The sequence below is a fragment of the Barbus barbus genome (genome assembly GCF_936440315.1).
Source record: "Barbus barbus genome assembly, chromosome: 27".
Taxonomy (NCBI): domain Eukaryota; kingdom Metazoa; phylum Chordata; class Actinopteri; order Cypriniformes; family Cyprinidae; genus Barbus; species Barbus barbus.
In genome coordinates, this window is record NC_136755.1 from 10,125,908 (window position 1) to 10,267,019 (window position 141,112).

Here is a 141,112-nt window from a genome sequence, read left to right on the forward strand (position 1 = left end):
ACTTTTTAAAGTAATTTTTAAAATCTGTAATTTTACTTTTACTCAAGTAAATTTAGTTTTAAGTATTGTACTTCGCTACATTTGAAAACACAATAATTACTGAGTAAAAAAAATCGCTCCCTGGAAACTACTGCAGTATATAATGGGCAGGAGAACAAACTGGTGCTAAAATCACAAGAAAGATGCAAACGGACAACAAGACAGGCGTTAATGGTGCAGACCCAGCTGAAAACCAAACCCCTCGTATTCTGCTGAAGTTGAACTAGAAGGAAATGAAGTGAACCCCTGGCCATGTTTATGCTCTATTATGCAGTGTAAGCTGTGTTTGCCTAGGCAGACCAAACTAGCAGCTTATAAAATCTCGACATAGCCCCTTCGCATGTAGAAGTAACGTAAGGTAAATGCTTGCATCGTTGCATTGGTGGTTAAAATGAAGCTTTGCCAGTTTAGCAAAAGGTTTTGCACAAATTAGCCAAAAAGATAGTGGTCTGCGATAATATCGTAATTGTTGTTTTAACGAAGTGCGATTTGACATTATCAGTATTTAGCCAAAAACCAAACAAAACACTCCTACTGTGTGTGAAGAGATTAAACTAGTGCGCGCGCACTCTTTCACTGCGAACTGAGTTTGACACCCTTGGTCTATCCAATTTTTGCCCCCTACCGCTGTTAAAATGTAACAAAGTAATTTTGACTCTGAGTACATTTTAAATGAGCTACTTTTTACTTTTACTTGCGTAGATTTTTAGACTGGTACTTTTACTTTTTTTTATGTAATGGTACTTTTACTTGAGTAAAATAGAACACCTCTGGCTATAATTAAAGTGTCATAAAGACCTTCACATATTATCATTTTGAATCCCACAATTTCACTCTTCCATTTCAGCTAAAACAAGCACTTCAGAAGGCAATTTCTCATCCCTTCTCTGCCTGTGTAAGTGCCCAGGGGCCCTTGAGATTTGAACACAGCCCGCCTCTGTTCTCTCACTGGCGGGTCAGCTTAACTCTGATCTTATTATCTCTGCGCCGCAGGAAAACTTGTATATCTTGACTGCAGCAGACGACTGCCCTCCAGTGACTGCATCAGCATATCTATTAAAGAGGAATTTATACTCACGCAACATGTTTCAGATCATATAAAGGTTTGGTACAAAAAAATTAAAAATACAAACCTGTATGATTTTCTTTTGATGGTAGCCATTGACTTCCATAGTATTTTTTTTCTTCATACTACATTAGTCCGTGGCTACCATCAACAATTTGGTTACTATTCTTCAAAATACCTTCTTTTATGTTCATCAGAAACAACAACAACAAAAAACTTTTTTGTGAACTGTCCCTTTAATTACAGTGAAAAGGTTTATATGATGAATCTAAAACTTAATCATAATCCCAATTTAGAGTTACATTTTCATGCATTTGCTCCTGGGATGTGATTTATGCATTAGCCTATATTACTTCAAGTCATCTATAATGCATGTTACATTATTTAGCTCTAAAGCAGATACCAGGGCTAGTAGTAACATGAGGATGTTATCTCAGTAACTATAAGCTTTTCAGTCAAAAATTCAATTGCAATACACACACACACACACAGACACACACGCATGTGAGTATTTATATATAATGGTAGTTCAAAACCTTTTAATTCCTTAAAATATAATTACATTTTAGATGTGTGATAAACAAGTGAACACAATAAAGTCACACTACAAGAATCTTACCTTTTTATATTTTGTGTTTCATAAATATTTGACGGTTTAAATTCTTAAAACCGTATGATGGGCTGTTTAATAGTAGTCTAGTTTCCATTATGACTAATTATTTCATGCACTGACATGAGGCATTGTGTCACAAAGGTCAACTTGTATCTAATTAAATATAAAAATTCTGACAAAAAGTCCTGGCCCACCTATAATACATTTCACATTAAGGTGGAAAAAAGGATGGAAGAAAGTTAAACCTAATTATTTCAGCACAAACTGTGTGAATACAGGCACAGAGCACAATATGTAGCCTGCAATATCATAGATTATTTGCTAACCCCTGTAATTATAGACATAATATAATCAACATTTTTCATCTTTGACTTTGTGGCCGTTATTGTTGTCTCGGATAAATGCGTGTCCTAGCAACTGTTACTAAGGGGAGGCGGGAATACGTGCAAACCACGTCCTGTCTGTGAGTCTGTGCGATCATTATTCAAGGAAACTGACCAATCAATTTTACCGCGCGCGGCCAGTCCCGCCTCCGTACAAGGTTGCCAAGTCTGAGTAAATCCTCCTTGGAATGTTCAACTTGCGCGTATAAAATGTGTATAAATATTTTATCAGAATAAAAATATAACTTGGTATTTTGTTATGGTATCTGACTCATTGGAAAATTACTGTTTTTAGCGTGTCAAAAAAACAGATATAAATGAGTAATGAGTTATTATTAGGTCTATTATTATTGTTGTTGTTATTTCATTTTTATTTTATTATTATTATTATTATTAATTTGCTCCTGTAGTTATTGGAAAGGAGCCTGTCAGAGGAACCTATTAGTGAGAGGGCACCAGTACCAGTATTTTTTTAAATAATCTATGCGTATTCATAATGCAATACAGAAATTATAATATATTTTATTATATTAATTAAAATATATATAATGCATTATATATTATTTTATACATAATTATAGTTATACAAATTATATAAGTTAAATCATATAAGTACAATTTGTTAGTTCAACAGTAAACGTGTTTTCATTTACAGTCCAAGGGGGAGAAAGCTAAGAATTACTATAGTATAACTATTGTGCATCCATTTTTGTGCAATCGTGTAATTTTATATACAGGAACAAACAACTATTATAGCCTATTATTACATTTGCAGTCAAAATCCACTAGGCTTGAAAACACTAAAAAAAAAAAAGATGGATATTATTTGGGGATCTGGCAACCTCTCGCGCATCAGCGTTCACTGTGAATTGGTCTGAACCACACGCGTCTTATTTTCTCGTTGCTCAACTAAAATTTCGTCTCTTAAATTGTTCGATTTGCATGCCATGTAACTGATATTTCCAGAGACAGACATTTACACGGGTGAAAGCTTTTGTCCGGAAAAAAACAACATTCAAGATGGGTTGCGCTGGATTCACCTGCTCCAAGAATTCCCTGTGCGCGCTCAACATCCTCTATGTAGTGAGTAACCATCGCGAGACTGGAACATCTTTATCAGCCTTTGTCATGACATTAGCACATCTGCTTTACAAATACTCATACAAGAGGTGTTTCTGTGTGGCTGTACTGCAGTGCTCTGTGTCTCAGGATTCATGTGAATTATTTAGAGACATTCTTTGTGTGGAATGAGGCCGATGAGCGGTTCTGGTTTCAGAATATCATCCCGGTTTCCTCGCAGCTCGTCTGTTTTGGCGAAGTCGCATCCTGCTTTTGTTCTACTTATGCAGATATCCTGCTTCATTAGTCTGGAGCTGATACTGAGTGCTGATTAAGCACTTGTCTGCGCTCGCCATTTGCATTAGATTAGAAAGAAAACATTATTAGCACCATTCTCTTGTTACTTTAATAGGTGGAAGCAGAAGCTCAGGGGTCATTTCTCTTTATTGGTCAATGAGAGCAATATGGACATTTTTACATTTTAATATTTGTGTTATAATGTGTGCTTGTGTTTTATTGCTCAAGTGGCACCACAGCTGTTGGTGGGCCATTCGCAGAAAACGGTGCCATTTGTGTTCCCATGAATCACCACTGACAGAATTAACAGGAACCTGAACCTAGTCACATTATTTGATGGATTTAACTTTAACTGTGTGTGTGTGTGTGTGTGTGTGTGTGTGTGTGTGTGTGTGTGTGTGTGTGTGTTCATTTAATTAGTCTATCAATTAGTAACTTTTTAGTTTTTCCTAGGCTATAACTAGGTATTTAAGAATCTGTCATCATTATTAAAAAAACATTTTGCATAAAAAAGTTGACTACTTAACTGAATATTATAGGGCATGTCTCCTTTTGAATCGGGAAAATGTAATGCATATTATATAAAATATTGAAAATCAAAGCACTTATGTATAATAAAATAAAGTGGAATCTCCTGAGAATGACTATAATAGTTTGATTAATATTTTGATTTGGCTTTCATTATATTTTCAGTTTTAGTGCTTTTGAAATTTTATTAGGTTTTTTTAGCTTTAATTTATATTTCAGTTTTACTTTTAGTAACTTGTTTATTTCACTTAGTTTCCAATGAAACATTTCTAATTTTCATTTAAATTCCATCTAACTGTGTTTTATATCTATAACGTTATCTCCATTAATGAAAGTGTTTTTTTAATAGTTTTAATTAACTCTAACAGTACTGTTCCTCCCTGTCCTCAGATGGTGAGTTTGCTGATGATTGGCATCGCCGCCTGGGGCAAGTGTTTTGGGTTGGTGTCGAGCTTCCAGGTGGTGGGTGGCATCATTGGAGTAGGGGTCTTCCTCTTCTTTGTTGCCCTAGCTGGACTTATTGGTGCCATGAAGCACCACCAGGTTCTGCTGTTCTTTGTATCCTTTACTGTGATCATCCGGTGCTCTACATCTTATTTGTTCAGGGTTTGAATAAATGCAGAAAGAATAAATAATTTTAACTGTACTTTTGCAGTAATTATGTTAGGGTCTGAAAGTTAACGATGTGATGCATGTTTGTATGAATCCTCATTTTCTTCTTGTATCCATGCTTGTAGTGTCCAGTTTCTTTCTCTTAAACTGGACACCGCTGGAGACAAACTGTGTAATCAGTCCAAAAATTATTAATTGGAACAAAATAGTTAGGTAATTATATTGGTTTTCTTTCTAATGTATCAAAAAGTTTCTAAATGTTCATGTAAGTATTTTAAATGGCCTCATGCAAACAAAGCAGTGGGTGTGTTGAATATGTCAGGTCTTTGCATTGTATTCCATGATATGCTCTGTGTTTTTCTTCATTGCTTTTGGAGATGACAGGATTATGATCTGCTCATGTAATGCATTTCACTCTGTGACCATCGAGTGGTGCAGTTAACATGACAAATGAGTGTGCACAACAGTGTACCACTTGCAATATAAAAAAAACGGCTCTCAAATGAAATAAAATGAACTAATCCCAAGATGAATTTGGGCCATTACTAAAATGTCCTGGAAGAAGCTTATATATGATTACACACTGTTACTCAGGGAGGAATAATTGCATTGTTCCGGTAGTTTGTTAAGGGATAGGAAACTATTTCAGTATATTACATTCCATACTCAATAAAACATAAAATAAGTTATGTTTGTATTTTAAGCATAGTTTACAGCGTAATACAGTTCTGCATGTCATTGCCATTTATTATTGGATTTCAAGAGAAAAACCACAAACAATTACCAAATGTGCCTTAATTTACTTTATGCCTTGTTGAATCTAATTTGGTTTTATTGAAAGTTCTGATTTTCAATTCTACTGAAGATAGTGGTAGACATGGTGTTAATAGTTGCATTACTCTGAATGTTTCTGATTTGTATTACATTCTTAATTCATTGACAATAGTACATGATCATCCTGTCCCTGGTGTTTGTAGTTCAGTTTTCAGTGTCCAGTGCGTGTCTGGCTATCAATGAAGAGCAACAGGTAAGACTGATTACTGTACTTCACTATAATATTCACATATTAATCCACTCTGGTGCTCTTCAGTCTTAGAAATGTGTTAATATAAAGTACCATTCAAAATTTTGGGGTCAATCCAATTTTTTGAAAGTAATGAATGCTTTAATTCAACATGAATGCATTAAATTTAAAATTAAATCAATAAGTATTTATAGCATTTATGTGACAAAAGATTTCTATAAAATAAAAATAATGCTGTTCTTATTTATCAAAGAATCCTGAAATAAAGTATCACGGTTTCCACATAAATATTAAGCAGCAGCATTGATAATAATACAAAATTAGAATGATTTCTGAAAGACATGTGAAGACTGGAGTAATGACGTTCAAAATTCAGCTTTTCATCACAGGAATAAATTATGTTTTAAAATGTATTCAAATAGAACAGTTATTTTAAATGGTAATAATATTTCACAATATTACTGTTTTACTGTATTTTTGATTAAATAAATGCAGCCTTGGTGAGCATAAGAGACTCAAAAACTCATTGTCCCTAAACATTGGAATGGTGTGTATGTAAAAGTAGACATATATTTGGTTCTCCCAATAAATGGTCTAAAATTAACTTTTTTGCTAAACCTGTCAATAGATTGACTGTATAAACAGAGTCTTTTGCTTTTTATTGATTGTTCCATATTGTGTTTTCTCATGAGTTTCATCCCTGTGTTTAGAATCACCTGTTGGAGGTGGGCTGGAATAACTCTCTGACCACTCAGAGGGACGTGGAGAAGAGTCTGAACTGCTGCGGTTTCTCTCACATGGATATCAGTGGAAGCTGCGCCGCTGTAATTTCCTCTGATACACAAGTTTCATTGTTCTTTTGTAGTGTTCCTGTAGCATTGCATGTGCTGAATGATATAAATGACACTTGTGTGGGTGATAATGATTGTGCTACTAATTTGCATGCTGATGATAGCATAACAAACTGCAAGTTTGTGACATGTTATCACGTAATTTGTTCTATTATAATAACTCTGTACTCTTGTCAATGCCTTTTTTTTGCCCTTGTGCAGCCCTGCTTTCATTACAGCACTTGCACCACATGTGCAGCAAAGATCCAGGAGCATGCCGGCGAGGTGCTGCGCTTTGTCGGAGGCATCGGCCTCTTCTTCAGCTTCACTGAGGTCAGCCTGCTAAACTAACTCCTGCTTTCACTTATTTCTGATTCTTCACTGCATTTTACTGAATTTCTGGGTTTTCCTGATCTTTCCTCATTGCCAGGCATCTTAAAAATATTTGTAATTATTACAGAAAAAGATTTCAAAAAGTATGCAGGCATTGTAAATTTGCTGAAAATGTACTCCCCCTCAGGCAATTAAAGGTGTATATAAGTTTGTTTCTTCATCAGGACAGATTTGGAAAAATTTTGCATTACATCACTTGCTCACCAATGGATCCCTCTGCAGTGAATGGGTGCCGTCAGAATGAGAGACTAAACTGTTGATAAAAACATCACAGTAATCCACACGACTGCAGTCCATCAATGAATAACTTGTGAAGTTAAAAGCTGCATTATTGTAATAAACAAATCCATCAAGACACTGAACTTAAAACCATTGCTTCCAGCTATATCACGAGTCCTCTATCAATAACATTGCTTTGTCCATTGAAAAACTCATCTGAATCAGGAGAGAATTATGCACAGGTGCACAATTATGCATGGTTTACAAATGATAGTAGATAGTAGTAAATATGTTGGTGCTTATTGTTTTGGGACGACAACAGGGAATGCACTTTTTCACAGGAGAAATCTATGGATTATTGAAGTTAAAATGCCTTGGTGGATTTATTAATTGCAAACACACCGCTATTTGCTTCACAAGACATTAATCGATAGACTGGAGTCATGTGAATTACTTGTGGATTATTGTGATGTTTTTAATCAGCTGTTTGGACTCTGACGGCACCCATTCACTGCAGAGGATCCTTAAATTTCTCCAGATGTGTTCAGATAAAGAAACAACCTCATCTACATGTTTCATTTTTGGGTGAACTATAGTTTTAAATGGTTAACTTTGAGTTTCCTGCTTGTTTCAGATCCTGGGAGTTTGGCTGACATACAGGTACAGAAACCAAAAGGACCCACGGGCGAATCCCAGCGCCTTCCTCTAGGTTTGATTCTTACGATGATTGTCTGGATTTGTCGTCTGACCACTGGATTTCTCATTGGAGCTGTTAAAGAGTGCGCGTTTGCTTTTACTGAAGATGAGATCAGCCTGTGTGTTCTTGCTGCTATTTATTAATATGTGCTTGATTTTTCAAGAGTACAATGTGACAGCACTGTACTGTACGTTATGAGGTTTTTTACTTATGCTTGAAGAATTCCTCTCAATGAAAGAATAGAACACCAAATACCAGTATGCAGTACACTAATGGGCTAAACAACAAAGACCACTTGATTTTATGTTGAGAGTTTTATGTGGTAAAAACATAAACAGAAAATGAGCTGCTGTGATCAAAACATGCAGTGTGTGAGCATGACACTATTTATGTTGACAGTTTATATATGCTGAAAATATCAAAATGTATCCATATCAATTCCACATCAATTTCTTATATTAAATGCACATGTTATCAATTAGCACGAATGATAGCGTTAAACTGAAGTTGCTCGGAATCACTATAATGCAATAAAGTTGCAAAAAAATTGTTAGTATGCTAGATACACTACTGGACTTCATAATTAGTATGAAAATGCAAATTGAAAAATTGATAGAAGAATGTTTTCTTGAGCACTGTTTAATGATCTCAGATTTCATTTTATTTTCCATTATGTGTGTGTTAGTTTACCAACTTGATTTTGTGTATCGTTTTAGCTTCTTGCATGAATTCCTCATTGAAATGTACATCTATATCCAATGGTTCTGTGAACTACGCTCTCAAGCATTTGAAATCAGAAAAAAAAAAATAAAGACCCTGTGAACACAATTGTGCTTTGGCCAGTTTTGCCTTTGTATAACTTAATTGTTGGGTTTCTGCATTACTTATGGCTAATGCTTTTATTGTCTGAAATCCTTTTAATGGAGTATTTCAGAAGAGCAACTTCCTCCAACCTCTAACCAATCAGAGACTGACACCCAGACCAAGAGCTCGTTGTATAACAAAGGCAGCTAGTAACCAGGCAACAATATGACTGAGGAAAACATGCTGCTTGTTACTCTCACTCCTCCCACCAGGATACTAGCCGGAGGAGGCTCCGTTAAAGTGACAGTGTGCACAAACTAGCGGTAGCCATTGACTTCCGTAGTATTTTTTTTCTCTCTCCATAATATGGAAGTCAATGGCTACCAGCAACTATTTGGTCACCAATATTCTTGTAATTATCTTATTTTGTGTTCAGCAGAAGAAAGATACTCACACAGGTTTGGAACAACTAGTAAATGATGACAGATTTTTAATTTTTGGGTGAACTGTCCCTTTAACTGGAAAACCCACATGGCCTCTGCTTTGAATAAACAAATTACCAGGAGAAACGAATTTTCAAACAACTACATTTATTGAAAAAAACGTGAAAAGAAAACCTTAAGTCGTAACAATCTACTCAAAGAACTATTGTATTTTTGTACAGGGCTTTACAGTGCGTTTCATGCCGTCAGTAAACAAATGACAGAATAATAGTGACTCTCAGGGAAGTCATATCCTTACGGTGGGCAAAAAGACTGGGCTTTTGTGTTCACAGCTCTACCTTCAGAAACTTCAAGGCTCTTTGCATGTTGCTCAACACTGGAAACAAAACCAAACGAATGGAGCTGTTAGTTTGTTGACGTGAAATAACTCATTTTGGCATTAAAACAGCTTTCAGACTTACAGAGTTTCATATCGGCGGGTTCATAGGCGTACAGGCGGTTAGCATAGCGGCCAGTGATGTCTGCACGAACAGTCATGGAGGGATCTGGGGCACACGAAGGATATGAATCATGTATGCATACTTCATAATGTGTAGCATTAGTTATGTATCAGTCATGATTAAATCAACTCACCAACAAAGAGGATTCTGGGAACGTACTGGCCATCAGGAGACAAGTGCTTATCTGTGGTCTCATACTGTAAAAAAACAAGGCAGTTCAATTTATAGACATAACAGACAGACTAGAACCTACAGATCAATACACAGACTGCATTATACATTAATTATGAGCATTACTTCTGTTGCAGTATTTATAAAGCTTTGTTAATGTTAGTTATTTATAAAAATGTTAGCCATTGAGTAATAGGCCTGTTAACTTACAGTGTTTAATTTCGTATTAGAGGATAATGGAATTATCATGAACTAAGATTAATGAATGCTTTAGAAATATTTGAACTAGTGTAGGCTAATTGTTAACAAATGGTAAAGTGTTACTCACCACCAAGTTCAAGATCACAAAATCATCATCAGCCAGCTTCTGGATGTCTTTATCCTCGGCGAAGGCCTTCTTCAGAGCTAATAAAATTATATAAAACATGTACAAATAAAATAATAATACAAACATGAAGCAAAACAGAGAATTTTAAACTAACCAACAGTGAAAATGTCAAAATAAAAGTCAATCCTTACACTGGCTGTGTGGACAGTCCTCCAGATGAAAGATGACCATGAGGGGCTTGTTCCTATTAAACAGATTATAACAAGTTGTAATATACACACAGAAGTATGTATTATTAAACACCATATTCTATAATTCTGTATAATACAAGCATTTCTCACTTGGATCGTGACCAAAACAGAGCTTCCTCGTACGTCTGTGCCCAAATCAGCTGATCACCCCATCCTGAAAGGAAAAGAATACCAAATATGAATCCTAAAGACCAACATCTACTCAGCCAATATGGATGATGACTGCTACTATATCAGTATTGCACAAAGTGAGGTATGAGAGAGCATTTTGCACGGTAAAGAACTAGAATAATTTCTAACAATTCTCTTATAAGCTACAACTCATATGTAGCTTCAGTTGTGCTATTCTGACAGCTCACTAAAGCAACATCATTTTACAAAAGCTGCTAAAAAATAATATTCTGGGATGTTTTCATGAAGCTGACCTCTGGAGAGAGTCTGAGGAATCCTCCTCTCTTTCTTGGGAGTGGTCTTCTCAGGCTTCCCGATGGCAGAAGACAAGGTCACCAGGACCAAGAGCACTGAGAGTATTCCTTTAAGCATCTTCACAAGCTGAAAGAACAAAATATTTCGATAAATATTTGTTAGAAAATGACAAAGCATGATTTTAACATCAGTCCCAGCGGTTAATGGTGTTGCACACACTTGAAAGCAACCTGCAGCAAAGCCTCCAGAGAAATATAGCAGCACAAAGTCCCTGTAATGTGGAATCCTCACCTGTTCTCGGCTTCTCTGTTGAGTGTGTTCAGACTCCTGGTCTCTCTCTTTCTCTCACCTGTACGGCTCTTATACCTGTTCACCTGAGGCTCCGCCCACCCCTCTTCTGCTCTGGAATGCGATTCTGCACTTTAATGCTATTCAGCCTTATTTTGCAGGTCAGCTGATAGTCTTGAGCTATTGAAGACTAGCATGATTGGGCTTTTTGTGATTGGCTGAGCTCTGATCCGTGATCTCAGAGGGGTACATTAATGAGCTTTTGTAATTTGAGGAATGACGCGGTGTTAAAATAAGAAACCTGTTTATTATGCATGAATATCTTGATGCATATTTTTATCATATTATCATCAAACCCATTGAATCGATAGATTTGAATCTAACTGTACAGTATGTTTTTGAATAGTTTATAATTGCATCTGAATTAAATATACTATTTGCATATAGGAATATTTGGATATCATACCTTACTAGTACATTATAATCTGTTTTCTGTAATAGAATAGGGTGTGTATTGTATACAGGATTCTTAATAGTCTATATACAATCTGTAGTTTGCTGGTGAAATCCTGCCTTGCAAACATTTGCTTAATGAAGCGCTCAAAAGGAGGTTTCTTGAACTCCGTTCCTTTAAAAGGACTGACGTGTACTTAAGACGGCTGATTATGTATGAAGATGACTTTTGGTGTAACTTTCTTCAGTGTAACCTTTTATTATTATTATTATTATTATTTAAAAAAATAAATCACTTTATTTTCATAATTCTTTTTTTTTTCAATTATTTTATTTTATTTTATTACATTACTTCTACCACTTTTCCGTACTAATTCTAATAAAGGAAAAGGATCACCAGTGACCTTTTATTTTAATAATATTTCAATTGTTTTTTCGTTTTTTTTCTATTCTTACTTCTACCACATTTCCATACCAATTCTAGTATAGGAAAAGCATACACTTTTATGTTAATGGTATTTAAATTATTGTATTTTATTTTTATGTTTATTTTATTACTTCTACAACTTTTCTGTACTTATTCTAATGAAGAAAAGGCATCACCTTTTATTTTAATATTTTTATTTATTTATTTTATTGCTTCTACCAGTTTTCTGATCTAATCCTAATAAAGGAAAAGCATCACCTTTTATTTTAATAATATTTAAGTTATTTTATTTTATTTTCCATACTAATCCTAATAAAGGAAAAACATCACCTTTTATTTTAATAATATTTTATTTTATTACTTTAACCACTTTTCCGTCCTAATTTGAATAAAGGAAAGGCATCACCTTTTGTTTTAATACTATTTCAATTATTTTGTTTTGTTTTATTTTATTTTGTTTTGGTTTGTTTTGGTTTATTACTTCTACCTCTTTTCCGTACTACTTCTAATAAAGGAAAAGCATCACCAGTGACCTCTTGTGTAATAATTTGCTGATGACAGTTGTAAACGTTATTGTGTAACATCCTCTGTCGAGTTGCTCAAACGTACAGACTATGTTAACATTTCCTGAGCAGGTAAACTGGAGAGGTGCATGTTTATAGCTGATTTCATCTCTGAAAATGACTTTCTCTGAAACGAAGGCCTGACGAATCCTCTTTCCACTAGCGGCTGTGGGATAATGTGACGGCGGAGGATCAATGGTGTCTTTGTGCCGAGTGGAATGGAGTCAGGGCCTCCACGGCAACCAACACCACTCAGACTCAATGAATCCAGTCTTTTATGACTTCACTCTCTGTCCTTCAGCTGGGCATTCACTGCCCCTATATTGTGCTGAACATGATGTGCTGCTAGTAAGTCAACTATTTCTTTGACCCTTATGTCAAAGGTGCTTAACCTTCAGGAAATGTATATAATAATAATAATGAACATATAATGATAGCACAAAATATATAATAAAATAACATTAGTTTAAACAACACAATCATATGTATTTTAATCATTTAATCTTACTTTCTTCTGAAAGAAGTCTCTTATTCCCATCAAGCCTGCATTAATTTGACCAAAAATAAAACTGTAATATTGTGAAATATTATTCAATTTAAAGTAAATATTTTTCTATTTGAATTAATAATTAAATGTGATTTTATTTATTAACCCTAAATAAACTATTATAAATGAACCCTAACCCCCTATGGTTTCCTAAGATGAATTTTCAGCATCATTACTTCAGTCTTCAGTGTCATATGAAACCAATATAATTTATTCATATGCTGATTTGCTGCTCAAGAAACATTTTATTATTAGTTATATTATTATTATCAATGTTGAAAGCAGTTGTGATTCATATTTCTGTGGAAACCATGCATTATTGATTATTGATGCATTATTTCTCAGGATTCTTTGTTTAATAGAAAGACCAAAGGTCAGAATTAATTTGAAATAAAAATATTTTGTATAAATTAATATAACATACACACACAGTATATATACTGTATATAACATTTATATTAATAAAATGTAAATATACAGGTACATCTCAAAAAATTTGAATATTGTGAAAAACAAATCTTGTAACATTTCAAAAAGTGAAACTTTCATATATTTTAGATTCATTACATGTAAAGTAAAACATTTCAAAAGTTATTTTGTTTTTAATTTTGATGATTAGAGCTTACAGCTCATGAAAGTCAAAAATCAGTATCTCAATATATTAGAATATTTACATTTGAGTTTCAATTAATGACCATCACTACAGTATAAATTCAGGGTATCTCTTGCTCTTTGAAACCACAATAATGGAGAAGACTGCTGACTTGGCAATGATCCAGAAGATGAACATTGACGCCCTCTACAAAGAGGGTAAGTCACAGAGGGTCATTACTGAAAAGTGTAGCTGTTTACAGAGTGCTGTATCAAAGCATATTAAATGCAAAGTTGACCGGAAGGAAGAATTTGGGCAGGAAAAGGTCCACAAGCAACAGGGATGACTGCAAGCTTGAGAATACTGTCACGCAAAGCTGATTTAAACACTTGTGAGAGCTTCACAAGGAGTGGACTGAAGCTGGAGTCAGTGCATCAAGAGTCACCACGCTCAGACGTCTTCAGGAAAGGGTTTACCAAGCCACTTCTGAACCAGAGACAACATCAGAAGCATCTTACCTGGGCTGTGGAGAAAAAGAACTGAACTGTTGCTCAGTGGTCCAAAGTCCTCTTTTCAGATGAAAGTAAAAAACATTTTTTCATTTTGAAATCAAGGTCCCAGAGTCTGGAGGAAGAGTGGAGAGGCACAGAATCCATGTTGCTTGAAGTCCAGTGTGAAGTTTCCACAGTCAGTGATGATTTGGGCTGCCATGTCATCTGCTGGTGTTGGTCCACTGTTTTTTCTGAAGTCCACAGTCAACTTCATGCTTCCTTCTGCTGACAAGCTTTATGGAGATGCTGATTTCATTTTCCAGCAGGACTTGGCACCTGCCCACACTGCCAAAGGTACCAAAAGCTGGTTCAATGACCATGGTGTTACTGTGCTAGATTGGCCAGCAAACTCACCTGACCTGAAGCCCATGGAGAATCTATGGGGTATTGTCAAGAGGAAGATGAGAGACACCAGACCCAACAATGCAGATCACCTGAAGGCCGCTATCAAAGCAACCTGGGCTTGCATTACACCTGAGCAGTGCCACGGGCTGATTGCCTCCATGCCACGCTGCATTGAGGCAGTAATTAATGCAAAAGGAGACCCAACCAAGTATTGAGTGCATAGAAATGAACAAACTTTTCAGAAGCCTGACATTTCTGTTTAAAATATCCTTTTTTTATTAATCTTATGTAATATTCAAATTTTCTGAGACACTGAATTTTGGGTTTTCATTATCCGTAAGCCATAATCATCAAAATTTCAAGAAATAAAGGCTTGAAATATTTCACTCTATGTATAATGATATAATGATTTATATATGGGTTTCCCTTTCTCAAATGAGTGACAAAAAATATTGACCTTTTTCATGATATTCTAATTGTTTTAGATGTACCTGTAAATATATATTGTATTCATTTTGTAATGTATTATGTAATATTGTCATATAAATATTTTGTATAATTTAAATATGATTTAGAACTATTATATATTATTACTAATAGAACATAATTTTGCTTTTAATACATAAATATATTTAGTAAATATTTACTGTCACTTTTGATCAATTTAGTCCTTGCTGAAATAAAATAAATCTCACTGACCCCAAAACTTTTGCACAATAGTATCTTTACATTTACTTACATTTATTTGCACCCATTACCAAAATTAGTTACTTGTCTGAATACATCTTAAAAACCTTGTTTGATTTAGTTCTTTTATTGAAATAAACATTAAACAAACAGATTAAGTCCTTGGAAATAAAAGATGAACATTTGTCAACAGCAATCTAGTATAGCATCACCATCACAAAACTGCTTGGATGTTTTATACACAGAAAAGATCTAGATTTTTTTTTTTTTGGTAACATTTTTCCTGTACAGTGGCTGGGGACACACTGAAAGCTTGTAAAAATGAAATGAACGTTACATAGGATGAATGAATTGCTGAGGTGTCCTTAACTCTAAATGATCCTTCCTGCACCTTGCACGCAGGCAGAAATTCTATGAAGCCGAAGTCAATATTTGTCCTTAAGGGCTGGGTGCACAGACCACTCCTGATCGCACACACTCCAGCAGCCATCTGCACCGACTTCGCCCTGAGAACACGGATCTGACAGACAGGAAGGCAAACGCACCGCAAAGAACTGTTAGCGATTTAACCGGACTGCCATGGGAGAGGGAGGAAAATTCAGTGGGATTGCGTAGAATCCTAACGTAACGCTGTTTGACATATTCAAACAACGAGGCATTTAGAGGCTAAAAAAGCAAACAGGCACTGAGAGAGAGTGGTCATTATACATTAACACTTGCTCCGAAAATAAAAGTTAATTTGAGAGAAAACAGCACGTTCCGGTGAATTTCGTAATGTTTATTAATTTACAAGTAGAAAAACACCTTACATTTCTGAATGTGCCTTTTATTGTGTTTATGCGGCGCTCTGGCACATAGACATCTCTCCGACAACAATAGAAAAAAAAAAAAAAAATCTGACTTGTATCAAAATAAAATCATGGGAAAATAGTAAATCCAACAAAAAAAGAAAAAGAAAATCGAGTCCCACAAGAGACAATGGCCACTGTTTTCACAGAAAACACATGAATACATTTGGCCTTGATGATAGTGGTTTGTAGCCCAGGTTAGGCTCAGTTGAACACTGATAGAGCAGGACAGACCCACACGAGTCCGAACATGAATGCACAGCAAATCAAGCCATAGCAACAACATCAAGTAGGAAATCATCACTAATTCTCCTGATTGTCACACTACACAGAACAGTTGATATTTCTTTAGCAGGCTAGGATCACTTTCCATCACAAAGTATCGATTCAAGTATTCAATGGGACTTCAAAAATGCAAAAGGTAGCAGTTCTGAATAGTATTAACCCCTCGCGTACATAGCATTTCCAATTCGGGGCAAAAAGAGAACATAATGCCAATTCAAGAATACATTTCAGTGCAGCGGATTTATGTGTATTTTTGAAACTAAAAATCGTGGACTGAAAAAAAACAAGGACCACATGTGAGGCACTTTTCATGCCAACTGAGGGAAAATCTGGAAATTCGAAAGTATCTACACATTTCATAGAAGTACGGTTTCTCCCTCTTCAATAGAAACCTGAAAATAAAACATCAAACAGAACGGCAACCTCAGAGGGTCTGAATTCAACCAGAAAATCTTAAAATAAAAGTTCTGTGCTGTAATAACTTTTCGAAGTGTCAATTTCATTCACTGATGTGTGAATTATAATTTAGAAAACTGCACATCTAGTATCTTGGGTTTTGGCCACCAGGAGAATCTTAAGGAACTGTATGCCACTGGCTGAAGACAATTATTTACATCGTGTCCTAGTGGTTACAGAGTTATGTAGTACAATCTTTAGCAGTCAGGTCAGTGGTACACAGAATCACAATAAAAATATGCATATCCAGGAAACACTATTTACATGTAGGCCGCAAAGTCAAGTAATCTGTCTCTTCATAGAGGATCTCAGATCTTCTCACAGCTTTCCAGATGAGGGAAAGTAGTGTAAAATGGAGAAGAAATATCAATGTTCAGATCCAATGAAGCAACCGTACAGTTGGAGGAAGCAGGTGGGATTGTGCTGTCACAGACGCAAACGTCCCGTTTCAGTTTCTGTCCACGAGGCTCATTTTGAGTCCTGTTGCCTACTAGTGGTGAGTTCAAGGAACAGCAATTTTTGGTGTGTTAGTGTCCGTGCTGGGGAGGAAGCGGTGGTCCGTTTACACCGGGGTGGTAAAACGCACAGTTATTTTCATACCGACAATTTCCCTTCATCATGAAGTGGCGACACACTGGCCTCTTTGACATGTCTGAAATTAAACAATAAGATTGTTATTTACATGCTCATTTTAAATGTTGGAAAATTAAAAGGCATTTGGTGGTCAAACTTACCACCCATGTTGTTGTGTCCCCCGCGTGGTCCACCGCGTCCCCCTCGTCCTCTGAAGCCCGGATCTCCTCCTCTCCCTCTCCCCCGGTGGAAGTGTCCTCCCCGGTGTGGTCCTCCTCTCATGGAGTCGTCGCCCCAGTAGTTGCCGTTGTCCGCCCCGCGGCCCTGTGGACCAGGCGGAGGACCCATCATGCGTGGGCCGCCAGCGTTGAAGGGTGGGCCGTGGCCGTGGGGAGGAGGAGGAGGAGGATGGTTAAAATGTGGTCCAGGGGGCTTGTTTGGAGGGAAGCCACCATTCATGGGCATCGGCATGTTGTTCATGTTCATGCCAGGGCCAGGGCCATGGCCAAGCAGACCCGTGTTCACTATAAAATGAGGGAAACAGAACATTAAATATGCTGCTTAACCATCATGCAGTTATTCCTCAACAAAGCATGTTGTTATGGTTAACTAAAACTAATAATAAAAGGCTTTAGTTTATCGCAATAAATCAGAGATAAAATGAAAGATATTAAATGAAAAAAACTCAAAAAAACTAATGAAAATTAAGTCAAATAAAATTGTGAAAAATTACTTTAAAACTGAAATAAAAATAAATTAATTAATTAATTATCAAAGCATGTTACAAAATTACAAAAACGTGTTAATTGAAATAAATCAGAAAAAAAAAAAATTGTAATATAATAATGATATATTATAATAATAATAATAATAAAAATGAAAAACAAAAACTTCATTAGAAATACTGATTGGCAACTAACTGATATAAATACGAAGTAGTACCGAAATTACTGAAACTAAAACTGAAATTAAAGCTGAAAAAACTAATAAAATCAATAAAATTAAAACCTTAACGTTTTGGTTAATTGCGATATTAAATAAAATATAAAGATTGTTTATTATTGTAATAAACAATTAAGAGTAAAAATATTAAAATAAGTTTAAAATTAAAATTATTCAACTAAACCTGAAATAAACTAAAATAAAAAGTATTTAAAAAACATAGCAAAAAAAAAAAAAAAAAGCTAAAACTTAAATGTAACAAAAGAAAAGTTTTTAAATATGAATAAATATTGCAATAGTATATAAACAACACTAAATAGCGATGAAAACAGTTGAAAGAGAGCAAACACGTACTTGGCGGAGCATTGGGAGGTTGGTTCTGATTCTGGTTCTGGTTCTGTTGCAGGGAGCCCAAAAGCTGCTTGATCTTATCCGAGAAATCAGGCTGTTTGATCAGGTCCTCTGGAGATTGGTTAGATCCCTGAGCACCCTGAAAACCAGAGGAGATGCTTAAAATAATGGTAACGTTCTCATGGTAAATAACATGTACATATCCATTAAATCTTACCATGATAGATGAGAGCAGTTCCTGCACGTTAACAGCGGGGTTGTTACTGGCTGGTGGGGTGTTGCCTTGTGCCTGAGGGCTGCGGCCGCTGTTGCCCAGACTTCCCATGAGGTTAGCTAGAACAGGAGGCAGCTTGGAGCCTTCATTAGAGCCTGAAGAACCGCCGGAGGCAGCAGCGTCAGCGGGCTCCATGTAATTCTCCTCCATACTGCAGTCCTACAACACCACAGAGGAAAGAGGTCATCAACATGCCGCATTTGATACTTCAAAATGAAAAAAAAAAAAAAAAAAAAATGGAAGTGGAAAGCATATGACAAGGTAATTAGCTGTCTTACCTCATCCAGTGGGATGAGACGAGGAGGCATGGGCTCATACGGCTCAGGGTCTGGCTCATGAGGACAGTCTGGAACACTGCAGAGAGGGAAACAAACCATGTATGTCCATTTAAAGCTCCTAAAGACAGTTCTAGCCCTATTTACTTTATTCACCAATGTGGAGGATTCATTTGTGCAAGGGTTTTAAACATCTATTAAAAACTTTTTTGTTAAAGCTAAAATAAAATTAGATGAAAATCCTATTTTTAATAGATAAAAAAAATACAAGAAAATCCTAACAGGAGAAAAATAAATAAATAAACCTACAGAGAAAAAAAACAAAAAACAAAACAATTGTTAAAAATTAAACTAAAATTACAATGAAAACTGAGAATACTTTTTTTATAAAAAACCATAATAGCACATAAGTAATACTAATACAACTATTTGTGCATATTATTCTAAGTAGTAAATAATATGGCCCACTTTTCATGATCCAGTCAAATCCAAATGGATTCCTAGCCTACATGTGAGTTTTTATACACGATATTGTGGGCATTAAATGTAGTTTCATGCTGTGAACAATCACTAAACATGACACACTACAAGAAAAAAGGCAAAAAAGTTTGTCTTACCTCTCTTTGCTGAGGAAGATCTCCTGCAGAATGCCCATCTCTCGGTCTCTCTGGATCATCTTCTCTCTGCTGCTGGAACCAGGAATGACCAGGCTGCCTATGAGGGTCAAGGGTCGCGGAGGAGTCCAGGGCACCCTCTCCTCCATGGTGTCGTGAGAAAGACGACGAGCCATTTCAAACGTGTGCCTGTCCATCATCAGCTCCCGCTTAGCCGCCTCGCCGAAGTCCTTAATTTTATTAACGTTCACTGAGATAGAGGAAAAAAGAGTGATGATTATTATTGAACAAATCCCACAAGTATTTTCAGATATTAATAGTTTTATATTGTAATGATATTATTTATTTTACTGTATTTTTTATTGAAGAGAAAAACCTTACAGACCTCAAACTTTTAAACTGCAGTGTAAGTGAAGAAAGTGTTGCTTTACCTCTCTCAGTCTCATCCAGGTCAAAGTAGAAGTACTCTTTGAGATGATCCTCTTCCGCCCACCGAACGCTTTTCTTCTTCTTTCCTTTCTTAGTCAGACCCTCCTCCTCACCGCGAGGCTCAGACAGAGCATTGGGTTTGTCACCTTAAAACATGAAATAAGGCATTTTAAATTCTTTTGTTCTTTCATACGGCTCTCAGTGAGGCTGTGGCCAATTTCTATGCAGCTGGACTCACCGGTTTCCACTGCATCAGCATCCTCTGTGGGCACGGGTGTGCCGGGCTGCTCCAGGTCTTGGTTCTCATGAGGAGGTGTCTGAGATGAGGGCGTCTCAGGGGAAGACGGTTTGGCCTTTGTACCCGGATACGACTCTGGCCTGCCATCAAACGGACAGGGCTGTGGAGCACAAGAGAGATGAGTGGGTTTGTGATTTTGGAGGTCTGGAGAAAATTAAAATCCATGAAGCATAAACACAAATGAGGGTTGTCTGATGTGGCACACCTTGTTAGTGGTAGGGGAAACTGCTTTTGTTTTCTTTTTCTTGATCTTGATGCCAGGCACTGGAGCGGAGTTGAGGGCATCCAAAAATCCAGTTGCTTCCATCGCTAAAAGGAAAATGGTGGATATTAAGCACCAGTCGGAGAGGAAACTCTAGTCTCCTTTTTTGCAGATTATCATAATCATACTGCTCATATTGCTGAATGGGCATACTCACGCTGTGCAGGTATCAGTTTGACTTTGATCTCTTTGGCAGAGTTGGGGGTGGTGTTAAGGGGCTTGTATTTCTTCTCCACTGGTGGTGCATCAGTTGGCGATGTGCTGAATGAACAAAGTCAGAGTTAAATGATTAATTTTCAAACCCTCCGAAGTAAAACTGCATTCAAATTCATTCAAATTATGAATCAAATGAGAAGGGGCCGATCCTGGATTCCATGTGCCTGTTCAAGAGAACATGGTGTGTCCACTTACCTTGGTCTTTTGAGAACAGCTGGCTTGATGTTGTATTTGTCTCCAAGCAGGGGTGCAGAGGGGGTTTTCTTTACAGGAACTGGAGCTGGACTCTCCACCTCCAAACCTAAAGACACGATATTTAAAGCAAATGTAAACAGATCATTTTTAAAAGTGTGTTATATACACACACACATACATACATATACGTATATATATATATATATATATATATATATATACACACACATACACACAGGGCTGGACTGGGACAAAAAAAAAAATCGGCCCTGGCATTTTGGCCTAGACCGGCCTACTACATACGATCAAAATAATAAGTATTATTATTATTGTAACAAAGTATTATTACTTCGTTACAATACACCACTGTGTGTGTGTGTGTGTGTGTGTGTGTGTGTGAGCGAGAGAGAGAGAGCCCAAAAGGGGAGTTGTTTAAAGATGTGATTGGGTCAGCCCAATTTCAACTAAGAAAATAAAAGTATAGGCTGCTAAGAGTTTTATGGGCCGATCAGACAAATATGGTATGACAAGATGTATAGGCCCGGGCCAAAAAAGTACGTCGGCCCAGTGGGAAAATGCCCGGTCTGCCAGATGGCCAGTCCACCCCTGTATATATATATATATATATATATATATATATATATATATATATATATATATATATATATATATACATACATACATACATACATACACACACAAATCATTTATAGTGTTTTAAAATAGCTGAAATATAATAATAATAAATAATAAATGTTAAAAAATATTCATAAATATAAACCTGAACAAAACTGTTTTTGATAAAGTTAATAAAATTAAATATTAACAGTTTCAGCTAACAAAATAAAACATGCATATAGCAATTTATATAAAAAAACCTCTAAACTTAAACAAAAAAGTAAATAAATGTTGCATTCTTGGCAACTAACTGAAATAAATTTAAAGTACTAGAAAAAAAAAAAGTTTAATAGGAATATTTAAAAAAAAATAAAAAAGTCACAAACAAAATTTAAATTAAAAATGTAAATGTAATATAACCTAATTAAAATCATGAATAAATACTGAAAACATAAAATTACTAAAACTATAATAAAAATATAATAACAACACCTAATTAAAATAACTAAATACTATAATGTTATATAAATTATAATAAAATAACATTGGTGACTAACCTGTAGAGCGGATCTTTGCGTGACTTGGAGCATAAGCTTTTGGTTTGTCTTTCTTCTTCTCCTCATCTGCTCCTTTTTCTCGGGGCTTCACCTCTGGACGTACTTTTCCATCCTCCCTTTTCCGTTTCTTGTCTGATGGAAAACAGACTTGGGTTATTTGCCAATAATGAGAACCCCACTTTCTAATAATTCCTGTTAAAAGTGCATTAAGTCTACTTTAACAAAAAACAGAGTGACAGAAGACAATGTAAACTGGAAACCCTACCATTGGGTGACGCTCCACTGGAGACGCTCTGAGAGCGGATAATAGCCATCCAGCCCTCCACCAGCACTGACGCCAGCTTCCTCAGCTCTGAGAGAAAGAGAGGAAGAGTTCAAACCTGAGCTCTGGAAGACAGTAAGCAGACTGTCTGGCATTGATTCATAGAACATGTGCTCTTACCTTCTGTCTCGCCGCTCTTGCTCAGATGTTTCACCAGCTTGGCTGTGTTGTTCTAGCAGGAGAGAAGACGACAGACAGAGAACAGGTGTTAGAAGACTGCAGGGGCGTGCGTGTGAGTTTTATGGGCCGTGGTGTGGGGAAGTACCTGTTTGAGGTGGTCCACAGTCAGGGGGAGTTTCTGCAAGGTGAGCAGTATGAGCTGCAGCAGGGGGGTGTTAGTGGTGGTCTTTGAGTAGGTTAGCCAAGAGTTCAACAACTTGTAGCCTCCAACTCGAATAAACCTAAGCAGAAGAGATAGAGTTAAGCATTACCTTGAGAACAGAAATGTTTCAAATGTTTCTTTTGATGGATATCATTCTTACCGATTAAGTATATCATGTGATTTTGTCTGCAGTAAGATGTTCAGATACATGCATCTGCTGACCATTTTATGCGAGGCCTTCATGAGACTGTTTGAAAAGAGGAAAATATATTAGAAATAATATAGGTTAATGGAATGAATGGCTTTTTAGAAGGTATCCAGAAAATAAAACTGGTACAGCGTCTCACCTGAAGACTTTAGCAACTCCCTCAAGGCTTCGTAGCTCTCCATCCTTCCCCAGCAGAGCTTCAACTCCTTTTAGCACCTCTCTGGGGTCCACAGGGCCCACGGCCATAGCTGCTGACTGACAGAGGGAGAGAAAACAGGGGTTATTCATGTGCTTACGCCACTGGGGAAAATCTGGATATGACATGAAATCACCCAGTCAATACTGAAATAATGAGATCATGGCACTTCAAGAGAGCTCACTGGAACAGCACAAGGACAATGTTGAATCTTTGAAAAGTTCCTAGTAACGCACATTTAGCAAGGCGACTGTGGATCTGAAATAACTTTGAAACAACAAATTCTGAAGACATTGGGAACAAAAATGGTCACATGACAGAACAGCTGCTGTCAACTCTGCATGTATGCACTCAAAGAACGGAGAGAAACTTCTAGATGTTTTATATACTGTACTCAATCAGATACGGATATCTGATCAGTTTTCTGGCTCACACCTGATGCGATCTGAAATCACAAGTGCAATCATGACCACAGAACAAGCTGTGTCCATTCTGTCACAACAACAGAAAGTAAAAAAGTCACGTCTTCATTAATAAACACACTACTTCAAACAGTTGGTTCTCAAATTCATAATGTTTCATCACTTAGAAAATTATGTTATTGTAAAATAAGGTGGGACTTAGATTATTACTAGAACCCCCCCCAAAAAATAAATATTATACTCCAGCTGACTACAAAGGATCCTTCCTGGTAAAAATAAAATGTTTAATATATGATGTCTGGTGGACTGTGAATATTTACTGGACTTTCTGTTACTAGAAACTGGAACAGGCAGCTGGTACAACTGTTATAGTTTAACATCTGACTGCAGACTGAATTATACAGCGTTCATGTAACCATCTTCTAGAATAATTGAATAAGTCTGTCACTTATTTAATTATACGAGAAACTCAAACTGGATGACTGGTTATGTGAGCGCTGCATAATGTAGTTCATAATTTGAAATGATGAAAGATAAACATATAAGTAAAATGTTATATTACATGTGTCATGTCACCGTGTTAAACCCACCTGCTTTTTATATACATCGTACATTACCCATAATAAACATCACAGGTACAAAGGACATGTAAAATAATATAATGGCTGTGATCAGTAATGTGCATTCAGATTATTATATAATTTAAATAATAATTACACAAGAGCAGAAATAAGAGAAAATACCAAATTAAAATTTGAGAATGCACTTAAGAGTTAAACATAGTTTTTATCATTTCTTTTATTAGGAATTAAGTAATTTTTTATAGTGATGACACTTGTAATCCTCCAGAAGTTCAATTGTAGCACAACTAATAACATTTATCACAAGTATGTCAAGAAAAACTAGAGAGGGCACAGTAAAAGTATTCAAATGATTGACTGGATTTTCTTGTTTATCAGAAAAGCATTGTCACACATCAGCTGTAAAGCATACAGGGACTCTGGCATTAATATTATTTCTTCCTTCCTTGTTAGACACTGCGGTGATCCATCTGTCTATAACCTAACATCAACAGATGAAAGATCCTATAATAAAATGAGATGTTTGTTAACACTTTACAATATTATAAAGTTACACTTATATGATAAAATCCGAATACATGAAAAAAATATTACAAAGACTTTACCCATATCCACAATTGTCATTGCTATGGGGTTGATGGACTTAAAATGAGTAGGACCCACTTTAGCTTAAGTGTCTTTCAATTTAATTTAACACTTAAATTACAAATTTGATACAATGCACTTATTGTGTACATACTTGTTTTTACACTGTACTTATATTTTAAAAATATCTGCATGTAATTATTTTGTAATTGCATCAACAGAACCTACCACTAAACCCACCCCAACCTAACCTTACCAGTTTTCCACCTTAATGCTTTGCAATACACAATAAGTACAATGCACCAAATAAATACACAAGTAATAAAATATATATGTTTTTGCTGAAAGTACATAGTAGTTAAATACACCTAATATAAAGTAGGACCAATGTGTATAATACTTTTAAACAGTAAGCTTTAAAAATTTGTCAATAAAACTGCAGGTTTTTAAATATCAGTGCATTAACTGGACCTTTTTATTTATGTTTTATGTATACAGAAGTCTAGAACCACTAGGTAGGGGGGAAAAAATTCACAAAATTATTTTTTGATGTGCCTTAGTGAGTCTAGTCCCTCATTATATTTTTTGCTGTATTAGCTAAATTTTTCTTTATTATGTAATATTACATATTACCCCAATTATTTTGTCCAAAATAAGTGTTAAATTAACTTTAATATAATTTTGAATTAATAAAGCAAATCAGGAAATAAATATATAATGAAGGAAAGACTTGACTTTTTACTCTTATGGATCAATATCCAGTTGCAAGAAACTCCTTAAGTAAACAAGTGTATTATCACTAAGGGTTAACTTAAGGGGTTTAGTGCGACTGAGCACAAGACTTTCGAAGTTGTATGTCGCCACCATGTGGTTATTTCTAAACATACACAAGTACAGAAACGGTGTATTTGCCACGCAGCACTAAGAAATGCAAGTATCGAATGTGATCAAGATATATTACAATACAGAAACAAGTAGAATATAAGAAAAAATGAGATGGATATATGCGAGTGATAATAATATCTGACGTAGATAAGTTAATTACAAAGAGACGGGTGAGGGCAGAGTGTTTGTGGTCGAGAGAGAGAGAGAGAGAGAGAGAGAGAGAGAGAGAGAGAGAGAGAAAGAGAGAGAGACGTCACTTGCCCTGCCCACGCGGAGCAACAGCGAGTATTTCTGCCTTCAGTTCCTCTCACTACAGCACACTTGACTGGACACCGGCGAGACTAAACAACTAACTTACAGCAGGAAATGAACAACGGGGCGAATTACACATGAAATAGAAATATATATACACCGAGTGTATATCGATTTTTACGACTGTTAAGCATGCAAGTGTTTAGCAACGCTTCTACATAATTTCCAAGACAGTGAAAATGGTCTACTAATGTCGAAAAAGTTAGAATTTACTCACTTTTGATCGTGTGAGAAATCAGGTTTTGTCTTACCCGTAACACTGTTGTTGAAGAACTTTTTAAAGTCACAACCGACCTCCTTAAACACGGAACAATACACACAATTCCTGGAAACTCACAGTTATCATAACAAGAACAAGTCAACAAGATTGTACATTGACTGGAAAGAAAAGATTAACATTGTATCTGTCAGGTTTCTGATGGAATGCAGATGTGAAGAAACACACTGTTAGCTTTTACATTACACCCACCCTGTCCTGTATAAGACTCTTCCTACAGATCAACTATAGATCAAGTTCATCAACCTACTTTCACTTTTTAATCGAGTGTAACATAAACAGATGGCACCTTTAAGCAAAATAGCACGATGGTTTTGTGTTAGAGCTCGTCAACACAAAGCATCCAGTGTTGGTCTCACTAAAGGCCAGTAATATGAATTTATGCATCTGCTCAATAGTGGCCACAGGGGGATTTGATCTGCCATCTGTCGAAGTCTCCCTCTCTCATATAGCAGCTCGCCCTGAGCCGACTGCGGCTCCCCTGATTGGCTGAAGTCAGCGGTAAACCACGCCCACTATCTTTAACCACTTGTCTTCGTGAACGGGTGTCTGGTCGCCATCTTTGAATTCCCAACAAGTTTTTAAAAACACAACGGCTATTTCCCCCCGCCTTACATTTGTCTCGCTCGTTTACAAAGTGCTACTATATTTACCCCGCTAGCGACTCACGGATATTAAGACGATACCTCGAGCTGTATATGGGGATGATGGCGACGCGAGACATCCGTTCCGAACTACAGTATTTCCCGTAGATCCAGTCACAAAAACAAAGCCACCATTGCCTCGAGTGATCCGAGCAAAGGACAACCCGTCCGCCATTTTAAAGCAAAGTCGACAAATAATACTATCTACGCACTCGTTAAGCACAGAACACAAAAAAATGCAATCTTTATACTCAGACTGCTATGCATTTTTTAAAATTATCATTGCCTAGGGAGGTTTATTTCACCAAACTAGCTCAACGGGTAGCCAGTTCCGCCAACTAAAAACATCTAACGGCATTATTATGAACAAAATGTTGCATTCAGTCTCTTTTTTCTCTCCGTTCGGCTAAATCCACAGGCGCCACTTGGCAATCTTTATGTGCAGATTGCGTTGATTGTTCCAGTGAGCTCTCCTCTGAAAAGAATGCGGTTAATAAAAAAAAGTCCCACTTCCTGGCTCTGCCTATGGCAATCTTTATGTACAGATTGCTTATGATCAGCGATGGCTAGCTTATTATTCGGTGGTTTATCGTTACTTTAATAATCATTAGGATTGCTCCGTCTCACACACAAAGAGAAGCAGGGCGTTGAAGCCGCTGCTCGGTCTTTGCGGTGTGAGCTCATACACTAGCTAGCTCTGCCTCGCTTTATCTCAGCATGCTCTGCTTCTAGAGACTGTGGCGCAGTTAGGTCGCCTCGCTCGATACAGATAGGAATTTATATCTGGAATCAATTTCAACACAGACAACTGTTACGTAGTTTCGATTCAAATTGGTTTGAAAGAACACTTACTATTAATACCTCTCCTCTGCGTCTCGGGTTGCTATTAATATATTGTGCTTAACAGCAACAATTCTCAGCTTTTTAACAGTTTAAGAGAACGTAAACTGTCATGACTTTAGCATTATTAGCTGAAAAATGGCATAATGGGCGGGATTGTGGTGGCTGAAATTGAGCTTTTCCTTCTTGAACAATCTGGAGCAAAAAAAAGTAGTAAGCGAATGTCCGTTACTCGAGTAGAAAAAATGAGTTTTTGGGGCTTTGATCTTCGCACACAGTTGAAAAATCCTCGACGCCAGATCTTCACTGAGACCGACTCGGACCTGAAACGAAACAACAGCACAAAGAAACGTTAGAGAAAAACGAATGTGTGGCGGCGGAAATCCAAACAACGATTAAAATGTCGTTTTGCCGATAAAAACTGATGTGGTAGCCGAACTTTGGGATAAAAATCGTCGTTTAAATCGCAAAAAGATGGAGAACCGTCCTCCGATATGACACTTACCTCAGACAAATCCAGGAATGCTCGAGAAAGGGTGGGACTCGGTATATATAGTTCTGACGCTTTTTGCGTCATCCCGGGCTCGCGCGCGTTTCTTTCCACACAAAATGGCGTCAACGATCACGCGCTCCTCTAGAAACGACCTTCTTCTGTGTGTTCAAGGACGAGCCCATCCCCCACTCCGGTTTCCGGTTATTTTACGTGCTTTTTATGCAAAGATAATCATTAATTTGTTGGATTTTTTTTTAAAATAAAACAACGTAAGAATTTACTCTACATCACTGTAAAATAACAAAGGCGTATTCGCTTATGCAAATTCAAGAACTAGCTATTGTAAGGCAGATGCAGCCTTTATGTAAATCACTGTAACGCTATTATGGTCAAAGTGTGGGTTAAAATTAACCATTCATTCATTTAAATGATAATTTATATAACCACAAGTAATATTCCTAAAACAAAATGCAGCTGGTAAACTGACCAACACGAGGGAACGTTTCACATTAAAAAATACATTTTACATTGATTTCTATCTGAAATATTTGGCTAGGTAAACTGTTTTAAATCTCTTAAAATGGCAAAAGTGAGAAGAATAAACGCGCACTTCCGTCGCAGTCCACTTTAACCTCTCAACAACTTCCTTTGATTCAAAGACAAAATGGCAGCCTCCTTGCGACGCATTGGAATAGTTATCTCCCGCACATTTCCTCTTATTTTACAACGAAATATTCAAGCACAGGTTGGTTGGTTACAGATAAAATATTCTAATTGATGTTTTTTATACAGGATGTATAAATATGTATGTTGTTGTCCACTCATTTCGCGTGCAAACAACATGAAGGACCATTTACGCGTTTTGTATTGCAGAGAATCCGTGATTGGAAAATATCTGCTCCAGTGCTGCGTCTGAAGTTTCGTGCTTTATCATCATCAGCTGATGACACAGATTCAGCTGAGGTACTGTCTAGATATTCAGACAGACCATGGGAATACTTAGAAAGTGAAGGTAAATATGATTGATTAGATGATTGACTGTATTACTTGTGGTTCAGACAGTGTTTAATGTTGCTCAAATCTCTCTTTAGAGTACATTGAGCGCTATGGATCAAAGCCTGTGTGGTCTAACTATAGGAGGAACCATAAGGGGGGCATCCCTCCTCAAAAGACAAGAAAGACCTGTATTGTAAGTACATATTTGATTGATTGATTGTTCAGATGACTTTTTTCCAGCCCATTAAATCTGAATTGAGGATGATTGTCTTGTCCTAGAGAGGTGATAAGATATGCGGCAACCCTTGTCCCATCTGTCGTGATCCAAACATCATTGTCCATTACAGGGTTTGTTTTTCAATTGTCATCTTTTTATTGTGTGAAGACGATGTATTTGGTTTAATAAACACGCTTTTTCTCTGCAGAATGTGAACCTGTTGCAGCAGTTTGTTAGTCCTCAAACAGGAATCGTGTATGATCCCACTCGAACCGGTAATGAATTTCTTAATACATTCAAGTGTCACATTTCTCGAATGATCATGATCTGATCAACACTTTTCTCTTCTTCAATTGTTTCCTCAGGTGTGTGTATGAAACAACAGAAACTACTTAACAAGGCAATTGAAACTGCTAGAGATTGTGGTAAGTTGACTTGTTTTTTATTGTTATAAGTACCAATGTGCACAAACAAAGTCCTTTTATGAAAAGAAATGATACATTTTTTAATATGATTTTTTTTCTTCCTTCGTTTAAGGTTTACTTTCTGCCCAGTTACCTCATGTTGATTACTCTAAAGAGGACTACTCAAACACTCATGGTGCTGTAGCATCAACCCCTGCCCCATTTTCTCTCGGCTCTGGAGAACTGTGGTATCAGTGGTATGGAAGCTTAAAACCAGATGAGCGAGAACTTGCAAGAGTGAAGCGGATATACAAAGACTACCTGAAACCAGATGTTTGAATCTTGATTTAAAAGACCTTAGAGGAGATGCCATGTATTTTACATGAGAACGAGGCTGTTAGGAATAGACTTACAATCTTTACAATGGCAGGTCCTAAATCACATGTAATTTTTAAAACTCATTCATGGTGTTTTGTCTACTGAAATCTTTTTGGAAAGATGTTTCATCAAATAAAAAAATCGGTATGTTGTTAAAGAGCAGTACAACCCATTAGCCACACTGTACTTCTATCCCTCACAAACTCAATTTCATTCCTGTCAGAAATTACATATTTTGCTACCCTGACTAAGGTCTATTTAAATAGCGGTTGGAAGTTTGATCCAAATTATGTTTCCATAACAGTTCTTATATGAGCAAGAAGAAAATGTGCATTTTCCATTCATTTTGTCCATGCAAGACAAGCATAATATATGAACTCCAATAAACTTGACTGTTGCAAAAAATTATTTATTTGTTTTTCCATGATATTTGGATGCATACTTTATATTCAAATCAAGTTAGTCGATATTTTATTTCAAAATTCAAGACAGATGAGCATCCCATACAGGTAGCATCCCTGTTTGAACATTTATATAGATTAAACAATTTGGAGCTGGTTTAGCATAATGACCTGAACCCAAGTACTCATTTTTCAAAAGGCAGTTTAATCCTAAATAGATGCATCAGACACCATTATCAAACTGCACACTTCTAGCCCCACCTGTTCACATTTTATAGTCACATAGTATGCTTTATAGCATTGCATCACATGGATGAACAGAGCTGGTAATGATATGGCCTGAATATAAGCATCATACAAGAATGTCAAACATCATGACTAAAGAACGAGCACTGTATGTATAAATTGTCAGCAAGTAAAAATACTGATCTGGAATTGGTCTTCACCTGTTTTAAAAGCAAAAGACATGAAAAACCCATCCTGGTATTGTAGTTGTGTATATCACCCTACACCGTTTGCATGCAGGTGCTCCGCATAATCTGTCAATTTAACAAGAGGAATTTATTTTAGTATTGAAGCTTTAAAACTGAGCAATTTAGATGCAACAAAAATCCCTTCAGTGATGTAGTTTGACACTCCTGTTATTAATACCAGCCATTGTTCATTCTTTAGGCTTGTTGACCAGGGTTTCTCCAAGAGCCTCCAGCACTTCTCTCTTGTAGTCTTCAAAGTCTCCATCAATCTGGTCGATCAACTGGTGCTCAACCACCCAAAGCGTGCACTGAGTCTCCGTGATGAGCCTGGCATCATGGCTCACGATTATCACAGCTAAAAATATTCAAATTAAATGTTAAAAAGAAAGACTTTACCCCCTGGTGTTCACTATCATAATCATTGTATATAGTTTAGAAATCTTATAGAACATCTGAATGGATTTACATGCGCACAAGATCATTTACCACAACAAATAAAAGGAATGTACGGTGGCCGAGAGAGCTCAATGTGCTGCAACTCCAGAAAACACATGCACATAGAAATAGCACCAGCAAATCAAGAAAACATCTTCATCTATCCACAACACAACCAATTTGCAGCGCGTGCGTTGTCTCTCGGCCACCGTAGGAATGGCATTTGTGATCAATAATTTTAAGGGAAAATAAAACATACCTCCTTTGTATTCATTGATGGCTTCTGACAATGCATCAATCGACTCAATGTCCAAGTTATTTGTGGGCTCATCCTGTACATTTGCACGGAAAGAAATGTTAATTTTAATAAAGAAACTACTAATTTTAATTAAATTATTTAGACATTTAAAACCTTTACTCCTTACCAAGATGAGGACGTCAGGTTGCCGACAAGCAAGTTCAGCAAATACCACTCTTGCTTTCTGACCGCCTAAAAAAAAAACAGGACAATTCAGAAAAAAAAGTCAACAAAAGGACAGAGGACTTTGAAAACCACACATGATTGCATTTCTATAGTGCTTACCAGACAGTTTGGAGATCTGGATGGTATGTGCGTGGCTCTCTAACCCAAAGCGACCCAGGCACTTCCTGGCATCCTGGTATTGGAGGTTGAAGTTCCTCTGAAGGTACTCTGTGGGAGACTCCTCCATGTTCAGCTGATCAGCATACTGCTGGTTGAAGAAACCTACTTTCTACAGGCACAGGCAGAAGAATGAACCAATTACCCAAAGTCAGGTTAAGGTAAAATAAAAACAATGATAAAAAAAGAATGATTTTAAACATCTGCCCTACCAATCGATGGTTCTTTCTCATCTCTCCTTTTTTCTAAAATGAAAAAAATCCACATAATTAACACCATGAAGGAAACAAATCAACAAGCATGAGGAAAAAAAAATGAGTGTATACTGATTTTTATTAATATAAAAGCATTTTTTTTTTGGCAAATATGAATACTTAAAGATAACCGGTACTTACAGGATTTAATTTTCCAGTCAAAAGCAGGAGGAGTGTACTTTTTCCAACTCCATTGGGCCCAACAATACATACTGAAACAGAGAAAATGAACAACATTTTCTTGTGTATATTATTCACCATAATTAAACTACTAGTCATGATTTCTATAGACATGTGTGACTTACTTCTGGACTCCATGTCTATACCAAAGTCCACATTTTTGAACAGAGGCTTCTGGCCTTCATAACCAAAGTCAACACCTGGGAGTGAAAGAGAAAATAAACCAAACTGGTCATCAACCACCCAACAAATTTGATAAAAATAAGATGCTACAATGAGCAAAAGTCATAAAAGACTTACTGTGCAGGCCGAGAATTGGCGGTGAGAGCGGTGGAGGGTTGGGGAAGGTGAATTTGACGGTATATTCTCTCGGTCTCTTGAGGAGCTCTGTGGCCTCACGGCTCTCCTCCTCCTGGCGGCTCTTCTTACACTTCTGCTGTTTCCTCGTCAGGGCCTCTTTCGTCTGTTTCTCCTGAAAATGAATGACGGAGAATGAGTGGAAGGGTTTGAGAAGACTAGGACTGTGAAGAAATCAAGAAAAAGTCAAGGACTTACAGCTTGTTTGGTGGACTTTCCTCCAGCCTTCAGGTCTTTGAGCTTTTTCTCTTGTTTCTCATACTGCTTCAGGAGTTCTTTCTGTTTCTGTACGTACATCTTCTTAAACGTCACTAGGAGACATCAAGCAAACATAAAATACATTAAGATGATTAAATGTCTTTCAGAAGATTTAATCTGTGTTGCTGTTCAGAAACGAAACTCACGGTAGTTGCCCCTGTAGTAGTAGAGTTTCTGGTTGTCCAGGTGAATGATATCGGTACAGACGTCATCTAAGAAACTCTGGTCGTGGGACACAATTAGAAGTGTTTTCTTCCAGCTCTGTAAGTAGCTGAAGGAAAAAATATGAAATATGAGATGATTCGTCAGAAGAATATAGCATAAAGGTGCGACTTATTTTCTACTAAACAGGCAGCAACAAGATTAAAAACACAGGTGACCTCCCCTTAATACAATCAAAACACAACACCAACTGGGAACATTTACAAGTAGGCTATTTATAATTAGCATGAAATGTAAATGCATCAACTAGATGGGTTTGTTTCCTTAATAGTATTGCTTAAAGAAAGAGTAATTACTTGTTAAGCCAGATGACAGCATTAAGGTCCAAGTGGTTAGTGGGCTCATCCAACATCAGCAGAGTGGGCTCCATGAACAGTGCTCTGGAAAGAAGACAACTTTTCTCATTTCTCATGTCAGAGCAGATTTTATTTTACACTCATAAAATTATTTAATAAATGAAAGCATTTTCCTCATTGTGCCCACCTAGCCAGGGACACTCTCATCCTCCAGCCACCAGAGAACTTCTTAGTAGGTCTGTTCTGCATCTCTGAAGTGAAAGACAGACCAGCCAAGATCCTACGAGCTTTAGCCTCAGCTGCCGCTGCTCCAATCGCCCTCAACTCCTCATAAACCTGCGAATGACACACACACACAGATTTATCTTCCACTACTCCATGGATCAGTGTATTTAGAGGACCTCAGCGAGCTGCTCTCATCTGACCTTGTCGAGTCTCTGAGACACACTGTCGTCTCCTTTCTCCAGCCGACTCTGTAGCTGCCGTTCCTCCTCCAGGAGCTTCAGTCTGCGCGTGTCGGCCTTCAGCACCGCCTGAACTGCAGGAGTGTCGTCCGCCACCACCTCTGAGGAACGACAAAGAGAAAGAAGTCAGGGATCCACACAGCTGGATTTACCATATTATATCTTGGACAAAATAGTAGGGCCGCCCTCGACTAAAGATTTTTCTGGTCAACTAGTAGTCGTTCATTTGAAGCATTAGTTGACTAATCGGATGTTTATTAATTAACTATTTAAATCATAATAATGAGCCTTTAATTACCTACACAGCCTAATAATCATAAAGCTTGCCACAGCACACTGGCAGAAGAAATTATTACATACGTGTCAGAGAAAAACAGCAAGGAGACTGCATTAACAGTTTGATAATTTATTGATAAACTAGTGCTTTCTTTGTTCTCGGTCTAAGAGATGAAGTCAGCGACACAGACACATCATCTCCACAGTATTGGACGTGCCTGTATGCATGTTTCATACGAATGACATAATCTGAGATTATTTGTTTTCCATTTGAATTGGTGTATTTGAAAGTAGACATTTCGCTCTCTATAAATACATATTTTTTATGTCTGTAAGGCATTTATACGCGCTCAAGTTCACAGAGACTGAGACAGCAGAAAGCGCATCCCGTTTGCTTTCATTATTTTACAAAAGCGCAATGTTTTGTTGTTATTGTGAGTGCACACAAACATAAAGTCTTTACAAATTCAAAAGATTCATTAATCTTATAAGCAAAAATAAGTATTTTGAGAGCAAGTGAGTGAACCGGCGCCTCCGTCACGCAGTAAGCGCTACTGTTCAGCTTCACACTCCACAAAGACATTTGAATAGCGCACATTTCTCTAGGTTAACATTAGATTGAGCGGCCATGTTGCTTATACTTGCATATCTCAGATGATAAGCCATTTGTGAGGTCGATGAATGATACAGGCGAGCGTTTGGATGTCCTGCCTGATGTACTACCACATAGACCAGCCATTAAAGATTTGCTAGGGCTGGGCGATAGGAGCAAAAATTCATATCTCTGTATGTTTTGGCTGATTTGCGGTATACGGTATATATCTCGGTATTTTGTATTTGGATTAAACAAATAAAGTGAATGTAACCATGTTAGGCATATATTATGTGCAAAAAAAGGGTTAAAATCATATTACATTCTAACATTGCAATCTAAAAACAACAATAATGCTTTTAAAGCAGAAGTTAAATTTACTAAACTAAAAATTAAAATAAAAGAAAAGAAAAGTAGACTAATTGAGTAAAGCTGTTTTGATTACCACATTACAGTTAGTGCTACCATACAAATACACTTACTAGGAGGTTTAAAATTCTACATGTCACTTTTTTTCCAACTACAAATATTTCAGCAAAATATATATTTGAGTCATAGTTATTGCGCTCCGTGTTTGGCACGCATGTGTGCGGCGGCGCTCGTTCTGAATGAAGTCTGTGAAGTTTAGCAGAGAATCGCAAAGCAAAAGCTCATGCACTTCTGATAGCAAAATGGAAATATTTACATGGCTTTTCTAACATTTACAGATGGAGAATATACCTGTGAAATGTAAGTTATGCATTTAGGAAAACATCACATCTCAAACACATTAAACAGCGCGAGTCTCTGTCAGCGGAGCACGCAGCCTTTCTATCAGAGCCACTTTAAAATTAAACTGTAGGTCACTATATCCTACGAGTTCTTTTAAAGCCCTTCATATAAAGCTGGTCACATGTTAAGAACAAATCGATCTGCATGACTTTGCCAATGTGGATATTTCGGTTGACTATTAGGGGGCAGCCATACAAAATAGACTGCTAAAATAGTGAGGATAGAAAAAGGTTTATTACAGCTACTAACAAAAACTAAAACCATAAAAACATTGGTCACTTGAATAAAAAAAGAAACATTAACTGAAAAAAAAAAAAAAAGTAAACTTATTTTATTTGATCTAGTTTAGGTTAACCTGATGTACTGACATAACTAAAAATTAAATAAAAATGAATAAATCCAAATCTCTACATGTATAAAATAAGAAATTACTAAAATATTAACTAAGATTAAAAAAGAAAAAGAAAAATAATAATAAAATCTATAATAAAATATAATCTTGATTATACTAAAATATCACTGGGTTATACTGTACCTTGCTCACAAAGCAGCACATCAATATTGGGAGGAATGCTTAGAGCTCTGTTGGCGATGTGCTTTAGTAGAGTGGTCTTCCCTTTCCTGATTCAAACAGGAAACAGGAGTATGGAAACAGGTTTTACTATCATACCATTTCCAAACTGAACAAAATATTGTGTGCAATGTAGTAATGTGTCAAATTTAAACCATCAACCCACCCATTTGGTCCAACCAGACCGTATCGTCTCCCAGCAACAACCAGAAGGTCTGCGTTAACAAACAGCTCTTTACCATGGGCTGAAATGCTGAATCTTTCCAACTATAAACATATAACAGAAATGAGTACATCGTACTAAGTGTTTTCAAATGTCTCAATCATCTCCCAATCGTCTAACCTTGATGTCGGAAGCGTTTTCCAGCATGGCCTGTCGAGAGGACAGCTCAGCCTGAGAGACGGAGAAGTCTCCCTCTATGGCGTTCTGAGCTCGTACACTAGCCACCTGCCGCTCATACTCCATCTGCACAGCACAAGAGGAAGTGTCTACAATCAGTGTTGTTACTGTCAACTAAAACTGTTTTTTGGTTATTTCAAAATATATAAATATAAATATTAGATTAGAAAACTTTAAAGATTAGAAACATTGCTTTGGAAACTAACTGCAACCAAATAATCTTACGAATAAGTTGAAGTACTAAATTACATTGAATAAGACCAAAAGAAATAAAAAAAAATTACAAAAGCACATTATAAAAACGTGAAAACTAAAATCTCAAAATGAATACATTAAAAAAGCAACTCAAAATATAAATAAATACTACAATAATATATATAAATAACACTTCTATAAAATGCATTAGAATATCCTAAATTTGCATGCGCTACCCTTTTCTTTTGCTGCTTCTTCTCTTTTTTACTCATATTAGCGAAGGGGTCGTTCTCTTGTTTCTCTTTAGCCTGCTCAGCTGCGAGGACATCCTCAGCACTCTACGGGACAGGAAGCAGGATATCAAGAAAATAAAGTCAAAGAGATAGAAAGTGGATGAATGAACACTTGGAAAATATGAATATTAGGAATACAAAAATTGAAAATTATTGTACCATCATGGTGTCATTTTCATCACTTTTTTCCTCCTCTTCATCATCATCACTAGGAGGAGGGCGAGTAGGCTTCCCTTTCTAAAAATCACAAAAAAACTGACAAAACTTGGAACATTTTACTACAAAACTTATTTTCATTCACCATGCGCTGACTTTCTCTGTGGAATAAAAAAAAAGTTATTTCTGAAGAACCGATATTAAGCATAAAAAAAAAAAAAAAAACAAGTTTAAAAATATATTACTTTTATCAATAGAAATTGACAGTAAAGACTTTTATAATGTTACAAAATATTTATATTTCAAATAAATACTGATATTTTGAACTTTTTATTCATCAAAGAAAAAGTATCATGGACTCTACAAAAATAGTAAGCAGCACAACAGCTTTCAACATTGATGATGATGATAATATAACAACGTTTTTGAGCAGCAAATCAACATTTTAGAATAATTTCTGAAGGATCATGTGACACGGAAGACTGGAGTAATGATGCTGAAAATTCAGCTTTGCATCACAAAAATAAATTACATTTTCAAATATATTCAAATAGAAAACATTTGAAACTGTAATATTACTCAACTCTGTCATCTGATTACATATCACAAAGTATTTCTGCACATTTTAATGCATAAATACATACATAAGCATATAAAAATATCAATCTGACCTTGGGTTGTTCCTTCTTGCCTTTCTTCTGAGGCTTCTCTTGTTCTTTCTCTTCAATTTCATCTTCCTCCTGTCAACATTAAGATGCCCTTTAGGTTGCACACACTTGCTTTTTCTTTTACTGGCTTTTCAAAACAAATCGTATCCATCAAAACATGAGCCACACACCTTAGAGGGTTCAGCAGCAGCTTTCTTGCCCCCCTTCCCTCCTTTCTTTTCATTCTCATCTTTCTTCTCCATCTCTTCATCTTTTTCATGCTCTGAGGCCTCCTGTGTTTGAGAGAAGAGAGTAAACCAAAGATCCTGGAGGAAAACTCAGAGCACTGCTCACCAATCAGACATAGTGTTAGTAAGACAGACTGTAATGTACAGAAAAGGGTTAGTTTCCATGATGAGCGAAGCACTTCCGTCATGTAGCAATAAAGAAAAAAAAAACGGCAAGGTGGCAGAAAGACAGAAGATGTGAATTTGGAAGAAAGGAAATAGTGGATAAGAATATAAAGAAAAAATCCCATGTACCCACCTTTATAATTTTAGGTTTAGGCTTATCTTTTTTCTTGCCCTTGGTTACCTTCTCAACTTCCTGAATCACATACATACACATACAGAAACAGGCACATGTGCTTATGAACGTAGAAACATTCAAAATGCAGCCCAATATGTTCTTCCCTTTACAATCTTAATTACTGGAATGATTTGAAATGATAAATGATATGAATCAGCCTTGCACTATAAAACCCTGAATTAAGACGGATGACAGATGAGTGCCAATATTATATGATTCCATTAAGAAACTTCACTTTTAATGACTAAACCGTGAGTATACTGGCACTGATCTGGAAAAAAATGAATGAATGCAAATGGAATGAATTCCACTGGGAATGTCATGAAGAGAGAGAGAGGACATGAGGGATGGCTGGAATGGGACTGAAAGAGGAATAAACACAATATTAGAGAGGATGTGGTGTGTGATACATACGTACTGTGGTTAGATGTATGAAATCTGATGATGCTGTAAAGATAATATCCCGAACAGTGATAGTACAGATACTAAAAATTATTGAAACAATATGTACATATGAATTTAACAAACAATGTCTTCCATGCAATTTCTCTTTACAAGAAAATAGTAGTAGTTTAACAGTATAGTAGTAATTTCAATTTTTATAAATTCTTATTTTTCAAAAGTTTCTTCTTATACTCCATATAAATCTATTTTAAACCGCATTTTGCTGTTCAATTAGTTCCTGTTTGCTACAAATTCATTTTATAGCTTAATATTAATTTAAAACCTACATGGCATATTTGTACTTTTAAAACTAACTAGTGAGGGTAAAATATTAAAATGGTTATATAAAACATCTGTGATACTCACACTGATTGTATAAAGCATTATATAAATAAAATTGACGACTCATTTCCCATAAAACTGTTTATGTCTATTTCATGTATGTTTATATAAGTCTATACATATAGACTAAAGCTGATACATAATGACTGACTCTGAAACAGGAAGCACGCACCTTTGAGCTCTTCTTGCTTTGGGGTTTATCATCAACATCTTCTTCATCACCTGCATTCTCTTCATCGTCATCACTTTGCCCTTGACTCAGAGCAGCAAATATATTGCCACCCTGACAGAAAAAATTAAAAGCTCTATGGATCGGATCACATCACTTAAATTGCACTGTTCTATACACTGTGCAGCAGGAGGAAAATAATTCTGTCCACAAAGTGCATCCCAGTGAAGTACCGCATAATATATCAAAGCAACTCACTTTGTTTTTCTTTCCTCCTTTGACTGGAGCAACTACTGCAAGATAAAAATAAACCGTGATGTTCAATATGTGGTGTGATGTGTGACATACTGGAACAAACCAAGTTGATGACATTACCCTCTTCCTCTTCTTCCTCTTCATCACTGGGCTGGACTGACAGTTTCTTGAGGCGCTCCATGACTTCTGCTTCATCATCATCCTCATCGTCTCCTGGTTTCCCTTTCCGCCTGTCTTTCTTTTTCTTCTGAGGCTAACAGCAAACGAAAAAGCAATCCAAAAACATAACATATTTGACTGTAAATAAATGTACTTTAAATTTAATTAAATATATGGTAACACTTTATTTTAAAGTCTCCATGTTACACGTTAAATGTACTATTATAATAACAATACATTATGCATAATTACATGCAAGTAACCCTAAGCCAAACCCTAACCATATAGTAAGTACATGTAATTAATTAATACTCAGTACTGAAATGTATAATTACACCGTAACAGGGACACCTTAAAATAAAGTGTATATTTTTTACTTTATAGAATGTATTTATAAACATTGGAATTAATTAAAATAACGCACCTTTTTCCCTTGTGCCTCATTCACTGGTGGCTGTTCTACGTTTTCTGGTTTAGTATCTGATGCCAGCTCCTCAAAAAACTATCAGGATAAAAATAAAAACATACAAATGCAGAAATATGCATAAAACAATTCTGATGTCAGAGGTATGGGTTTTAAAATGCATTTATTAACAACTAATTTTTGCAATTGCGTTTGGTTCTGTTAGAGCTGGTGCAACCCAGGAAATATTAATAAACAAATATTAATAGGGGTAACTAAAAATTAAACATTATATAATGCTTAGATAAAAATATTTGAGATATTTTACATTTGTTCACACTTGAATGAACTCTTGATTTCAAGCATAATGATAGTTATAACAAATCACAGTCATGAATTAACACAAATAAAAACTTACACTCTTCTTCCCCTTCTTATCCTTCTTTCCTTTTTTGACATGTTTATCTAAACAAAGAAAAATGACTGTGTTAAGCACTTTTGTACACATAAATGCACGCTATTTGACAGCAGTATGACAATGCCACAGAAAGAAAGGTTTGTGTATAGAATTGAAAACAACAGCTTTCTCAATAAACCTAGTGAGCTGCCTACCTAGACAGCATATGTGGGCAGCACGGGCATGTTCCCAAAAAATGCTGTCTAGGTAGGCAGCTCACTAGATTTAGAAACAACCGCGATAATTGCATTCATAGCTTGAGCAGTTGAAACATGGATCAAAAAGCGAATATGGTCTTAAATTATATCAGGCTGACAAAATGATGCAATGCCAGTGAAATATCAAACTCCGCACCATAAACTCGCTTCAGTCGTAGGCTAATGGGCTAACAACAATATAATAAATCACAACCTCTGTCAAAAATTAATTAACTTTTTCAATAATCATATTCTTGTCGGTAGTAACAGACTGTGGTGTAACAGAAACGCACAATCTTACCTGTTTGTGGTACATCATCACCCTCCCACTCAACGACTTCTTTTGATTTCTTTGGCATTTTTCTACTAAACCTTTTCTGTCACAAGGAATGAAAATAAAGTATGTTAAACGAGACTCGGGGATGTATCACAGCTGACAAAGCACTCGAGCACACTGCAGCTCACACCACATGCGGCCTATCCGCGCGCTGCTGCAGACACTTAAACGCCGGGAGCTCGGTTCGCGACAGCGCCACTCCCTCACTCAGGCCGCCCAAGGTATTGCACGGGCGCTGCCTAAACCGAGTGATTTCAAAGAAAAAGCCGTCGAAATACAGTGTAACATAATAGAATAGAATAGAATAGAATATACATACATAAATATATCAATATACCAATAAATAAAACAATTATATGAAACCTACCTGCAAAGCTACAGTACTGTTAAAAGTTTTAGGCTTTTGCTAGTCAAAAATAATGTCATAAATAGATTTTGTTTATCCATTAACTTCTATTAACTAAATATATCAGCAGTTATATCACCCTGCAGCCCAAGACTGGGTGCCCACTGAAGCTAAGCAGGGTTGAGCCTGGTCAGTAGCTGGATGGGAGACGTCTGGTGAAAACTAGGTTGCTATTGAGAGAGGTGTTAGTGAGGCCAGCTCACCCTGTGGTCTGTGTGGGTCCTAATGCCCCGGTATAGTGACAGGGACACATTATTGTAAAAAGCACCATCTTTCGGATGAGACGTTAAACTGAGGTCCTGACTCTCTGTGGTCATTAAAAATCCCAAAATTTGCCCACTGGCCTCTGACCATCATGGCCTCCTAATCATCCCCATACACTGATTGGCTGCATCACTCTGTCTCCTCTCCACCAGTAAGCTGTTGCATCATCCAGGTGGATGCTGCATATTGGTGGTGGATGAGGAGATTCCCCCACTTCCATGTAAAGCGCTTTGAGTACCCAGAAAGTGCTATATAAATGTAACAAATTATTATAAATTAAATCTACATTTGGTGTGACCATCCTTTGCGTTTAAAGCAGCTTTCGCCCTATACTTGCGTATAGTTTTTCAGGTAGCTTTGCAGGTAGGTTTCTAGAAGCGTCTTGCAGACGTTGCCACAGTTCTTCTGGATTTAGTCTGTCTCAGTTTGTTCTGTTTCTTCATGTCATTCCAGACGGACTGGATGATGATCAGATCAAATCGCTGTGTGGAGCACTGGCTGTTGTCAGACCCCACGTGCAAACAAAAATCACTGGATTATTACAATTAATGGCAAAATTAATGTTTGGATATGTAAACTGTTATTTCCTACTGACACACTACAGAAAAAGATTAACTTCAAACCATTTTTCATCTGGTGAAAATACTAGTTTTCTAATCATTTTGGCCACCATTGTAATGTAACACTTTATTTTAGTGTCTATGTTAAGTTACATGTGCTCACTATAGTAGTAGTTTAAAAAAAAACTACTGTAAAATAATTGAAAGTTGTTATTGTAGATAATATAATATAATGTAATATTATTTAATATAGATAACATTTTATTTTAGTGTTCTTGTTACATTTTATTACACACACTTACTATAGCAGAAATAAAAACTTGCACAATATTACAAGCAACTACCATAAACCAAATGCTGACCTTTTAGTAAACACATATTGTTAATTGATTTAAAAGTGTGACCTAATATAATATAATATAATATGAATTAATTTAATTTAATTTAAGCCCTCCCGTGGCTCTTTCATGATGTTTAAGACTTTTATTTTGAAAAGAGAAGGCCGTCCTGGTTCATTAGGGGCGCAAGCGTCTTGCAGTTAGTCACGTTCGCCGCTGGATGCCGCTGTAGGCAGATCCCGCTTCTAGAAGGCGATGGACGCATGCGCAGTTACGCAGACTGGCGCTGGGCAAGGACATAAGGAGAGTGACATTTGTGTAAGGTTGACAACAGATTCATATTCTTTCTAAATCACAGAGAAATTTGCGTCAATCGGATTTGTACACACTCTCGCATCTCTGCACATTTAATCAGATTCAGTGAGGAGGACAGGTAAGTTATGCATTTCATGTTTACAAGCAGGACAACTAACAAATGACTGGCACGGATAGATATGAAGACTTAACAGACTAACTATTAACTTATCTGTCCCACCTAATCAGACAGGACACCTGTGATTCTTGATCGCTTTCGGCAGAAGCCCTATGTTTTTTTAATCGTTTACTTTGTTTCGGAATGAAATGGTAGTATTTGTCAGCTCCGAGTGAAAGTTGATTTGTAAAGTGTGACCAAAGCGTGATGTGCATGTGTCAGGTCACTGTAAACACTGCCTTACTGTAAACATAAAATATTTCTCTAATCTAATCTTTCTTTTTTTATTATATATTTCTGAATGAAAGTCTTGTTAGCATTTTTGTGCGTCCAGAAATGCACCACGGCCATCATAGGTGCATATTTATACGCTATTCATTTAAATGCTATTCATATTGGTAATTCACTAGATTTTGAGACACTGTTCTGCCTCACATTTGTTGCTGCCACTCACTCTTTAGTGAGCTGCCTGCTCAGACAGCGTTTTTTGGACATCTAAATGTGCTGCACACACCTATGATGGCCAAAATGCTGTCTGAGCAGGCAGCTCACTAAAAAAAGAAAGGGTGGAGGTGTGTGATATATTGCTTTATCATGCGTTTGAATGAAATGATGCCTCGTAGATTAGAGAAATATTGTATGTACAAATACACTGAAGACTGAAGTAATACAGGAATAAATTACATTTTAAAATCTATTACAATAGAAAACTGTTATTTTAAATAGTTTCACAGTATTACTGATTTAACTCTGTTTTTGATCAAATAAATGAAGAGACGTCTTTTAAAAACAAACAAAAAAAATCTTATCAACCTCAAACTTTTGATTGTTAGTGAAGTTTAACTAGTAGAGCAATGGCATGACTTAGATTCCTTGGAAACAAAACTGATCACAAAATAAAGATACAATTTAGACATTGAATGCATTGAGTTGCTTTGTTTAAATATGTCTGCCAAATTCATAAATGTAACGAAGAAGATCTGAACATCTGGTCTTGTTAGTGTGATTTAAATGTTTGTTGTTGTTTTTTTTGGCCTAGGTTAGGTTTTCAAGGACAGACGTTTCTCTGTGGATGAGTGAGTAATCAAAGGCAGTGGTGGATGGGAGAGTTCACGTTTCGTCCTCTTTGAGTAGCTTGATGATGTCCTCTTACTGAGACTCCATCGAGGTCACCTCAGCACCCTGACTTGAATGGCTGTGTGCAGAGGGGGTGTCTCTCTTTGGGTGGGGTGTGTCAGGAACCATGGTGGCAGGCAACCGATGACGAAACAGTGCTGGAAGTTATGTCAGGTACACATTGTAAAACTTTTTTACTATGAAACATTTATTTAAAAATAATTTTGAAAATAAGGGTTAAAGGGATAGCTCACCCCAAAATTAAAATTAGCCCATGATTTACTCACCCTCAAGCCATTCTAGGTGTATATGACTTTCTTCTTTCAGACAAATACAATCAGAGTTGTATTAAAAAATGTCCTGGCTTTTCCGAGCTTTATAATGACAGTGAATGGGAGTCGAGATTTTGAAGCCCGAACAAGTGCATCCATCCATCATAAAAAGTGTTCCTCAAGGCTTAGGGGGGTAATAAATAGGGTTGGGAGAAAAAATGGATGCATCGCGATTCTCTCTCCAACGATTCTGGATCGATTCTGAGCTTAGTTTTAAACCAGATGTGCGATGACACTGAGTTTGCTTTAGAAACACCCGTATTCTGCTTGCTTCCACTCGAACCTTCCGTAAAATAATCGTTCATAAAGTTCGGAAAGGTTGAAGCGAATTACAACGATATTCACGAGCTTCATTGCACAGGATGCGCTGTGACAGACGCGCGCTTTGTTTGATGTTACACTTGAAGTGTGCGGTCTCGCCCGTCGGTATTTTTCTTACAAATGCTCTACGAAGTCATCATTTATGTGGTTTGGAATGCAGTGGACTTATATATTTAAAACATGAACCTCACTAACAGAAGGCTGCTTTCAATTTCAAATGTTGACGTGCGCTTTGTTTGTGTAGACTGCTCGCGCATGCGGCTGTGCGCGACTCCGTGGTTTAATGTATTTGCATCTCAAAATGGTTTTATGACGAAAAAATTTATGTAAACACAGCCAGTTATGTTTTAAGGGATTAAATGGACAGGACAAAGCACATTACTTCTTATATTTCAAAACAGATCCGTGTGTGAATGCAGCTTAATAGATCTCCCGCTGTCTATGATGTCATAGTAAAAAAAACAACTTACTTACTTACTTTTACTTTACTTTTGTCATTTAGCAGACGCTTTTGTCCAAAGCGACTTACAAATAAGAAAAAGTAACTAAAACTAAAAAGTTACAACTCTATAAATACTATCTACCCACATATTTAAGAAAATAAAGAAATTAAATAAAATTAACACATGCATATAACAACAACATTTCAATAATAAACATATCAATGAAAAAATTAAATAAAAAGCTACTACTATCCCTTGCCGGTGTCCCTGCCCGGTGGAGTCGCACGGTAGAGTCGATGGTCTTTACACTCTTTGGTCTTCACACTAAGAGGGCTTCACACGACGACTGCCGCGACCGCTGCCGCGGTATAATAACCTTTATTATACCAATCTAACAAATGATCATTTCAATTCAGCTGGACCCACTTTCCTGTTTATCAACTACAAATGGCCAAGCAAGTGCACACACTGACAAGATACACGATACAGTACGAGACCAAACGCGATTTCAGCAACTCTCATCCTAGTAAACAAAATAAGCGTTTCCTAGCAACGGCAAATGCGCTAAACACTGAGACAAGTAAATACACTTACGAGCTGATTTTAAACTTCCGCTGATAGACTGCTTCTCTTAAAGACCACTTCATTACACTGCTTTCTGCTGGCGCTTGAACCCACTTTCCTGTTTATCAACTACAAATGGCCAAGCAAGTGCACACAACCCTGCTGAAAAAAACAATAGAACCCTGCCCAAAACACAATAGAAAATGTAATGGATTTAATGTATATAATGGGAATTGTATTGGTTTTAATGGAAACTATGATGGTGTCTACTGGTATGAGATGGATTCTATTGGTTGGATGTTAAATCCTATTGGAAAAATGCCCAAAACACATTACAAAAAGGAATTTTGTAATGGTTTTACTGGAAAGAGCTAATGGCTTAAAATGGTATTTTAATGGAAACCATTAGAATTTCTGTGACTGTTTCTATTAGGCTTCTATTGTTTAGTTTTTTTTAAGCAGGGAAAGATTAAGAAAAATCACTCAGTTCTTGAATGGAAAACGTTCAGATAATCTTAAATACTGAAAGCACTCTTTGTTTGTTTTTTGTTATATGTTTCTATGCTCTTTATTATTTGCTACTTGCTAGTATGTTTTGAAGTTATAGGCTATTAGTTTAAAATTCTTAACATACAACTGTTTTAATTATTTTTTTATTTGTTATTATTTTAAAAAGTACTTCTGTAAGGATATGTAAATGTAAGGATTTTAAAATTCTCAAGTCGGTAAACTAATTAATTAATAACGGGGGCAAAATGTAGATCAAGAATCATTCTGGAATCGGATCGTGACTCCCAGAATCGGAATCGGATCGAATCGTGACGCCTCGGTAATTAATGACGTGACGCCTCGCTAATTAAGACGGTGACTTACCACCACCTACTGGCGGTTTTAGTTTTAAATCTACAAGTATCACTTCGTTTTGCCATCATTTGTTGCTTTATTTATTGTATTAATAATACACTTAATGGAATGGTAAGAATATGACATAAAACATGACATACAATTAATAAGGCTAGAAAAACATTGCCTAAAGGTAAAAAATGCACCTGTAAATCAATTTAAGGTGGCAGATATTGTCCCTTAATGGCAAAGATGTGACTGCGGTCTAAGTGGGGGTACTCAGAAGAATGTTAAATGCCCCAGGGGGTACGCCACTGCAAGAAGATTGAGAACCACTGCCTTAGAGAATGCATTTTGCCCCACCCCCCCCCCCCCATGCTATTTGAGCAAAATAAACAATATTTATGAGACAGTTGTTGTCAGATTTCAATGGTGATTTCAAATATGAAATTTAATCTTAAGCTTGGCGAACAGTTTTGGAGAATTTGATGTTGCCCCAAAGAGATAGGAGCTGCACTTGCATGCATGCCAGAGAGGCATTTCAAAGATGGCCGCCGAGTGACATGACTTGCTTTAAAGGGACTTTGGCGTAAGCTCTAGTGAGAAGTGATGAATGTGAAAGCAGAGGAGAGAGCAAAACAAAACACCTGTCACAAATTAGAAGTACAAAACAAGGATTTGTAAAGAAAAATTATGGGTGATTTCGATATATGCCAAGAGGAGACTGGTTTTCCTTTGCTGTAAACAAAACTTTGTTCTCACCGAACCTTGCACTATGCCTACATCACCCACATGATGACTCGTGAACACATGTACGACAGTTAGCAGAAACAAGAGATTATGGTTTGTACATTTTTCTTACACAAATGCATCGATTCGCTTCAGGAGGCCTTTATTCACCCCCGGAGCCATATGGAGAACTTTTTATGAGGGATGGATGCACTTTATTGGACTTCAAAATCTACCACCATTCATTGCCAATATAAAGCTTGGAAGAGCCAGGGCATTTTTTAATATAACTCTGATTATTTTCTTCTGAAAGAAGACAGTCTTATACACCTAGGATAGCTTGAGGGTGAGTAAATCATGGGGTAATTTTAATTTTTAGGTAACCTATCCCTTTAAGATCTGTACACCCAAATATTTTCAAAGTGTAAAGAAAAATGTTCAATTAATCAAATGCTTTGACCAATTAGATTTGTCTGATCTCTAATCGGATTCTGTCTGATTTGCAGACAACCGAATTTCACTTGAATGACAACTGTAGGACTCTGAGCAGTGCATCATGGGCCTTGGCTCCTCCGAACAGTCTTCGTTACCTGTCTATTAAACAGCCATCCCTGTCCCAACCCTTCCACCATGCATGCCAGCCGAACCGAACGGCCAGCCTAGAGGAGGAGGAATGGGAGGAGGCCATCAGTTTGCCTGTCCTGCTCAAACCTGGAGAGACAGATGAGCAGCACATCGTGGTGGAAGTGCCCTTTCTCGGGCCGGCCAAACTAAGCGAGCTCCTTGCTTTGGGACCCAACAGACACTTTGACTTGCTTTTTCCTTTAACCACTGTTGATGGGAGCAGAGAGGATGATATTAGCATTACCATAAAGGTGGGGACTGAGGAAAACCAGCTGACGGAGCGAGGCTCCTTCAGGAGTCTGTTTGAGACCGAGGGATGCCCTGCGCCTTTTACGTTGGGATCTCGCTTCTTTTGCTTTCACTGCCCCGGGATGGAGTCTGTTTCGGAGATTGTGGATAAAGCAGGAAAGGGGCAGGACGAGCAGAGCTTCGATCCGACCCTTCATGTCACACATTACAGCCATGCTGAGACTGAGAGGGTGGACAAGAGCTCCAGCCAGAGAGACATGGAGAATGAGGAGAAACTGGCCCTGATGCATGAAAAGCTGAGGGTGGAGGTAAGATGAGTTTAACGGGGATGAGATGGACCACTCGTAGAAAAAATGCTTGATGAATAGAAGTCCTACAGCCTCCAGCTAGAGATATTAAATTTGATGCCTTTGTTGTCAGATTGTATTTTTGATTAATGTTATAGCAATGTAATCTTGACTAATTGTTAAGGTTCTACATTGTGTTTCAGCTTCCCAGATTCTTTGTGAAAAATCATGACTACAGCATATACTCTGAAGATGTTGAGTTCATCAATGGTCTTCTGAACACCAAAACAAGGTAAAGGGTTTCTAGGTGCATGTTATACTGGTTTTTAGTCCTGAAAGTAGGTTATACTAGCTGTCAGTGAACCTCTGTGACTGTTGCTGTTCAAACTCCGTTGGTTACATATTGACAATAAATGGGTGTGGTAAACTCAGAAAATTATAACAACTTGTCTTTACTGCTTATAGACAAGTCAACAACACAATTACAAATTGTAATTTTTGCAAGCACGTCAAAAAAAAGTTTTACCAAGAAAAATGTTTTCAAATGCAAAAAAAAAAACATTCTTGTAAGCAAAATGTTTCAAGATTTGATCTAAAAATGTTTTGAGGAAAACAAATGATTGGTGGCTTTGTTTGCTAATTACACAGTGACAGTAGTGACCCTCATGTTCCAAAATGAGTCAGAACTACCATTGAGTGGCTGGTTTTGGCTTGTTATCAAAGTACCGGTATATTTGAAACAGCACGGCTGACTGGTATAATGCCTGTTCTTCTATCTCTAAAGGGGTCGTGTAGCGTACCAGCTGATTCTGACGCTTTGGCGATTGATGTGTCTGTGTTACTATGCGGAGGCTCAGCTGGAAGTGCTGAAGCTGACCAAGCATCCAGAAGATGGCTCCATCAAAGCTCGCTGGAGAGTCAAAGGCCTGCCCTTTCTCTACATTCTGGTCTTCTTCTACAAGAAAGACAAGAGCCACCTCTACAGGTGAGACATACTGTGACAGCCTATCAAAACCTTGCTCTGTGCTCATCTTTGTCATCTTAATAATTTTTTTCTGTTCAGAACATACGATGCATTCTCCACCTTCTATGTTGGCTCTGATGGACGAATACACCGGCATAAAGTTGAAAAGGTAAGGTTTGCATGCAACTAAATCTTTTCAGAATATCATTGTTTTCTATATATTTTTTTTTTTATTAAATAAGAAATTGTTTTTTATTATTTTCCAAGAAAGTGTCAGTGAAAATAAATTTCTCAATCATATTACACTCCTGTTTAAAAATGTTTGCCCTCATTAACACTGATGGATATTTCAGAGTGCTTTCCCTCATTTTGAGCAGATAAAAGCCGAATTTTCCAGATTTATTTCAGTAAACTTATGGGGATTTGGAGTGAAAAAGGGGGGACAGTTTTGTTTAAAAGCGCTGTGTGAAAAACCAGGAAAGAGATTTGGAGATAATAGTAGCAGACCACATCTGCAGTGTCTGTTGTTTTTTCATATTAATATAATGAAATACAAAGAAAAAGGAAATAATCAGGAGGAACAGAACACAGCTAGAAGACTAAAAATAGATTTTGTCACAGATAATCTTTTAAGACTAATGTCACATTGAGATAGCAAGCTTTTTATTATATTCCCGACAGTGTTGGGAAGGTTACTTTGGAAATGTAATAGTACAAGCAGACAAATAAGGATTATTTGTAGTGCAGCCTTATTATTTGAAATGATTTAAGTTATTTTGAGTGGAAGTTCCCTAAACTTGAAGTACCACCCTTAATTTAAAATGTAGTAGACTTGTTTGGAAAAAGGAGATACTGAAAGCTGAAAAATGTCTTTATAGTTGGATAGAATCAGAACATATGGAGCAAGATTTTACATCAGTGAGATTTTACTGTGGTCAGAGCTACCCAAAAATAACAAGTATTATAACCTTTAATGCTTTTTACTTAACTGCAGTATTTCTCAAGCTCTTTGCCTTGAAGGCCAACATAAAATTGATACTTATGACAAAGCTTCTTTTCAAACAATTAGTTCGACAAATTTCATTCTGTGATTCCATAAGTTTCAAGAACTGTATTTCAATAAAAGCAATAGTTATTGAGGATGAGGAAATAAATATTTACATCTTTAGTTTTTTTTAACACTTTAATTTAGAGTATGATTATTCATATATTAATAATAATTGATTAATTGAAGAATTTTGGTGCTGGTCCCGTTTACTTCCATAATATGGTAAAAAATCAAATAATATCAGCAACTTTGGTTACCAACATTCTTCAAAATATCATCTTTTATGTGAAACTCAAAACCGGTTTGGAACAGCCTGAGGGTGAGTAAATAACAGAATGTTCATTTTTGGGCGAGTTATCCCTTTAAGCCATCCTGCGGCCCCCTTGGACATCTGCTGAGGCCCTCTGATTGAAAAGCAACATGTTATTGTGTCATCTCTGGTTTAACCTTAGTGTTTTATCTATGTTGGCAGGTTATGGAGGCTCGTCCTCCCTTGCTGCCCAAAGTGACCTCAATGCTGGCCGGGGCTCTGGTGGCACTGGGCATTCAGGAGCACCGGCCCGCTCTCAACCTGCTCCCACTCCTGCTGTCTTCCCTCCGACAGACCCGAGCCTGAGCAGGACCAGAGCTTGGGTGCGTTTGGTCACACCTTTAAAAAGACTGAAAAAGATGCAGCGCTGTATTGTGTGGGTTGAGTGAATGAGATATTGGTAACCAGTTTTTTGGGGGGAAATCCGCAGGAACAAGAACAAATGAGTTAAAACTGTTCTCACTTGAAACAAACTTCTTTGTGCGCACTTTAATTTCCATTGTTCGAATATCACCAAACTGGTTTGGATCGTAACAGACTAATACATGAGGCCATTACTAACTAAGAGGTTAACTAACAGGTTTTGATGACCCAGTGCGTTATAGGTAAATTCATATCTGTAAATACATTCAGGCAGCTTGGCTGTAAAACTGGCTTTTAAAGCACATGCCAGAAAAAAGGTGAAGATGGTTCAGCTCACATTCACAGTAACGGATCAGCAGAGGAATTGGTCATGATGATATTTAATTCTTCATCAGCTTACATTGTAATAATGATATATTTTTTGTATTTATATATTAATTGGAGTTTTCATCAGTTGCATTAGTTTAAATGGTATTGAGAAGGGTACATGAAAACCAGCCGTTTCATTTAGTAGCAGTGAACGTCTTTAGGGTTGCTGCCTAAGTGATGCCAGGAACTGCCTTTGAGCGTAGAGAGTTTAGTTTCCTGTCTGGACTTTGAATTGTTTTCAATGTGCAAGTCACATGGTAGAAGTTATCAGCCAGTATAGCTCCCTGCATAATTGCATTGCCAAATCTGCACTGGTCTAGCCATGCCGTCCATGTAAATTAAGCACTCTTATTTGAAAGACACATGCTTTCAAGTTCTTTCCCATTGAAGTATATTCAGAAGTGTACTTGCAGAGCAACGCATGGGTTATTTTTCTCCAGGTTAATTTGTCAGTTTAGTTCAATAATGACTGTAGTGTGATAACGCATGCTCTCCAACCATTAGAATAGTTCAGCTGCCCTAGCTTCTATTGGTAAGACAGACCAAACACTTTAATGGACATCCTGTGTCACAAAGCAGTCAGAACACATCTGTCTCAAGATCTTGCGCTTTTAAATGGACAATAAAAGCATGAAACGCTATCACTCCACAATCTGTGCAATTCAAAGCCGAAAGGTCAGAACCTGTTAAAGCAGATCCATATAAAATATAATTGTTCTGGTGATTTCCAAGCTAATTAGCCAAAAACCTGTGTTGAATATGTTGTGTGACAAATAAATGCATACTGGCATTTATATTTTTGGTCTCTGTTCTTCTGTTCTATCCACTTCCATTTAGGTATTTGAATTATCTGCAAAATAATATTTTTGTTGCATATAAAGGCATTTTCCATAATATATATATATATATATATTTTTTTTAAAGGTTCAAATAGGGCTTTGAACTTGTATGAATACTTATTTGAATACGGTTTAATTATGGTACACTGCCTTTCAAAATTGTTTTTTTATTTTAAAGATGCATTCATTTGATCAAATGAGAGTAATGTGTAAGTTTAAAAATATCATTTTAAATAAATGCTGTTTAAGTATGGATCATTGTTTCCACAGTAAGTAGCACAACTGTTTTCAACTTTGATAATGCAGCAAAAAAAAAAAAAAAAAATGCAAACCAGCATATTAGAATGATTTCTAAAGTATCTGAGACTGAAAACTGGTGTAATGGCAGTGTTGCATCACATGAATAAATAACATTTTGAAATCTTTTAAATAGAAAAGAGTAATTTAAAATTAATAAAGTTTTATACATTTATAGTTTTTACTGTAATTTTGATCAGTAACTGCAACCTTGGTAAGCATTCAAGACTTATTTCAAAAACCTAAACAAAAAAATAAAAAATAAAAAACTTACCAACCCTAATTTTTTGAATGATGTTTTATTAAAATGTTTTATTTTTTTCAGCTATGTCACCAAAGTTCGAGTTGAATAAAGATTAAATAACGTCAGTAAAATATGGGTAACAGGGTTGGAAATTTACCATAAATTAAATAGCTAGCACTACAGGGACCAAATTTCTGGTTTATAGTTATTGATAACAAAAAGCAACTAACCAACCAGAAAAAAAAAAACATGGTTGAAACAATATTAATGTAATTAATGCAAAAATTGCCATCCTCCAAATTATCTAATTTCCTGGGTATCAGTTTTATATCTTCCAAAAAGTTACGAGACACCAATTTGTATCCAGATGAAAGTCATTAAACCATAGCAAAGGAGTATCTTTAATATAAGTGGCCAAACAGGGAGGCAGACACAACTGTTTCTTTAAAACGAAGTAATTCTAGACTTGAACCATTTATTTTGTAACAGCCACATTCATGAACAACATGATGGAGCCAACAAGATGTTTTCGGCATGCAAGAAATACTTACAAACAACAGCTCTATGGCATCACTATGACTAAAACTCTCCCAGTCCTCAGTGACGAATGTGCAGTGCTGTACATCTAATCATGTTCAACATGTCTGGAGCTTGTAAACATCAGTCTTGGCATCTCCTCTATCTACACACAGAGCAGGTCAAGCTGGAACGAATTAGGTTTTCTTCATGTATATGTGCCTGCTATTATTGTCATTATTAAAGCAACTTATTACAACAATGTACAGCTAATTTACAATGGACAGGGTCATATATGAATCCTGTGAGAGTAAAACAATGCTTTGACATCTACTAAGACTATAAGATGGTGTTTCCGAACAAATGGATGCCGCGTAGTGGAAAGAAAGTCTAGTTTCTTCTGCCTCCATGACCGGTCTAGTTCACCAGCTTTATATTTAGCCACTATCCACACATTTGACTATGGCAGAAATCTGAGACGTGTGTCAGTCGCAGCTGGAACCCCTCAATGCATGAGACACTATTGGCCGTTTCTTCGAGACGTCACGGTCATGACTATGTTTGACAGATGACAAGACAGAGTAAACAGAGCTGTTGGGTTAGGGGTCCTCAGAAAAAGCTCTGAGAGTGCTGGGAAAGACCTGGTGGTTGTAGTCTGGATCATCACTCAGTCATTTCTTTATATCACTCTTCACCTGGAAGACAATGATGGATGCAAAAGATTTCAAAATGTTCAAAGCAATTCTGAGAGCAAGATCACGATCTGTATGGCCTGCATTCATATTTTCTAGCAAAACTAAATTTGTATCTTTAATAATGTGGGATTGTGGAAATGGGACCTATTGTGTGTGTATATCAGGGGCCAACATCGGTCCTGGAGAGCCACAGTCCTGCAGAGTTTTGCTTCTTCCTAATCAAACACTTAAATAAGCTAATCAAGGTCTGAAGGGTTACAAAAAAAGCTCCAGGCAGGTGAGTTTTAATCAGGCTTCGAGCTGTGCTCTGCAGCACTGTGGCTCTCTAGGGCCAAAGTCTGCCACCCCTGGTGAACATATTCAAATTCTTTGGGAAAAACTTTGAAACTCTCAGGAACAGTATGGAAAAATAGGCCCTAAAACTAATACCGTTTTCTTTCACTGAAATAAAGCTGAAATATTGTCAAATATAAATATTAGATTAAATAAAAAAATAGAAATGCTGTCTCGGCAACTGAAATAAGTTAGTTGTCAAGCACTAAAATAAAATAAAAATAAATTAAAGCAAAATATAATTATTAAAAAATAAATACATAATGACGAAAGCACAAAATTAAACAGAATAAATTAAATGGAAAACAATTTCTAAATGTAAATGTCTAGGGAAAACACAATGAGTTGTATTAGAAACACTTCAAAGTCAAGCACCATTACCTTTTAATTCTTTTTTTTTTTTTTAATGATCTAGAAATATCTATTACTGTACCGTCTTATCACACTGCAAAAAGTGATTATGTTCTTTATTATTTTTGTCTGGTTTTCCACTCCAAATATTTTATCATAAAAAAAAAAAAATCTCTAAATCTCTTCAATTTATTATTGAAATATCAACTCAATTAAAACGCAAAACACGTTTTCATACCCTACCGACAGATATTTGTTGTTGCTGTAAGAATATATTAACTTGTCGGTGTCCCGAGTTTGAATCCAAACTCAAGCAGCTTTCCTGATCCCACCCCATCTCTCTCCCACTTCGCTTCCTGTCAGTTCTGATACGTCCTATCCTGATAAAGCAAAAAAAAAAAAAAAAAATGGATATCTTCATTTTGCATCTAAAGTTTTTGTATCTTGATTTAAGGATATTTGTACTGGAAAATAAGACAAAAATACTGAGGAAAAATTCCCGTGCAACATTTCATGTCATGTCTTGCATCTGTTCTTATTTATAATAGGAAAGATAAAATAAAAAAAACACTGTATGTGATTATTATAATTATTAATAAGAAAACTTTAATCTTTCTCATAATCACGACTTTAAACGGGTGTAGCAGACATCTTTTTGTCCGATTCCAAAAAATTCTTATTCTAGTTTTTTCATTTATACGTTTAGTATTGAAATGTTGTTATATGCATGTGTCAATATTATTTAATTTCTTTATTTTCTTAAATATGTGGGTATATAGTATTTATAGAGTTGTAACTTTTAGTTTTAGTTACTTTTTCTTATTTGTAAGTCGCTTTGGACAAAAGCGTCTGCTAAATGACAAAAGTAAGTAAGTAAAAGTAAAATCACACATCATTTTGAAGGTTTTTAATGGAGAATGTGAAAATAAAAACTAATTTTTCAAATTTGCTCGACACGTTTTGTCAGCACAGGTCACATTATTCTTGGGACGAAGTACGTGTGGAGGCGCTAAATGACAACAACGCATGCGGGATGTTTCAGATGGTATGGCAAGTGTAAACACATGAATCGGATATGGGTCACAATTGAAAGAACGTGTAAAAGAACAGCCAAAAAAATTGGATATAGGCAACATATTGGAATTGAGCATCAAGACCTGAAGTGTAAATGAGGCCTTAGTTTCTTACCTGTTGTGTATACGCTTCCTGCAGCTCTGGTGCCTCCAGCTCCCCCTGTAGGCTGTCTGGGGCAGTAACAGGTCGCACCCCTGCTGTCCTGGCAGCTCGACTCACGGCCTCAGCGAGAGAGAGGTGAGGACCCTCCCCCTGCGCAGTCTGTGAAGGGAGGAAAGCAGTTCTAATTGAACTGTTCATTTTGCATTGGTGATCTCTGGTAGCGTTCTAGTTTTAAGTGAATGTAGTTGGCGCACAGACCTTCCTCCTCTTGGCCGGCATCCCATGCAGATAAGCATCAGACAGAGGCGGCTGTGCTTTCATCTTCCTCTGGGTCAACATGTCATGTCTTATTATGGGTACCCACTCCTGATTAACATATATTTAACACGCATCATTGCTATATACAATATCAGTTGTTATTTTATTTTTGCTGTCAACTTTGAGTTCATTTATGCGTCAGTGTACTACAAAAAGGTGATAAAATAAACATTTAGCAGATACACTAAATCACAACAGACAATGGAGTCTCACAGGTGGAACAGTTGCTGCCCATGGCTCCGCCTCTCCAGTTGACTCCTCCCTGTCTGCGGGTGCCATGGCTACTGCTCCTGGTGTCTCCTCTAACAATGGCCTGCCAAGTGGTTCATCACCATCAGCAGTGTCTCCTGAGGATGCCATGACTTCCTCTGCAGTGGTGGCAGGAGCAGGAGACAGACCCTCTTCCATCTGTAACATATAAAATCACATATTATTATCATGACACAGTTTATAGTGCAGACAAACATCCAGATGTGTTCAAGGCCTAACGGACAGGAAATATACAAAGGACAGTTGCTTATGATGTGTGTGTGTTATAGTTAACTAGACTATATTTTTTTGAAACTTTAACGGCCATTAACTGAAGTTTCAACAGAAATACTAATACTAAAAAAATTACAGAAATAAAAATAAAGCTAAATATTATTATTAATAATAACAACAAAAGTTCTTTTATCCAAAATACAGCAAAAACATAATATAAAATATAAATAAAAAAAGATAAAAAATATAAATAAAAATATTTAAAAAAAAACAATTTAAAAAAACATTTCTATTTGATTATATTTTAAAATTCAATTTATACTGTGTTGGAATTTTCATTCTAATATGCTGATTTGCTGCTCAAATTTATTATTATACAATTTTATTATATTTTCTATTTCGGATAAATGCTGTTCTCTTGAATTTTATTTTTTTCTCCTGACACTGAATACTGGAGTAATGATGCTGAAAATTCAGCTTTGCCAGCACAGGAATAAATTGCATTTTACAATATATTAAAATAGAAAACAGCTATTTTATATTGTAATAATCACAATATTACTTTTTTGCTGTATTTTGGATCAAATAAATACAGCCATGGTGAGAAAAAGAGACGTCTTTTAGAAATAATAATTCTTCTATGCACCAGTAAACTAGACTCAATCTCGTTCAGTTAAAACGTACCTCAACACTCATGTTATCTGATTGCTGGCTTGCATGTGCATTTGACTCCGTTCTTTGAGACTCGCTCTGTACATGAAAAACATAATAGAAGCATATTAATTTCTGTATTCTGTGGCTCAGTTTGGGAGCGAATCCTGATGAGAGGGCGAATACCTGCGTATAGATGACGTAATGCTGGATCTGGTCTTCAGTGACTGGATTGTGCTCTAAAATCACATGCAGTCTCATGGACATCATACTGGTCAACCAGTTCACCAGACTGGGGTTCACTTCAGCTGACATTCTCCTCTGAGTGAGGAGTTAAACATGAACGTGTCAAAAGAGGCATTCAGTGCAACACCAAACAACCTTCATGAGGATGAATCAATGAATCTTACAATTCGGTGGTTGATGACAGTGGTTAAAGCTCTTTGCTCTCCTCTTAAGCAGTAGAGATTGAGAGCCAAACACTCAAACAGACCCTGGGTGCACATATACAGCAAGCGCTGGCCAAATGTGTTATCTGGAGAGACACAAGAAACAGCGTAATTGTTAAAAATATTACAAATAGTTTTCATTTTAAATAAAGCTGAATAAAATCATTTTTGAAAAAGCACAAAGTAAATAATCTAAAGTACAAAAATTATTAAAACTAAAATAAAATTCTATAAAAAAACAGCAATATAATAAAATGACACTGAAGAAGTCCACAGAAAAGAGATCTTTTTTTGTTTTTTTTAATGTTACAGATTGCCAAGATCCATTTGCCCTTTGTATCATATCTTTTGAATATATGATTCAATTGATTAATGTAAAAATGTCCCCAATAAGGAATAAAGTCAAGAAATTTGAATACTGGAGCGAGAGCAGTTTTTGGGTCTGTGTTTGTGTGGATAGTACGGTGGTCACCTGTACAGCGCAGAATGTGAGTAGCCATGCGAGTGAATTGTTGTCTCAGGAAGGATATGTTAGTCTGGATGATGTCCACTCCCTCGCGAACAGTCACAGTGGACTGAAACAGATCCAGCACAGAGACTATCAGCTAGCGTGCATGATGAACAGATGGTACAGGATAAATCAGGTGCAAAAAGACTTACAAAACTCTCTGCAATGTACTCCTCTATTCCATTGATCAGATCCTCAGCAGCACTCTTAACAACAAAAACCATACCATTATTATCATTACCACACATTAGTACAGTGCCAGTTTTTACATTTAGTCATTTAGCAGATGCTTTTATCCAAAGCGGACAAAAAAATCAATCAAATCAACAAAAGAGCAATAAAATGCAAGTGCTATGACAAGTCTCGGCTAGCCTTACGCAGTACACATAGCAAGGACTTTTTTTTTCTTATTTTTTTTAAGAAAACAAGTAGTTAGAAAGTGAAGAGAAATACAGTGCAAGTGTTAGCGGGTCAAGTGTTTATTTTATTTTTTATATTATTATTGTTTATTTAATATTTTCATATATAATATATTTTCATTATTCATTTCATTGTTCTTTTGAAGTGTCCATTTCAATGAATCAGTGAATCAAAAAACACTGAATAAACGATTTGTTTGCATCATGATTCATGACTCCAAAATGTAAAAAAAAATAAGTCCCTGTTAGGGGTGTGTAATGGTGTTAATTTCGTTAATAAAAACTATGACGAAAAATGTTTGTTGACTAGCTTTTTTCCCTTGACTAAAACGAGACAACAATAAGGTCAATAAATGATAACTGTGATCATATCAGCATGCAATATCGTTGACGATACAATACGAGACTAAAACGCATAAAAAAAAAAAAAAAAAAAAGAGAAAATATTATTGCGTACTGCTGTTCTACGTAAGCTTTCATGTGTGTGGTTGCCAGCTATCAAGACAGCAAGTCCCAGAATCAAAGCCTCTCTGTTGAAAGGATACATTTTCTGTTTTGCTAAATTTTAGCAATCTGGCAACCATGTGCATGCACTTGCTCTTCATTGCAAAAGTGCCAAAGATTATCTGAAAACACCAGCAAACAAGTAAGCTGAAGTTTAGTGATCTCCATGTGAGATATTCTGCTTAAATTAAATTTCATTCAGCCATTCTGTGTCATTCAGCCGGTCTGTGTTCTGTCATGAGATCTCAACTATTTTGTTTACGATTGTGGTTTCTGAATAAATGTACCTACGCATCCACTGTTGTTTTAATAGAGAAACATTATTGCAGTTTGGAATAATTGTAATTACTTTTCAAAATCTCATGGTTGTTTTCATAATGTAGACAGAGAGAGTGCATAAGTCTTTGATATAAAGTTTTATAATACGTAGCTCAGACTCACAGCTATGTTGGCATCAGTGGGCTCTCGGCCTTGCAGATAGTGCTCAGTGAAGAAGGCCGTGAGCTGGGACTGGATGCGGCTCAGAGGCTGAGGATTACCATGTAGTAGCAGAACCATGTCTACCATTGAGAAGCTCTGACACACCAGAGACAGCAGATCTCCAAAGAACCCTGCCAAACAAACACAGACAGTGAGTCAGTACAAGTACATCAAATGCAACTTTGAGTTGAGCCAATGAAACACAGAAACTGACCCACTGCATCTCCAGTTCCAGGAGTGAAGAGGTTGCTGGTCTGGGAAAGTCTCTGAATAAACTGGGCGATGCTCTCAGTGTTGCCTTGACCAGCACCCAGAGAGCCCATCATTGTGGACAGGACGCCCTGCACGATACCTGTGAAAAGTTCAGGGCTGAGGTTCTCTCCACCTCCACTGGGAGGCTGAGGGGCAGTAGTGTGGGCAGCTCCTGAAGGGGCAGAGGGTGTGGCTTGTGAGGGTGGAGGCTGCTGGTTTGGTGGAGGAAACACAGGCTGGCTGGACTGCAAAGAAAACCGGACGTTCAAATGAAAACATTTGGTAAAATCAAGCCCATTTGCTTAGAAAGGCACCAACCTGAATGAACTCGGACAGGCCCTGGATAAATGCAGGGACACCTGGAACAGTCACTGTAATGGAGGGAGGACCTCCAGACACCCCTCCACCAGCTCCAGCAACTCCTCCCAAAAGTGAGCCCAGCAGCTGAGCTAGGTTAACCCCTAGGCCACCCTCCTGGGACTGACCCACGGACGCCGTGCTGGTGGTGTGGGTGGACGTCTGACCGGATGTGTTAGCAAAGGATGGAGGAGCAGTGGAGGAGGAGATAGAGGAGGAGGAAGGGGTAGCTGTGGAGGTAGAGAAAGAGAAGGAATGGGATGATGAGGTAGTGGACGTCTGGTCGCCTGATGATGAAAAACATGGAATATTTATAAGATGTGTGATGTTGGATCTTGAACAGGAACTGAATAGGTAAGGACCACTCACCTGTGTGCAATGGCATCAAAAGCTGCCCTACCAAACCACTGACCATCTGTGTGAGAGGAGAGGACGTCATAGGGTTTCCCTTGATTGAAGAACAAAAATGAGTTTTTTGCGAAGAGATTAGATATGGTAAATGGTAAAACTATCACATCACATCACTGAAATGTAAGCTTTTTAAAAAAAAAATATTTGAGCATTAGAAACGACATTAATGGGAGAGTTCATGTCAGATTTTGTTACTGATTTGAAACATGTAATTTAAATATGAATATGGCAAGCAGTTTTTGAGATTTCAGGATTTTCCAGGTGTTGCAAATATGGCCACCGACTTTCCTTGAAAGGGACTTTGGTTTTATGTCGCTCCAAAACAAAATAATGTATCTTAAATGTTCATACTTGGTTAGTCTGTTGTCCTGCTGAGGGGGGCACTGTTGCCCGCAGGTTGATGGTGCTCATGGGTTGGGGGATGCGTGGTGATAAGGTGGGCCGTGTAATGATCACTCTGGCCTGAGGTGGCGGAGGAGCTGGGCTGTCTGCATTCTGGGCACCTGTGCCTGCAGTGCCTTGCTGCTGCCCCTGGTGTCCGGCAGAGGCTGCGTTTGCCATGGCGACAGCCTGCTGGGAGATCTGATGCATGATGACCTGCATGAACTCCGGTGGCAGTCCTGGTACATGGATGGGTGCTGTGGTGCCTTCAGAGAACAGACGCACAAAATTCAGTGAAAAGTGACTACTAACACTGCTGGAAAATGAAACCGCTGCAAGGGCTGAATTTTACACACAAGACTACAAACAACAGCTTTGTTGCATCCCAATGCAAAAATAGTACTTTAACACCACTCAAATGAACAATTCTGTCATCATTTACTCACATGATGTTCCAAACCTGTATGACTCGTTTTCTTCCACTGAACACTAAAAAAGGAATTTTGAAGAACGTCCAGAGAAGTGTTGATATCATAAATTAAAAAACACTTTTGGTAATTAAAATTCATTTTAATTTGAAGTACTAAATGATCATTAACTAAAATAAAAACTATATCAAAAACTAAATAGAATTAACAAAACCATATAAACTATTACTAATTGAAAATATAAAAATAAATCCTAATTAAAAAAAAAAAAAAAAACTACAAAAAAAAAACATACTATAATAGTTGTGTGCTGTGTATATTTGTATGAATATAAAAATACACACATACATATTTAAGAAATATTGTGCGTCTCCAATAAACATTTGAATAAGTCTATATCTAATAAACATTTAATTCCACAAACCTCACTAACTTTAACCATAAATCTATTGCCGTCAATACAATGTTTGCAGTTAGTCTTCCAAAAAAAATTTGATGATGTCCAGATCTGTTTAGCCTCAGTCCCCCTTTTAATTTGTTGAATGGAAAAAATGCACTGTAGAAATTCTGCAAATATTTATTGTTTTGTGTTCAGTGTAAAACAGTAAGTCAAACTGGTTTTGAACGACATGAGGGCATGTAAATGACGATAAAGCGTAACTTTTTGAGTGAATTTTTTTCTTTCAGATACTAATCACATGTTAATGTTGGCACGGCCGGTTACTGACTATAGAGAGAGGTGTAAACTAACCAGTCTCTCCAGCAGCGCTGGGGTTCTGTTGCCTTGGGCCCTGCACTCCACTGTCTGAATCTGCTGCACAGAAATGCACAGATCAGTGGTCGGCAGTTACACTACAGCTACCCATTCCAGGTCTCAAAATTCCTTTTTTGAAAGCAACTATTTTAAATTGTAAAAACATATCATGATGAAGAAAAGTGTTTGGAACATTCTGAAGTGTAGCAGACCAGGAATGGGCAGCATGGCTAAAACACAGTACTAAGAACACTGGGTTTCTGATTGGGTGCGTTGGTGACATACATACCATCCAGGTTCATCTGCATCATGACCACTGGCTCCATGGTCTGGTGAGTGATTCTGATCACTCTTGGAGTCCCCTGACTGTGACCCGTCTGTTGACTGGCTCCATTTGGTGGAGGAGGAGGTGCCTGACCCTGAGGCTCTGATTGGTTGCTGGGCTGTGAGGTTTGGGCCTGACCCTCGCTTGTCTGTCTGCTGTTTGCCATCATGGTCACAGTGGAGCCCAGGTTCATCTAGAAGATGACATATTTTGATGCTGACTGTTTGATACTAATAGTATGAAAGTAGTTTTGTATGTACAGTTGGTTAACTCACTGGAATGGGAATATGGGGCGGTCCACTCTGCAGTACAACAGGGGAGGTGTAGTGAGACATGGGTCGCACCACATGTAAGTGGCGGGGTGGCTGAGCTGATAAATTGCATCGGAAGTCACTCAGAGCCACCAATGTGTTGCCAAGGAGATGGAGTGACTCTCCAATCAAATTGAGAGTGTGCTGATCCTCCTCTCGTTCTTGAGTCTGTCCGAGAAACCAATTTTCAGAAAATGAACATTGCCATACTTATAGTGCATATGACAATTATGTAACATTAACCTATCTAGGGCATACATTGTTATTGTAGTCAGCGGAACTGGCCGCTCCAAGGATGGAATGTGTTCTCTCCATGAATGGAAGAAGGCGCTCCTCCACCCTTCGCACCTCTGACAGAACCTCCACCAGCTCTAAAGGGCTGGGGTGACTGTTGAGACATGGAAAGAAGTTACACTTGTACATGTAAAAAAAAATAAAAAAAAATGTAATGGGCCAAAGACATGATGATACACCAACGTTCAAAATTTAGGGACAACATCTTTTTTTTTTTTTGCTTTTATTCAGCAATCACACATCAAATTCAGCAAGGACACATATTAAAAGTGACAGTAAAAACTTTGATAATGTTATGAAATATCTATTTCAAATAAATGCTGTTCTTTTTAACTTTATATTCAGCAAAAAATCCTGAAAAAAATGTATCATGGTTTCCATACTGAACTGTTTTCAAGACTGAATATATTTCCTGAGTAGGAAAATTACAATGATATTTTTTTAAAGTATATTAAAATGTAATAATAATATTCCACAATATTAGTGATTTACTGTACTTTTTATCAACTAAATGCGGCTGCCTTATTGATCAAAAGACTTCATTCGAAAATATGAAAACTGACCTCAAACTTTGTATGATAGTGTATATCACATCAATTGATCTTTTTATGACAACGCAAGGTTCAGGTTATAAAAACGTCAATGTCTCCCCCAAAATAATGACATTACCAATAATAATGATATTTAAAAAAAATACTTATCTTGAAAAATATTGAAATTATTAAGATGTGTACATTCACATGTATTCAAGGTTTAAGGAAAATACATCGACTTTGGTTAATTTGCTCTTAATTTAGATCAGGTAATAATGTTGTTAATAACGTTCAGTTTCTTGCACGGTCTAAGCGTTTCACTTCATAAGATATAATACATCGTCAGGAGCCACGGTTATTTAATTGTATTGCTTGCATAAGTGTTTGTTTTTTAACTCTCAAAGTGGCAAGGTTTGACTCACCAAGGACAATGGTTTTAGCTAAAAATCTTTTTTACTGTTCTACTGGGAAAAAAAAAAAAGTCACCTACTGTACCAGGATGGCCTGAGCGTGAGTAAATTAAGAGTATTTTTTTATTTTTGGGTGAACTATTCCTTTAATGGTTACACCACTAGACATTTTTAAAGCCATTAAATCTAAATATTCTTGAAAATTGTAGACAATTTTTATACCTAGATTGTTAAAAGCTTTTTCCTTATCATGGACAATTTTTTGTCCTAGACCCTAATATTTTCTCTTACTTGGGTCCAGAGTGAGTTGCTCCTTCTGTCTGAGATGCTGAGGATGAGGAGGAGGGTGGAGGTGGGGAGCTCTCCATTGGCTGTCCTGGGAATGATGATGATGATGATGTCTGAGGATGTGGTGTCTCTTGCTGAGATGACGGTTCACTTGATTGCCCCTGAAACAAAAAGTTCAAGTTACTTTTACCTGAAAATATGCATCAAGCCAAATTACTTTTTATATATAATTAAGAAATCCAAAAAGATTGTTTCATTTGTTGGATGTAAATATCTGTTCTGCACCTCAAGTCTGTGGATTAAAGCCTGTGTCTCTCGCAGCAAGCTTTCAGCCAGCTGGAGCCTCATCCTGGGCTCGCTCTGCACTGATTGGTCCATGTTGATATGGACATCCAGAGAGCCACTGCTCTGTGAGAGAGGAAATAAATAGACGTGTCCTGAGATAACTTTTCATTTTAAACAACAGACTGTGGCCAGACAAAGCATAAGTGCTTCTAATACAAACATTCAGTACACTGCTTATAATGTTCATAACTATGTAAAGATGATTGGTGAAGTTAAAGGACGCAAGGAAGACTCACTCCTGTGCTGGTGCTCACTCTGACATTACGCCCCATTTCTCCAACACCAGTCAACATCTGCTGCACTGACATCTAGAGGGGTGAAATTTAAATATCTTTTAATAACAAGACCCCTAACACATGTATTACAGTGGCTATTTGAGGTTAAGCAGTCACATAGCCTATTGCAAACATGTGTCTCTTCACATTAGGAAAGCACTGTAACCTGTATTTGCTGTGGGTCCATGATGTTCACAGGCAGGTTAAAAGTGCCCAGCATGACATAGTTGTTGGCATTACGGTCATGTGGAGTTCCTGGAAAAGTAGAGGATTGAGAGGAGGTGGATCCTCCATCCGTTGCACCTGAGGAGCCAGAAACTCCACCTCCTCCACCCCCAGACTGACCGCTCTGAGGAGGTGCTCTCTCCACAAGATGAATGACTTTCCTATCAACATCTGAAATAAAGCAAAGATGTTTTTTATCATTAAAATCCACAAATAAAAACCGGATCTCATTTATTTAGTCTTAAAAAAAAGTATTTTAAAATCTGACCAGATAAAAAGGGCTGCACGATAATGATTAAAATGATAATGATTGTTTTGCTCAAAAATTATAAATCACAATTATTAATCATAATTGCTCAAGAAATTTATTTTTACATTTCATCAGAATTATTAAGAATTACATAAAACTTCTACTATTCCTGCCATAGAAAAATATGGTCAAAAATAGGAGTAGTATGCTGCTCCGAATTCAGCAAAAGTCACTCGTTCAGTTCCTGAATGAATCTGTGTTTTGAACAAACCGGTTGAGTGAATGTTCCAATGACTCACTAAGAAAAACAGTCCCTTGTCACCACCTTCTGGCTGGAATGCACCAAAAACTGACATGCAGAATCATATGCAAACAGTTAACAGTTCCAGTGCGAAAAAAACAGACATGGAGAAGTGACTCACTGTATTCTGTGAGTGTCCTCTCATCCTGCAGCACTTTACCCTGGTAGATCAACCTCTGCTTATCCACCGGGATTTCAACGGCAGAAGCAATGTGCTCTTTAAACTGCTTCACTGTCCACTGAGAGAAAGTATGAGAGGTGACAATCAGATTACGAAGGCAACCCTAATTGCTTAATCGATTTAAAGCCTTTCAATATAACGGTCTGGGTTATACTTTGTTAAATGAGCTAGTTGGGTTACATACAGAGAATAATCTTAACACAAACAAAATCCTCACAAATTGTTTTTGTCTACGACTGATAATATTGTAAAGCACACAGAAACACACCTCTCCCCTGACAGTGAACGTCCTGCTCTGGGAATCCAGAGTTTTCACGGTCACCTCTATGGCTCCTGGTTCCTCCATGACTCCCAAGTTTCTAAGAATGCTTCCAAAAATGATTACAAGGGCTAATGTTAGCAATTAACCTCTATGAATCATATCATCTACACTGCTAGTGAAAAAATCAGATCTCATTGTAATCAAAGAAGCTGACTGCTAGTTGTACCGTGTATTATGAAGCCTTATAAATATCATACACTTGCAGTGCAGCTTCAGTAATTATAACAGGAACGTCTCGTTTTGTCTCCATAGTAACGTTGGGCGTTACTAACACTGTAAATGCTAACAGTACAGATAGCGGACATCGTAACACATATATAATAAACATAAGCCATATTTTAATACAGTGTATAAACAAAATAGCGACGCCTATTATTATAAACACAAGCGGCCATACATAATTGTTACTGTTCAAGACCATTACGTTACTATATTATGTTAACTATACCAGGCTAACAACAGTCAAAGCGATTCGGTTGTGCATTCTAGAAAACAACTAACGTTACATATGAATAACAGCAGAGTATATATAGGTTAGAAATGCCAAGGACTAAACACCTTACTTTTAAGGGATAACTGTGGCAGCTCGGCGATTTAGTGTTTAATTGTAATTTTATCCCACACAACAGCTATAGGGCCATGCTAGCTAAGCAGCTAGCTAATCCCAAACGTTGCTTTGCCAGGAAGTGATGTCACGTTCTGCGACTAAATTGCGATTTCAAAATAAAACTGCATTTATAGCCAAGAAATTGGCGACAAATCTAAATCCGAAAATTTATATATTTGTTTGTTCCGTTTATTGTACAACCTGGTTTGTTGTCATTTATAAATGTTGTTATAATTTACTCCTAAACGTTGACAAAGGCTAACAAAATTCATCAGATATACAGAAAAAACTAATTCCACCGCCAACCGATTGACAAGCGTGAATGAGTTTATCACCAGTAAAGGAGAGATACTGCTGGTGCAAGTTACTTACTCTCTTTCTCAACAACTGGGGAGATAGATTTCTTAATTTGTCCCTGCGGTTTTAGGAAAATCAATTACATTTTAGAAGATTAACGTTAATCTCCAGACAATGCAAGGGACATCAAGAACTGTTTTGTATTGTATTCCGCTGATGGGCGGGGCTAACGTGCAAGTTGTAATGCTATTGGCTCAAACTCACCTTTGTTTTGCTTTCAGCAAATCCCTGTGGGCGAACGCAGTATTAATATTCATGAGTCCATAAGCCTTACAATAGCAATCTACCCGAGTTAAAACGTGATTAGAAATCAAGACTATTGTGTATAATGTTGTTCAGATGATAAAAACATTTAATATTTATGTAAACTCATTTTTATTTACTTGCATATTTCAGAAACCCTGAATGACCAAAAATGTCTCAAGCACCACTACAAGCATATATTTCTCTAGGGTCTGTGAACAATAGGTAGGCCTACTTGCATTCATACATGGTCGCAAAACCAGCACACCAGACCAGACTAACCTTTCTGTTAGACCAGCAAACCAGTTTAGGTTGGTTGAAGTCAGCAGGGTTGTAAAATGAGTGAGATGAGGCAGGCAGAAAGAGTTAGCTTAGGTTGAGTGTATCAATTTGTTGGGAAATTGCATGTGAAATGAATGTCCCTGATGGAACGTCTACATTTATGCAATTCTCCCATCCCATTCAAATGTGCTACAGCCCTGCTGTCATGACAACAGCATTTATCATGACATCACCTCCCTAGAGTGACTCATACTCAGGTCTGCATAAAAAAATGAAATATTTGTGTGCATGACAATTAGAGTGAGAAAAGGAGAGAAATTGATGAGTTTGTCTGGCAGCATTTGCCTAATCAGTAAGCACGACAAACAACACATGATTCAGTAGACATCCACATATTTAATTCTCTATGTAACAAAAATAATTACACATCTTTGTTCCAGGAGCTTTACGATATTGAAAAAGTGAACAGAAACCAGACATTTAGAAATGCACAGCACACAGACAGACAGTACAGAAAGCATTGTATTGCACGACTGGACACAATTGCTCCCTTTTCAATGTTATCATTTTGGGACAATATCAGAATTTGCAGTGAAAGGTTACACACATTTTTAAGATGTAATATAAATGTTAATGCAATCAAAATACATTTTTAATAATTGGGTGCAAGTTCAGAACATCATTGTGCATGTGTATAAATATATATTTAATATATATATTATTTATTATCCAATTTTATGTTTTATAGAGTCTTTGGCACAAAAATTCTCATACTGGACTTTAGCTCAGTGGCAGATCAGCACATTTCACAACATCCACAAAGTCCATTTTGCACTTCCCATAATCATTACCCATGACCATTACTGCGTTTATGTAATCTAATCACAGCGATCATTAGATAGTCAGATGCTCAGTCTGAAAGATTGCAGACAATATATTTAGTAACGCTGGTACAGCTCCGAATTGCGGTCAAATATAAAATTCAGTGACAGTGACCAATTAAAGTTGATTTTCCCTGGTGAAAAAGAAGTACACTTTAGCATACTTTTAAAAAGAGTAGTCTACTTAATATACTTAAGTGTGAACTTAATGTAATGTTTTCGGACACTTAACCGCATGTTAATTGGAATTAAATGAAATATTTTTACAGTTTAAATTAACATTAAATACAATTAGTGGAATTTTAGAGTTATTTATTTGACCCATTAAGTAGGACTTAAGTACATTGTTGTATTACATGCATTTATATTAATTATTTAATTTTTATTTAAAAAAACATTTAAATAATTTTGTAATTATAATTATATGTAAGTTGCAATTTAGTGCTTTTAAAATATGATAACCAAGTACTTTACATGCACTTTAGTATGTTAATAAACACATCAAAGTAAGTGTGTCTTCAAAAGCATGACAAAAGATTATTAACACAATGATTTAAAATATATTTTTTAATTTGAAATTATTACAAAATGTACTTAAGTGTATTAAGAAATTAAGAAGCTTTAGTTATAAAGTATACTTTCTTCAAGTGGCTTTTTAATTCATTAAAATTATCTTATCGCCAAGTACCGTTGTTGTTTTTTAAATATACCTAAAAGAGCTGAAGTACACTGCAAGTGCACGTTCAATACAATTAAGCACACTTCTTTTTCACAAGGGGTAGCACAGTTTAGTATAAAGAAAGCCACTATGTGACATAATAAGAAAGAGATTACACTTGCCACTCACGAACAGAGTAGTAAAACAGCAGCAGAGGTGTGTGAATATGACAGGAAACACATCCCACAAGGATTTCACAAGATTATGAGTAGTGTAAAAGCAATTGTGACAAAATATGCTTATAGGCGAGTAAAGAAATTGCTTAAAAACTGCTGTTACTGAAGATGTAACATCACAGGATATGCTGCAAAATGAATCACAGGATTAATCTTTGAGTATTGCTACAGTCTTTCACTACTGAAAAATAAGTCACTTGGATAAAGCTAAAAAGATGTCTAAATACAAATAATCATTGCTTTTTTTGAAGCACAATGTTCAGTAAGACCCTCCTCATTGTGATCTAGAAGTATATTTAGGGTTTAAAAGAGATATCTGGAGAAATTACATCACTTACTCACCAATGGATCCTATGCAGTGAACTGGATGAATAGTATTATATGAATAGTATTTTGAGCTAAAACTTCACATACACACACTGGGGATATCAGAGACTTATTTTACATCTTGTAAAAAGAAGCATAATAAGTCCCCTTTAAAATGTATTATCAGTTAATATTTTAAAATGTAAAAGTTAAAATGCCTTGATCGATTTGTTTCTTACGAACACTTGTCTTTTTGCTTCACAAGACGTTAATTGATGGACTGGAGTTGTGTGGATTACTTGTGGATTATTGTGATTTTGACTCTCAGTCTGACGGCACCCATTCACTGCAGAGGATCCATTGGTGAGCAAGTGATGCAATTTCTCCAAATCTGTTCCAATAAAGAACCAAAACTAAATTTTCAGCAAACTGTGAGCTATTTCTTTTAAGGGGGGTTGCTGCTAAACTTCACAGAGACTATATCACCTAGTTGGACCCCTTCGACCCCCTGACAGCCCTGGTTCTTTGTGAAATCGTAGTGTTTGAAGATCTGGTGCTGAAGTTAACTGGGCAAGTTAATTAACATCTTTCACCACAGGGAGGCAGTCTAAAACTAAAGCTGTATTGCCTCTACTCACTACATAGTGCAACAGTAATCTCATGTTAGTAAGCATTGCGGCATAGTAACATTGACAAGTACTACACATTCTGCGTCTGGTTTACATTTGTGTCCACTTATATTACAAGAGTAAAGAAAGGTAGTTCAACATTGACAATATTCATACAATTAAAATCCTCTTGGGTGACACCTGCAAAGCTTATGAAATAAGAGATGAACTAATAAAGACTGAACTAAACTAAAGATCTCATGACAAAAAAAAAAACAGCTCACCAGCCACACCAGGTAACAACAAACACGACGGCGTAATACTCCTAGCACTGGCGTGAAGATCATAAGAAAGAATTAATACAAAGGTTGAGGCATCTGTGTTCTCTTACGTGAACTCGCACAATCACACACTGCAGCTTTCACACCAGATTATAGTGAAGAAAATGCACACATTACTGTCCCTCTTCCACAGACAGACCCACATACGTAAGAACAGTAAGGTTTTTTTTGTGTTAACACACAAATCATTGCAGCCGTGTCAGATTATGTAAGCAGTTCTAAGGTAGAGAAACATTTACATGTACATATTAAGCATGTGTATAGGAATTATGTACAAAATGTCATCATGTACATATATTGTCAGTTCTCTAGCTAATGCTACTCCTCGTTTTCTGGCATGAACCGTTACGAAATATCACCCTTTTACTCAGCCATGGCTTTTCAGGTTTATCTCGGCCAATAACGCAATTAGAAGGCTATGCTTCGTGATGGCATCGTCAGATTATGGCAATGCGTTCAAACTCCACTGATGTGTCAGTATTAGTTGCTGGAGTGTTATCTAGTGGGGTAAAGCGCTGTATATGAAGGCACCCACAAATCTCAAAGGATTCAGTCCTGCCCTGAACTCTCTGTAATTCTGTAATGCTCATCCTCTGGCACAACCTGTAACTGGGCAAATAAATAAATATATAAAAAAAATTGATGCATGGAATAAACATTTGGCCGATACCGATAAGAAGATAAATTTTGTTATGCGCAAAAATCTATGGAAGCCCTCTTTCTTTTGTTCTTGTAATCTCGACACTGCTTCTGTAGATAAATGAATAATAGATCAATTCATTTCTATTTTTTCTAAATAAATTAATTAAAAATGTACAGTATGAAAAGTGGAAATGAATTTGCTAAATTTGACAGTGTTATTAAACGATTTGTGTTTTTAAAGATTAACTTCAAGTGAGTGTTGAATGACAGCAAAGATCATCTAAATGTAAAAAGAGGGGGAAATGAGTATGAACTATTAAGTATCTCAAATACCAGGTAATTTAAATATCCACCAATAAAAAAATAAAAAAATCAGTAACACTAAATAATATGATTTTCTTTTAGATGAATATTTTAGAATGTTTTACATTAAATATTATTTCAGTCTTTCTACGTCGAAATTTTATATTTAATTCATGTCTTGTTTGCCATTTCTTTGTAAAATGTACTGGCAATTTCTGAGTGAAAATAGTTTCTACACCATATGTATCCCTAATATAATTTCATGCCTAAAGATGCAAAAATCCTTTGCCTTTTGCATCTTTAAAAAATCTTGAATTAAAATGGATCGGAATTAAATTAAATTATTATTTAATTATTTATAATTAATACATTAAATTATTGAAATATGCTTCTAATCCTAAAAGAGGGTTAGCTGGCTCAGAAGTTAACTTTTTGAGGAAAGAAATGTCTTGTATTAAGGATTCAATCTTTTTAACTTTCTGACTCTCTCTAGAGGCTGGAAAGCAGACAGAATGTGTAATAAGTGAAACAGGGCGGAAAAGACTCTCTCTTGCATTACTTTGCCTAATCATTCCCATAACATTCCCAAGATTATCATGCAGTCTAACTTATGTTCAACTGTATGTACATTTACTCTCATTATCTATTACCTACATCTCTCCAGAAGTCTGTACATGGTTCTCCTCCCCTCCCTACACCCCCCAGCCCACTTCACTGATCTTCCTCCACTCCTTCCTTACTTCTGCATGTCACACTGCAGTAAAAGAACAATGGAGGGGTCGCTCTTGGCCGCCTCTTTGAACTCCTCCAGTGAGATCTCGTCGTTGTGGTCCTTGTCCATCTTGCTGAAGATTTTGTCCACACGCTGTTGTGGGGTCAGCCCATCTTCGTTCATACGCATCATGATCACCGTCCCAACCATTTTGTAGATTGCCTGGACCAAAAAATGGGATGAAATGGGACTTCTAAAGCAAACACATATTTTATTATGTGATGCAATGCCTTCTCTGAATCCCTCACCTCAATGATCTCCAGCATTTCCATGCGTGTGATCTTGCCATCTCCGTCCAGGTCGTACATGTTGAAGGCCCAGTTGAGTTTCTGCTCAAAACTTCCCCTGGAAGTGATGGACAGTGCGCAGATGAACTCCCTGAAGTCAATGGTACCGTCACCGTTTTTATCAAACGTCCGAAAGGCATGCTGGGCGAATTTTGAAGCGTCGCCATAAGGAAAGAACTGAAAGGCACAAATCAGATGCAGCATCTGGCTTTTAGTACACTTTTTAGTAACTTTACGACATAGCCCTACTTAAGGGAATAGTTCGCTCCCAAATGATAATCACCATTTTTATGATATTTTTATAGTGACTTCTCATCATTTTTGTAGTTTTACAGTCCTAGTCGTGATAAGATCTCATTTTATGGAAAATATGGAGGTCAAAATTCTGCTTAACATCTTTTGTGTTCCACACAAGAAGAAAGAAAGTCATACTGGTTTGGAACAGCATGTGTGTAAGTAAATCATGACAGAATTTTCATATTTGGGTGAACAAACCCTAATATGCTGGTTATGTTTTGAAGCATGGCAGCTGGTTTGAGCTGGTTTAAGCTGGTCCTGACATATTCCTGAGCAGGAACTCGTTGCTTAGGACCATCTTTTGACCAGCACATGACCAGTTTTAACCAGCTAAGGACCAACTATGGTCCAGCTTAAACCAGCTGCCATGCTTCAAAACATACCTAATCAGCATATGCTGTTTTTTTTCAACAGGGAAAGCCTTGGCAATATTTTTCATTATGTTTTTTTAATTTCCTTCATGTACCTGAGGATCAAACTCATGAGAGTAGGTGTATCTAATGTGTAAAGCATCCTTTTGACTTCCCTCACCTTGACATAGAGTTGCTGGAACTCTTCCAGATTGAGGATGCCAGATGGACAGTCCTTCAGGAACCCCTTATACCACTGCTTCAGCTCAGCTTCGTTGAACTCTGTACTCTTGGTCAAGTCATCAAGCACCTCAGGAGCAAGCTTGCTGTTGTGTTTCCCCATCTTTCTACACCTCTCTGTGGACAAGTTGGGCAAAGAGCCATTAAAATACATTCATGCTTTATAGACTGACAACATCTATCAAAAACAGACATGTATCGTGGACAGTAGGTCTCTTGACAAGATTAAAAGTGAAGGAGTAATGCTACTGAGAATTGCTCAATTTCACACCTTTCTCATTACTTCTGCTTCAAGTATTGGAAAAATCAAGAGTATAGAGCAAGATTGTATAATTACCAAAAACTTTTATCATTAACAAAGACTTCTGTTAATTAAATGGTATTGCATGTTCTCTCAAGTCGAGTTCCCATTCATTTTCTTTACAGAAAAAGAGATAAAATGTTCAAGACACACTTAACATTGAGCTCTGAGGTTAATAATCAATAGTATATGTTTTTGTTGAAGCCATCAGTCAGTGCTATTTCACCATTTTTGTTAAATTGTAAATAAATTCAGGTGAACAACTACATGACCATAATTCTTTGTTTCTTTAATGCTTAAGGTAACTTTTGTGAAAATAAAATGTCAAAATATGGGTGAAATAATGTTCCTTTGTCATTTAGTGTAACAAATATGTTTATATAAAATTGAAACAACATTAAAGATGGTTTGATTTAATGGTTGGATGGTTGGATTAAGCAATTAAGCAAATGAACAGGAAAATAATACTTTTGAAACCTATGAAATAGTGGGTGTTCACTCTTGCTCTCTGTTATGCGAATCAACCTTTTAGCTTTTTGCCTAAAAGATGAATATTAAAACAAATGCTAAACAATTTCTAAACTTACAGCTAAAATATATGAAGAAGTGAAACAAACTAAAACTAATTTGAAACTTAAAATCATATATATCACAAAAATAAAAACAAGTAATTTTGTTTTTCAACACTATCTATCTCATTTTACTAAAAAAAGGGATGGTTTACCAAAAAATTAAAATTCTGTCATTAATTACTCACCTTCATGTCGTTCCAAACCCGTACAACCTTCGTTCATCTTCGGAACACAAATTAAGATATTTTTTATTAAATCCAAGAGCTTTCTGACCCCCTACAGACAGCAACGCAACTACCACCTTCAAGACCCAGAAAGGTAGTGAGGACATCGTTAAAATAGTCCATGTCTTGAACGTGTCAGTTAAAAAATATCATCAAAAATATCTTAATTTGTTTTCCGAAGATGAATGGAGGTCTTACGGGTTTGGAACGACATGAGGGTGAGTAATTAATGACAGCCATTTGTAACGTGAAAGTGTCTTTTGCTTCCAGTTATTTTAACTGTACAAAACAGTTATGCTGCTTGATATTATAAACTGGTATTTCTTATCATATTATTTTAATGTAATGTTGTAATTATAAACACACTGATTTGCAGCGTAAATAGTTTTACCATTTACTGCGCTTTGTTATTCTTGTAGTTATTTACCTACAATGCTGTGTAAAGTACAGACTGATTAGATCTAGTCACAGTTGATGTTTCTATCTCTCTGTCTTCTGTTAGCAGCTGTTGCCTGCCATTCTTTTGGGGTTTTACACTTTGTCATAACATTATGGCTTATAACATGTCTGCCTCTGGCAGAATCTGAGATATATTAAACCAAACCCAAATTGCCCTGGGCTTTGAAAATGGATATATTTGGGTGCACAAATGACAAATGAGGCACTGCGTTAATGAGTCATTATCTCCGCTCTCGGATTATTAAAGTTCATTAAATATTGAACAGGCCTAAATAGTTGACGAGGGGCACATAACGACGGAATACAGCAGCAGCTTCGCAGAGGAACTCATCTGAGACGCTCTGAGATCCGGTCGCCCACGGCGCTATTTTCTCCCCCTGATGGAAGGTCATTTTAGTGGGATCATGATGACTAATCAGAGGTGAGCATTCATCTCCTCTCGTTTTCTCTGGCTCTTTTTCACTCCCTCTCTGTCGTTGACCTTTTTTGGAATTCTGTGGTCTAGCGGCTTTGCTAATCTTGGCATCTTTTAGATTAGTAAAATTTTTAGACAGGGGGGTTTAATTAAAGATCTAAGTGGTTAATGAACTGTATGGCTGACAACATTCGCCTCAAGGCTCTGGAAAGCTGATTCTTTGGGGCTGGTAAGACAATCCACCATTGTTTTCAATCAGAAAGGCTTCCATCAAACTCTGCAAGCACTCATGCCCACAGGCCGACCTTTGTTAACTCGTTTGTAATGAGTGACGACTGCTCAAAGAGCCGGCGTGCAAGAGGAAACAAAATCTGTCAATCATTACTCCAGAGTCCTCCATGAAACTGCAAAGGTAATGAAGAACGGCTCACATTGGAAAGCAATGTTGGTGCAGTGGCTTATTTAAGTTAATCTACACCCATATTGCTTTGGAACCTGTGAGTGAGTTGTGTGGTTACCTGGGAGTTGTAACATCAAGCTGAACACACTTTGCAGATTTTTTATTATTGGCCATAGATGGCATAATATCCTATAAGCAAGGACTTATAGGATCTCGATATTGATTCTTGAAATCACTAGATTGATCTTTACTCTATTTTCAGTGGCTGTGTGAAAATGTATTTGCTGCACTTACTGCTCTGAAGCTGTCTGTGTCCAGCTGAACTCACTCAACAGTGTTGCCTGGACCCTGCTGTTTATTCTTAAAATGAATATTTTCATAATGTGAAAAAGGTAGTTTCCCTGTAACCATGTTCCCTGCATCACTTTTCAGCAGTAAAAATATAAAATGATGGAGGACTCTTTTGAGGATGTTCTTTTAATGAATAGTTGGTCCCACTTTATATTAAGTGGCCTTAACTACTATGTACTTACATTTTAATTATTAGATTCAAAGCATGTATTGTGTACATACATGTTTTTACATTGTACCAAAAATCCATGCATGTAATTACATTTGTAATTAATTTCCGTAATTACGCTGATAATTATAATATTGAACCATCCCTTACACCTTAACCCACCCTTAAACCCATACCACCAAACCTGCCCCTAACCTTACCCGTATCCCACCTCAATAGCAGCAGAAGTTTTTCAATACAATATGAACACAGTAAGTATCTACTTGTTTTTTTGATGTAAGTACATACAGTACATTGATTGATTGAGTTTGTGGTGCAGTTCATTCAGTTCATGGGATCGTATTTAGAGTCAGGAAAGGAGAAAAACTTGTAAAGCTCTTATGACCAACACTACAGAAAAAAAAGAAACTGTCAGTTGTTAAATGTGTGCAGGGTGACCCCCGTTTGTTTCGTAGCACGCCCTTTTACCCATTTCTACAATTCAATTCAGAACAACATATCAGGTCTACCAGCACGTATATCTCTTCATATCACACAATGAGGACAACAAGGGACACACAGAGAGGAGGGTGGTAAGGAGCCGCAATCAAGGTGAATAAAGAGAAACATAAAGACCTTGTTTACACCTGGTATTAAGATGCGCTTTCAGTCACCCATTCAAGTAGTCATCCAAGAGGCATTGCCATGTACACCTGCTATTACCATATATTTTAAATGCGTCTCCTGTGACCACTATTTCGTCTCGACCCTCCCCTCTTATTTTGTCACACTCTACATCACTTTCACGGGAGCCGCAAGTATGGCACACAAATATGACTGAATAAATCATTGTTTACAAGCATCTGGGAAAGGATACAAATGGTAACAGTGATTTTAATTGCTTTGGTTCAACATAGCAAATGTGGAAATGATTGTTTTGGTGCGCTTTTCTTGTAATAAGTCCCATAACGCATATTTGGTAAGTGGGTGGCGATTAGGCGGCACATCAATACAGTTGAATAAATGACGCCATTACGGTGCTTACAATTAATTGGGATTGATATGAATGGTAACCGTGTTTCAGTTGTTTTGGCTCAACATAGTGAAGTTGGAATCAATTTTTGTGGTGCACTTTTGTCAGTTTTGACTTCCTCTGGAAGTGGTCGAAAGTGGACAATCTCAAAACATTTTAGAACCCGTTTACGCCTGTATTTAATGTCATTGACTATTGATCAGATTGACGAAAACCCATTATAATACCAGGTTTAAAAAGGGCCTTTGAGGTCTGGAAGGTGAGGGAAGTGTTAAAGTGGGAGAGCAGGAGTGGAGTGGGTTTTTAAGAAGGCCAGAGGCCAGCTGTGTTTTGTGTCTAAGGTGAAGTTTGGACAGAGCAGCCCCACCCTGAGCCAAAAAATACAAAGTACACCAATCTTCTGATTGGCTTGTGTTGAGAAATAACGGTTTAATTGGGTCTTAGATTTACAATGGAAACTCGGTCTTCTTTTCCCGGTTGTTTGCTGTGGAATAAAATCTCTCCTGAGTTTCTGTCTGATGAGTCAGTTCCTGCTTCATTTGCCACCCAAGAGGACGTTTCTACTTATCAACGAATGCTTGCGTTTTTGTGGCTCCTATATGATTATGACGGCTGCTTGCGGATTAGTCTAGCGGTGCTGAGGGAAGAATGTGCGAGACATTGTAAAGGTGCTGCCGTCACTACGCCGCTTCTCTTTCTTTGAGCAAAAGTGATGCTTATCTGTGAGGCTTTGCAGATTAATGCTTCATGTTTTAAGTTGCCCGAACCACATGCAACTGCCCTAGAGGTGGCTGGCTTGTCAGTGAAAAGGAAACTTCTGAAGGGCAGCCAGACAGGCCTACATGGTTAGCTTTAGGCTTCCGAACAGGTAAATGATTACTCTGATAGCTTTCGAACAACTGCTCTTTCAAAGCAAACATTAAACTCCTCTCAGGAAAATCAAAACAGTTAACTGAAAGAAGACTCAACTCTATGGAAGTACACTCAAAAATCCAGATTTTAGATTCATATTTACATGCACGTATAAGGAAAAATGTCTGGTTTTACATGCTGTAATTGGTCATGTTTTCTTCGTTTTTTTCCACCTTTTATCTAATTATCTATTTATTTATTTGCCTTCACTAGTTGAAAGCTATCAACCAATTTAAACGAATATGTAGATTTAAAAAAAATAAAAGATGGAATATACATTTAGATGGAATTTCACACTGCATTTCAAATTTTCTTATATGTATATAAACTTAAAGTCAACATAAAATGGCATTTGCATATTTTATTTCAGTAATGTGATGCATTTACAAGAAAAATATTATATACAAATAGTATAAAAATGTAGAACAGGAATATATTTTGTTGGGAACCAAGATGTGTCTGAGATGTTGAGGTTGAAGATTTCCTAAAGGTAATAGAATAGTTTTTTTTTTTTTGGCCATGTAGAAATAATAGTAATATTAGTATTAGTATTTGTACAAGTCTGCATTATTTTGGCTATTGACTACTGGTTATTTTCTCTTTGTTACCTACCTGACATCCAGTAAATATTGTTTTATGGTTTCTTTAGAATAGCTTGCACAATTAACTTTAAGAAAGTAAATATAGTCCATTTTCACTTTATGTTAACTTTAAACACCATAAAATATAAAAAAATGAATAGCTCTCACAAACTTCCTGTGATTAGACCAAGAGGTCATGCACATTAATTCTGCTTCATGTTCTTTCAGTGATTTTTTTACACTTTTGTGGCCTTGTTTCTTGGCCTCTCCTAACACTTTCTCTCTTTCATCAGTTCTCCATTGTCACTCGGATTGATCGATGGACAGTGATTGCCTTTGTGGTCACTGCTGATGTCTTTGATATTCCATCCACATCAGTCTGTGAGTGTTCCTTTTAAGAGCCACCAAATGAGATGAGAACCCTCGGAGCCGAGATGTGCTGGACACTGGTATATTGGCAGTGGATTAATTCCACCACAGCACACATACATAGACACATGCACACACACAAACACAAATACACACACGTACAAAGACATACAGGTCTGGCGCTTAAATGGATCCCAGGTGGGAAAAATGATTTTTTTTTTCAAGGCTTGGACATTGTACTGGCAACTGTCAGAGATTGAACGAGAAATGAAGAGATGACTCAATTTGAGTCTCTTGCAGACTTTATTCACCTCAGTGACCCTCTGCAAACTCTTTCAAGATTGACACACAGAAATGGCAGAAGGAACTGAGAGAGGTAGTTTCGAGAAACACACAGAACATATAAATGGAGGTTATATGGAGGCCAGATATTAGTTCACCAGTTTGGCAGCACTGGTTCACCTGCTAGACTAGCATTACCCAGACATTAGTCTGGTAAATTGTAATTTGCCTTTTTAGCATTCATATTAAAGAAATAGTTCACCCAAAAAAGAAAATTTGCTGAAAATGTACTCATTGTCACGTTTATCCAAGATGTACATGAGTTTGTTTCTTCATCAAAACATATTTGTAATAATTTAGCATTACATCACTTGCTCATCGATGGATCCTCTGCAATGAATGGGTGCCATCAGAATGAGAGTCCACACATCTGATAAAAACATCACAATAATCCACAAATAATCCACATTATAGACTCCAGTCCATCAATTAACATCTTGTGAAGAAAAAAAAGTTGTTTTTGTAAAAAACTACTTTTTTATTCAAATGAGTTCTCTATCCACACTTTTAGACATTTCTGTAATTTCTACAGTTATTTACTTATATCACCCAGTATAATACTGCAAATTCCCTTTGCAGTAAATAACTGTAATACGCTAATTTGGATTCCCATGATGAGACCCCACCTATGGAGACTTACCGTATTAAAAAAAAAAAATGCTGTATACTACTTTATTTGCTGCAACGGCCTCTTTGGCACCATTCTATTGAGGTTGTTTTATTTTCCTAATTTCTTACATCTGGATTGACACGATTTGCCCTACACCGTGTCTACAACACCGCAACAGCTTGGGACTGACTACACTGGATGTGTTACATCGCTTGTAATGATTGGAAAATCCGTTTGTCCTTCATATTAGAAACAGCGCAAACGCTTGGAGTACATCTGTACGTCAGGAATATCCTGGGGCATCACTTTACTGTCCGCATCCACTGTAGATAGTATATATAATGGGTTCTATATTGTCTTTTGTCGAGTCGTGGCACGCCACTCGCGCCTGAAGAAGACACGGAAGTGATGATGAACCCGCGAGAGTGGAAGAGTTCTGGAGAACATCTGTGCTGTGTGTCAATGCACCTTACGAGGGAATAAGGCCAGCAAGCAAGGTACAAATATTTCTGTCATGACAACTCTCAGAGGGATTGGCATGGTAATGTACATGACAATGTTAATGCATTTGGTCTTGGCGGAATAGATTTGCTACGCTGCTGCTGCTGCGGCAGAGCAAGTACCGAGACTTGCTACTGCCAATACATCCACAACATGCTGCTGTGAGCATGAAAGAAATACTGCTGCTGCACATATGAATAACCCCCATAGCATACATGAATCACCTCGTAGCAGATCTATACAGGTGGAGCGGGGGAAGTTGGAGGGTTTCTGAAGTGCACTGCAAACTACTACAGCAAACAAAGCCAGTGAGCTCATTGGCTACTGATACAGGAGAAAACCAACCAGCTGTGCCATGTGATAATGATGTCATTAGGTCAGATTGAGTTAGACCTATCGGACTGCGGCATCTAGAGTTTCACGCCAGAACTCTGTATATGTAACGTTACGTTTGTCTGTGTGTGTTTCTTTGTCAGATTATTGCACACCAGTTTAACCTAACATTTACCCGTCAACATGGGGGTAACAAACTTTACTATGGTAAACTGCGCTGTCATTTCAAACGACTTTTGTCAGCTTATTCAATTAAATTACCTAATTAAAATAATTTGTACGAGCAACGCTTATCTTATATTAACATTAGGTAAACTAATGTGAAATTTTGTTCAGGTGTTAGTAGTATAATTTTGGCCAGTAGCCTACTGAGAAAATAAAATTGTATATTAGCTAGGTTAAACAAGTTTTATGGCTAGCAGCCTTTCTAGTTTTAGAATTAGTTATAGTTTTTAATGGAATATAAGATTTACTGCATTTTTTGTATTTGTATTTTAAAGGCAACTGCAATGAAGCATCAAGAAAGACACGAGCAGGCCAGCCACCCTGAGACTGATAATTCATGGTAAGAGAACGATGGTAAGAGAATTATGGTTTTGAGAGGTTTGTGTATTCTATATGGTGTTTGCCTTTTAAAAGTGTGCCGTTTTGAACAAAGGTGGTGGCCACGTTTTGGAGCAGCACCTGGGTTTTGCAGATCGCTATGTATTCTTTGGCTGCTTGTCTTTTTCCCCCATTATGTTTCTGTTGTCTAAAGATTCTTTGTGAGGATAAATCCAGAGGACACAACATAATGCACTGCACAACGTCCTAAGACAGGAGAAATGGTGAAGATGCACTGTTCCAGCATTGGAAGTCTGTATTTTTAAGTGTTGTACATGCAATGTTTTAAATAAAGAATTTGATATTTTGTAATTACTGTGTCTGTTTTTTAACTGAATGCCAGTAGAGTAATAATACAATGAATTCTATATAAAAGTTCTAATGAAATATACATTAAAATGAATGAATTACATACTGATGAATTGGATTTTTTACCGTAATTTACTGTTAAACAGTACAGTTTGCAACTGTAAATCAAATACAGTTTGCTACCTTAAATCTTAATTACAGTAAGTTACTGGCCACAGTGTTTCCAGTAAGTTAATGTAAAAACCCTTTGAAATGTCTAACAGTGATAATATTGCTTACTGAAAAAGTTGTCTCGTCTGAATCAGGAGAGAAACATGCACAGATCGAGCACTATTTACAAGTGAAAACAGTTCTAAACAAATATGTCAGTGGATTTTGATGTGAGAAGACAACAGGGGTTGGACGTTTTCCTTGAAGGAAGCGTTATTATGGATTATGACCTCCTATTTTGGCCAGAAGGAACAGTTTAAAGTTAAAACAAATTAATGATGGATTTGCTTTTAACAAACATGCAGCTTTTTGCTTCACATGACGTTATTTGATGGACTAGAGTCATGTGGATTACTTATGGATTATTGTGATGTTTTTATCCGCTGTTTGGACTCTCATTCTGATGGCACCCATTCACATTGGAGAGCAAATGATAGCACTTCACAAACTCATCTAGCCAACATCTTGGATGGCCTGAGAGTGAGTACATTTTCAGCATATTTTATTTTTGGGTTTAACTACTCCTTCAAGACTGCTGACCTTTCATTCCAATAAAAAATACTGTGGAGTCTCTTTGAGTTTCTTGCCTGAGCGCATGTGTCTCTGCTGAGAGTTTCAGTCACCACTGTCTTCCGTCATTGCCTTTAACTCCCTGTCTTAACTCCCTGTGACAGCTCAATATAACAGGGGCCATGAACCTCACAGGGACAGAAACTGGGTTTTATCTGCATAGTCAGACATAATAGATCAAACGCAATGAAGTAGCTGTCATTTAAACAAATGGAATTCCAAATGAAGGTTTGGAAGGAGCATGTTCATCTAATTCTGTCAATCACAACACAGGGATAAATGGCTGCTTTCCTTGTTCCTGTAATAAATCTTGTGGCATCGTTCCATCATCATTGCCTTTTCTTTGCATTATTTCAATATAGTTAAATAACAGATTAAAAATTACATTTAGTGCTTTTGAGAATGCATCAGAAATCATGAAATTGATATTGTTATATTGATGTATTTACAGATGTTATTAAAGATAAAAAACACGTTTTTAGCAACTAATATGGGTAAAAACAACTTAAAACCAAAATTTCTATAATCTGAAGAGAGATTACTAAAATGTATTATTATTAGCATATAAATGTGAAACAGGACACGCATAAACACACATCCGATTGAGTGTCACTGACCTGAATAGAGAGGGTGCTTTAAGTAGCCTGTAAGGACGCTAGCCTTTTCACAACAATGTTCCAGCCCTTTTATGGTGGACAAACGTGGCATGTTACAATTGTGCTTTATCAAAACCCTGGGATGATACCACTGGTGAATAATTGGTTGTCCTGGTAACAGACCAGGAAGCTTTCACAACCCTCGTGTCACAAAATTCATCAAATAACAACTGGTTAGAAGCTATGCCAAGGATGGATGTTCTCTTCAGCTTATTTTTGCTCTTTTTTTGCATGAAATAGCAAAATAATATTTTCTATTCAGGGTTGGGTTGCAATTTTAATTTAGCCATTTCAGTGGAAGGAATATCTCAAGTAAACGTAATCAGTAACTCAGGAAAAAAAAAAAAAGGTTTAAAAGGAGCATACCACTGGGTCCAAAAATGTAAGATGACATTAAAAAAAAATGTAATTCAAAATAGAATTTAAATTAGTAATAAAGATTATTAAAAAATAATAATAAATATTTAAGATTCTTCACTATTTTTCGGTTACTAATCAAATGTAAGCATTATAGATGTATTTACATTTAGTAATTTAGCAGGCACTTTTATCCAAAGCAACTTACAAATGAGGACAATGGAAGCAATAAAAATCAACAAAAAAGCAATGATACACAAGTGCTATAACAAGTCTCAGTTATCTTAAAGTGCCCCTATTATGGATTTTTGAAAATGACCTTTCATGCAGTGTGTAACACAGCTCTAAGTGAATGAAAACATCCTGCACAGTTTTAAATGTGAAAGTGCACCGTGTATTAAGTTATTGTCTCTCAAAAGAAAGAGTCGACTCTGAATCATTGAAACAAGTCATTTTTAAAACGAATCTTAAACCGTTTCATGTTGACGTCAAAAGGAAACATTAGCATATTGCCCGCCTACTTGTTGCCACTAGGTGCTGTTTTTGGGGCGTTAAAAATAACGGCTGTACACAAATCAGCACTCCTCACAATCACAAACACTGCTTTAAATGAAATCGGACCAATCACCGCAGATTAGCGTTACGCAAAGGAGGGGTTTGGAAAAAAGAATCATTGAGCGAATCGTTTGGGAGTCGCTGAACAAATAAGGTAAAAATAAATGCATATTATAAGAAAATGAAAGTGTTTTTTGACCTTGCATCAGTTGCATGCATGTCAGCCTGTTGTTGGGGACTCCCAGAACCAAAAAAAGAACCTTTCATAACCCATAATAGGGGCACTTTAACGTAGTACACGTAGCAAGTTTTTTTTTTTAATTATATAATAAATAAAAAGAAAACAGATAGAATAGAAAAAGAATAGAGAAGCTAGTGTTCGTTTTTTATAAGAAAAACATGCAGTTAGTAAATGAATAGAGTGCAAGCCTAAAAGGTTTTTTTTTTTTTTTTTAAGAATAGAATTAGAATAGAGATTGCTAGAGTTAGAGGGTCAAATAAAAATGGAAGAGATGTGTTTTTAGCCGATTCTTGAAGATGGCTAAGGATTCAGTTGCTCGGATTGAGTTGGGCAGGTTATTCCATAATATATAAATAACAGCATTATATCAGTTATCGACTAATACCTAGAGGTCCCTCCAATTTGTATTAATTTTTTCTAATTCAAAAATTATACTGTTTTCCATAGCTGATGTCATATATGCTATATATGTTTGTTTTGTCCAGCAAAGTAGGGACGTTTTTCTTAATCATTTTCAGAATTTATTGTCCATTTATCTGTCATTAAAGCAAAAGGGACACAAACCAAATGACATTTTCCCCCAAAAGTTTTCAATTAACTTTTCACTCAAAGTAACATTACTGTATAATATAAGCAATATATACAGTAAGTTGGAAAAATGCAAAATCATGATCAGCAATTATGGTCAATATTATGATCCTTCTCTCAATCTTCAAAAGTTTTATGGATGTTTACGTCACTCCTGAAGCTTTTTATGCCACCTTCTCATGACTGCAGTTCAATTACAGGTGAGTCATAAAATTCTCCACTGACTCATGTGGCATAACAACCAATAGTGGGCATAAATAATGCAGCTGTTTGAGATATGCACGCTAAAGGTCAGCTATGCTTATCTGGAGTCAAAGGGGCACATCCAAAACTGTCAGTCATCATCATCATCATCTGCCAAAGGAGCTTTTGTGAGCAAAAGAGCCAGCATAAAGAAGATTCTTCACTTATACATGAACAGATCAGTGGGGAAAATACATAGTCCCTTTATTTTCCCCTGTCTCTGTCAGTAACAACAAACCTCTCTCTCTCTAACTGTACTTTTTCTCACAGCCACTAATGCAGAACACTCACACACACAGGGCATGGTGGCAGATGGTTCAGGGCAGTCATTTAAGGTAGTTGCAGTAGGCAAGGGGTTGCTGGGTCCCATGTGGGGTACGGGGCAAAGACAAACAAATCAATTAGCAACTTCAGGACTGAAACTATGCTCTCCAGCTGGGACACTAAACATAGGATCTTCTAAAAGCATCAAATGCTTTTAGAAGCATTTAGGAAGGTCCAGCATTCTTTTGGACCCCATTATCTTTTAATGTATGGACAAAAACAGTTGAAACATTCTTCAGAATATCTTGCTTTATGTTCTGCAGAAGAAACTAAGTCGTACAGCTATGGAATGACATGAAGTTGAATATGTGAATTTTCAATTTTGAGCAAACTATCCCTTTGGGTAAAATACTCCTACTTTTTCAAAAACAAGTGCTCTGTTTGCCAAAATATCAAATTCAGAAGAAATTTCAAACTGAATTCAAGCATTTCTCACAAAAAAATTGTTTGAGATCTTCACAATGCCAAAAAGTCTAATTTGTGTTTATTTTTATTTCTTTTACATTAAGGACTTTCAGGAGAAACATCTCAGACAAAGTTGATTCTAAAATGCAACACAGCTGAGAATCCTGTCTCCTGAGCTATGAAAGCGCAACCCCAAGCAATAAAAGTTTTTTCTTTGGGATAAACAGCTAGTCATGTTTACTGCTCCAAACGAGTCCCACAGCATCATGTTAAATTAGACCCTCTGGTGTTTCTATAGTAATGTTTCCCCACTCCAGTAATGAAGAAACATATTCTCCTCTCTCAGGAGAAGAGGGCAACCCAGTGAAGGTCACCGCACCAACTCTCTACCTCTCAAAATATTGTATGTACTAAGTACTGTCATTTGTATCTGCTAATGCAACACTGTTGCGGCTGATGGCTGGAAATACAAAGAAGCATAATGTTGTATTTTGAGGAACCTAAAAGCACTATAATTCCACTCCACAGAATACAATGAAACTCCCAAATGCTTCCAAAAAAACCAACTGTATTATGTTCTGAATTAGAGATAATTAGAGTAAAAAAGGGGTTAATAGTAATACCAATTAGTGTTATTGCTAAGGGTGAGTGGTTTGAACCCCTAATACAAACACAAACTCGTCCCAAACCGTGAAGCTTGTTAAGTAGAGGTATGTTATTTCTATAAGCATTTAGACTTTCTAGCTGATTTTCACCTGTCAAATGATGTCCATTATAAAAAACCATAGATTTACACAGAAGTAGGAGTTTAAGTCAAATCTAAAGACGATGATATCAGAGACCTGAGGGTGGGCTCATTTCACCTCACCAGTAAACTACCAATTAGAGTAACTACTACTCATCACCTCAGAAAGCACCTAGTAATGCCGTAGAACCTACACAGTGTAGCAGGGTGGTTGAATCCATCTATGGGAATGTCATACACCTGCGCTTAGTTTAATTCCCCTCCCCTTTTTCGTTGGATATAAGGGATATGTTATGGCCACTTGGCACGCGTCTCGGTACTGCCCTTGTGACGTCATCCGTAGTTGCTGCAGGTATGTGACTCGTTCGGGGGTGAACCGGTGCTTCTCGGGCTGTACAGGCGGTTGATGAGAATTTCTTTCGCTGTTAGGTTTAGACGGTAAGCTGGTTTCCCCGCGCCTGCTGCGTGCTGGCTCCCGACTCCTCACAGGTATGAGTATCCGTTTTTTTATATAACCAGGAGAAATTGACCACGGTTGGTTATTTACTATTTGTTTCGTTTTGGTGGCATTGATAGTATGTCACTTATGTTCCTGACTGAGCTGCTGTATTGCAATATGGTGCGCGACTATGAAGTGGTTTGTGTGCAGTGAGCATCCCGCGGTATGTAGGATCGTAATTTTGTGTGTTAGTAACTTGTTTTCTCTTTTTAACACATTATCTTTGTGCTCGGCAGGTTCCCCTGCATAACTGAGGGTCTCTTGGGCTATTTGTGGGAATTGAGCGTCAACATTGAACTGTGACTGTGTGTAATTGCGACTATGTCGTTGTTTTGCCTCGACTTTTATTATGACCGCAACCATTAACTGCTATGGTTTTGTCGCACGTTGCTATCGAGGATTGTGCCTTCGTCTGACTGTACGGGCTGGCAGACTAACGTTACCTTCTTTGGCCGCCGCCTGTTTGAATGCCGTTGGTCCGTAAGCATCTTGTATGTTTAATGTTGGGTAACGTTTTGTTTGATTATTTGGTTCTCTTTTGTTCATTTTCTGTTTAATGTTTTGTCACTGCAAACCTGAGTGAAGTTGGTTTATTTCAATGTTACCTTGTCTTCATGTGGTATTGAGAGTCCTAATTTTGTTAAGTAGTTTAGATCCTTAAATTATTTAATATTATTTCTGCTTCGATTTAGATTTATGTGTTTTGTGTTCTTTTTTCCCTTTCTTTTGTTGCAGGAGCTGTGGGGGTTTCTGGAGGGTGAAGGCAACGCTGCCATTCGTGTGGTGTTCACACCTAGTGCTGTGTCTTCTGGCATCTAACCTTCACGTGTGCGTTTTGGTAGTTGTAGTGGTTTATTCAGGGGGGGGTTTTCCAATGTGGCAGCTGGCCCGTCCCTCCAGATACCTCTGCTCTTGGATAATTTGTTTCCTTTAAATTTGAGTTTGTTATTTACTGTTTCCTTTAATTTTGAGTTTGTTTATTTATTATGTGTATGAATAGATGCAAATTGATGGTGTTCTCCATTACTAAAATGTTAATGTAGGAGGTTTTAACTTTGAATCTTTTTTTAGTTATATATTTGACATTGATTAAAATAACCTTTTTTTCTATTTATACGTATACGACTCATGTTTCCTCACCCACTCACTCACAACGAATCTGTGTGCCCTTAGGGCTATCATTTCCCTGGTTTTCCAGGGTGGCGTAGTCGATCATATATTGCCATTTCTGGCGTCTCTAGTTGAGAATGAGGTATCCACCCCTCAATTTCCTCTACTCTTTGGTACCACAACGCTACATTTTGGCGTAGTCGGCAGGATCTTTTGTTTTGTGTGTGTTTGGGTGAGGACGTGGGTATGTATGTTTAGAGAAAGAAGAAAAAAAAAAAAAAAAAAAAAACGTTGTTGCACAATCCAGTATAGGTGTTTGTCTGTATTTTGTTTGAGAACAAAAAAAAAAAACGTTGTTGCACAATCCAGTATAGGTGTTTGTCTGTATTTTGTTTTTGTTTGAGGCAAAACAGCGACGTAGCTGGTGTGTGTCGGATCTCCCCTGTCAGTTGGCTTCCCTCTACGATTGGTAAGTGCATTTATTATGGAGGAGGAATTGCAACAGTTAAGGGAGTTGGTGGCGCAGCTAAAGGCTGATAATGAGAAATTGCATCAGGAGCGTACTGCTGAATTGCCGGGCCCAAGTACAGCATTTAGTGCTCCAGTAATAACTGTTGGGGCACCTGTACCTTTGGGTGCGGGTGCTGCTCAGCCTGAAAGATTTGTTTTCGTACCTCGGGATCGAAAATGCTCAAAGTTTAATGGCCGGACTGGCATCAGCATTGAGGATTGGATCGAGGAAGTACAGGCGTGTATGCAATTGCGTCACCTCTCTGTGACTGATAGAGCATTTTTTTTGTTTGATCATTTGGAGGGGGAAGCACGGGAAGAGATTCGGCACCGTTCTACGGTTGAAAAAGGGGACCCGGATAAAATTATTTCTGCATTGCGAGAGTTATATGGGTGCTCACAGTCATATGTGGCCTTGCAGGAGGCCTTTTTCTCACGAAAGCAGCGGGAAGGAGAGACTCTGCTAGAGTTTTCCCTTGCGCTACTGAGCCTCCTTGAGGGCGTTAAGCAACAGGCACCATATGTCATGTCGAATTCTGAGACCCTTTTACGCGATCAATTTGTGGAACATGTAGTGGATAGTTCTTTGCGTCGTGAACTTAAGCAGCTAGTTCGCCGCCAACCTACTTTTAGTTTGCTAGAGGTTCGTAGAGAGGCAATACGATGGGAGCGGGAGGTAATGCCAGGTGGTGTACGTGGGCGGAGTCAGTCCGTTCCATTAGCTCCTTTGATTCAATATGGGGTGCAGGGGGGACCGTCGTTGAGTACTGCTAGTGTAATGCCAAGCTCTGAATTAAGTGAGTTGAGAGAGATGTTAAAATCTCAACAGGTACAGCTGGACAAGCTTACTAAGGGTTTGGCATTACTACAGGGTCATGCTCCTGCTGCTCGGAGTCAATCTCCTCATTCACATGGTTATCCTTCATACCCACGGAATAAATTTTCTCATACTAGTCCGGTAATATGTAGAAGATGTCAACAGCCTGGTCATTTTGCCAGGGATTGTGATGGGGAACGTATTCCCCTTCACCCTCAATCTCCTTTTGCGGCTCCTCGTGCAGGGGGGAGTGGGCAGCCTCGTCTCCAGCGGCCGGCGGAAAACTAGTTCCCACCGAGCTGCAGAGCCACAGCTCGGTTGGGAAAAAGAATGGCTTAGACGTTTGTCAGAATATTAGTCCGGTATCTCGTTTGATGTCGTCATGTCCGCACTTGGTGGTTCTTATTGGTGGGGTTCAGGTGCCCTGCCTGTTAGACACTGGCTCTATGGTGTCCACCATTACTGAGAGTTGCTTTGTACAGCATTTCGAGCCATGGGGTCAAGATCGCCTTCGTTCGTGCCAATGGTTGCAGTTGCGGGCGGCCAATGGTCTGGACATCCCTTATATCGGTTATGTAGAGTTGGATGTCGAGCTCTGTGGCAGGTTGGTGTCAAATTGTGGGGTGCTTGTTGTCAGAGATCCCCCTGGCGGCTTATGCACTAAAGTACCAGGGATTGTGGGAATGAATATCCTTAGCCGTTGTTACCGGGAGCTCTTTGGGCAGCATGGCCCTGCCCTTTTTGAACTGCCCTCATTACTGCAGGCCCCCAATTTTGTAACTCAGGCATTTCAGCACTGTCACGAGGTGGGTGCTCGTTTAGGTGCCGATCGGGTGAGTCAGGTTAGAATACGAGGCCGTCGAGCATGGCGTATTCCAGGCGGTACATTAAAATTAGTGCTGGCAACGTGTTCTGAGCAATTCTCAAAGGAGACTGTGCTATTTGAGCCCACAGAGTTGGGCTTACCAGCTGGACTATTAGCTTCATCATCGTTGGTGCGGGTGACCCGGGGAACGGTCTCCGTACCAGTGGTAAACGTAGGGACTACGGATGTAATGTTATATCCTCGGACCCTCCTGGGCACTCTCACAAGCGTTTATGTGGTGAGTCTGCCCAGGGGGGTTACTGAGGTTAATTCGGTCATTGCTGCTATTGGTTCCCATAGTGCGCAGGATGCCTCCCCGGTGGAGGAACAAATTAATTCTATTGACCTGTCTGTTTTGTCCGCACAAGATCAGGATCATGTTAGGGCCTTATTACAGGAGTATCGGTGTGTGTTCTCTGCTCATGAGGGAGACTTGGGGTGCACTGGTCTACTGTCGCATGACATCCCTTTATTGGATGACACCCCTGTCCGGCAGCGTTATCGCCGTATACCACCCTCAGAGTATGAGCTAGTGAAGGCCCACATTGATGCACTGTTGGAGTCACAGGTTATACGGGAAAGTTGCAGTCCTTATGCATCCCCAATAGTCTTGGTTAAAAAGAAGGACGGTAGTCTACGCATGTGTGTGGACTACCGCCAACTGAATTCCAAGACTAGGAAGGATGCTTTCCCCCTTCCAAGAATCGAGGAGTCCTTGGATGCACTGACAGGTGCCCGCTGGTTTTCCACCATGGATTTAGCCAGCGGGTATAACCAGGTTCCTGTTAGTGAAAGCGATAAATCCAAGACTGCTTTTTGCACCCCATTCGGGCTGTTCGAGTGGAACAGGATGCCGTTTGGGCTGTGTAATGCCCCGGGTACATTTCAACGCCTAATGCAGCGATTGTTCGGTGATCAACAGTGCCAGTCATTACTACTGTATTTAGATGACATTGTCATCTTTTCTTCCTCAGTGATACAGCACCTGGAGCGCTTGGAGGTTGTCCTGGGTAGGCTGAAGCGTGAGGGCCTTAAAGCAAGGTTGGAAAAGTGTTCGTTTTTTCGCCCAGAGGTAGTATATCTTGGTCACGTAATATCAGCTGATGGGGTGTCGACTGACCCAAGAAAGATTGAGGCGGTGGCTCGGTGGCCAAGGCCCACCAGTGTTTCCGAGCTCCGCTCCTTTTTGGGCTTCGCCAGTTATTACCGCCGCTTTGTGGAGGGGTTTGCGAAGATAGCGGCCCCTCTGCATAGGCTGGTTGCGGAGTGTGGAGGTGTGAAGCCCAGGAAGCGAGCGGAGCAGAGTTTTGCTGACGTTTGGACCATTCAGTGCCAAAATAGCTTTGATGAGTTAAAGGGAATGTTTATCAGGGCCCCGGTGCTTGCCTACGCGGACTTCTCCCTTCCATTCATCTTGGATGTAGATGCCAGCCTGAGTGGGTTGGGGGCGGTCCTCTCACAGGAGCAAGGTGGGAAGGTGAGGCCGGTTGCGTATGCGAGTCGTGGTCTTAGGCCCACTGAGCGGAACATGCTAAATTATAGTTCTATGAAACTTGAGTTCTTAGCGCTCAAGTGGGCCATGACCGAAAAATTCAGGGAGTACTTGTTGGGAAATAAATGTGTGGTTTTCACGGATAATAATCCTCTCAGCCACCTGATGACGGCAAAGCTTGGCGCCACTGAGCAACGATGGGCGGCACAGTTGGCATGTTTCGATTTCGAGGTCAAGTATCGACCAGGCAGGGTCAACAAAAATGCTGACGCCTTATCGAGATGCCAGCCACCAGTCTCAGGGGTGACTGATGGCATGCTGCCAGGAATGGCAGTCCCAAACTCTATACAGCATGCTGAGAAATCAAGGTCAGTCCCTTTGGTTAGTCAAGCTGCTGTGGCTGCCTTGCCGGGGCATTCCTCCGCTGATTTGAGTTTGCTACAAGAGGCCGACCCTGTAATCGGGGAGGTTTTATGGTTTTTCAGGGAGGGTAAGTTCCCTGGGCCTCATGAGCGTCGGCAGCTTTCTAGGGATGCACTAACTTTACTCCGTCAGTGGGATCGATTGATGGAGTCACAGGGGGTATTATACCGCCGTATTTTTCGCTCTGATGGTGGCGAAGAGATTTTGCAATTGGTACTACCTTCTGCTTTGCAGGTGGAGGTTTTAACCGGGTTGCACCAAGAGCATGGGCACCAGGGTATCGAACGCACCACGGAGTTGGTACGCCAGCGCTGTTATTGGCCAGGCATGTCAGCCATGGTGGCGAAATGGTGTCAGGCGTGCGAGAGGTGCCAGGCTGCCAAGGACTTACAGCCAGGTGCCCGTAGCTTTATGGGTCATTTGTTGGCTTCTCGACCAAATGAAATTGTGGCCATTGATTTCACCCAGCTCGAAGCATCTTGTTCAGGGTTGGAAAACGTTTTAGTAATGACGGATGTCTTTACAAAGTACACCTTGGCGGTTCCTACCCGAGATCAACGAGCCGAGACGGTAGCTCAGGTGTTGGTCACTGAGTGGTTCTACAGGTTTGGGGTGCCGGGGCGAATCCATTCCGACCAGGGCCGTAGTTTTGAATCATTCTTGATCCAGCAACTTTGTAAATTGTACGGGGTTGAGAAATCTCGCACGACTCCTTACCACCCTGCTGGTAACGGGCAGTGTGAGAGGTTCAATAGAACATTGCACAACTTATTGCGCACCTTACCGGTTTCACGTAAGCGGGACTGGGCGTCCTGTCTTCCTCAGGTGCTCTTTTCCTACAATACCACCCCGCATCAAGCCACTGGTGAGTCTCCCTATTTTTTTAATGTTTGGCCAGGAGCCACGACTCCCCATTGACTTTTTGCTCGGTAGAGTTCAAGAGCCTGTGGCTGGGGAAGTACATGAATGGGTGGTGGAACATCAGACAAGGTTGCACGTGGCGTTTGAGGGAGCACGAGAACGGCTGAGACTGACTGCTGATCGACGTAAAACACAGTTTGATCAACATGTTCGAGACACACCACTGGAAGAGGGGCAGTTGGTTTACCTCCGCGATTATGGCGTTAGAGGGCGCCACAAAATCCAGGACCTGTGGAGTCCAGTGGTGTATAAGGTGGTAGAGGCTCCTAGATCTGGGGGTGCAGTGTATAGCATTGCACCAATACATGAGGAGGGCAAAGTGAAGCGAGTTCATCGGTCTCTATTAAAGGCTAGGATCCAAAGGGACCCTGCTCCTGCTCTTTCTGATGGGCCGGTGGTGGAGCTCGAACGGGAACCGGAGGAGGGGGTGGATGAGGTGGACGAGGTGGACTTGTGGGTAGTGAGGCCTGAAGGTCCTCAACTCGTATCGGATCTTGTCGATTCCGCTCCTCCAGTACCCGAGCTTCGATTGCCAGGTGAGCAAAATCAATCTGGTAGTATAGGGCTTGGCCCGGTGGTATCACCAGGTACCTCAGCCGTGGAGCAGCCTCCTGTTGTTGAGGTTGTCCCAGGGAGATCGAGGCGGGCCACAGCTGGCCAGCATTCTAATATTCACCGTTTGCCCAGGGCTGCGGGTGAAATGGCAGCTGTTGCTGTACCCCCGAGCCTAATGTCTAATGCAATGCTTGCGTTTTTCAGACCTTGGGACTAATGGCGGGGTAAGTGAGTTCATCGTCGGGGCGACGATGTGTAACTGGGGGGTAGACTGTAGCAGGGTGGTTGAATCCATCTATGGGAATGTCATACACCTGCGCTTAGTTTAATTCCCCTCCCCTTTTTCGTTGGATATAAGGGATATGTTATGGCCACTTGGCACGCGTCTCGGTACTGCCCTTGTGACGTCATCCGTAGTTGCTGCAGGTATGTGACTCGTTCGGGGGTGAACCGGTGCTTCTCGGGCTGTACAGGCGGTTGATGAGAATTTCTTTCGCTGTTAGGTTTAGACGGTAAGCTGGTTTCCCCGCGCCTGCTGCGTGCTGGCTCCCGACTCCTCACAGGTATGAGTATCCGTTTTTTTATATAACCAGGAGAAATTGACCACGGTTGGTTATTTACTATTTGTTTCGTTTTGGTGGCATTGATAGTATGTCACTTATGTTCCTGACTGAGCTGCTGTATTGCAATATGGTGCGCGACTATGAAGTGGTTTGTGTGCAGTGAGCATCCCGCGGTATGTAGGATCGTAATTTTGTGTGTTAGTAACTTGTTTTCTCTTTTTAACACATTATCTTTGTGCTCGGCAGGTTCCCCTGCATAACTGAGGGTCTCTTGGGCTATTTGTGGGAATTGAGCGTCAACATTGAACTGTGACTGTGTGTAATTGCGACTATGTCGTTGTTTTGCCTCGACTTTTATTATGACCGCAACCATTAACTGCTATGGTTTTGTCGCACGTTGCTATCGAGGATTGTGCCTTCGTCTGACTGTACGGGCTGGCAGACTAACGTTACCTTCTTTGGCCGCCGCCTGTTTGAATGCCGTTGGTCCGTAAGCATCTTGTATGTTTAATGTTGGGTAACGTTTTGTTTGATTATTTGGTTCTCTTTTGTTCATTTTCTGTTTAATGTTTTGTCACTGCAAACCTGAGTGAAGTTGGTTTATTTCAATGTTACCTTGTCTTCATGTGGTATTGAGAGTCCTAATTTTGTTAAGTAGTTTAGATCCTTAAATTATTTAATATTATTTCTGCTTCGATTTAGATTTATGTGTTTTGTGTTCTTTTTTCCCTTTCTTTTGTTGCAGGAGCTGTGGGGGTTTCTGGAGGGTGAAGGCAACGCTGCCATTCGTGTGGTGTTCACACCTAGTGCTGTGTCTTCTGGCATCTAACCTTCACGTGTGCGTTTTGGTAGTTGTAGTGGTTTATTCAGGGGGGGGTTTTCCAATGTGGCAGCTGGCCCGTCCCTCCAGATACCTCTGCTCTTGGATAATTTGTTTCCTTTAAATTTGAGTTTGTTATTTACTGTTTCCTTTAATTTTGAGTTTGTTTATTTATTATGTGTATGAATGGATGCAAATTGATGGTGTTCTCCATTACTAAAATGTTAATGTAGGAGGTTTTAACTTTGAATCTTTTTTTTAGTTATATATTTGACATTGATTAAAATAACCTTTTTTTCTATTTATACGTATACGACTCATGTTTCCTCACCCACTCACTCACAACGAATCTGTGTGCCCTTAGGGCTATCATTTCCCTGGTTTTCCAGGGTGGCGTAGTCGATCATATATTGCCATTTCTGGCGTCTCTAGTTGAGAATGAGGTATCCACCCCTCAATTTCCTCTACTCTTTGGTACCACAACGCTACAACAGCAACACAACAGAAACAGAATCCTGCAACAAAACCAACACCAACATTGTGAAAAAAAATGTTATAAAATCATTATGCTTGTGGTTTAGGAAACAAAGTTTTAAAGGTTCTGCCACTACTAGAGTACAGAACAGCAACATTGTAAACAGTTGATGCCATCCATCTCTGTTAAGCAGAACAATATATTGTACCATTAAACAACTGTTCCAGATGCTGCAATAATACAACTTGAGCAAAATCAGTATTTAGTATTCAGAACGGCATGTCACACAGGTGCACAGTCTTTCTGCGTTCATTTTATTATGCTGCATTTGATTTAAGTGGCTAGGCAGGCTGTATTTGAACTGTGCCCTCTCAAGGATGGTATTTGGGGGGGGAAATAAATGGGATTATGAAATGTGGTGACCAGTCTGGGCAGTCGATGTAGTGCACACTGCAATACCTCTGAAAGAAGTGCACTACATAAAATTTGTTGCATCAGATACGGTTACAGTGAAAAAACAACTGTGCAAATCAATTGTAAACATCAAAATTTTGAAATATCATCTCTGGGAAGGTGCAAATATTACATATATACTTAGTTTCTATTGTCAGTTCAATATAAAATCAATTTGTGTTCAAGTCAATAGGCTGGAAACTGACAAGCAGGCAGATCGTAAAGGATGTGCTGCACATGCTATCTATAGATTGGAAGCACAGCGGGTGTCATTCTTTGCCAACACTATGTTTGCCATGGAACAGTCAGTCCTACTTCTTAAAATCAGCCTTATCATGGTTTGAATTTCATATCCTGCCTTATCTATATGCTGTAACATGTTGGGTAAGCATTGAACAATTTGTTTCTAACACCCCAGGGCATCATCCGATAACTCCAGCTGCTAAATGTATCTGACAGCATCCCCCCGTTATGACACTGTACTTGCCTCTCATTCAAATTCAGAACAGGAATCAGAGCAAAGAAGAACAACAACAACACCAGAAAAAAAGATTAACTGAAAGAAAACAAGCCAGAACGCTTCTGTTTGACATGACGAACATGTACAATATTAACAGGATCCTATCGGAGAGGGGAACAAAACACAAAAGTCCATGCAGGCATTCCTTTGTTTTTCCATATCGAGCCGCCTGGAGGCCATTAGATCGGTCCTGCCAAAAAGCTGACAACTGTGTGTGGCTTTCAGAGCTCAGCCATTTTAAATCTGCCATCCATCGCCACGAAAACCAGAGCATGTGACGTGGGTAATCAGTCAATCGGCCATGTGTGTGAGTGTAGTGCGATACTGCCCAATGCTACTGTTGGGGACAAAATAAAGCGGACGGCTGGACGTGTGTGTGCTGACCCTATGGCCTGTCCACAGTCTAATACTACTACCTTTTAGTTCACCTAAAAAAGATTAAATAATATTCGATATGCAAATTTCAGAGGTTAATCTGATCAAAACTTGTTGTACACAATCTTCTACATGCCTTCTGTCATATAATTGATAGTTTATGCTTTTTTAGCAAGTAAAAAAAAAAAGTGCCTTTTTGCTGTGGATGTTTAACTGAGTTTGTAAGTAAAATTACAAATAACTTTTTTATTGTTAGTATATTTCAAGATTAATACCTACTGGCCTGAAGCAAGGTTTACTTGATTATCTGTACATCGTTTTTTAAGAAAAATCGTGAAAATGTGAGTTTTCACAAGAAAAGTTCACTCTTAAAAATAAAAAGAAAATATTCTTTATATCTGAAAATATTCTTTACTGGCATCTATGGTTCGACGAAGAACCATCCATAGAACCTTTCCATTGCACAAAGGTTCTTTGTAGTGGAAAAAGGTTTTTTTTTTTTTTTTTTCGTTTTTTAAATTTTCTTCACACTTTGAAAGAAAAAAAATTTAAGAACTGCTGACTGAAATGTCTTTTTGGAACCTTTATTTTAAGAGTCTTTTTTGTACATCTCTGATTCAAGATCGTATTGTATTAAATATATTGCCATCATTCATGTTCAAATATGAGCTGCATATTCTATGATATAATACTATATGGACCAACAAAAAAACACATGCAAACTTTTTATAATATGTTCATTATATTTGTCAAAAAGTTCAATAAAATGCTTTATTTTCAATAAAGTACGGATTTTTTACATTTCAAACTAAGTACGGATTTTACAATCATCCTGCACTTCAGCAATTGAAGTGTGTCATGAAGTAATGAGGCCGTAGCCCTCCACTCTTCTCACCATTGAAACATCCCACATCTCTTTGCCCTCTGCCGTGTTTCATCTAAGCATACATAATCACTTCTGCATCCATTCATTATTTGAGCTTAATGAGCAGTGGGCGTGAGACATACTGAGCTCATTGAAGCTTCATGGCCACTCGCAGGCCCAACCAAATGGCAGCATGGATGGAAACCGATGCTCTCACAACTCGCTGCTGATAATTTTAGTGACAGTTCAGTGGTGAACACTTGGTGTCCGGTGAACAGAGCACTCAAAGAGCAGTCAATTATTTATTAAAGTTGAGCGTTTATAGGCAGATTGTTTTCAAATGTAAGAGTACGAGCACACATTCACAAATAAAGTGCCTGATGCCTAAAAATTCTCTAAAAGCTTATTATGACTAAAAATGCTTCATGAGCTAATGATGCCCAAAACTGTTACAGTGCCCTATCACAAAATGCTACATGCATCCACGATGCCCAAAAATTATCCCTAAAAATATGCTTTATGCACCTATAATGCCCGAAATTGCTGCAACGGCCTACAATGCCTAAACAATTCTGCATGCATCTTATGTTGCCAAAAAACATGGCATGTGCCTATGATGCCAAAAAAATGCTGCATGCATCCACGATACCCAAAAATGATCCCTAGAAATAAGCCTAAAATATGCTGTATGCACCTATAATGCCCAAAAATGCTGCAACGGCATGATGCCAAAACAATTGTGCATGCATCTTATGATGCCAAAAAAAAAAAAAACGTGGCATGTGCCTATGATAATCAAAAATGGTGTACACATCCATGATGCCCAAAAATTATCCCTAAACTGTGAAATATGTGTAAAATATGCTGTGCGCACCTATGATGTCCACACTAAGCTGCACAAGTAATGCCAAAAATGCTGCTGAAAGAAAAAGGCTGCACACATATACGATGCCCAAAAATGCTACAAGCACATATGATGTCCAAAAGTGACGCACAAGTCCATGATTCCCAAAAATGCTCAATGCACTATGAATGATGCATTCATGATGCCCAAATATAAGCAATTAAATATTCCTAAAATATAATGTATGAACCTGTGATGCCCCAAAATCGACCCTAGAGCAATGAAATATGCCTAAAATATGCTGTACGCACATGATGCCCACAAAAAATGCTGTCCAACGAAAACGTTCAAAAATGCTGCAGTCAAGATTCCCAAAACTGCTGCAAACACCTATAATGCCCCAAAATGCTACATGAGTCAATGGTGCCCAAAATGTTATACATACCCAGAAATGCTGCAGTCCCCTATGATGCCCAAAATAAGGCACGTTTGATGGCCAAAAATGCTGCCTAGGAAGGCAGCTGTTTTGAGACACAGCCATGTTGTCCCACTCATACATGCGTGGCGCAGACACAACACTGACTCACATCCACGCATCCATCAACTTTTCTGGCACCGCGCTATTCATGAACAAACCTTAACGCCTCAAGCTTGTGTCAACAGCACAGGCTAATAAATGCAACAGACCAAGTCGTCAGTAGGATATAAAACCACAAGCCAACTTAACGCTCATTTGAATATAAGACCAAATGAACAATTATGAGTTTATTATTGGCGGCGCTCAAATATGTTCACATGGTCCATTTTGTTTAATCTTACTTTAATGACATCAGTATGAATGCAGGATATAGTAATGTATGACTAAGATTAAACAACATAGCAATGTTTTTTTAAGTAAAAGTTGTAAGGCACATTATTGAAAAACATTTGTCCCTTTATAGCAAAGAAACAAGTGAATGCAAATGTATTAATGTGTTTTAGTATGTGGGTCAGTAACTGAAATATGAAGGAGCAATGCGCGCATTATGAATGAACATGAAATGACAGATAGGTAGGCTAGATGACCATTTCAATATTACTCACCCAAATATCGTGAGAGAAGTATCCGGTTTTTTATTTATCGCTCAAAGTGACTTGTACTCTCGCGGTTGGAGGAGTAAACTGTACTTCAACAGAGTAACGCCACCTATTTGTTTCTTCTCTGTGATGAGGAGGATGAATGGAGCGGTTTCGTTTCCCTTGCCAACACATTTGCATAAGGACCGCCTAAGCCGTTCTCTGATTGGCCAATATCAGAGATTCGAGCGACTGTCAAAAATGATGCGTTTTTAATTGGATGGTCTCAACTGTCAGTCAAAAACAGCTCGTTGCTGCATACCTTGCGAACTAGCGCTTGTTGCACCTTCCTGCGGGCATCACTGCGTGCCAACAGAGGAAATGTGCATGTTTATCTTCACTCGAACAGGTACTTTAATCATTTGCATTTCTGAATAGGTAAAATAAATCGTTGTATCTATCTATCTATCTATCTATCTATCTATCTATCTATCTATCTATCTATCTATCTATCTATCTATCTATCTATCTATCTATCTATCTATCTATCTATCTATCTATCTATCTATCTATCTATCTATCTATCTATCTATCTATCTATCTATCTATCTATCATAAGAAAAACATAAGTGCAAAAGTTTTTTTTTTGTTGTTGGTGACAAATTAAACCACATAAACATTTGATCAAGTTTGTGCTGGAGATGGAATGGAGTCAATTTTAGGCTACATCTGGAGACTATTGTTATAATTTTTCTCAATTGCTTTGGCTTAATTTTGAAGTGCAATCACAATTCAATTGCATGTCTGTAAAATATAGTAACTTGCCCAAATCTTTTTTAGATACAGATTTTATAGGTAAAAGTTTACTGGAAAAGTCAAGTACTTACACAGAAAAAGACTTATGCACATTTGTATGTTTTCAGTCCATTTATTTTTGTAGCAATGTGTTACATGTAAATGGAAAATAAACATTTGCATGTCCAAGTTATAAAGTCAACATTTGCCAATTTAGCGGACATCACAAACATTTCATGCATTTATTGAATGTACATGTATGTCTGACTGATTTTGATAACTGAATGAATAATTTTGCATCTGATGGCTGACAAAGTTATGAAGAGTAGTAACTCATCAGTTTTGATGAAAAACCCTTGTGTAGTTATTGTACAAACTCTTTACTCTTTTGCAGACATGTGCCAAAACAAATGCAATTTGCTTAAATGAATAAGAAATTCAAATCTGGTGTCAACAAGAACCTAATTGTTTAGAGATCCGAATTTCAGTTAAGAACTGAGCCAAAGCAATTGAGAAAAACTGTAATACAATACCAGGTGACCTTGTGTTGTTTTACCTCCGATACCCAATGCTCAATTCTAATGACAATATTGACACCTGAACAATTGCTTGATTAGCAAATAGTTTTCTTCTGAGACACAACATTCTATTGTTATCCTTAATTTAATCCTTTTTAAATGGTCTCGTCCTGTCCTTCCTATTCATCACATTGCCTTTGGATCTCCTTGGCTATTTAGCATCACATCAGGAAGGGTGTAATTGTTTGCTGGACTCACCTTCACGCATATTCTGGGTCATTCTAAAAGAACATCAGCAGACATGTCATGCACGTCCCTCCTGGTGTCCTCCCACTCCAGACTCTCTTCCACAGATGAGGAAATATGGCATCCAGCACTTTACTGGCAGGTGTCAGTATCTGAGATGTTCTGAGAAAAAAACAGCAGGTCTCTGGTTTACAGTCTCTTGCAGTTACCCGCAGATGGGCAGCATTTGGTTAACAGTTGGTTCTGTGGGCTGCTGTCACAGTCAATTTAAAGTGTGTTGATTTGCCCTGCCATTCACCCCGCTGCTGCACGCAGAAGTTGATCAGAATTAGGAGACCACATATGATAATGTGAACTCTTACTGTGATGTCCAGTCCTTCCTTTGTGGGTTTTTCTTTGGTATGCTTAGAAGTGGATAGGACATTTTTGGGTATATTTTCACAGTAGATAGTGAGAGTAACAAGGTTATATTCCGGGTTGAATTGCATGTAACGTGCCCTTTAGAGATGATGTCACCTACCCTTGCAAAAAATGGAAAGTGATGAAAGTGCACTTGTAGTGCACATTAAATCTTAAAAGTATATTTAAAAACTGTACTTGCAGATAATATATGAATGAAAACACACTTAAGTACACTTAAATCATTATATCATGCTTTAAAGTACACTTATTTTAATGTGTTGAATAACATGAAAAATTATTTATAAAGATGCCTGAAAGTCTATATTAAAGGGATAGTTCACGTAAAAATGAAGATCATGAATTACTCACCCTCGTGTCGTTCCAAACCTGTAAGACCATCATTCATCTTTAGAACACAAATTAAGATATTTTGATGAAATCCGAGAGCTTTCTGACCCTGCATAGACAGCAAGTTAACTACGTCCAAGGCCCAGAAAGGTAAGAACATCGTTAAAAATAGTCCATGTGACATCAGTGTTTCAACCTTAATTTTATTAAGCTAATTCTTTTTGTGCACAAAGCAAACAAAAAGACTTTATTCAATAATTCTTCTCATGTGTCGTGGGACTGTTGTGAACGCTTGTCGAATACTGACACAGAAGATAATTTTTTTTTTAATAAAGTAATTTTTGGTAACATGGTAGTTGCGTTGCTGCCTATGGAGGGTCAGAAAGCTCTCGAATTTCATCAAAAATATCTTAATTTGTGTTCCAAAAATGAACAAAGGTCTTACGGGTTTGGAATGAAATGAGGGTGAATAATTAATGACAGAATTTTAATTTTTGGGTGAACTATCCCTTTAAAAGCACTCTTAAGTTTAAATAATGCCATGTTATAGAAATTTAAACTTAATTGTATTTATTTTATAATAAATTAATTAATATATTTTTATAATACATTATTTGTATAATACATTTAATTGCAAATAACATGCAGCTATGTGTCTGAAAACATTACATTTAGTTTGCACTTGAGTATATTATTTTAAAGGACATTATTTTTCGTAACAAGTTTGCTTTTTTTCAAATGGGTAGGCCACACAGACTAGTGTAATGTTAAAAAGCTAAATTTCTATTTAAATATTGTTTTAGGCTAGTGTTGAAAGTAATGTAGACTTTCTAAAACCATGCTAGCAGTAATTTGACCCCAGTTGCTGTTCGTAATGTTCATATAATCCTTGAGTGATGGTAAACAGATTTGGCTTGCTGTTCAAGAGGGCTTGAACTTGAGACTTGACTCAAGAACTAAAGTCCCGCCAAACTACTTAATAAATTAAATTAGTGATGAGCGGACAGAAATACGGCATTGCTACCCACTGGTTGCTGATCAATTAATAATAATAATAAAAAATCCCCCCATTGTGGAGGGATGCCAGAAGAACTGTTTTGGTATTGAGGTAAGCATCTGTTTATATGCTCTTCCAACATTAACTTTAATATAATAGAAGTTTATGGCAATAATGGCCAATAAATATAGATTTGAAATGTAAGTGTCACCATTGGGATACTCAAAATGCTCTTGAGGGTCTCAAACTTGACTTTTAGCCTCCATGGCCTGCTCAACTGCAAGCTCCATCCTTGCATCAAGCAGATACAAAAGGTTCTTAATAGTGGAAAAATGTTTATTAAAATGTTCTTATTGCATTATGATTTTTTTTTTTTTACTATTTACTTAAAGGTGCTTTAGAGAACTGAAAATGGTTCTTCTATGGCATTGCTGCAAAACCCTCTTTTTGGAAACCCTCTCATTGTAGTTCTGATGAGCCCGTCCCAGTGTCCCATGGTGCTGCTATTCATGGAAATGCTGTAAACACTGTAATATAAACAACTGATAATACATCATTCCCAAACCTATAGCACATTGCCACTTCAGCTTTGTTTTTCCACACACAGCGCCATTTAATCTTCATCCATTATTTGTTATGATGGAAAAAAAACAGTTTAACAGTTTAAACGACCTTTCCGCTTATCTCAAAGGACACCCTCCCCACCCCCTCTCCCTCCATCTCTCTGCCAACAGCCCACCATAGTAGGGAAAACAAATTAATTAGAGTCTGAAGAGCTGGAATCTTTGTAGCCAGCTAATCAACAGTGGTAATAATTAAGCAAAGAAGGGACAGCGTGTGCATTTAGAGAGAGGTGACGTGGCTGGAACAATGGGAAAGGTATCATGGAGCTACAGAGCATCCAATCAGGCAGAATTACCTGACCTCAATTCCCCTTCCCCACACATCCTGACCTTTAAAGCAGAGAGACATTTTATTTCCTTTTTTTATATCAGAGGCATTTTAATCAAATTAGGGCAAATGTCTGCCTCTGACCCTCTTTGCTGAGGTCATGATTTGCTATTTTGTTTATGCTGTGACATAAATGTTAGCTCAGAAGATGAGTCTACATGATGATGGTTAAAGAGGCTCACAAAGGATCCTTTACTAAAAGCAGGAAAGAAATCTATTGAAATTCTTCTAGTTATAAACAGATGTATGAACTAGATTTTTACATTCTCTGAAGAATATATGAGAATGTTAGCCTGATGCGCAAAGCAATACTACGTAGTTGGCATGCTGTTGTTTTAGGTGGATTTCTTTAGTGTATGTAATAATTTGTTCCCTGTTGGCTAAGTTTTCTCCTTCCATGTAAGTCTATAGTATTTCACCTGTTTAATTCATATAAATACACTCACTGGCCACTTTATTAGGTACACCTTGCTAGTACCGGGTTGGACCCCCTTTTGCCTTCAGAACTGCCATAATTCTTCATGGCATAGATTCAACAAGGTGTTGGAAACATTCCTCAGAGATTTTGGTCCATATTGACATGATAGCATCATGCAGTTGCTGCAGATTTGTCGGCTACACATCCATGATGTGAATCTCCCGTTTCACCATATCCCAAAGTGCTCTATTGGATTGAGATCTGGTGACTGTGGAGGCCATTTGAGTAAAGTGAACTCATTGTCATGTTCAAGAAACCAGTCTGAGATGATTTGAGCTTTGTGACATGGTGCATTATCCTGCTGTAAGTAGCCATCAGAAGATGGGTATACTGTAGTCATAAAGGGATGGACATGGTCAGCAACAATACTCAGGTAGGCTGTGGCGTTTAAAAGATGCTCAATTGGTACTAAGGGGCCCAAAGTGTGGCAAGAAAATATCCCCCACACCATTACACCACCACCACCAGCCTGAACTGTTGAGACAAGGCAGGATGGATCCATGCTTTCATGTTCTTAACGCCAAATTCTGACCCTACCATCTGAATGTCGCAGCAGAAATCGAGACTCATCAGACCAGGCAACGTTGTTCCAGTCTTCTATTGTCCAATTTTGGTGAGCCTGTGTAAATTGTAGCTTCCGTTTCCTGTTCTTAGCTGACAGAAGCGGCACCCGGTGTGGTCTTCTGCTGCCCATCTACTTCAGGGTTCGACGTGTTGTGCGTTCAGAGATGTTATTCTGCATACCTTGGTTGTAACGAATTACTGTTGCCTTTCTATCATCTCTAACCAGTCTGCCCATTCTCCTCTGACCTCTGACATCAACAAGGAATTTTCATCCACACAACTGCCCCCCACTGGATATTTTCTCTTTTTTTTCGGACCATTCTCTGTAAACCCTAGAGATGGTTGTGCATGAAAATCCCAGTAGATCAGCAGTTTTTGAAATACTCAGACCAGCCCGTCTGGCACCAACAAGCATTCCACGTTCAAAGTCACTTAAATCCTATTTCTTCCCCATTCTGATGCTCGGTTTGAACTTCAGCAAGTTGTCTTCACCACATCTAGATGCCTAAATGCATTGAGTTGCTGCCTTGTGATTGGCTGATTAGCAATTTGTGGTACCAAACAATTGAACAGGTGTACCTAATAAAGTGGCCGGTGAGTGTGTAGATGTTTAATAATTTGGGATAGAGTTTTGTTTCAAAGTATGAACAATATTATAGGGATGCAATCTGTAATATATCAGTCATTAGCCAAATATGACAGATTTTTGTTTTAAATTAAATGTATCCATATGGACCCTTTTCATAGACTGATGACATGTATTTATTTATTTATTTTTATATAAGAATTATGTACATTTGTAACACAATACTTTTGTCAGAGAGTCACCACAGTCACCGCTGTCTCCACCAACGACACTCACCAGATTCCAATCCCCTGATTTCTGATCACCGCCACCTGTCAGCACTAATCAGCAGCAGTATATCCCTGCACTCCTCCCACTCACTCACTGTCTGGTCTCAAACCTTCCATGTTGACTAACCTGACCCACTTACCTTTTGTCTACTTACCAGTTGCTCTCGTGTTCCTATCCCTGTTCACCACCGCTCCAGTTCTCCACCGTCTCCACTCACCACTGTTACCTCCGGATCCCCTGGAAAAGGAAAAAGGACATTCACACTCAGATAAGCCTTAGAGACATTCCCATTCCCTGCCTGCTTACCTGGACATTCTGCTCATCTCATTGCCCTCTGCTGCTACTCAATAAACCTGTTGATTGTATTGCACTTACCTCTGTTTCCTGTGTCTATCTGCTGACAACTTTGTGTTTTATTACCTTGGCCTTAAATTACACAAAACTAGTTAACGCTGCTAAGTGTTTCTAATTCAGTGGCTGAGTGATGGAAAATTTGACATCTTTATTTTGACCAATGTACACAATATTTTTAAGCAACAGTATTCCCCCCCCCTCTTTTTGGAATTCATAGAAAAGTTGTTGTAGACATTTCTTTTGTTATTGGAGCGAAGGGAAAATAAACATTGTATTTGTTGTAGTTTTCTGCGACTACTTCACCAGTTAACCAAACTACATATGACTTCCACATCTGAAATCCTTGGAAACATAATATTTACTAATTTCTTCTATTTTTACATTTAAATTATATTCGCCACCATCTAATGATTTTTGAAGGTTAATCTTTAAAAACACTTATAATATTAAATAATTTTACATAAAAAACAAATGGTAGAATTTAAAGCAACTGATTTAATTTTTTGTGATTTTTTTTCTTTATTTAATTTAATTAGGTAAAATATTATAGAAAATTAATCAGCCGTAGTATAAGAATAATCATCGGCTTATCGATATCGCCCAGCATTTTAAAATAGTGCATCCCTACAGTAATAGTCCTGCTTAACTTGCACCACTGATTAGGATTAAAACATTCTTTTTAAAAAGTAATGTTACACTACAGCACAGCACATTTCAAGTTTCATTTCCTGGTGCTCCATGCAAACACATCCTTCTCGGCTCTGGCTAGAGAGATTTATGAAGTTCACTGTGTGAGGTGGACAGCTACAACCTGTAAGCTGTCTGTGATAATATGTTACCAGGGGCATATGTGCCAAAACCCATGACCTGATTCATACTGACGAACAAACTTTGAGAGTCCATGCTGACATTTAGACTTAACACAGAGTTAACAAGTCTTTTAGTCATCTCAAGCATCTCTCAAGGTATCTAAGAAAAGACCTGACGTCTGAGTCACTGGGGTTAATGGCCTGAGGTCTTGCTGAGGCTCATCCGTTGTTAACAAGAAAAATCTCAATGACTCACAAAGTATCAGTCTTCTTCTGCCGACTGAGAACAACAGAGAAACCTGAGGTAAAAGGTCTGTAGTCCAAACAGTTTGCTCCTCTGTTAACATTTGCATCAGTGTGATCCAAGGACACAGAGGCAGTTCTTCTCAGCTTGTCATGTAGATAGACAGTCTCCGGCAGTGACATTGATGTTTGATGTTTTGGTGGCCGTTGGCTCATCCGTTGCCTATCCAGTGCACATCTGCCATCAGCAATATACACCCTGACACAAACCATATCTCAGATGTTTGACTCTGAAGAACAGCCTCTGAACACACACATCCATTAAGGGTGATTTTAGCTCTTTCACATTACGTTTTGTTAGCCGGTCTGGATAAGAGCATCTGCTAAAAGCTTTGAATGTAAATGTTTATCAGTTTTGCTAAACAGAGTTTATTTGTGAACAGAAATATCAGTCAGACACTGCGCATTTAATAATGTGGAATATGAAAAATATGGGAGATACATGAAATACATGAAAAGCAAATTAGCTCAAATGTAATAGGCCTATTTCATTATTATACAAAAGATCAGCTACTTTCTGTGTTTATTGTTTAGGTAAAGTTAGGTTTATGCCATCAGTTCTATAAATAAAAAGAGCGATTTTCTCTCTGCTGGCTTGTAATAGACTAAAAAACAGCAATTCAATTCAATTAATAGTAATTTAGTATTATTACTGAGTAACTTACATTTTAAACACAATATTGTTACTTTGTCAACACACAGTAACTGTGTGTTGTTCTTTAATGAATCAATGTTTTTAAATAAATCTGTTGTGTAAATCATTCAATGACTCACTTACAAATACTCTGCTTTGTTTGTTTCATATCTGGATTAATCTGTGTTTTTCAATGAATGATCCAATGATTCACTCATCAAGACCATCACTTGTCGCCACCTAGTGGAGTGTTTAACCTACAGGAAAAGCAAAAATCTAAAAAAAAAAAAAATCCTTATCACTAAAGCACACTCACAGTCTGTATGGAACACACAAAAGCAGACAAGCTAAAAAATGACCATTGCTGTTGGACTGTATACAGACTCTTTAATATTTGTCACTTTTCATCTTAAACATTTTTTTTCTTACAAAATTCCAAAAAACATTTAAAGCTCTTTTTGTGCATCAGTGAGTGACCTGAGTTAAAATGTTAAATATTTTAGTTTATATTATTATTATTATTAAAGTACTTTATGAACAGAAACAATCCAGCTTTACTGCAGGTTGTGGGATTTAATTTAAACACACAGGCTGAGTTTAGCTGAATGACGGTAGGCTACTGCTTTTTCATCTCTCATCCTTGTCAGTCTTCCTTCTGCTTTACCTTTCCTTAGCACCTCTTCATACACCTGTTACACACTCACACATTCTGCCTCCCTGGATGCGGTTTCTATAGTTTCTATAGCAACCACACAGGTCCTCCAGGGCAAAGAAAAGGCCTGTGACAACCACCTTGCAGGTTCCTCCTCTTCTTTCATCTGCAGGCTGGTGAGAATAAAGAGGAGGGATGGAAAGAGAGAAAGAACAAAACAAACAGAGAGTAATCTATCTATTAAACGTCTACTTTTCCGTCCTTGATTTCCTCATATACATGTTTCTATAAATATCCTCTCGCTCTCTCATTCCCATGCTTCTCTCTTCTCTTCTCATGCTGGCTCTATTAAGCATCTAATCTCTCTTGACCTTACTAATACTAAAGTGGAATATTTCTTATTCCTGTTCTTTCTGTACAGAAAAACTATGAAGCCCTTTTTGAACCACTTACAACCTTAGATTACACAAAGTACATTACAATGAATATGAATTAATAAAAAGAATGTGATCTTAATAAAATCGTCTGCATTTAAATGTTCTTATAAATTACCCCCCCAAAAAACCTCTAAATGCCATCTGAAATTTTCATCTAAAATTAGCATTTTTATCAGGCTCCTATGTTCAGGTTCAGTAATTTTACTCTAATGGCAATGTATAGGTCCTTTTCTATGCAATAAAAGTGAAATAGCTGAACATAAATATAGGAGCCTGATAAAATTCTAATTTTAGAAGAAAATGTCAGATGGCACTTAGAGGCTTTTGCATCTGAACTCTTCATATACAGTATCTCACAGAAGTGAGTGCACCCCTCACATTTTTGTAAATATTTTATTATATCTTTTCATGTGACAACACTGAAGAAATGACACTTTGTAACAGTGTAAATTTGCTGTCCCCTCAAAATAACTCAACACACAGCCATTAATGTCTAAACCACTGGCCACAAAAGTGAGTACACCCCTAAGTGAAAATGTCTAAATTGGGCCCAAACTAAAGTGTCAATATTTTGTGTGGCCACCATTATTTTCCAGCACTGCCTTAGCTCTCTTGGGCATGGAGTTCACCAGAGCTTCACAGGTTGCCACTGGAGTCCTCTTCCACTCCTCCATGATGACATCACAGAGCTGGTGGATGTTAGAAACCTTGCGCTCCTCCACCTTCCGTTTGAGGATGCCCTACAGATGCTCAATAGGGTTTAGGTCTGGAGACAAGTTGCCAACATTTCTAAATTTCATTTAGTTTAATTTGATGCACTAAGAAAAATAAACAGAGACTAGAACTGAACTAAAACTAAAACTGAAATAAAAATAAATTAAACCTGAAAAAAAAAAAAAAAAACTTAAAAGTATCACCATCTGACACCACAATGGTATTTGCATCACATTGTAAAAAGGATTTTTCAAAAATTGTAAATTCAACAAAGATTATTAGAATCAATTTTAAAAGTCTCTACTTCAAAATTTCACATTTACTTGCTGACTCTATAATTATTTGTAAAATTGACTAGCCATTTCTCAGTGAAAATTGTTTCTAGATTATTTTTTTTGTCTTGCTTGAAAGAAGACCGCAGTATTACCTTAGTACATGTCCCAAAAACATATCACTATGGTGCCATATTCAAAACACCACGGTACTTTCTTAGTGATAACAGAAGTAAACTACATGAGGGGCTCTGACATCTCTCTAGAGGCACTATAGGTGTTTTCCTTGCTGTTCCAATAACAGGTGGTGTGTGCTTCTGTATTTTTTGTGCATGCATGTGGGTTTGCACACAAGCCAGCTGGCTCAGCCCAGGCCTGACCACAGGCTAACCGTGGATGTGTGTCCATGTTGTGAGGAGGAAGGGAAGGTGCCTCAGATTAACACTTCAAAGGCACAAGAGCCCAGTGTGGAGATTAAAGCCCAGCGTGTATCAAAGCCCCTCAGGTGGCCAACAACACACAGGTGTCCCACACAACAGTGTATGTGTGTGCGGGTGTCAGGGGTGCTATAAGGAGTACAGTATTGATGATAATGTCGACAAATGACTACGAAATGTAGGATTATGTATAAGGAAATGAGCATTGCTGATAAAATTGAGGACACTTATTTAGTCAGTGCTTGTGTTTCTTTTTTTTGTTTTTGTTTGTTTTTATTAACCCATGCATAACCCTATTTCACACAAACATGTTGGGTTGTATTGCTCCAAAATCAAAGTAGCAAAAACAACAGCAATAATAATAATAATGAACAAAAATTACATTACATTTTACCCCAAAATCAACAAAATAAACCATAAGTAATTGTATTTTGCATACCTATTTTAGGACTTTATTCAATTTGGGATATTTTTATTACAGTTAACAACTTTTTTTTTTTTTGAGAATTTCCCTTTAGATTCCCTTTGCCATAATGTTTCTAGTGTTTTTATGTTCTTCTCATTGTGATGGTGTTTTTCTAAACTAGACTTTCATTTTTATAATACAGTATTTACATAATACAGTATTTACAATAGTAATACAGTATTTTTACTCTTTTTTCCAGCAAATGTATTTACAACAACATTAAAAAGTGCAGGGTAAGATTTTTTTTTTTCCAAGAAATGAATACTTTTAATACAAGAAGGATGCAGTAAATTGATCAAAAGTTAATGTAAACACCTTTACAGTTACAAAAAATTCAGTTTAAAAAATGCTGTGCTTTTGAACTTTCTATTGATCAAATTATACTTAAAAAATGTGGTTTCTAAAATAAAATAAAATTAAATATTAGCAGCACAACTGTTGTTAACATTGATAATAATAAGAAATGTTTCTTGAACACCAAATATACCAAATGTACACCAAATATTAAAATGATTTCTGAAGGATCATGTGACACTGAAGATTGGCATAATGGCTGCTGAAAATTCAGCTTTGCATCACAGGAATACAATTACTTTTTAATATATACACAAATAGAAAACAGTTATTTTAAATTGTAATAATATTTCACAACACTACTGTTCCTCTTCAGAAACTCAAGTTGCGTCCGAGAACGCTAGGGGAACGCCTTCAGCGTGACCGTGCTCTGATACAAGTGTAATCTGTCCAAAGGATGGGCGCTACGTCACAGGCGGGTGACGTAATGGCCAGGAAGCATAAAAGCACGTGCGGTGGAACCGGCGTCAGCTTTTGTCATTCAGCAACCACTACTCTGTGTGTGTCTGTCAATCTGTGAGGTAAGTCTTATTTAGTGTTGATTGTTTACAGTCACTTGAAATAAGCTCCACGGTCCGTGTACGTTTTGATAGTTTGTTTTCCAATTTGAAACGAAATAAGCAGAAACGAGAAAACGGCACCTTTATTCGTTTTTTCGTTTTTTTAAAAAAAACGAAAAAACGAGATTTCGGCTTGATTTTTCGTTTTTTAGTTCAGAGGCATAAAACGAATAAATGACTTCAAAATTCGTTTTCCACATGTGGGCGGTCCTGAGACGCCCCCTTCCGCCGATTGGTCAAGCAAATCTGAGCATGTGACGTCATCAGTAGTCGCTCAGGTCTGTTCAACAAAATAATAGTCCTCTAACGTTACTATGGCTTCCGATTCTTAAACTGTACAGGGCAGGTCCTGTTGGGCTTTCTTCTGTGCAACTTTACGCGTTTCACAGAAATCTTTACATCAGAAATATTAAATATTAGTCTGCCACCAGCCCGTTTTATTTAGCTGTGCAGAGTTAAATCTGTGTGATGAAGCTGTGCTAGACAGCGCCGAGCGAGAGAGGATCACTGACCAGTGTTCAGTCAGCAGTCAGAACTTGGGTATACATTTTTACTGAAAATGACCCGCGAGTATGATTGACAGGACGATAGCGGAGGCAATTAAAAGCGCAATATGACTTCTGTTAACAAAAACATAATTTTTTTTTTTATATATAAGTGGCTTTGTCTTTGTTTTAATCAAATAATTGTGAACCACAAACCGAGCCTTCGTTTTAAAGGGCGATTTCCAAAGATATTTTATTTATTTGTTATAATATGGGTATTTTATGTCACCCGTCTTATTAGTTTGATATGGAAGCCCGTTTCCGCCAATGAATAAAAAATAAAACAAGGTAATTGCGACTTTTTATCTCACAATTCTGACTTTTTTTTCTCGCAATTCTGACTTTATAACTCGCAATTCTGAGATATAAACTCGCAATTCTGACTTTTTTTCTCACAATTGCGAGTTTTTATCTCACAACTCTGACTTTCTCGCACCATAGCAAACCACTCTCCGCGTAAGGCTTTTGGACGCGGTTGGACAGTAGCCTACCATTACCGCCGGGCTTTCAGACACAACATTCTTCATTTCTTTATAGTTCTGAGTTTGAGGCAGCTTCTATCACGTTATTTTAATAACAGCTGTCAAGTAAAGCGCGTATTATTGTAACACGAGAGTGGATATATATGAATGCACGCAGGTGGATTTCCTTCACACTCGCATAAAGCGCGCTTTCATCTCTATGTTCTTGCTATAGAATTATCTTATCTCCTGCATTTAATGTTGTAAGATATCAAGCAAGACATCCCCAATGAAAATTATAAATAAATGAAAATTATTTAGTCAATTATATATGAAGAGTTCAGATGCAAAAGCTTAAATGCCATCTGAAATTCTCTTCTAAAATTAGTATTTTTCGTTTATATTCAGTTATTTTAATTTAACCCTCTGATGGTTTAAATCTCTGTACCCTATAGTTTTTTTGGGGTCTCCAGAGACCCCAGACAATAACATTTAATTTTGTAACAAGATAATAGTTTTTTTTTTTTTTACAAATGTAATTTTACTCTGTTTGTTAATGTTTTTACTCAACATTTGTGCAGTTTTTGGAGGATTTATGATATCTTTTAAATTTCTATAAATAAATAAATATTTATTTAAATTACAAATTTACAAAAAAACAGCATTTGATGTAAAATTCACTTTATATAAGCCCCAGATTTCTAACTTTCATTCATGGGGATAACATGGATCATTTTAAATTATTTAATGTAACATTTATACCCATTTTTTGGAAAATGCAGTTTTAAAATAAAAAAATATCCCTTTAACCACTAGATGGCCATAGAGCTCCACTATATGCTATTTGCTATTTGAGAGACCTGAAAGATATCTTTTCACAAGTTGGATTCAGTTGGATTCATATCTAAATATTATAAAATCACAATTATAACAAAAATAAAATATTTTTTGTCAAAGTTTAGTATTTTTTTGTACTGAAAACCCCCCAGTTTTTCAATAATGTTACATTATGATTAGAATCAAACCTGAACAAAATGTTACAAAGAGAAATGTTGGAGTCTTAAGATTTTATCATTTATTTCAATTATCTATTTTTAATATAATTCTACAATTTTAATCAACATTTCAGTTACTAACTGTAACAGAACAAAAATGAACAGAAATTAACAGTTATATTACATATGAACACATGAACTGAACAGCAATAACAAGTGAGCAAATAAAGCAGTAAAAAGAAAATTTAGTAAAAGAAATCAAACAACGAGGAACAATAAGTGTGTGTGTGTGTGTGAGAGAGAGAGAGAGTGTGTGAGTACACATTGTCGGTGTCAGTGTCACCTCTTTATATTTGTGTTGGTTCTGCATTTTGGATGATTTTATTTGACAAATTATAGCCTTACAAATGTGTGTGTGTGTGTGTGTGTGTGTGTGTGTGTGAGTGTGCACATTTTCAATGTGTCAGTGTCACCAATTTATTTTTGTGGTGGTAGCCTACTGCATTTTGGATGATTTTATTTTACAAATGATAAGAGAACAGTTTTTATAGTCTCTAAAAATGTGTTCCTCTATGTGTGTGTGTGTGTGTGTTGTGAGCAATATAATTTAGCATTGTGGATGTTTTTTGCATTGGTGGAAGTGTGCCACTTTATTTGTGCCATTTCTGTTGATGTGTTCTGCGTTGTTTCTGATTTTGATGATGAATTTTGTCTATTTTGATTGCGGGGTCTCCAGAGACCCCGAAAGCCACGAGTGTCACAAATTTTGTCACGCTAACATAAAAACAGATATCATTCCAATTAATTTTTTTTTGTACATCTAGAAAGTGTTGAGAGCCATAGAAGGTTTCATACCATTTGGACAAAGGGAACATTTTTAAAAAATTGAGCAAAAGTCATTTGGGGTAAAAAAAGACCCCGTAAACAATCAGAGGGTTTTAATGACAATGAAAAGAACCTGTACCTGAGAAAAATGCTCATTTTAGAATAAAATTTCAGATGGCACTTAGAGGCTTTTGCATCTGAACTCTTCATATATAATTGACTAAATAATAATAATAATAATAAAAACTTATTTCAAATTAATGAATCCTTAATTTATTTATAATTTTCATTGGGGATGTCTTGCTTGATATCTTACAACATTAAATACAGGAGATAAGATAATTCTATAGCAAGAACATAGAGATGAAAGCGCGCTTTATGCGAGTGTGAAGGAAATCCACCTGCGTGCATTCATATATATCCACTCTCGTGTTTTTACTTGACAGCTGTTATTAAAATAACGCGATAGAAGCTGCCTCAAACTCAGAACTAGAAAGAAATGAAGAATGTTGTGTCTGAAAGCCCGGCGGTAATGGTACTGTCCAACCGCGTCCAAAAGCCTTACGCGGAGAGTGGTTTGCTATGGTGCGAGAAAGTCAGAGTTGTGAGATAAAAACTCGCAATTGTGAGAAAAAAAGTCAGAATTGCGAGAAAAAAAGTCAGAATTCTGAGAAAAAAAGTCAGAATTGCGAGAAAAAAAGTCAGAATTCTGAGAAAAAAAGTCGCAATTACCTTGTTTTATTTTTTATTCATTGGCGGAAACGGGCTTCCATAGGCTTCCATAGTAAAGTGATCTAGAGGAAAAGCAGATGTGTTTTGCCTATTGGCATACATAGCCTATTACGTGTATTTGTTTTTATTTATGCTATTATAATTACACCGGGTCACCAACTAATGACAGATTGAAATCTACAGTAAATTAACACATCCTTCTTGACTCTTCAACCGAGTGTAATGGTATTTAAGAAGCCTTTAACATTATGTGCTCAACATTAAATCTGTAACATGTAGCCAACATTAAGAATAGGGTTGTGCCGGTGAGGAAATTGTCCCATGATTGATTAGTTAACTTATGACAACACCAATGTTATTTGTTAATCTCTTCTGTAGATTTTGATCTTTATAAATTGTTATGATATATTGTTAATTAAAAAACAACAGTAAAATAGTACAATAAAAAAACTCGCCTATAGCCTAATCAAACTAATAAGACGGGTGACATAAAATACCCATATTATAACAAATAAATAAAATATCTTTGGAAATCGCCCTTTAAAACGAAGGCTCGGTTTGTGGTTCACAATTATTTGATTAAAACAAAGACAAAGCCACTTATATATAAAAAAAAAAATTATGTTTTTGTTAACAGAAGTCATATTGCGCTTTTAATTGCCTCCGCTATCGTCCTGTCAATCATACTCGCGGGTCATTTTCAGTAAAAATGTATACCCAAGTTCTGACTGCTGACTGAACACTGGTCAGTGATCCTCTCTCGCTCGGCGCTGTCTAGCACAGCTTCATCACACAGATTTAACTCTGCACAGCTAAATAAAACGGGCTGGTGGCAGACTAATATTTAATATTTCTGATGTAAAGATTTCTGTGAAACGCGTAAAGTTGCACAGAAGAAAGCCCAACAGGACCTGCCCTGTACAGTTTAAGAATCGGAAGCCATAGTAACGTTAGAGGACTATTATTTTGTTGAACAGACCTGAGCGACTACTGATGACGTCACATGCTCAGATTTGCTTGACCAATCGGCGGAAGGGGGCGTCTCAGGACCGCCCACATGTGGAAAACGAATTTTGAAGTCATTTATTCGTTTTATGCCTCTGAACTAAAAAACGAAAAATCAAGCCGAAATCTCGTTTTTTTCGTTTTTTTTAAAAAAACGAAAAAACGAATAAAGGTGCCGTTTTCTCGTTTCTGCTTATTTCGTTTCAAATTGGAAAACAAACTATCAAAACGTACACGGACCCTCCACAATGACTTTAAGTGCAGGGAACTAGCACTTGGGCGAGAGCAGATCGCATTACATGCTGTGTGTTCTTCACTGCTGGGGATGCACACAGTCCGTGTGTGGTTTGCTTGAGAGCAAAGCACGCAGAGTCAGCTCTTGAGGGAGCTGACTGCCCGCTTTGTGAGCGTTTGTCACTGCGTATGCTTGCTCTCAGAGGGCTCTCTTTGAGGAGGGAGATTTCACCAGCGGTGAACGAGGATCTCGCGGTTCTGGTCCCGCCGCTGCTGAGGCACGGCGGCGAGTGAGATCGCAGGGATCACACTTAGATCTGGCGGACGGGTTGGAGACGGGTTCGCCCTATCTCCACCTGCATTCCCCAGAGCTAGTGCTCTCGCTCGGGGCTGGAAGCCCGCGGTGCGGTTCTTCCCTCCCTTTGAGTGAGAGCTAGCTGGTGCAGCGCGCGTTCATGAATCCCTTTTATATCAGACCATGTTTACTTGTCTGGTTGTTTCTGCATTTAATTTTGAGGAATTAAATGATCTATGGGATTTTCTCGAGTGAGATGTTTTACTTCTCTTACTCTGAGGAGGTTGAGGTGGTCAGCAGGGGCTGCTGGGCGGAGCAGCCACAACCGTGTTCCAGCTCCTCATTTAGGGGGCGTCACTTCTTGTACTCCCCAGAATGTTGGAGTCAGATTGGTGCTCCCGGGCCGTAGCTTTCTAGCAAAAGGCGGATCTGCAGACCGTCATTCTCGCTGGATAGTCTTTGGCTAAAACATCCTGCTGCCTATGGCCCAGGACTTCTGAGGGCCGGCCCCTCTGGGGAAGAATGGTGTACACCACGGTACTCGGTGCCCGTCTCTCCTCAGTGCCCTTAGGAGATCGGTCTGCCAACCCTGCCACGTATGGTGTTCCAGGGTGCAGCGATCTCCAGCGAGCACACATTTCAGTTTCTTCCACCCGGAAACGTAGCGAAGCTGAGCTGTCGTCAGGCCTCCTCTCAATCCGAGAGTCGTCATGCTGAGGCCTCCGTTCCAAGAGCTCGGCAGTTTCGGCGAGTGTCGTCAGGCCTCCTCTCGCTCAGAAAATTTTAGAGGCCTCCGCTCGCCAGAGCTCCACCTGGACAGTATCTGTGAGTAGTAGGCTCTAGGTGAGTCTCCTTACAAGACATCCAGTGTGTGGAGTGTAGAGGCCTCCTCTCAATTCGTTACATGTTTCCTCCAGAGGCTGAAGCCTCCGGCCAGAGAGCTTATGCTATGTAGTGGATACAGGATGCTATAGCCTCAAGTTCTCTGCTCTCCCTTTTCCTGGGGTTCAAGACTCATTTCTCAGAAGTTGGCCTTCGGGACGCAGGCCCCGTCCACTTTAGCCACTTGTGGCCTTTTTTCTCTTGCCCTAGCTGTGCTCCATCCACACTGGGCAGGGATTTGTCAGTCTGGCGGCGTTGGTATCTCGTTCCCCTAGCGTTCTTGGACGCAACTCGAGTTCCTGAAGAGGAATGTCTTAGGTTACGTATGTAACCCCAGTTCCTCGAGGGAACGAGACACTGCGTCTCGAAGCCATACTTCCAGCATCCTTGCGAGCGGTTGCTTCATTCCTGAAGCTGACGCCGGTTACACCGCACGTGCTTTTATACTTCCTGGCCATCACATCACCCGCCCATGACGAGGGAACAGATCCTTGGACCGCCCATTCTTGGACAGATTACACTTGTATCAAAGCATGGTCACGCTGAAGGCGTTCCCCTAGCATTCTCGGACGCAGTGTCTCGTTCCCTCGAGGAACTGGGGTTACATATGACGTGTTTGTTGTATTTTTGATCAAATAAATGCAGCCTTGGTGAGCAAAAGAGTCTTTTTTCAAAAACATTAAAAAATTGCACTGTCCCCAAACTTTGGAACAGTAAAGGCTTATATAATGAACATGAATTAGTTCATAAAAAAATCAAAGGTACAGTGTTTATGCACTCCATACACAATCATGCCTTGTTACTTGCTGAGACAACAAAACACATCATTTTCATTGTTGTGTATATCTTGTGTAATACAGTATCGCCCTTTACTTTAGTAACTTGTTTCTGAACAGACATTTATCCACAGGAACCTACAGAAGACTAATTACAGATATTGAGGTAAAGTGCACTGCAGATCTGAATGATGGCAGAACACAATAACTCTAATCTGTCTCATGAAGAGCTCTCATTTTCTCACCCTTCTCCGATCCTTAACCTGTAAAGGCCACCCCGCACAGCGACCGATGTGAAGTGCATCTCACGTCGAGGGGAATATGTGGGATATGTGATGTGCCGAGCGGATGTTCACGACGCATCCAAACGAACAAGCCTTCCATTAATTACCCAAGCATCATGCTCTCCTCTTTTAAAGGAATGTATGCTTGGAAACACACTCACCAGCGCTTCTGAAGTGAACAACACTCTATAATGCTCTTCAAATGTGTTTCTTTGTTTTTCGGAAACCACATTCTGACTTTTTGTCTGGGGCTGAGCGACAGAGAGCATTGTGGGTCGAGTTGTCAGGGTTACGCTGTAATTATGACCCCACTTCACAAAGCTGTGATGTGACCGGGACCATCCACATGAAATAATTTTTATTCGGAGTATTATTGATCCGATATCCGGATCAATAATACTCCGCTATTGATTGATAAACCACGGGGGTGGGAGTATAGAGGGATGAAGGCAGAGCGGTAAAAAAATAGAAACAGACAGGCGTAAAAAAAAAAGGAGGGTTAGGAAGAAAAGAGAAAAATTGGGAAAAACGAGAGAAGGGAAAAAGAGAAGACAGATGGGAGGAAGGAAAAGAAATGTCCTGTATTACTGATTCTCACTAGTTCCATTTATAGACTGAATGGTCAAGTGTGTGTGTGTGTGTGTGTGTGTGTGTGTGTGTTTTAGGGGGGTTGGACTGATTGATGATGTGTAGAGGAGGAAAGAGCCCAAATCAACCAGAATCACCAGTTACACTTGAGTGAACAATGCATGATTCTCATCAACACACACACACACACACACACACACACACACACAAACACTCATTGCAGTCTACATCAGACTGCATGCATCGCACAAATGCTGTCATATAGACAAAAGAAAAAAAAACATTTTAAAAATTTTTTATTGAAGTCTGTTATTTTTAACAAACAGTAACTTTGGTGTGAGAAAATGCATGAGTAATTATGTTAATTGAATGTTTGAGTGTCAGTATTTGCTCTTCCATGGTTTGCCAGTGGTTTTAGCTGTTTGTCAATGTTCGTTTACGGTCTATATTTCATTCATCCATTCAACAAATGATAATCAGAATAATTATAATAATAATAAAATTAAATAAAAAAAACAATTTTTTTTATATATAAACACCCATTATATATATATATATAATGGGTGGGTTCAAACAAAAGGTGCTATCTTCTAAGTTGTGTATCAGATCCAGATGAAAATACCTGTAAATAAAAGCTGAAATGTTAATCTCTCATCTCATATTCATCTTTTGATGTCAAACCCAAATGTTTACAGTCTACAGCAAAAATAAAGGAGTTGGCCTTACTGTTCCAATACTTTTGGAGGGCACTGTATATATGTATATATATATATATATATATATATATATATATATAGTGGGATAAAATAAAGTAACAGCAAGAGAGTGAACAAACACTGACTAAAACCATAACCACTTAAATTTGAACAAATATTTGCACAAAATTTAGAAGATCAATTATTTACACTCAATTATTCTACATTCAGTTTATACATATTAAGATAAACAAAAATGAATATCTGTGTAATACATAACCTACCCAATTACTTTTGTAATATCTGATTAAAGTTACACCAAGATCAATTTAATAACCCAAGGAACAGGTTTGGGAACAGGCTTTCTAAGATCGTATCTCTATTCCAATGAAAACAGGCACTGCAATGTAGCAGAGGCCTGAAATATTCCTGGGAAGTTGAAAGTCAGTTCTGCTGGAACAATATGGCAAAACACACCCGCAATGAAATCTAAATGCAAAAAATAAACGTGTGCGGATAAAGGCCTATAAAAATAAGAAAGGTCACTGTAGCCAAATTGTATAGGCTACTATGGGCCTACTGAGGGACAGTTGCGTGTGCCCTCCAAACCATCTTCTGTCCCACGACTGGCATCAAGTGGGTGTAATACAAACATGAGAAGGTGTTGAAGCATACAGTAACACCTGTGTGTTTCTGCTCCACTGATTCCACTTTACTGTTTTCATGTGTGTGCTCATGTGTCAGATCAGCTATGCATGAGCACTGTAGCACAGTGATGTTCTACCCATGATTATTACATAATCATCATCATGCTTGAAGATGATAGACTAGTCACTAGTGTGTCTGTCTTCTGAGTGATGGAGCGTCTGTCTCGCGCAACACTTTGGCCTCAGTGACTGAAGGTTGCCATGGCAACAGAATACTCGCTCTGTGGCGTCATAAAGAATGACACAAGCCTGTGGGCAAACACGCATCACACACACAAACACTCGCTTTATACTGTCTCTGCTGTATAAGAGTGCACAGGAAATAATTTTTTATAATTCATTTTTCAGTTTTACACGCTTGAAGTGTTTTAGTCACTCATAGTTCGAAATGTTTTGGCAAATGAGATAATTTGAATAGACTGCCATCCAGTGGCACGGGCCTGTATAAATCACATTGCTTACCCAGTCTGAATAAAAATATCTCAGCAATACAGACGCTATAAAGAGCATATATGAAACTACTTAACATATGAATATTTGTCTGTGTTTGGTTCCCCCATATGTTGGCACCATAGACTGACACATGTATTTTTTGGCTCTTGATCAAAAACGGGAGAAGAGAAAGATGATATATATCTGAGACTGAACACGAGAGGGAGCTAAAGATCCGTTTATGGAAGTTTTTAGGCGGTTATTGGGTTCATTAGAAAGAAATCAAGCATGCCATTTCTTGATCAAATAAATAAGATGCTCAAATGAGCAAGTAAATACTACAAATAAATAAGGTGAACAATTAAAAGTAAATGCATGGAGAGATGATAAGAAACACATTAAAAGTGTAAGTGCCTTTTGTAGCGTAATTGTGAAATAGTGCTGAGACATTAAATTCAAAATTGGTACAATGTGATTTGATACAATCGCTCACACTGACAACAAACCTGAAAAGGCACATCTTCATGCCGCAAGATTATGTACAAATACAAATTAGATTTGAGAGTGCAGTGGAGGGGAACATTTGTAGTAAATAATGCCTAAAGTTCTTACACAATGCTATTAGCCTATAAGACTTTCTTATGCTCACAAAGGCTACATTTATTTGATTTTAAAAAAGTGAAATATTATTACAATTTTAAATAACTTTTTTTTCTATCGAACTAATTTAAAATGTATTTTATTTCTGTGATGCAAAGCTTGATTTTCAGCATCAATACTCCCGTCTTCAGTGTCACATCATCCTTCAGAAATCATTCTTATATGATGATTTACTGCTCAAGGAACATTTCTTATTATCATCAATGTGGAAACCATGACATTTTTTAAATTGATGAATAGAAAGTTTTAAATTTTTTGGAAATAGAAATTGTTTGCAAGATTATAAATGTCATTAATGTAATTTCTGATACATTTAATGCATATGGCTATGTGCATATGTATAACACACACAAACACACACACACACACACACACACACACATATATGTGTACATATTTTAGAAATATATTTAATATATAATTACAGTATATATAATTATAAATCATATACTTATTTTGGATCCAATTAATTGATTTGACAGCATGTATGTGTGTGTGTGTGTCTGCTTTGTGGCTGTCTGCATTCTTCTGGTATCATCAGCCAATCAGTAGGTAAATGTCCTGTCACATGACATTTATGGATTAGCTAATTGGTTCAAAATCACTTACAAAGATGAAAGAAATACATACATCTGGGTAGCCAGCCAAGCAACTACCATTTACATAAATGCAAACATTCTCTCCATGTATTAATCACCTCAGATTTATGATATCTTTCTATAGCGTCTCAGTAGTTCTTTCAACCATGAATGGGCATCACTGTAGTGCACACAAACCAGTCTGCCGGTCCTGATGGGCCGAATCTGCAGCTGTGCTGAACTATGAGTGTATTGTGAGAGCTAAAACTCACATGCTGATTGATTGTGGTGAGTACTGAGTGTGGGCTCAGGGCATGGGCCATGCACAGAACAAAACGGCACAATGAGGCTCGCGCACTACACCACAGTTGCCTTTGTGATAACTCTATGTGACGTCTGTGTGGAAGAGAAGGGATGACTATGTTTCGAGTGAATGCGCCACGTGGAGAAGCTCAGAATGTAAGGGAGCGAAGGATGGTGCCATGACTGATACCCAGTAGGAGGAGGCTGACCATAGCATAGGGGCAGCTGTCTTACAACCCTACCTCCCTCAGAGCTCAGAGGCCGGTGCGCAGACACACAGGTGGAACAGTGCCAGGGTGGCCGCCCGCAGGCCTGCAGAAGAGTATGTCTTTGTAATGAGTCTCTTCAAACACTATCAGTGAAAACCAGGCCTTGGATTATTAGTTGCGTGTGTGTCTGAGTGTTTGGGATTCATTCCAGGCCTTCTCTATCTCAGAGCAGACCTCTTTGCCCCAAAATCACATGCCTAGAGGAGCTGCTCGCTACATGAATCACTGAGTGTGTCACTCTCTGGTCATCCGTGTCTTTCTTTTCCCTCCTCTCCATCGGGTCTCCATATGGAGCATTGTATGTGGGGCTCAGGCTGCACCCCTTCCTTTCACACACACGCTCGCATTCAAATTCACAGCCTCAGGGGTGTCAGAGTGCTGTTAGGGCACCACAGTGGATTATAATAGAATAATATGCCTCTGAAGAGGGTTAAATGCACATGCCTTCACGAGGCACTGAGACAAGCGAAAACAGCACATGACATCAGGGACAAAAACACTGGATTTATAGGCCTCGGCACAATGATTATGAATATGCTCGGTACTGCAAAACATTTGAAGTCACACATTCACTTTTTTTAATGCTTTGGCTAAGAAGTGTGAATGTGCTATATTTGTTTTTAAAAATCTCTCTGTCTCTCTCTCTCTCTCTCTCTCTCTCTCTCTCTCTATATATATATATATATATATATATATTTGTATACGCACACGCACGTTTGTTTCTGTGAATTGAGGGGACTTTCCATAGACTTAGTTTACTATTTTTTATATTTTTTCCCTCGTGGTGACCGCAGGCCGGTCCCCCACAATGTAAAAAATTTCACGTTTTACTATTCTTGTGGGGACATTTCATCCAGCTTTTCCTTTCTTATTTTATTATTATTATTAATAACTTTATTTATTTGTTTGTTTGTACTTATTTTACTTGAATCGTCCACTCTGGGACATTAATATACATTTTTCAGTGTGGTAAATCTTTATGGAGCTATTGTACAGTAAAAGCTATTTGATAAAAAGCTATCAAAAGAAAATATAAAATAAAGTACACTATAAAATTAAATACAATTAAATTTAAATAAATACAATTTAAAAAGGCATTATCAAGTTGTAGGTCATCTGGAGAATTCATACATTTGTGATTTAAATATCTCAGTGTTATTGAGGCCAGTGTTTGCATGCATGCAAGCAAGCAAGCAATGAATGAATGAATAAATTTTCTAGTTGAGGTCCTCTCTCACTCTCGTTTCCTTGTCACAAACTCTCTTTCAGTAAGCTAAGGACAGCTGTCCTGAGAAAAGAAGGACAACAACTGAGCACTTAATGGAGGGGATCACTAACAACAACCAGAGAATAAATACTGAGGTGACAGAAGAGAGTGATGAAACAGATAAGATAAACAAGTGAAAAGGGAACACAAGCTGGTCAAACAAGAGTAGTGAGGTAAAAGAGACAGCATTGATCTAAACAATCCATAAAGAACTACCTCTCCATTCATCCACTCTCATTCTCCTTCATTTCCTAAGTGACTGCTTCAGGGTCAGGAGGACACATAACACTTGGCTTTTAAGCTCGGACCTTTAAGAATCGCATACCCCTCATTCAGTCAGACCAGCGGTGTGTGTATGTGTATATCAACTCTATCTGTTTTATGCAGTCAGGCTTAATTAACTTGATAGATATGAATGACTGTATTATTAGCACCCATTTAATAGAAGCTGAATTTAGTACTGTGTGTGATATTAGTAGAGATAATTAGAGTCAAACTATCCATGTGCAGATGAGAGGAAGAGGAAAGATTCTGTTTCCCCTTTTGCTGTAGAACCCTTGTAATCTCATATGTCTCGTCTAGAATGTCAGAAGCGATCACAGCATGTCAAAAACTCAGAAAACACTTTGTGACAGACAATCAATTTAATTCATATTTATATTTTATTCATAAATACTAACTGGTTTGATAGTGACATTTAATAAAACTCTCAGATCAGCATGTAAAATCATTAATGACATTTTTGAACGGACTCTATTGTTCTTACAGAGATGATGACAATGAAAGGGCAGTGATTATTTGGTAAAGAGATTACAAATACAAAATTAATATGATTTTAAGTTCTGAGGAAAAGTGCAAGTAGAGGATCTTCTTGCTTTGCAAAGTTCATGTTAATTCTCTATAAAGGGGGAGTTAAACAGCCTGATGGGAGACAAGCAGAAAATAGTGAGATTCTGACCTATTTTCAATCAAAGTGCAACGATCTCACAAATTTTATGAGAAACATCTCAAGTTGATATTTAAATGAAGCACATTGTAACTGTGTCTCCTGAGTTGTGAGCAATATAATTTTCCTAAGGGAACTGTGGGCTTCTGGAATGTATTTTTGCATATTTGTGTTTTCTCATTATGGTTGAACACGCTTAATGGAGAGGGACAAGGACATAGAGAGTGTGCAATCTTCCTGATATCACTTCTCAGTTCTCTTGTTTTATCCTCTGTGCTTGTATGCCTTTCTGTAGCCTACCCATCATTCCAGCCTCAGATCTGATGGAGAGATGCATCTAATGCGCTTCAAATGTTATTGCGAAGCAACATCAAACACAATATTCTCATAGATTCCAGCTGTATAAAAGACCTCCCACAGTCATCATGACTCGGGTTTTTCATAGCCGTTTTTCCCCAGAGAGAAGTGAAAGTGAAAAAAGAGGTTGTGAATACTGTGCTGAAAAACACAGCGCTCCATTCTTACACACAAACTGTGTCATGCAACTCCAGTTAAAATTCGTTTTTTTATACATAATGACAATGCATTTAATGTAAACAGGATTGCAGGCCTCCGGCACTCTAAAAAAGTAAAAAAAAAAAAAAAAAAAAAAAAAACATTTTGCTTCATAACACCTCAATATATTATCAGGAGCCACGGGAATTAATTTTGTGATGCCAGATGGAGCAAGGAGCAGCCAAAATGTTTCAACAGATGAGCACATTGTTGTTGACCCAGTGCTCCAGTTAACAGTAGTGTTCAGGTCAGGCCTGTCTCTAATCACAGCAGTGATGAAGTGAAGCACAAAACTGAGTTTGTTTCCATATGGGAGCAGCTGCTCTTCCTAAACTCACCATAGGCCTTTTCCAGCCAGTTAACCAACGTACATTCACACACATGAGCACACATGCAAATACACTCCTTCATGCACATATTCACTCATACAGATGCGCACACATCATGTGCACTACAGCACCATAAAACAAACTCATCTTCTTTCTTCAAGCAGGGTTCTGCAGATGTGACCAATGAAGCGCATCCACACAAAACTGAATACACACACACCCAGTTTGTTTCCTAGTGTAAATGTGTAGGTGGCACATTTCCATTGTTAGACTGCATTTTTCTCTCTCTAGAGAAAGAAGAAGAGTAGCCTATACACACAAAATATTTGAATGTCTCACAATTTAGAAAGAGAGTCTCTTATTATTCGTCTGTCTTCATTTTCCTCCCTTTAACTTCATCTTCCCGCCTCTCATTTATGTTGTGTCAAGGTGCATATTTTTATAACAGTGATGATCAGAGGTTTACTCAGGCTTTCTGCATTTGAAACAGTTCAGTACGTGGGTGCTCAACCCCGTCGCAGATATAGCTGATATGATGTATGAAAGCTCACTATATGAGTCACTGTACAAATGACTATCTCCCCCTCTTTCTCTATGCGTGGGAATGAAACTGTGCCAGCTCCGACTGTGAACATCATGCCTTTCCGTCACGTTTCTCCCATGACAGATATGTCCTAAATAAACATCTTGAATGATTGCAGATTGTAAGTAACTGAAATACTTGCTGTTGGTAGAAGATCTTTCTTAAACCAATAAGATGAAGTATCATTTAAGAAGGTGGTATTTGATCAACTATAGATATGAATTATAATTTTACATTTTCTGATGTTGCCTGTGCATTACTGGGTGGCAGCTAGGTTGTCCATATGTGCTTTATGCCCTATTTGCCATCTTTCATATCAAATTCTTAATTTTATTAATCATTTTGGTTATTAAAATAAGACACAATAGGGCTGTTACCAATCAAATGAAATCAGCATCAACAAAATCAATCTTTTAAAGAAACGGAAGCAGCTGAAGTTAATGGCATTTAGATGCATTTACACAGACAATTTAATGATGTTGATATGCATTAACAGTGCAAAAATACAACCGCATAAATATTATGACCCTAGTGTTTTAAATCATTTTTTAAAATATGAAATTTTAGGAAATAAAATGCAGTGACAGGCTACTTTTAAATTTGAAAGTAAACCGCCAGTAGGCAGCATGTGTCTGTCTTAATGAGTGAGTCATTGAGTCATTCGTTTAAACGATTCATTCAGATGACTGATTCATTATAAATGGGTTACTGAATAATTGACTCACCCAATTCATTAAAAAATGCTGAATCATTCAGTAACAAAACGTGTTGCTCAGAGGTGCGCGACTATGCTGTAGTCTTTGGAACTGTTTTTGTTAACCAAATCCAGCAAAAACAGTCAACATTGACAGCATTGTGTCTAAAATGTAAGTCACAACTACTTGTTTGAACTCTTACATAAAACAAAGGCCAAATTTGCACCGGTTTTCAGGGAAAACGGCACTCTCTTGGTGGTGTCATGCTGCGTAACTGGGCTTTGTTACAAATATAAAAACTAAATTTTTTACTGCAGTATGTTTTAGGGACAATTAGTTGAAGATTCGATGCTTCAATAGGAGGAGCCTGATTCGATACCAATCTCACAGTCGAATATTTGCGGGGTGTTATGATCAAACGTTAAAGCAAACGTTAAAGTTTGTTGTCTTGAATATGTTTTGCATTAAGTCCGATGCTTCTCTTTCTTTTTGGAATTATTGTGTTAGTAGACACGTTTCCTTATGTATTTTCAAATGCTTAGGTCTATGTTTAATTCTGTTAATTATAAAATTTCTAGCGCTATTTTTAAATGTTTATTCAAGCAGTAATATATAAATTATCTCATGTAGGCCTATGTCTAAAATCAGGCATTAAAAATGAATTGGCTCCTAGTAAAACGGTAGGCTATTTTTTCAACGGTATAATTTCTTAATTATGAACACACTGGTTTGTAGTGCAAACAGTTTTACCATTTACTGCACGTTGTTATTCTCCTCGTTATTTACCTATAGCGGCTAATGAACCGGAAGTCTCGCCCATAGGCTTACTTCTGCGTTGAGGAAAAAGGTGGATAGCTAGGCTATTCGTTATGTTTGTAATTCGTTATGATGAAAATTTGTTAGCCTATAGCCTGAAGTTGATTTAATATTCTTCATAGCAAATTTTAATTGTAAAAATGCAATTAGCTTGTAGTGTACAGATAGGGCTATTTTTTAACTTTTATTAGACTGCAGATTGAAATAAAAGAATTCTTGATAATATTTAAAATGAGAGAATCACTGACATAATTTAGAAAATAGTTTTTTTGACTGCAGAAATTTTTTTTACTATTTGAATATGAAGAGTTAACTTATGAATTAAAAGAAAGACAAGAAATAAATCACAACAAGAACAATCAAGATTTTTCTTGTAATCAAGAACTTTTTGACAAAATCAGGCTATAAAATGAATGCCGAATGATGTTTGACAGTGAACACATCTCCACTGCATAGCTGCATACATTCGTTTAAAAAAACCTTTGTGAAAATGACTGCTTCTTGAATTCTAAGATTATAATCTTCAAACACCACACACTATGCAACGTTTTCTGCCGACTGCAAACAACGACTGAGCCCAACTGGAACAGACCCGGTCTGACTGGACATGATCCGTCCTCAAGACTGAATTCCATTCATAATCGGCCTGACAGTCGTGTAGTGTGTTCTCGGCTTAATTCAGAACCTCCGTGACACTCACCTCACACTTCTCAAGTACCTGCAGTATTCTACACTTTCTTCATGAGAGTATGACTATGCCTCTTCCAGGCAGTTCCTGAAGGTAACGCAAGGCTTATCTCCAAATGTTCCATTATTGCATCCCCCTGATATTTCTTCCCTGAGATTGGTCTCCCTAGAGGTTCTTGCTGAAATTCAGGACTGTTACTGGAGACTCTAAGCAAGCCCAGAAAGATGTGGGTAATAAAGCCCACAGGTTAATAGAGATTAGTAGAGCGGATGTTTTGTCAAGATAAGGAACTCCCCAGGTCTCCACAGTCCCTCCCCACACTCACACATACATTTGTGAGCTGTACCAAGGAGATAATACACATTAATAGAGTTAGTTGAGGTTTAACTCCCAGATCTCCTCCGGCAGGCCTCCTCCGTGGAACCTGTGACTAAACAGATTTGCATTTGCAGTGCATCATTATAGCTGAGATCCCCCAGAGCTTTCGTTCCTTTACCTCACCACAATAAAACCACCCAACACATTCTCACTCGGCTTGGTTCAGGATTACACAGAAACCAACTTGCACAAACAAACTTCCAAGGTCTCCATTTTACAACTACCCACAAACAAACACTTGGCAAGCAAGTAAAAACAAACACCGTCACACCCACGGCGTCGATTCACTCTAGGGCCTCACCCAAGTTCTTCATTTTCTCCTCTCATCTATACTGTAACAAATGTGTGAAAATCTTCTCCAACTGGGTTAATACTGTCTCAGACAAAGACCCAAACAGTGCTCTAAAGCTGAACTTAAATTTAATTTGTCCATTTGCTGCAATGTCTTGCACACAACTCAAAGCCCAAATTAGCCCAACATGGCCCCACCCCCTCTGTTGCATGCTCCCAGGGCAGGGTTTATGTAAATTTCAGAGTTTGTGATGTCACTAACCCAGGAAGTATCTCAGTGTAGTCCCAACCAGCTGTTTGTTGTAGGCCTTTAAAAAGCCACTTCTTTCTCCCTTTGAATTGAACTTTGAGCATCGTAACTTTACAGATGTTGTTTATGCTCAAACAGCCACATTACACACTAGCTAAAGTTAAAAAAGTGAAATCGTGATCTATGACCCCTTTAAGAAGAAGAAGATAATACTGTATATCATTAAGATTTGTAACTTTATAGCCACGCTTTATTTTAAGGTCCAATTCTGGCTATTAACAAATCATTAACTATGACTTTTGCCTCAATAAACTCCTAATTTGCAGCTTATTAATAGTAAGTTGGTAGGATGTAGAATATGGTCATGCAGAATATGTGCTTTATAAGTAATAAACAGCCAATATGTTAATAATCGGAATGCTAATAAGCAACTGGTTAAAAGTGAGAATTGGTACCTATACTAAAGTGTTACCAGCTTTATTAATATTTGATATACATTCTCATAACGCTGAGAGAAAACATTGTGTGATCAACATTTTAGAAAATCTTTCTTATTTTTTCTTGAACATTTTAAGAAAATGAATGTTAAAAAATGAATGTTAAAAAATATATATACTGGGTGAAAAAGTTGGTAGAATGTTGTAAGAAACGTTTTTTTCTTTTGCTAACTTTAAACAACAATCATGATGAAAACATTCTTAGAATATTAAAAATAAATGTTCAAATTATGTTATGCTTTTCAATTTGTTTATTTAGGTGGGTGAAAATAAAGTATAACTGTGTAAGAAATGTTCTTGTATCCTTTAAATAACATTTTAATTATGACAAGAAAACCCGGCCCGATCTCATGGCAATTCGTACATATTTAACGAGGTGGCTAATTCGTATGAATTTGCACGAGTGACCTACACCTAACCCTGCCCCTAAACCTACACGTCACTGGGGTTTAGACAAATTGTACAAAATCTTACGAGTGAGGTCGTACAAGCTCGTACGAATTAGCCACCTCGTAAAATATGTACGAATGTGAGATAACATTTGAAAACCGGACATTTCAATGTTTTAGAAACATTTCAAAATAATGTTCCCACAATAATTTTATTACCTAAAACCTGGGTCACAATTTAACCGTGTTTGAAAAAGTAAAAGGATAACGCTAGGTCAAGTGAAGTATCAGTTGTGCAATTTATTTTTCCCCAGATCAGTTAAGCACAAAACTCTGAACAGAATCTATGAAGTTTGAACGTTTCTTAACAAGTGATTGCATGATTGAGTTGACCAATAAATTGGCATTGGAGCAGAGTTTCCTTATAACTAGATTGGGGGAAAAACACGCAAAACATGCAATCTTTGTCATTTAAGTTGCCTACAATTACCAAATCCAGGCCTTGAATGAGATGTATATCCTATATACCTATTATATCCCTTTGAATGTTGTTTCAGGATAAAAATTTTTTTTTAAAAATGATTTGGCAATATGTCAAATATGATATAGGAATGAATGAATGAATAAATAAATAATAGATAATTGGAGGATTTTATTTCATATTTCAGTTTTTGTCGTTCTAAATTTTCCATTTAATTCAATGTGTTACTTGCTGGTACTCAGTACATATTTGTGAAATTTACCAGCCATTACTGAGTGAAAATGGTTTCAGCAGTCTGAGATGCTGTGGGCAGAGAGGAGATGATATTGGTGCAGTAACATTAATCCCAGCTGTATTCTCACAGGCCAGCTCCAGTACAGTCGATACAGCAAAGAAACTCAATACCTCTAAACTGCATACAGCAGAATCTACTACTAGAATTATTAAATACACTACTCACAGGTCAGTCACAATAGTACTTACAAGAATTAAACTGCGTGTAAGAAAGAGCAACAAAAGGATAAATTATTTGGGTGACTATATCATTAAAATAATTCAGACTATGAAAACCAGACTAAAGTTGATTTGATGATTTAAAGATGATGTTTTATCAGTGGAACCTTTATTAGCTGAAGTGGATTATAATCCTTCTCTAACCTTAAACCTGACTCATTCTGTCATTGTAATCTAAGGGCAATGATGGGTTAATAGGAACATGTCCAACCTCGTATAAAAGGTTGGCACTCTAATTTTGTATTCAAAGGTAGTTTTGTGTACAAGGTATGACACTCTAGTTTTGTGTTCAAATTGATCAATATAATTATACATGTACTCATATTTTACAAAAATATTATTTAAATTAACTAAAAATTGCATAAACTAAAGAAATTGTTTTATATAAATAAATTGGCATAATTCCGTGAAAAATAAAATGGTTATTTATATAATAATAATAATTTTTATTACTGTTATTATTATTATTGCTATTACTGAGAAAAATGTTCTGATATTTTTATTTTCTAAATGGTTAAGTGGACATTTCACCCAAAATCTAAAACTTTGAAAAAATTTAAAAATAATCACACTCTTTTCCAAACAAGGAAAGCGGATGGGGACCAAGAACTGTCACATTCATAAAAAGACAAAAAACTTAATTATAGCATTGTAAAAGTGGCCATACAGTTTTTGCACCAAGTCGTCTGAATTCATTTGATAGTTCTGTGTGCCCTAAAAATCATGGATATTCTTCTTTCATCTTGGAAATTTAGTTTATCCTTTTGTGTTTCACAGAAGAAAGACAATCATGCAGGTTTTAAATCTCCAGAGGGTGAGTAAACAATGACAGAATATTCCTTTTTGGATGAACAGCCCCTTTAAGCATTATATGAGAGCATATTGGCGTGTAACAATATGCAGTGTATTACTTCCATATTGAACTGCTCCATATTTGTGCTCTCTGCGAGGCTGAATGTGTGATGATGAAGGTCTGTCGTTTGTGATCTGAGAGCAGATCCTGACAGCACACAGGTGTTAGAGTCAGGGCAGCCCTCATTATCCTCACTAATGTGTGTCTGATCTCAGCAGTGTTGCGTGGGAAGACGTAGCGGTACAGTGAGGTCTGATTTGAGACGGCCAATCTGAAGTGTTACAACCAAGTGTACTATAGATATTTATCAGTCCACCTGAAAAAGCATGTGACGCACACAAAGACTTTTTCAAACATTTGCCCTTGGAGTAGTCTAAATTATAATGTCATATGTGACCCTGGACCACAAAACCAGTCACAAGGGTAAATTTTTTAAAACTGATTTATGTTGAAAGCTGAAAAAATAAGCTTTCCGTTGATGTATGATTTGTTAGGATAGGACAATATTTGGCTGAGACACAACTATTTGAAAATCTGGAATCTGAGGGTGCAAAAAAAAAATTTAAATAAAATCAAAATATTGAGAAAATCACCTTTAAAGTTGTCCAAATGAAGTTCTTAGCAATGCATATTACTAATGAAAAATTAAGTTTTGATATATTTACGGTAGGGAATTTACAAAATATCTTCATGGAAGATAATCTTTACTTAATATCCTAATGATTTTTGGCATAAAAGAAAAATAAATAATTTTGACCCATACAATGTATTGCTGGCTACTGGGTATACAAATATACTCGTGCTACGTATGACTGGTTTTGTGGTCCAGGGTCACAAATTAGGGAAATGGCCACATGAGAGTATCTATTATGTGTATACTGATTGCCTCAGGTACAATTGGCACTTTTCAATACAATCTCTGCATGTCCGCATTTACTCAACATGAATATCACTATCTGCGTTTCCATTGCCCTTCAAATCACTAAACCTAATGTCACAATGGTATGAGAAATAGCTGAAGCCTTAGCAAACCCTGGTACCAAGATGAACACAGAAACTGAGAAAGCATCAAAGAAACTAAGAAAGTTCATATTCACTAATTGTTCGGCCACACTATTAACAGTGTTTTTCCCATTTGATGTATTCAGATATAGCTCTGAGTGTGTACTGCATTTTCTCCTTCTCTCGTAGGGAACATCAAGGCGCTGTCCTTTCAGAACCATCGATTCCCTCCCTGTCTCTGCTCGTTTTCTCTCCATAGAGTCCCCCTGCCTGCCGCTGAGAGCTGGTACGGCCCCTTCTCCCGCTCTTTCTCAATGCATTTTGCCCTTATAAGGAGAGAGTGAGAGCAGGAGAGGAACAAGCAAGAGTGTAGCTGGACCGTACTATCTGCTCACGTTTTACGGGGGTGTTCCTCTTTGAGTGGCCCCGAATAAAAGGACGAAAATAGGTTTAGTTGCAGGGAGGGAGAGAGAGTGATGTGATTAATATGCCTATGGATTTCTCTGTGGGATGACAGCATGTTATAGCATGTTTGTGAGGGTTATTTTCAGACGAATCTGGCGTCAGTCCTGTACTGAGTATCATTCATTGAGTGGGATCATTTGAAGACTTTTCTTTGTGTCGTTCACCACCCCCACAAAAGCACAAACCAAATGTCATCGCAGGCGTCATAGCTGAAATACATCACATTGGGGACAGGTGCAGACTTAAAGGTATCAGAAAAGCCCTTGCCACGGATAAAAAGGTCACAAAACCCTGCATTAATCAAATATGCCATCAGTTTTCTGTTCTTGTTTGTTGATAATGCTGGTAGAATGCTAGCAATGATTTCACATGCATGAAAAGCCTTAACATGCGTGCTGAAAAGTGTGTGCTAGCATCTTTGTTTGACCTTTTTTCGGGTGGCCAGACGTCTATAGGCTACTTTATTTTGGTCTGCAGCCGTAGGCAACTGTATGGTGTAGCATTTGGACCAGTCAGACACACATTTATTCATTATATTTAATGAATAATCCAGCAAACCCTCTTATTCAACAAACAATCTGTGAAGGTCTATGGACCCTTCCCCCTGAAAAAGAGCACCCTAAAGGGCTCAGTTACCAGGGCAACCATCTGATAAGACTGTTTTATTGCTCAAAAGTATGTGAGATGTGAAAAGCCGTAAGAACAGACCCTTCTGAAACCCACGCAATGCCCATACAAACAAAACTTTCCTCCTTGTCACTCATAGACAAACCTTTCTACAGATAAACATGCATCCCAGGACATTGTGTGTATGATTTTAACTATCTTGTATAGTGTCTCTTGCATTGTATTATGTTTTATGCATGCTTTATGAGTGAAGTACTAGTTAATGTAACCCCACCTATATCATGTCTCCTACCAAATTAATGCTCATTTGATGACGTACACTTTGGTGTACACCACCTTCTTATAGAATGCCAAGTGTGTGTGTAATTTAATCAAAGTATAGACTGCCAGAGCCTTTCGAACCATGCTCTCAGACAAAGGGTCATAAAATACCCCAATATTTCCAGCCTCCCGCTTGGAAATTCAGCCTTTGTCATTGGCTCTTCCCTGACTTTAAAGGGCTCACGCACAGGTCCGTCTTTCTCTTCTGCTAAATCTTCCGATTGCTGCCTGTATGGCTGGACTCATGGAGGCAGATGTGGGAGCGCCCGGCAGGCCCCAACATAGAGCCGTGTTCGGTCTCCCCAGCCTGGGGAGATGGCTCTTGACTACAAAGAGTCAGACTAATACCACTGGAGTTCATCTTCACTCAACCCTGGAATTCACCATCATGGAAATGCACTCGCCCAGACATTTCTCTCTCCCCACTCCCGGCAGACTCTGCATCTTCATCTATGGATTGCGGCCTGCAGTTCCACTGCAGCACACAGGGCCAACAGGCCCCATTTTACACCCAGTCCTGTGCTTACTTAGGAGAGAGGACTCTCTCAACCCCAACAGAGTCAAGAACAACCTCAGAGTTTCAAGAGATTGCAACTTCGGCCATCGAATGGAACCATCCAGACCTTCCTCAGAAGCTTCACGGGACTCTCGTTCTCGTTGCAAGTATCCAAATGCAAGTATCGTTCCTTTCATCACACAGAGGTTTGTTGTAAGTTATCGTATACTGTGCTTTGAATTAGAGACTGATGGTTCTTTCAGATGTCAACTCAGCCTCGTTTCCCCTGTTTCTGTCCAGTTTCATTCATCCAGTCTCGTTTACCCTTCCCATGTACCATGTATATGTGATGTGTGTGTGTATGGGATGATGGTATGCTACCAGACCTACCAGACATCTTCAACTTCAACTTGCTTAACCAGAAGGGTTGACAAGTAAGGGTTTGCTGGTAACCATCTTGACTATGCAGGTCCACCAGGCCAGCATTAACAAGGAAATTAATGCTGGGCTATGGTGGCCATCAGAAGGGCACCTAAAAGTCTGTAAGCCAGGGGTGCCCAATCCTGTTCCTGGAGATCAACCTACTTGAGTTCAGTTCTAACCCTGATCAAACACACCTGTCTGTAATTATTAAGTGCTTCTGAAGATCTTAATTAGCTGTTTCAGGTGTGTTTGAGCAGCGTTGGAGCTGAATTTTGCAGGAAGGTATATCTCCAGGAACAGGACTGGGAACCCCCGCTGTAGCAGTTGGTAAACTTATGCTGTGCTTTATTTACCTTTGAAAGTCAGAGCTTGAAATGACGTTACACCCAAGTTAAGATGACCAGACATGCCACTTCCCGGGAACACGTTCTGCCCAGGATTTCTAAATTGCCTAAAACAACCAGGTGTAGGCTGTTTGTACTGCACAGATTGATCGCTGAATGACATCAAAGTACCACGAGAGCGATTTGAAAGCATAAGAAGCTGTCTCCCCTGCTCTGTATAGCTCTCACGGTACTTAAAATGCCATACAACAATAGAGCGCAAACTGCCAACACTGGTTGTTTTAGGCAATTTAGAAATCCTGGGCAGAACGTGTGCCCATGAAGGAAGTGGCACGTCTGGTCACATTAACCCAAGTGGACTGTGTTCAAGAGAAGTCAGAAAACCAAGATAGACACGTCCATTGTTAGCAATATCAGTCGATTAAAAACACATAAAAAGCACAGATAATGCCATAGTATCATATCCAACAAATAATACTGTGTGCAGTTAATTGAGACATAGACAAACATAAGTGCTAATAAACAATATATGTTTCACTTCTGTTGATGCATTGAACAGCCGTATTGGATTCTGAAGTTGAAGTTGTAGCGATTCCTCTGAAATTCAGAGTCGGAACTCTGACTTGGGAGGTTGTTCCATTTCAACGTTCCAACTGGGAACTCAGAATTTTCAACTTCTGAGTACAAAAGGAACACGGCATTAAAACAAGCATCTCCAACCCCTCTCCTGGAGAGCTACTGTCCTGCAGAGTTCAGCTCTAACACCAGTCAAACACACCTGAACCAGGTAATCAAGGTGTTCAGGGTTACTGGATTAGATGTGTTGGAACAGAAGTCCGCAGGATAGTTCAGTTAAAGATGTCCCTGACTTAAAGGGATATTTCTTCCAAAAAGATAATTCTATCATAATTTACTCTGCCTCATGTTGTTCCAAACTCCCTTTTGTTAATCTTCAAAACAAATGGAGAGATGTCTGTCCCTCCATTAAAAGTCCATTCTACCAAATGGATGATTTGGAACAACATGAGGGTGAGTTTTTTAATGTTTGTATGAACTAATCCTTTTAGAACAAAATAAAAGTTAGTGTTATTCATTTAAAAAAAAAAGGTACTCCAAGGCACTCAAAGTAGGATTTAAAATTTAAAAAGCCTTAATTGAACCAAAAAATCAAAGTGGGCACACCATAGCAAATAAGTATAAGTAGCCAATGTAAGTATCGCTTTTGATTTCTCTTTTCTTCTACTTGTTTCACTCCTGTTTCAGTTTTATAACCATTTCTTACTATGAGTAAGTTGTTGTTTTTAGCATGTGTGTTAATTAAAAAATTTAAAAAGGGGAAGTTGTGGCCTAATGGTTAGAGAGTTGGACTCGTAATCCAAAGGTTGCGGGTTCGAGTCTCGGGCCGGCAGGGATTGTAGGTGGGGGGAGTGAATGTGCAGCGCTCTCTCCACCCTCAATACCACGACTGAGGTGCCCTTGAGCTATTAAATACTTCAGAACTTTGAAATAAGTTTGTAAATAAGTAGCAGCCTACGCAGAACATTTCAGCAATTATTTGTCATTGCCTCTTGCCTCAACTGGACCATTAGTTAAAAGATAATAATGGCATCAGTTTTGGCCTGACGGTGGTTCTGTGTAGTGTTCAGTGTTGAACGCCAGAGCGCTGTGATTTCATGCAAAGGTCAAACTCGACTAAATGCTAATTAGCATGAGTCATCACATCCATTCATAGACCTGAACACATTATGCTATGTATGTAAACGCGGCAGGTCGCACTTCCACATTCATTACTGTCAACAGCCTCAAATTACAAGCATGGATTTATTCTTGAACTGTCAGGCATAAGAAAAGGACTCCAAACTAATTTGTCTCAGCCAAATGATAATCTTGTAACACAGAGACATGCATGCGTACACAGCGAATACATCTCAATGCATATCTGTATCACATGCTGTACATCGTTTCACAGAGTGCTTGGAGTTCCAGAATACAGCTGTTTGCTTGGATTCAACATATAGTGTTAACCAAACCACTATCAAGCAGGCTGGCAAACAGCTGTCTTCACTAGGGAAGTTTCACCCTCCATTGGAAAATTTAGGTCACTGGGCTAATATTTGCATAATAAACAGAAGAGGATGTGGAAGAGGATGATAGTGAATGAGAGGGTGTTGAAGGGGGAAAAAAACAGCTGATGCTTCAGATATGAAGACATGATGCAATAGCAAATAGTTTGATTGTAATGAGATGTCGACCTCAGAAATAGAATATCATCCTGAAAAACTTTGAGGAGATTTTTCTCTTATAAACATGTTTATATCACATTTTCAGGTTGTTCCAGAGAAGCAGAATTGAGTTGTTTGAGCTATAATAGACTAGTCAGAGTAGTCATTTTAAATTGATAGTTTAAAGCAGTCCATTAAATGTCATTACGTTGTGTATGTGGGATGTTCAGCTGTTGAAACATGGAAAATACACTACCATTCAAAAGATTGGGAGCATTATAGTAAAATGTATAATGTTATACAGATCTCTATTTCAAATAAACGCAGTCCTTTTAAACTTCCTATTCTTAAAAGAATCCTGAGAGACTCATGCACTTATTTGTTAAAGATATTTTACATAATAGTATTATGTAAATATTTTTATCCTGTCTTGTCATTCCTTATTTTTTCCTCCTCATTTCTCATTTCCTGTCATTCACAGTCAATATTATTGCACCTCCAAAGTTAGAACGTGACATAAGAAAACAAAAGAATGGAGAAAAAGATATGAGAATACGGTCGCTCTGTGCAGGAAATTGTCAGGTGCAATCTCTCCACTCGTTTTTTAATGTCACAATAACATTTGCCCACACACCACCTCAGCACATCTCTATCACCTGGCAATAAGCAGGTCTGTTTATGACATCAGCAGGAACAGACTCTGCTGATTTGGCGCCACTGTGGCTGTCAATCATACTGCTTCATATTTCTATTAACAGTGCTTTCTAAAAACAAAAATCACTATTATTGCACCTCATGCTTAGTATTAAACAATATATTAAACTTAACTCTAACTGAGTGTACAACATACATGAATCATGCTGCAAATCCTTCAGTTTGTTGAAGAGAGGTGTGTTATTACATTTTTATAGAATTTGACGTTTGCCTGGTTGGTGCATGCAAAAAATCCCATTGGACATACATTAGGGAAGGGACCCAAGTCATCAGAATATCATAGAGATGTGACATTGAAATGTCCAAGCAATCACCCAGAATAATCACCTTGTCAAAATTACACATATAAAGTACAAGTATAGTTTCAATATTAAGCAGTAATATCTTAAAATTAGCTGTGAATGGTTTCAGATTCTGCCCACGACCAAGAATTCAAATCTAAATAAAAGATTCATCAGATTGTGGCAAGAGTA

The 141,112-nt window shown here is 37.7% G+C and overlaps 8 protein-coding genes across 20 annotated transcripts; 3 read left to right on the forward strand and 5 right to left on the reverse strand.

Moving 5' to 3' along the window:
* The first annotated feature begins 2,962 nt into the window (after positions 1-2,962).
* On the forward strand, positions 2,963-8,587 carry LOC306847322 (tetraspanin-13-like). Its single transcript, XM_079381213.1, has 6 exons — positions 2,963-3,184; positions 4,376-4,543; positions 5,544-5,624; positions 6,332-6,445; positions 6,674-6,784; positions 7,698-8,587. The coding sequence occupies exons 1-6, from the start codon at positions 3,122-3,124 to the stop codon at positions 7,770-7,772; spliced, it is 612 nt and encodes a 203-aa protein (XP_079237339.1). The 5' UTR covers positions 2,963-3,121; the 3' UTR covers positions 7,773-8,587.
* A 452-nt stretch (positions 8,588-9,039) lies between these two features.
* On the reverse strand, positions 9,040-11,163 carry LOC306847121 (anterior gradient protein 2 homolog). Its single transcript, XM_079380906.1, has 8 exons — positions 10,975-11,163; positions 10,683-10,809; positions 10,348-10,411; positions 10,198-10,250; positions 10,007-10,083; positions 9,641-9,704; positions 9,469-9,552; positions 9,040-9,383 (listed from the first exon to the last, which is right to left on the reverse strand). Exons 2-8 carry the CDS (start codon positions 10,798-10,800, stop codon positions 9,334-9,336), a joined length of 510 nt encoding a protein of 169 aa, XP_079237032.1. The 5' UTR covers positions 10,801-10,809; positions 10,975-11,163; the 3' UTR covers positions 9,040-9,333.
* A 4,087-nt stretch (positions 11,164-15,250) lies between these two features.
* Positions 15,251-28,451, reverse strand: LOC306846949 (serine/threonine-protein phosphatase 1 regulatory subunit 10-like). The gene is made up of 19 exons (XM_079380669.1): positions 28,429-28,451; positions 27,936-28,246; positions 23,321-23,436; positions 23,134-23,220; positions 22,917-23,052; positions 22,772-22,823; positions 22,595-22,681; positions 22,330-22,461; positions 21,155-21,260; positions 20,901-21,004; positions 20,687-20,790; positions 20,422-20,581; positions 20,186-20,329; positions 19,758-20,004; positions 19,144-19,219; positions 18,809-19,024; positions 18,595-18,730; positions 17,460-17,822; positions 15,251-17,377 (listed from the first exon to the last, which is right to left on the reverse strand). The coding sequence occupies exons 3-19, from the start codon at positions 23,425-23,427 to the stop codon at positions 17,253-17,255; spliced, it is 2,382 nt and encodes a 793-aa protein (XP_079236795.1). The 5' UTR covers positions 23,428-23,436; positions 27,936-28,246; positions 28,429-28,451; the 3' UTR covers positions 15,251-17,252.
* A 73-nt stretch (positions 28,452-28,524) lies between these two features.
* Positions 28,525-30,810, forward strand: mrps18b (mitochondrial ribosomal protein S18B). 2 transcript variants are annotated; one of them, XM_079380673.1, is made up of 8 exons: positions 28,525-28,685; positions 29,076-29,161; positions 29,290-29,428; positions 29,508-29,605; positions 29,692-29,760; positions 29,838-29,904; positions 29,995-30,054; positions 30,167-30,810. In XM_079380673.1, exons 2-8 carry the CDS (start codon positions 29,081-29,083, stop codon positions 30,370-30,372), a joined length of 720 nt encoding a protein of 239 aa, XP_079236799.1. In that variant the 5' UTR covers positions 28,525-28,685; positions 29,076-29,080; the 3' UTR covers positions 30,373-30,810. The 2 variants fall into 2 exon arrangements, with proteins under 2 accessions (XP_079236799.1, XP_079236798.1); XM_079380672.1 differs by lacking the exon at positions 28,525-28,685 and having other exon boundaries at positions 29,075-29,161.
* On the reverse strand, positions 30,802-41,834 carry LOC306846950 (ATP-binding cassette sub-family F member 1-like). Of its 2 annotated transcripts, none has more exons than XM_079380671.1 (27): positions 41,608-41,834; positions 41,071-41,117; positions 40,674-40,751; positions 40,211-40,343; positions 40,094-40,125; positions 39,839-39,949; positions 38,839-38,898; positions 38,484-38,585; positions 38,317-38,385; positions 37,649-37,726; positions 37,433-37,534; positions 36,945-37,067; positions 36,768-36,868; positions 36,566-36,651; positions 34,353-34,492; positions 34,115-34,263; positions 33,928-34,011; positions 33,556-33,680; positions 33,350-33,462; positions 33,095-33,266; positions 32,920-32,994; positions 32,756-32,826; positions 32,573-32,605; positions 32,304-32,472; positions 32,146-32,210; positions 31,980-32,052; positions 30,802-31,640 (listed from the first exon to the last, which is right to left on the reverse strand). In XM_079380671.1, the coding sequence occupies exons 1-27, from the start codon at positions 41,663-41,665 to the stop codon at positions 31,474-31,476; spliced, it is 2,616 nt and encodes an 871-aa protein (XP_079236797.1). In that variant the 5' UTR covers positions 41,666-41,834; the 3' UTR covers positions 30,802-31,473. The 2 variants fall into 2 exon arrangements, with proteins under 2 accessions (XP_079236797.1, XP_079236796.1); XM_079380670.1 differs by having other exon boundaries at positions 40,094-40,128.
* A 1,631-nt stretch (positions 41,835-43,465) lies between these two features.
* On the forward strand, positions 43,466-53,040 carry LOC306846935 (uncharacterized protein). 2 transcript variants are annotated; one of them, XM_079380645.1, is made up of 7 exons: positions 43,466-43,529; positions 44,723-44,973; positions 48,538-49,212; positions 49,395-49,483; positions 49,976-50,176; positions 50,255-50,324; positions 51,676-53,040. In XM_079380645.1, exons 2-7 carry the CDS (start codon positions 44,875-44,877, stop codon positions 51,817-51,819), a joined length of 1,278 nt encoding a protein of 425 aa, XP_079236771.1. In that variant the 5' UTR covers positions 43,466-43,529; positions 44,723-44,874; the 3' UTR covers positions 51,820-53,040. The 2 variants fall into 2 exon arrangements, with proteins under 2 accessions (XP_079236771.1, XP_079236770.1); XM_079380644.1 differs by having other exon boundaries at positions 43,479-43,644.
* Positions 53,041-53,984: 944 nt separating this feature from the next.
* On the reverse strand, positions 53,985-68,277 carry LOC306847582 (large proline-rich protein BAG6-like). Of its 10 annotated transcripts, none has more exons than XR_013782161.1 (26): positions 68,131-68,270; positions 67,098-67,197; positions 66,770-66,887; positions 66,039-66,268; positions 65,834-65,905; positions 65,538-65,660; positions 65,256-65,413; positions 63,986-64,115; positions 63,692-63,895; positions 63,381-63,609; positions 63,089-63,148; positions 61,880-62,175; positions 61,487-61,565; positions 61,079-61,404; positions 60,723-61,005; positions 60,470-60,639; positions 59,258-59,311; positions 59,070-59,172; positions 58,559-58,683; positions 58,335-58,469; positions 58,182-58,247; positions 57,228-57,422; positions 56,955-57,062; positions 56,709-56,855; positions 55,764-55,900; positions 53,985-54,836 (listed from the first exon to the last, which is right to left on the reverse strand). XR_013782161.1 is itself a non-coding variant. In XM_079381607.1 (25 exons), exons 2-25 carry the CDS (start codon positions 67,173-67,175, stop codon positions 54,813-54,815), a joined length of 3,513 nt encoding a protein of 1,170 aa, XP_079237733.1. In that variant the 5' UTR covers positions 67,176-67,197; positions 68,131-68,277; the 3' UTR covers positions 54,072-54,812. The 10 variants fall into 10 exon arrangements, 6 of the variants coding, with proteins under 6 accessions (XP_079237735.1, XP_079237733.1, XP_079237731.1 ...); XR_013782162.1 differs by lacking the exon at positions 68,131-68,270 and adding an exon at positions 67,715-67,854; XR_013782164.1 differs by lacking the exon at positions 68,131-68,270 and adding an exon at positions 67,715-67,841 and having other exon boundaries at positions 63,089-63,151.
* Positions 68,278-69,139: 862 nt separating this feature from the next.
* On the reverse strand, positions 69,140-101,228 carry LOC306847674 (visinin-like protein 1). Its single transcript, XM_079381769.1, has 4 exons — positions 101,109-101,228; positions 74,503-74,678; positions 73,636-73,851; positions 69,140-73,549 (listed from the first exon to the last, which is right to left on the reverse strand). Exons 2-4 carry the CDS (start codon positions 74,662-74,664, stop codon positions 73,352-73,354), a joined length of 576 nt encoding a protein of 191 aa, XP_079237895.1. The 5' UTR covers positions 74,665-74,678; positions 101,109-101,228; the 3' UTR covers positions 69,140-73,351.
* Positions 101,229-141,112: the final 39,884 nt, after the last annotated feature.

Bases quoted from the DNA above. Each gene is read 5' to 3' on its own strand.
- LOC306847582 (XM_079381605.1), bottom strand. From the start codon at position 67,175: ATGGAGGAACCAGGAGCCATAGAGGTGACCGTGAAAACTCTGGATTCC. The intron at 65,906-66,038 runs GTTACAGTGCTT...TCACCCCTCTAG, and splicing joins TGGACCCACAGCAAATACAG to ATGTCAGTGCAGCAGATGTT. The intron at 59,173-59,257 runs GTAAGTCTTTTT...GATCTGTTTCAG, and splicing joins AGTACATTGCAGAGAGTTTT to TCCACTGTGACTGTTCGCGA.
- LOC306846935 (XM_079380645.1), top strand. From the start codon at position 44,875: ATGGCTGTGTGCAGAGGGGGTGTCTCTCTTTGGGTGGGGTGTGTCAGG. The intron at 44,974-48,537 runs GTACACATTGTA...TCTGATTTGCAG, and splicing joins AGTGCTGGAAGTTATGTCAG to ACAACCGAATTTCACTTGAA. The intron at 50,177-50,254 runs GTGAGACATACT...TTTTCTGTTCAG, and splicing joins GACAAGAGCCACCTCTACAG to AACATACGATGCATTCTCCA.
- LOC306847121 (XM_079380906.1), bottom strand. From the start codon at position 10,800: ATGCTTAAAGGAATACTCTCAGTGCTCTTGGTCCTGGTGACCTTGTCT. The intron at 10,412-10,682 runs GTCAGCTTCATG...TTTTCCTTTCAG, and splicing joins TCCTCAGACTCTCTCCAGAG to GATGGGGTGATCAGCTGATT. The intron at 9,553-9,640 runs GTGAGTTGATTT...CGTGTGCCCCAG, and splicing joins TCCCAGAATCCTCTTTGTTG to ATCCCTCCATGACTGTTCGT.
- LOC306846950 (XM_079380670.1), bottom strand. From the start codon at position 41,665: ATGCCAAAGAAATCAAAAGAAGTCGTTGAGTGGGAGGGTGATGATGTA. The intron at 38,899-39,838 runs GTGCGTGCTTCC...TATGTGATTCAG, and splicing joins AAAGCAAGAAGAGCTCAAAG to GAAGTTGAGAAGGTAACCAA. The intron at 33,681-33,927 runs GTAATTACTCTT...TTTTTCCTTCAG, and splicing joins GCTGTCATCTGGCTTAACAA to CTACTTACAGAGCTGGAAGA.
- LOC306846949 (XM_079380669.1), bottom strand. From the start codon at position 23,427: ATGGCCGTGGGCCCTGTGGACCCCAGAGAGGTGCTAAAAGGAGTTGAA. The intron at 20,791-20,900 runs GTGAGTATGCCC...TTTTCCTTTTAG, and splicing joins CAAACTGATACCTGCACAGC to CGATGGAAGCAACTGGATTT. The intron at 20,005-20,185 runs GTAAAGCAACAC...CCTCTATCTCAG, and splicing joins CCTGGATGAGACTGAGAGAG to TGAACGTTAATAAAATTAAG.
- LOC306847322 (XM_079381213.1), top strand. From the start codon at position 3,122: ATGGGTTGCGCTGGATTCACCTGCTCCAAGAATTCCCTGTGCGCGCTC. The intron at 3,185-4,375 runs GTGAGTAACCAT...CCCTGTCCTCAG, and splicing joins CGCTCAACATCCTCTATGTA to ATGGTGAGTTTGCTGATGAT. The intron at 6,785-7,697 runs GTCAGCCTGCTA...TGCTTGTTTCAG, and splicing joins TCTTCTTCAGCTTCACTGAG to ATCCTGGGAGTTTGGCTGAC.
- mrps18b (XM_079380673.1), top strand. From the start codon at position 29,081: ATGGCAGCCTCCTTGCGACGCATTGGAATAGTTATCTCCCGCACATTT. The intron at 29,162-29,289 runs GTTGGTTGGTTA...TTTGTATTGCAG, and splicing joins AACGAAATATTCAAGCACAG to AGAATCCGTGATTGGAAAAT. The intron at 29,905-29,994 runs GTAATGAATTTC...TTGTTTCCTCAG, and splicing joins GTATGATCCCACTCGAACCG to GTGTGTGTATGAAACAACAG.
- LOC306847674 (XM_079381769.1), bottom strand. From the start codon at position 74,664: ATGGGGAAACACAACAGCAAGCTTGCTCCTGAGGTGCTTGATGACTTG. The intron at 73,852-74,502 runs GTGAGGGAAGTC...TGTGCCTTTCAG, and splicing joins TCCAGCAACTCTATGTCAAG to TTCTTTCCTTATGGCGACGC. The intron at 73,550-73,635 runs GTGAGGGATTCA...TTTTTGGTCCAG, and splicing joins AAATGCTGGAGATCATTGAG to GCAATCTACAAAATGGTTGG.